Source organism: Myiozetetes cayanensis, unplaced genomic scaffold (genome assembly GCF_022539395.1).
Source record: "Myiozetetes cayanensis isolate MyiCay16 unplaced genomic scaffold, myiCay2020 scf1, whole genome shotgun sequence".
Taxonomy (NCBI): domain Eukaryota; kingdom Metazoa; phylum Chordata; class Aves; order Passeriformes; family Tyrannidae; genus Myiozetetes; species Myiozetetes cayanensis.
In genome coordinates, this window is record NW_026086604.1 from 142,724,364 (window position 1) to 142,868,542 (window position 144,179).

General features: G+C 38.3%; 1 protein-coding gene across 2 annotated transcripts; it reads left to right on the plus strand.

Moving 5' to 3' along the window:
- The first annotated feature begins 1,321 nt into the window (after nucleotides 1–1,321).
- On the plus strand, nucleotides 1,322–73,015 carry LMBR1 (limb development membrane protein 1). Of its 2 annotated transcripts, XM_050322664.1 has the most exons (17): nucleotides 1,322–1,579; nucleotides 16,816–16,888; nucleotides 19,191–19,230; nucleotides 21,454–21,593; nucleotides 26,664–26,767; nucleotides 45,134–45,260; nucleotides 45,467–45,535; nucleotides 48,283–48,347; nucleotides 49,448–49,520; nucleotides 54,977–55,057; nucleotides 56,081–56,157; nucleotides 56,404–56,481; nucleotides 57,393–57,466; nucleotides 57,702–57,792; nucleotides 59,265–59,331; nucleotides 63,538–63,699; nucleotides 65,619–73,015. In XM_050322664.1, the coding sequence occupies exons 1-17, from the start codon at nucleotides 1,517–1,519 to the stop codon at nucleotides 65,699–65,701; spliced, it is 1,467 nt and encodes a 488-aa protein (XP_050178621.1). In that variant the 5' UTR covers nucleotides 1,322–1,516; the 3' UTR covers nucleotides 65,702–73,015. The 2 variants fall into 2 exon arrangements, with proteins under 2 accessions (XP_050178621.1, XP_050178629.1); XM_050322672.1 differs by lacking the exons at nucleotides 1,322–1,579; nucleotides 16,816–16,888; nucleotides 21,454–21,593.
- Nucleotides 73,016–144,179: the final 71,164 nt, after the last annotated feature.

Sequence of the window (144,179 nt, forward strand, 5' to 3'; positions counted from 1 at the left end):
AGGAAGTTCTGCATCCATTCAGAACTACAAGAAATACTTCTGCTAAGTCCAAAATCTCCCAAATACCTCACCATCTGTTTTAACCAAGGAGATGGGCCAGAGCCTGGGGAGTGAATATAAACAGAATTATTGTTGACATCGACATCATGGATAATGTATATCAATAGATGTAACAGGCAGATAATTATAATCTTTATTCTTGAAACTTCTTTAGACTAATGTTATGTATTTGGATTGAAAGAAGTGTTCTATTTGCTAAACTGCAATCTATATTTTGTAGTGTGTCCTAGATTAATGGTCTTTTGTGTGCATTTAGATAATTGAGCTGTTTGCAAACTCAGAAGCAAAGATTGTTGACGCATGTAGAGGGAACAGGGAAAACAGGGAGATTGTGCCTTTGCACCACAGCGCTAGGGCAAACAACGACAAAGCAGAGATCACCCAAAGGCAAAAAGCCGGTCCAGAGGAAATGGAAATGGAACACAAGTTGTAACTCTTGTCTCCCATCTCCGTTGTTCCCTGCCCCCAGGACACGCAGGGACTCCTCCTGTTCCTGCCCCGCGCGGTCACAAGCAGGTGACCTGTTTCGATAGGATGAGAGGACGTAGTCTTTAAAGTCTGCGCCAGCAGGAATTTCTTCTCAAAAAGGGTGATTAGACATTTGAAAGGGCTGCCCAGGGAGGTGACGGAGTCACTGTCCCCGGAGGTGTTTAAAGACAGACTGGAAGTGGCACTCAGTGCCATGATCTGGTTGACAAGGTGGTGTTCGGTCACAGGTTAGACCCGACGGTCTCAGAGGTCTTTTCCAACCCAGCTGACACCGTGATTCCGTGGAGCTCGACCTTGTCGGTAACACCAGGAACTCTCCCCCAAACCCCGCTGCTCAAACCCCGCTGCTCAAACCCCGCTCCCCAAACCCCCCTGCTCAAACCTCGCTCCCCAAACCCCGCTGCTCAAACCCCGCTCCCCAAACCCCGCTCCCCAAACCCCGCTCCCCAAACCTCCCTCCTCAAACCCTGCCCCCAAACCCCGCTGCTCAAACCCTGCTCCCCAAACCCCGCTGCTCAAACCCCGCTGCTCAAACCCCGCTCCCCAAACCCCTGCTCCCTCAAACCCCGCTCCTCCTCGTCCTGGCTCGCTCTTGGCCCCGCCTCCCCAGGCCGCCTGCCCCCTCACTTCGGGCTAAGCCACGCCCATTACTGTAACCACGCCCCCGCTCCTTAGTCCCGCCCCCTCGGGGCCGGGGGCGGGGCTGCGGCGCGCGCGGGGTCGCTGCGCGGTGACGCAGCAGGAGGAGCTGAGAAGCCGCTGCCCGCCCTTCCTCCTCCTCCTCCTCCTCCTCCTCCGCGCCCGCCTGGGACTCACCGGCGCAGCCGGAGCCGCTCCGCCACCACCGGGGCCCGGGGGAACAGCCGGGCTGCCGCTGGCCATGGTGGCCCGCCCGCCGCCGGCGGGGCAGGAGCAGGCGCGGCGGCGGCGGCCGCCATTGCGCGCGGGGGCCGCGGGACTATGAAGGATGGAAGCGGACGAGGTGACGATCCGGGAGCAGAACTTCCACAGCCAAGTGCGGGAGTACACGGTAGGACCCTGCGCCGGGCTCCCCGGCTGGGCGATCCCTGCCCGCCCGCCTCCTCCCCGCCCTGTCACTGCGGGACCCGCCGTGCCCGCCGCCCCCAGCCCTGAGCCCGGGCAGCCGGGGGGGTGTCCCGCTCTCCCCGCTGTCCTTGCCCGCCCCAGTGCCCGGAGGGACGCGGGGGCCCGTCCCGGGTGGGCAGCGCTGTGCATGCTCCTCCCTCCGGGCCGGCTGGAGGATCTCAGGGCTGACCGACCCCCTGGAGGGTTTTCCTCTCCCCGAGCTTTCAGCGAAAAGGGAGAATGCTGTGTATCCATACAGGGCATCGGTGTGCTCCATCGGAGCTCTCGGAACAGATACCGGTGCAGCAACCTCGTAAACAGTGTTCAGCCTCGGGAAGAGAAGACTGAGAGGGGAGCTCATTAATCTGTATAAATATCTAAAGGGGGGTGCCAGGGGGATGGGTCAGGCTCTGCTTGGTATTGCCGAGCAATAGGACGAGAGGCAACAGGAAGTTCCACCTGAACATGAGGAAGAACTTCTTTACTGTGCGGTGACCGTGCATTGGGACAGAGTGCCCAGAGTCTCCCTCATTGGAGATATTCGAGCAACTGTCTGGATGCAATCCTGTGCTATGTGCTCTAGGATGACCCTGCTTGAGCAGGGAGGTTGGACCAGATGACTCATTGTGATCCCTTCCAACCTGACCCATTCTGTGAACACCTCAGCCCCTCAGGTGCAGCCTTGTTCCCAGCAGGTGCACGTGGGATTTTTTTATTACTACTTGTGATACTGGGATCCTCCTGCCTCATTGAGCTGTTTACAGTGCCTGTGTGTAATCTTCACGTTTTCCCTGACCCCTCATGCCCGGTGCTCTCCCAGTGGAGCCATACAGAGCAGGCAGGTGCAGCCCTGCATCCTGCATGCAGACAGAGAGAGCAGTTGTGGTTTCCTCCCTGACTGCCTCGTAATTGTTTTCAGGGCTATTCAAAAGCTGGTGGAGGTGTTTTGATGGAGTTCTTGTCTCTCCTGCTTCAATTCCAGGAAGGAAATACATGCTGCTCACAGCAGACATGCAGTGTTGTCTCCTGTGCACGTGCCGTCCTGGCTCAGCTGGGGGATCACGTTCTCTTTGTGGTCACTGTTGTCTGAGAAAGAATGCATTTCTTGAATTAAAATATGATTTCATAATTTACCTTTAAGTATTTTTCATCTACATGGGGAGACTCTAAAATCCCACTGTTAACTGATTTATGTAGGCCTACGGCTCAGTCATTTGGTAAGAGACTTGCTTGGATCCCCAGAGTGTTAATTCCTGTTTCTGTATTTTACGAATCGATGTTAAGACCTTCTTTCTTCTGGTGAAGTGTTCTCTTTCTGGGATGTTTTTTTCTGAAGAGTTCAAAACAAGCCTGTGTGAAGAGAACTGTTACTTTAAGAAATTTTTTGGGAGGGGATGTAGCGTATGTCCTGGAAGCTCTGACGAGTGTAGGGGTATAAAAAGTAAAATACTTTTTTGTAAAGAAGGCTTTAAGCATTATATTAATCAGCTCTGTGGTATGAAAACATGGATGTATGCACAAATCACCTGTCTTTTCCCTCGTGTCTGTTTTTCCATTTGTATTTGTGTGCTAATTATCTCCTACTTATTTCCAGCACAGTCTTGTTCTGATAAATCTTATGCTATGTATGGTGCTTTTGTATCTGGTAGGATGCACAGATTTTGAGTCTGAAGGAACTGTGTGCAGCCTCTCTGGGTACCTGTTACAAGTAGTGAAGGTCTATTAAACTCGTAAAGAACTATCTCATCTGTACTGCGGCTGCTTTTCTAAAGCTTCTTCAGCCCATTTAGAGCAGTTGGTAACTCTTCCCAGTGATGTAACTGTAAGAAATCATATAAGATGTCAGTAACTTGTATTTTAGAGGTGCAGTGTTGTTTTGCTTGGACAGTGGAGGCAGAATATTCTTTCTCTTGGAACTTTACTTTGATCTTAACATGGATCATAAACCACCTTTGTTATTGTTTAATCAGTGGGAATAATAACAATCATTTTGCCTTTTAAGTCATGCATTGGTACAGTTGTGATCTACTCTTTAATTTATGTTGGAAGACAGCAGGATTTTAGGAGTGCGTAAAGTGCTGCCACCCCCAGCTGAGTGTGCAGCCTCATAGCTGCAGGAGCATGTTACAAATATGAGTGCATGCTCATGTTCCTTACATGCACAATTATGTTAACATCCTCCTACCCATTCCTGTCCTTGCTGCTCATGAAGTTACATGGTTAATATAATTTCTTAAAATATGCAAATAGCTGTTGTGTGGGTAGTGGGCATAATCCTTAGCCCCTCAGCTGGAGGAGGGAACAGCCTCCACTCTGACATATGCACAATACCTTGATTCCAGCTGCAGGTGGACTGGGGGCAGTGCAGCAGTTAATAAAAGGATTTTATGTTACAAGGGGTAGTGGCTTTAAATTGGAATAGGGTAAGTTTAGAATAGTTATTAGGCAGAAATACTGTTTTGTAAGAGTGGTGAGACTCTGAAACAGGTTGCCCTGAGAAATTTTGGATGCCCCATCCCAGGAAGTGTTCAAGGCCAGGTTGGATGGGCTTTTAGCAACCTGCTCTAGTGGAGAGTGTCCTTGCCCATGGCAGGGCATTGGAACTAGTTGATCTTTAAGGTCCCTTCCAACCCAAACTGTTCCATGATTCCATGTTTGTTGTTTATTATTACAGTGGAGGAAACCTGTATATGCCTGTAAGGAGCAAGACAAATTTATGTAATCTGGTAGTAGTGTCTTTGGAGAGCTAGCTGTGTGGCACAGTCTTTCCTTGAAGCTAAAATGATACATTCATGAGAGAAGAGAAATCAAAGTAAGCTGATGTAGTTGAAAAGAAAATCCTTTTCACTTTTCTCTTAGAAATTTTCTTTGAACGCATACAGGATTTTTAGATTGTGCTTTCTGATGGAGTCCTAAGGGCACACTAAACTTAGCTTCACTGTACTGCTTCATTTCTGTTTCGTCTATTCTCTGAACTGGCAAGCTACAAAGTTTTCCATAAAGTTGTGTAATGTAAAAAAATCCAAGGCTTGTTATCCTTCTGCTGGTGGTGCCTGTCTCTTTCTGCAGGTGCCAACTTCTGCTAATTCCACCTTCAAGAGACAAATATTTCTGACACATGTTTATAGATGGAGCAAGGGTAGGGAAAGATTTTTTAAAAAATAAATCCTTCATCTGCTTTTGAGGTGAGTCAGTGGTTTAAAGCTTAATTTAACTCAGGCCCGTTTGCTCTTGACCTCATTTGGAGCGTCTGTATGGTACCTGTTTTTTTCAGGAGGGGGCCTGTTTGCACTAAAATCATCTACCCTGTGTTTTGTTGCTTCATGAGGATGATCTTTACTATGAGAAGGTGGTAAACTCCCTACTCTAGTTTCAGCATAACTCTTCTGTGTGAATCTTCTATGTAGAGGATCTGTTGTTCCAAAAAGTTGTTGAAAATACCCAGACTCTCAGACTTGTGTGAACTTTGAAGTTCAGATGCAGTGAAGTAAAGTGTAGATTGTGACCAAGCGTAAGAGACATGGCACAACCACGAGTTTGCTCTAAGTCAGTGAGAGCCTTGACTTAACAAAGCCAGAGTCATACTCAGTTCTGGCTAAAAGAGGCATCTTTCTGAAAAGCAGCTGTAGTTGAGGGCAAAATATAGAAGAGGGTTTGTGTTCTGTACTTGATCAGCATTTGTATGAAAGAGTTGTAAGGGCCAGACAATGTTCTGTGCTGATCTGATACGATCTGTTACTTTGTACACTTCGTTTGCCCTTCCTGGTCCTTTAGATTAATTTTATAATTTGCTGAGATCTTGCACATCCGTGGAAGATATTTGAGCTTTTAGGGACCTGTTTTTCCCTTGTGTCTTGTTATCATGTCTGTTTATAAAGTGTTCCATTTTCTGCTGGTGTTGTTGTGAACTGTTTATTTCAAATGTAAATCGAGTAAGTGCAATGGTTCAGTCTCTTTTTGGTCCCCTGGGTTTCCTTTTTAGAATATTCTTACATTCCTTTTTTTCCAGGTTGAGTCCTCTATTCTGCAGTGTTAGTTTGGACTTTTAAAATTTAGCTCTACTTTTTTAATTGTTATTTTTCCACTTACAAAGTGTAGAAAGCTTGTAAAAATATACATGTACACTTAGTTATGAGGTTTCCTTGGCAAAATACATACATTATTACTTGCATTTGTAGTGTGGGAAAAACTATGGAAGGACACAATTTTGTGACCATGGAATTATTACTTAGAAAGCTGAAGAATACGCATAGTATATTTGGAAAGCAGTTTGTTGTATTAAATATGTCATGAAAAAAGTCAGTCCTGGTAGAATAAGTTCGAATACAGAAGTACTGTTATAACTCTCAGTGCTTCATGCAAGTTCAGGCAGATGTTGAAACTGGTGTAAATGTAGTTTTATATTAAACATTTGAAGAGCTAAATGTTTTCAGGCTTCAGATACTAAATATTCTGAGAAACTTAGTTTCTCTATTTCTTAATGCAATTTCCTCTACTAGAAGGCCTTTTTTTTTTTAAAAAATACAACTTTAAAATATTTAATTTCTTTTTTTTTTAAGGTGACAAGATTCTTATTTTATGTGTGCAAATCTGAATCTAAAAATAATTTCTAGCAGTTTAGAAAGGCCTTTTTAGGCAGGTGCAACTGCCTCATGTCTTTGATTTTGTTTGTTTGTTTGTTTGCAATTTCACACTAATACCATTGGCTTTGTTTTGTTCTCTGATTTCTTTACCTACTTTTTGTCCTCTTGTCCTGTTTTGGTGTAGATGGTGTCCAGGATTCTTCTATGAACTAGTGCAGTGTGGTTACTGCTGGCATTTGTCCCTTATAGGGCTGTAAAATGAGAAAGCACCATAGTCCTTTTGGGAGTGTGCTCTTGTTCCTGACCGGTTCTGCCTCCTTAAAAAATTGTGATCTTCACAGACTCTTTTTCATGCCAGAAGTGATGGTATTCTGAAAGTGGGCCAGGAAGAAAATGCTGATTAGAAGGGTGGGTGATTTTTAAGAACAAACTTACTACAGATACTGAAATTTTTTTAATCCAAGCACTGAAAACTGAAAGACTAATTTATACCTTAAATGACTTCTTGTATTCAAAAATAAAGTTTTCCTAGGTTTCTCAGTATTGCTTCCTTTTATTTTTTCTCAACTATTTTGGTAAAGATTTGTAACTGAATAAAGGATTATTTGTTTTAGTGGTATGAGATGTAAAGCCGAAAGATTGGTGTGCATTGAACATAATTAGGTACATAAAATATTGGCATAATTCTATCATCTTAAAAACATACCTTTACTTGTAAACATGGGTGCTGTCCTGAACTTTAAGAAGTGATGAGTCATTTTCTGGCTGCTAGTCCTGAGGATCAGCACTGTGGATCCATCTGGAATCAATAGGCATCTCCAAATACTTGGCATAGACAAGTAGAGAGGGATACTTATTCCCAAAACAGAAACAGCTTTTGGAGAGTCCACTGTTTCTAGTTACATAAAATAAGTGTGAAAGGCTGAAGTATACAAAGTTGCAATTAGTTACGGTTCAAAATAATTCCCTTTGAGTTCCTGGTGTGTTTCTTTGGGGGAGCAGTGGACCAGAAGGGCAACACACTTCATGGAAGGTACAGACATCTGTTTAAGAACATTTTATGTTAAGGTGTAATTAGATTTGAGAAAATCTAATAAAAAGTGAAAGAACTGACAGCAAACAAAACCAGCTGTTTCATTGTAGGACCACAAACAAGCATATCCATCTTGGGTTTTGTTTGGGTAGCTGGGCATGGAGTAGAGGGACTGGATAAGATGCAGGATGTAACTGGGAGACCGGAGGGTTGTAATAACACCTCACTCTTTGCTGTGATGGAGATTCTGAGTGTTACTGAGTTTATTAGGAGAAGACCCTCTGGAAAGAATTGTTTTCAGAGATGTTGAGGGGTGGGTGAGGAGGAGAGCAGAGCAGCAGTGGAGATGGTGGTAATTGTCAGAGTGGACAGAGAAATGAAGAATGTTGCCAGTGAGATAAGAAAGTCAGAATGCCATTCTAGTGACATAGATGGAAATTTGGGTTAAGGAAGACTATCTAAAAAACCTATTCCATTCAGCATAAGCTTACTACTTTTATTTGAAAATTAAGCGAGTGATTTTTTTGTTTTAAACTGAAATGCTTTCTCCTTTCCTGTCTTTCATGGTCTCTGATTTAATTTGGTATTTATTCTCATTTAGCAGGGCAGTGGTAACTCACGCTGAGAAAGTCTTGTGCCTCACTCTCTACTCTCTTCATGCCCCACCTCTTACCTTGAAAACTGCAGACTCGTGTGCTGTCAAATGACTTTTTGGGAACATTCATGTGCAGGAATTTACATAACTTACAACACAGGAAGAGGAGAGAATTTGAAAGTCATGACTGTAGTTTGGTTTTATGCATATAATCACTAACAGCCTTGGTTGTTGAATTAGTCCAGAAGGTGAGGATACAGCCAGGTAGAGATGAACTGGAATGAGCTACTCTCTTCAACCCCCAGATTAGGCATTCACGTGGCAAGGGAAATTGCTTCGTACTTTCAGCAGCTTTGATCTGTGCTCTTTGGGGCCCAACTGACTCTCTTAAAGGTGGTTTCAAAACTCCGGTTGATGTTTCATCATCTTGGTGTTGAATATGTATGGTAGTGTTGCTCAGCTGCTTCCCACGCTGAGGTTTCTAGTTTCTTGATTAATTGGATATGTTAAAAGTTGTTTCTAACTACCAGCAGCGTGGTTGCAAGAGAGAGTCCCGTGCTTTGTACTGTTTTAATATTTGAACACTTGGATGATTTTTGAAAATTTTGATTAACTGAAAAATATTCTACAGGTCTGTGTTTTAGTTCCTCTATTTCCAAATCACGTGTGCTCCACAGCAGGTATTATGTGTGTCGATGGCATTGAAGTCTGCATAGGGCTGAGTTTAATATACAGAGGGTAGAAGCACTGGATGTGTGTGATATTCTTCTTCCCTCTTCACCTTCTTGTCTTATGGTGGTGTGGTTTCCAGGATAGGCTTCACAATTGTCATCAGAACACAGTACTTCACAGTTTTACTGTTGATTTTAAGTGTCTGGTTATGCCTCTAGTATCCCGTTTTTTCCATTATCTCACTCTAATTTCTATTTTTCATATATTTATGGGAAGAATTGATGCTGATGAGTTTGAGTTGAAATTGACAATAGAAACATGTCTAAAATATTTACTAAGTTTGACTGTGACAACTTATGTCCAGTAGAGAGTCTGTATAATTGGTGAGAATTATGAAAACATACAAGTATTGCAGTTTAAATATGTTTGTGTTTTGGGAGTGCCACTTAAAAAATGCTACAGATGTATGTGTGAGAAGACAAGAAAGAATATTTTTATGTGTTAGGATGAGAAAGTTCATATGTTCTAAGATATGCATTTTTGCCCTGAAAAATTAATATGAGCCAAAGAAGCTGTCTTAAATAAATTGTTTACTAAGTCTGTATTAATGAGACTTTTGAGGTTATTTTTTCCGAAATGAATTTTTAATGGAATGACTCTTAAGTTTTAATACAACTGATTATCATAGCCTGGCTGCTGAGCAGTACCTTCATTCAGGGGCAGAGTGGTAGCATTGGTGTTGATTCTAGGGAGTGTTTTTAAATCATGCACTGATGTTGAAAAGTACTCTTGACTCCGATTTTAATGGCATTGCTGTAGCCTGTACAGGTCAAACAAAAATAATTTGTTGTCGTTTTCTGAGGGGGTTTAGTGTATTCCTGGGTATGGGATACAGAACCCTGAACAAAGGTATCTTGGGCTTATTACTAAGGGTCGTGGAGGTGCCATAATATTTTTTTTCTCTCTATCTGGTAATATAAATACATTCCCATTAAGCACCTAAAAAGGAGTGTAAAAGCTAACAAATTAATTTATTGATTTGAATTCCCTCAATAGTTTGAAGTGGAGCTTTGCTGTTGGTGAAGTTCATGTGAATGTAGTTTTAAGTGAATGACATATGGAAGCTACCTTCTGAAGGGCTGTAGAAGCTGATTTTTACCTTCAGCAGAATTTCTAGCACATGGAATATATTTTTGGATGTTTTGTGTTTTCTGTTGGATCCTGGAATCTTTTCCTAGATGAGCAAGTCTAGGCACCCAGCCTGTGAACCACTTAGAATTTCTTGATGACTTAGGAACCAACGAAAAAAAAGTGGGTCAACCTCTTGCACATGTTTTAAGCCAGGGAGGAGTCCTGAGAGGAGACCATGCACGTGGGGGAATCATAGGTGTGGAGGATGTTGTTAGTGAGCAGAATTAATCTGTAGACATAGGACATATCTGACATCTTCTCTTAAGGTTGAATTTAGTGTGTCGTGCCAATATATATGTATAGGGCTGGCTGATTTAGATGAACCTAATCTAACCACGGAGTGCAGAGTTTTTAGGAATAAATATTAATATCTCATTTTGAGAAACATAAGCTATCCAAAGCAGATGATATAATGAATGCTGAGGTCAAACTAAGAGCATAGTTAGAAGTTTTAGTTTTCTTTAGTGTGCTTGGTTTGTTATAGGTCACTTACTGTTGACACATCCAAAACAGGTGGAACATCTTGTTTGCTTTTTAGATGTCAGTGGGATAATTGAGTTATTAGAAATAGACCAAGCAGAACTGTTTGTCTCCACCTGTGTTTTCTTGCAGTTTATTATTGTCATCCTTTCTACAAGTAAACAAAAGCAGTTGCCAAGTGGGACAGTAAGAAGAAGCTATTTAGTTGCCATGTGGCATTTTAATGCATATTAAAATATTTTAGTAGTGTGAGAGCAGTAAGAGATGAGTGTATAGTGCTGTGTTTAGTTGTTTTCTGTTACAGAAATTAAAACCCAGAAGTGCAACACAACTATTTTCTTTATGTAGGAACCACAAGCAAAACACAGTTCCGTTTGGTGATGTTACCCAGAGTGACTTCTGCCTTCTCTTTTCTCTGTGTTGTTTTTCCTACTTAGGGAAAAGGGCACAGTCTGTAAAGTAACAAGAAATGGAGATGTTCTTTGTTATGTCTGTAGCCTGTTTTTGTGTGTATCATTTGCATAGAAATGCTGGTGGATGTAATAACAGGAATGATTTTTAATACTGACACAGCCACTTGGTTTTAAAGTTATTTCCTTTCTTCCCTAACTGCTTAGTTTTTTAGAGCTTCTTGATCTTCTATTTCTTACATAGCATAGTAAAATGCTGTTCACTTCTTGTTTGTTTTGCTCTTCCAGATTTTCTCTCTCTATGGTAGATGCTACTATGCAGTCAAGTGGGAGGAAATTATAAGTTTTCTGCTTTGATGCTTTTCAAGTCAAAATGAACGTGTGTTGAACCTGTGTTTTGTGCTTGGAAGTGTATTAAGTCAGAGACCATTATTGAGGTGTTTGACTTCTTTCTGTGAATGAGTTCTGTGGTGGTTCCTACTGCTAAAAGTTGTTCTGTAAGATGTCTGGCTCTTTCATAGTTGGAGGACACCCCTGACACAGTCCTAGAGGAGCCTGTGCTTACATTAGTACTTTTAAACACATTCATAAATGACCTGGAGAAGGTATAAATTATGAGGTGACTAAGTTTGTAATGGTGCTTATTTATTCAGGACAGTAAAAAAAAGCTGACTGGACTGCAGGCTCCTGCTCAGGGGAGGGTCAGCTGTGGTGCTTAAAAACCTCTGGGAATGGAGATTGTACAACCTTACTGGTTGGGCTATTGGTTTCACCGCTTGTCTCTCCTCATGGAGGTGATTTCTTCGTACCTCCCACTGACACCATGGTTGAGAGCTCAGCTCTGTCTCCTTAATGACCTCATCATAGGTACTGGCAACCTTCTGTCAGCTCCTCCTGAAGCCTTGTTTGCTCAGGCTGAACACGCTGAGGTCCTTCAACCTGTCTGCAACAGGCAGGTGTTCCAGCTTCCTGACCATCTTCCTTGCTGCAATTGCCAAAATCTTTCCTATACTGGAGGCTCAAAACTAGACTCAGCAACTACACGTGACAGGATAAATGCTACCTGGAGAGAGTTAATTCCCATGATTATTGGCTTTGCTTCAGGTGATACAGCCCAGGATGCTCTTTGGAGTGTGTGCTACCAGGGCACAGTGATTGGGAGGTATTGGACAATTATTGGACAAGGCACCTTATGTGCTTTCTTCCTTGTGTAAACTACAGCTGTGCTGTACACAACAATTAGGAATAATTTCATGCTATATAAATAGAATCTGTTTATCTTCCTGTGCATAAAAATGCAGCTTTTGATGCAGACACACAAGAATTACAGTTGTAAAGATGGTTGAATCTTGCTTGTAAGAGGGGAAAAAAAGAGATAATCTTATGCCTTTTGAGCACAGTCTTTCTTAGCATGAAAGGGTAGCTCTAGCACTTGCAACAGAAAATGATGATGCTTTTACCAATCTGAGGCATGAATTTCAGTGCCAGAGTTTTAAAGGTCATCCACATGGACAAATTAGTGTCAGCTGATCCTTGATAATTGCCAGTGGGATAAGTACAATGTAATTTGAATTAGTTCAGGCTGTTACTGCTCCTGTTTAATGTCAGCCCCTTAGAGACACATAGTTACGAACTGAAACGGATGCAGGTGATCTCCAGCTCCATTCTCACAGGAACTGAGAGCTGTGTGGTACAGATCCAGAAGAGTGACTTGGATCATACTTGGATGACTCTGGGTGAGAAATCCAGAAGTATGATTCCGTGGAAGAGTTGGATACCAGATACCTAAGAATGTAGTGCAGTGTGTCTCCAAGTAGCCTCTCTTGGCATGTCTAGTGTGTGATCTAAGCAGGAGCATAAAGCACTTCCAGGGGAAGACAGGTTTCTTTTGCTTGTCCCACCAGAGGTTGTATTTAGTCCATGGGAAGAGATGTGGATGAATTAAGTGCATCAGGTTTGAAGACTCCTTAATGTGCCCCCTGTTAAAAGGGAGCCCCTCTATGTGAGAAATAATCCATGTGTTTTGTTTTCAGTTACTGAGTGGTGTGGAGGGGACACACACAAACATTAAAAAGAATTGCTTTGCTTAACTGTTTTGCTATAACCATTCTTCTTTACAATTCTTGGACTCCTCCTAATTTCCTTTATGTTCTGATCCATCTGGTCAAACATGGACTGAGTTGTATTTCCCTTACAAGGTGAGAACCCACCATAGTTGCATTTAAAGAAACTTCCCAGTCTGACTATGGCAACAGATCCATGACTACTTTGTCCCTCAAAGTTGGAATGAATTTAAGGAAATAAATTTTAGTATTGGAAGGTATTATCTCTTCTGAAGTGTGTTTTTTTTTTCTCCTTGTTTTTTTAGTTTAACACTTTCGGGGACTGTCAGAAATCCTGTCATCACAGTTGGATCTGGTCTTTGCACAGCGTCTTGACTGTCTCTGCAAATCAAACCTAAAAGAGCTTCATTTGAGCTCCAGTGAAAAACTTCTTGCAGAGAACTTTGGGATCTGAGGAATATAGCTTGTCCTAGATTTACTGTATTTTAGCATCCATAACTTTTGTCAGCTCTTACTGTAGAGATGATGGCATGAGCCTGCTTTCTGGTTGGAAACAGCTTGCAAAACGATTTGGATTTAACATTATATTCCAGTGTTGGCTCCGATACTGTCACATACTCTAGTTTTCTGAAGAAAAGATGGAATTTAAAGAATAAAGGCTCTTTTTTTCCCACTGAAGATATTGATGTAGTTTTTGTATGGTGTTCTGCGTAGTGTCCTTTTTCAATTTTCCTACTTTTGCTTTTTAATGAGTGATTAGGAATGAAAGCTGACAGATGATTTGAGGTACTATGAACATATGCACGTGTGAGTTAGCTCTCTTCCAGGAGTTTTTAGGAAGGTTAAATAAGGAATTGTTAAGAACTGTGTTTTCTGAAGCCACATGGCTGTTGGTAGAGTGTTCCTTTTGTGGATGCCAAGGGCTATACCCAGAAAATGACATTGAAAGGTATTTCTTAAACTAGGGTCAGTGACCTTAGTAGTAAGAGCTGTAAAGTGACTAGGAAACTGCCTATAGTGTACATGACACAGGGTAGTGTGTTTGAGGAGGAAAAAAAAAGCTACTCTTCGGTTTCCTCAGATATCAGAGGGTTTTTATGTTCGTATTAAGAGCAATCTTGCTCAACTTAGATGAAAATAAAGTAAAACACTCTGTGGTTAGCACAAACCCAGTTCTTCAGGAGATGTAGTCAACACAAAAAAGGGTTAGAACATGGTTAGAAAGGACTCAATTATTCCAAAGCCATAGACTTAGTGAGACGTGGTGTTAAACTTGAACCCTAAACCCAAGTTTCTACTGTAGCTTGAGAGCTGCTCTGCTGGAAGTGGTTGGGAAGGACAGTGTGGATGGATCCAGTGACTCAGAGGATAATGCTGAGTTACTTGTGTGATTCTCAGGTGAATGTGGTGCAGCACTTTCAGCACAGCAGGGCTTAATGCTGTTCCTATAACTGTGAGGTTGTACCTGGAGTGCTGCACACGAGCCCAGTCACTCATAATTGAGAAACATGAACTGAAGTGGAGCAAATACGAACAAGGCTGGTTTTCTTTTTTCCCAGTACAAAATATCCTGAAACAAGCAGCAGTATGAGGAATAAAAACCCAGGATTGCAGCGTGTCAGGACAGTGGAGCCTGTTCTTCAGCTATCATGGGCAACACATTCCTTTTCCCCAGCTTAACTGAGTTCCACTCTAAAAATAGTTAGGATGCTGACTTTAGGTATTCCCTTTGGAAAGCTGTTCAGAATGCATGGTTAGAAACAGTTCAGGATCAGAGGTTTCACTGAGTATAAATTGAGACTGCAGTAATATTTCTGAGTTTGCTGCTTGACTTCTTTTGGCCAGTATGAAGGACTTTTAGTTTATGAGTTCTCTTTCATTAAGATCTTAGAGCTTTAATTTATCAGAATTTATGTCCATAATTTTAAAATTATGTGATTTCTCAATAATAAACAACTTTATCAAACATGTACAAAGTTGTTCTCGATTCTGACAGAAGTAGGGGGATAATTACACCAAGATACATAGTTATCTCTTACTGTTGAGTTGCAAAGTAGCTGTTATTTAAAACCAGAAATGCAGCAGTTGATAGTTTGTGTTACTGGACAGCTTTTATCTGCTGTGCCCTTCAAAATACCTCATTTATCTCAGTGGTACCTTTTATGTACAGACCCACATTTTCATTGTAACCTTGCTATCACAGATAGAATAAAGGTCATTTGTTTTTTTATTTGAAGGTACAAACAAGATTGCAGTAACTTTTATTCTTGTCTTAAATAAAATTAAACCAAAAATGAACTTAACTACATCTTTCTTTTACGTCAGTACAGTGTTATTTGGATCTGACAGATTTTTAAAGAATTCACTGACCCTGTATATGTGATACCCGATTTTAAAAAGTGGGTGCCTAAAATTAGATGTCTCTATGTGTAGCCTTGGTCTAGTTTTCAGAGGAACTGGAAGCTTGGAGAAGGATTCTCTTTCAACATTGCGTTTTCTGATACTGACAGGATGAGCTGGGTCAGAGAATTGAAAAACCAAGGCTGTTCTCAGTTTCTTTTGTTCTTCCTGATTCAAAAATATACCAACTTTTTCTATTAAATCTTAATAACATTCTTTATTATTAGAATTATTTATTTAAAGAATTGAATTCTTTATCAAAACCTTTTCCTCTTTGAAGCTTCCTCAGGAAAGTTGGAGTGGTGAGCTGTATTCAGATTAAATGTTTGAATTCGGAGATCTAGTTATGATTATCTAATTTTCAGCATCTGTATTTTGGGTGTTGCTCCTGTGTGTTGCCAGCACGGAAAATGAGCTTGTTTGCCACTTGCAGACCTACAGCACTGTCCTACTTCTGGGAGGCACCTGTAGGGCAGTTCCAGGCACTCAAATGCCTTGCTCAGATACTTGGATATACTTTGATTTTTTCAGTCTGAAATGTCTGACTACACAAGAGAAGTAACTTTCTCAGTTTATTTTTATCAGTATTTTGTAAAAAGACCATCCCTCCTGAATGATACATTCGTTCTCCCTCTGATTCTGCTGATTTGGATGTAGTGAGCTTATTTAGATGCAGATTTTCTAGGGCAATCATCACTACCTTTTCTTTCACTTTTCTCTTTTTCTTAGGGTAACTTTTCTGCTCCTGATTTTTTTTTAAGACAACAAATCTACAAATGATTGAGTAAATAAGTAGATCAGTTGTTACCCAGTGGAGTAATTATGCTGCACAGAAGATGCTTCCTTCATGATGCATTTCTGACTGAGTCACATTTTTAATAGTATCATGATGAAGGAAACAGTGTTGAGCCACTGATGCCTCATTCAGGAGCAAATAAAATTCTTTTTTTCAACCCCACAAAGACTTGGAGGGTTAAAACTGTCCTGCTGTTCGATTCCTTTCCTCCAAGATTTCTGACATATTTGGAGGTGATTTGGTCTTACCTTATTGTGTTGAAATTCTGGCGGTACGTCTTAGAAACAACCTGATGCAAGTCACTCTGGGCTCAAGGTGCATCTGACCTAAATAAGCCCCCAACCTTTTGAGGAGGGAGACTGTGCCCCTGGCTTCTGACTGTTAAGAAAACATCATGTTTGATGAGCTCATGCTGGGACATCCAGTGTAGGCACACGAGTCTCTCTGGAGTGTGTGTTGTCACCTGGAATTAGTTTGATTCAAGACATGATGGAAATAGTAAACATGTTTGTTTCTTTCCACGCATGTTAACAGCTCACTCCAAAACAGATCTTCTAAGAGCCCATTGTATAGGAGACAATCACCCTTAGGTTACATGTGAAGGGCATATAAGTCTGATAACTTTTACAACTCAAGTGAATTCAAACTTCAAAAAAAAAACAACCAATCCCCCTCCCCCTCCCCAAAAAATTGCACTGTAAATAAGGCTTTTTTCTTAATTTTAGAGTAAAACTTGCTGGCCATATAATTGCCCAGTACCTGTTACTTCAATCAAACTGTTCTTATGCATTTAGCTTTCTATTAATAAGATATAAAACATAACAGTCTTTAAGTTTATGTAGAATACACTCTTGTTGATCTGAATTCAGTTTTAAATTGTTGAGACTGGATTTTCTGTTTATTAAAATCCAGGCATTTCTTCACAACCTAATAAATGCATTTTTTTTTCTTTTTCAGATCTGTTTTCTCCTGTTTGCTGTTCTCTACATAGTTTCTTACTTCATAATCACAAGATACAAAAGGAAAGCAGGTAAGCACAGAATTTTTAACATATCCAAAAAGTAATTTTGTTTTTCAAGTGAATAGAGGATTATTCTTCTCTCTGAAAAAAGAAAGCAGAAGAACAAGATGTCTGACCCAAAGTGTTTGCCAGGCTGCTGGTCTGTGGCATCCTGGACTGACCTGATTGTCTGTGCTGCTGCCTTGCCCTCTCTCTGCTGCCTTTGTCCCTGAGCCCTGAATTCCCAGATCCTCCCTTGTGCCCACTCTGGCACGTCTCAGGCCCTGCATTGTGCCAGGGATCACTAAACAAGGCAGGGAGAGCACTGAAGTGTCTCAGAAGAGGATCAGTGAGTGCTGATGTGTTCATTCTGTGATTGAGTGGGAGGGCCACAGTCACTGGTTCTATTGTGGCTCTCTGACAGTCTAAATTTTAACTTTTTTGAGAGGGAAGAAAGGGTTTAAGGTCATGTAGACGCTTCTACCTCCTTTGCCTTTAGATCCTGTTGCTCTCCTTTCACATCAGCTTTTCCAGAATCAGTATTTTCAACTGTGTTTTAGCACTAAAATCAAGTTCATGGCTTTAGCTGGTAGAGTAAAATGTGACCAATGATACAGAATTAAAGTGCTGTATTTCTTCTAAAAGTCCTGCTTTGCTCAGGTCCAGTTATTTCAGTGTTTTTAACCTGTTCCTTATGACTTCACCACTGAAGTCTTATTCCTTGAGATACTACTGTAATTTTTCTCCCTTTAGAAACACTGTCTGTCTGAAACCAGGCTGTAGGAAGCCCCATCATTTTCTTCTATATTTTTTTCTAAAGTCAGTAGCATAAAAATCTGTATAAAATGTCAGAATCTTTGACTGTTGGCGGCTTATCTGGGACCTCAGTGCTTGCTAACAGTCAGTCATGCTGTAGGAACATTCTTGTGCCTGATGATCTTGGCACTTTGAGCTTTAATGGAAACCGTTTGTTGAGCTGTAGTGACCTGTGTTATGATAGAGCTGCTTTCATAGGAGTCACATTTTAAAAAGTAAACACTTCATGAAATTTAATACCTTAAAAAAAAAAAAGGTGCATCTCTTTAAACATAGGAAGTAATACTGATATTATCCTCTGATCCTAATATGTAGTTTGGATACTACAAAGCTGCTACCATGTGGAGATACAGAAAAACAGGAAGGGGAAACTTGTTTGGCAAATACTGTTGGATGCAAAGATACTTTTACTACCTTTTTCTGGCACTTAGTCTTGGCTAGGAAGAGGAACTGCTCTGCAGCTGTGAGTATTTAGGTAGGCAAACTTTGTAGCTTGATCGGATCTTCCTGATGAGACATTTTTGAAGAGTTAACACGGCTGGAACTCTTTGAGGACAAATTGTTCACTGTTTATCCAACAAGCTCTTTAGCCAAAGTGATTCATAAGAGACCTTGAGTTAGTCTCTCAAAATACCATGAGCTTCCCATCAACAAAACCCAACAACCCCACGTACTTTTACAGAAGAATTTCAAAATAGCATTATGTCAGTGATTACATGTTTATTTCAAGTGTGTGCATGACTCTTAAGTACATAAAACACCTGACTTTAAAAATGCTTACATTTGTGTAAGCTGATATAGAGGAGAGTGTAAAGAATAAATGAAGGATGTGTTAGTGATTGATCTCTGAGTTAGATGTTGATATTATTTCAAATAGCTGTAGTATTAAGTGAGGAATAAATAAACAAAAATTGTCTAAAATGTGAAGTACCAGAAGGGAAGTCATGATACCTTAAATCCAAAACAAATAACAAGAATAACAGACCCTGTCCTTGTTGTCACAAACTCCCAGGAGCTGGGAACTGCATAGTCATCCCTTCTGCTCTGGGTATGCTTTCTTGTTTTAAGAAGACATTAATAGTGAAAATGAAACATCAATTTAGGGATTTCCAGTAGTAGTTAGCCTGGACCCTAAGACTTTCCTATAGCTTGCCTGCTCTCCCTGTTTTCAGAGGTGCCCAGAGGGACAGTTCCTAGTAGCAGCCATGGGAGTAGTAGTCTGAAAGTGTGTTTGCCACAGAGCCCTCTGGAAGGTGCTTCCAAGAAGTTTTGATTGTTTAGGTAAAGTGAAATAACTTTGTTGTTACACTGATTGAAGAGAATTCAACTGGGGTGGGGGGGGGAAGGCAAGAGTATTCATTTTTGTAAGGAACCTTCTTAAAATATTGATGCTAACAAATTGTATCAGTACATCTAAATTTTAATTGCAAATTAAAATTATTCCTATGTGTATACATTTTAGCCTGAGGCAAGACATGTAAGTATTGAATATAACCTGCTGTAATTTAATTTTCAGATGAGCAAGAGGATGAAGATGCCATTGTTAACAGAATATCGTATGTATAGCTCTTCTTTGCAGAACTTTTTTTCCTGAATATATTGTGATAGGAATCTTTTGTGCTTCCAGATAAATAACAGCCCTGGTATGCCAGAATATTGTGTGAGGATCTGATGCAAGAGGTAGAAACTCAATGTAAGACCTGCACCTAAGTTTAGGTCTCTAAAGTGTAGGTCTTTAGGTGGGAGGTGTTTTAAGTTCCCCCTACAGTCGATGGAAGCCCTGTCAAGGGAGGCAGTGGATCCTGGGAAGACAGTTAGTTCTCTCTGAAGTAGACATCTGTATCTGATCATTGTAAAAAAGCTTAGAAAAGAATAACAAGTGGAAGACAAACCCTTGCCAGACCTGCTGGTTTGCCAGCAGCTCTCTCCTCATCCTGTTCCTTTGTGAAGCTGGATATTAATATCTCCTATTTTAATATGCCTCGGGGTTTACAGAACGTCCGTGAGCTGTTGCTGCCCCCTCAATTACATGATTTGCTGAACTATGTGAACCTGCTGCTTGCTTATGACAGTGTTCTGAGCTCTTCCCTGGTGCTACTGTGATCCTCCTGGAAGGAGAACTCTTTGGGTACTTCACTGATTTGTCTTGTACCCTGGGAAGGTGCCGAGTACGTTGCAAGCTGTTCACTCTTAGGTGTGCAGTGGTGGCAAGCGTGAAAGGTGCACAGAGAGATTTACATCTCCCAGTAGTGTCTGATACTGATACTTTTTATGAATTCAAACCACTTATTTGCCACAAGGTCTACTTCAGATCTAGAGAACAATACATATTTATAAATGCCATGAAGCTCTTCCCTCTCAAGTACAGGAGCATCTCTCCCGTGCTTTTAAGACTACAGTGATGGCTCTTCTAGATTGAATTATTTTTATAGCACCTGTAGTCCACCTGTGGTTCTGCCTTTTTCAGTATTCAAAGGGTAGAATTTGTCATGTTAACTGTTATCCCCCTGCATTTGTTTTCTAATTTAGCTTTAAAATACAACAAACATACACTTTGCTTGCATGAAGAACAATTTGAGACAAGATTAGCGCTTCCATCAGAGTAATAGCATTTTGTTAAAAATGTTGCTATAAATATAAAGTGCTGTTTTTTCTTTCAGCTTTCTTGGTCCTTAAGAGTGTACATGTTGTTTTTCAAAAAGCAGTAACTCTCAAGCATCTATACACAGAGTTTTCTTCACATGGCAAATTGTCAGGACTTAAGAGGGGTGTGTATGTAGAGAAAGCAAAGCCAAACTGCTGTGGCACCTTTCTGTAGTGTGTTAGGTTCCACAATTCTGGCTTAGAATAACATCCTTAAATGAATGAAAAGAAAAAAGTCTCAGAAACCAACAACAACAGCATAAAAATATATATATAAAAATAAAATTAGTCACTCAGAGTTTCTTCTCTAGGTTAAATATTGTCTGAGTGAAAAATGGACTGTAGACTGTTAAGGAAAAGTAAGATTTCTGTAAGCAAGTTACTGATGCTCCTGTTGTAGTGATGATCTATTTAAGGCTGTACTTTGTCATGCTATTTTTAGAATTATTTCTAATTTTATTGTAGCATTGTATTTGTTCTGTAAGAATTTTTTTTTTTTTTTTTAAGAACACAGTTCTTTTTAATGCCACAAGATGGCATTTGCTCTAAGTTGTGTTCGGGATCTATAAAGAATAAGCTGAAATATTTGAAATAATTCTGACAATTTTTGGGTATTGACTTAAAAGCTATGAGATGATAACTACCTTGTGAAAGAAAAGCATTTTTTAAAAAATTTGGTGTTAAAATATTTGTTTATGTATAATTGGACTCTTTAGACATTAGAAAGCTACTCTGCTTTTAAAAATTGTACAAAGAATATAGAATTTGATTTTTTTTTTGCATATGTGTGAATGTGGGAAATGAACACCAAAAGAGGAGACTTATGAAAAGATATTTCATGAACTCCAATAATTTAACCTTTGTATCACATTGGAATTGAATGCATGCAAGTCCCAAGAGAATAATTATGGTAGTTGGTAAAAACTAATTCTTTTACTGGATTCTCTATTAAACTGTTTGGTAACTTAAATTTGATTTTTGGAAGTGAAATGTTGTGGAAATCCCAGTTTTTCCTGCCTGTTTACAATGTAAGAATATGTTGTCTTCAGACACTCATTAACAGGTAGGCTAACTACTTTTTTTCCCCTGTTCAGAGCATGTTGGTGGTAACAGTGGTACATTTCTTTAAATTTCAGGCTGTTCTTGAGCACCTTCACTCTAGCAGTTTCAGCTGGTGCAGTCCTGCTTCTACCTTTCTCAATAATCAGCAATGAGATCCTGCTTTCTTTTCCACAAAACTACTATATTCAGTGGTTAAATGGCTCACTAATTCATGGTTAGTACTCGACATAATGTAATTAAAGTGGATGTCTTCATTATACTTGCACAGATGTGTTCTTATTTTCAAACTGGTAACTCCATTTTCATTTAATATGCTAATTGAATTGTTAATGTGCTATTGGCTCATTGTTTTTGCTGCTGTGTGATATTTCACAAAATCTGTCTTAACTGTTCTGTTGGTTGTTTTTTTTCAAGAATTAGGCAGACTTGATGGAATTAAACCAAATTCACTGCTTTGAATATTAATGTAAATAAGAGCTACTAGAAGCTAACTTGAAACATGCTATTCAAGCTTCTTCTTTGTGTGTTAATGCAAGATTCATGTTCCTTTCTCTTTAAGATGATACTATTAAATTTATTCTCACAATTAAAACAAATGTTTTAAGGAACTTGCTATGAATATAAATGTATCATGTGGTAAAGACGTGCAGTAAAATAGTAACTGGTAAAAATAAGACATTCTTTGGTAGATTTGGCTGGAGAAAGTAGGTTTACTATGTGAAACTATTTAATATGGAAGAAATATTTTACAAGTTAACTGTGGTGTCCTTTTATCTATCTCTTGTGAAGACATAGTAATTCGGCTTGAGAGAATTTTTCTCTGAAAAAATGTATGCTTTTGCTAAATATCTAGTAATATAGGTAGCAAATGAGTGAATTTCCAGGTCCCTCACTTACAAGGAAGAGTTTTGGGTGTGTTTGTTTGTTTGCTTTTTTCTGAAGTGGAAGGCCAGAAGTGGTGTTTGCAGGACACAAAGGAACAATTATTCACAGTGGGGATGATTGGGCAGTGGAAAAGGTTGTCCAGAGACACTGGGAGATCTTGAAAGTTTTCCAGAGCTGAGCTGGTTAAAGCCCTGAGCAATCTGACTGCACCTGCAGTTTAGTTTTTTTTTTTAAGGCAGATTAGACTATGTGACTTTAGAGGTTCTTTCTAGTTGAGTTATTCTATGATTTGTTTTGTCACACATCCTAGATGATTGTTAATTTGGTATGTGTCCTTCATGGGAGGAAAAAACCCCAGCTAATTCTCATTTTTCACAAGGATTTGACTGCTCAGACCTTTACGTGCTTCACTCCCAAACATAAGGAAAAAATAAAATAAATCGTTCTTTCTGTGTCTGAATTGTCTTTGGGAAAAGGGCAGTAAAATATTTCAGAGACTGAAAATTATATAATAGCCAATTCAGAAATTTTCTCTTTGTCAGAATTGCTACACTACAGCAGGAAACTTGGGTTAACAAGAAAGCTGCTGGAGTAAGTAGCTGTCAAATAAGGCGGCTTTTGAATATTCCGGTGACCATCTTCTGATTTCAATGTGATAATCTTTGAAAAGTACCCCAGTGTAATTTATATTCTGTAAGTCCAACAGCAGTGGCTAGCAAGAAAGTAAATTCAGCATCTTGGTGCTTCCAGGTGTAAGTGTGTATTGCAAAGCTTACGGTAGGGGTAGGTATGACTGTGGTGAGCCTTGTGTGGGTTAATTGGTGTGAAGAGCTCCAGGAGCATCAGGAGGTTTTGGATGTGTGCGGGAACGTTTCCCTGGGGGAAGGGCTCCCTCTTGTGTCGCTCACCGGGTTTGCACACCCGCATTTCCCGGCTCTAAACATTGTTCGTGTCTGGCAGGACCTCGGCAAGGGCAGCGGGAAATCCCTGAGCGAGCTGTGAAGGCTCCTGGTGCCATCACAGGCACTGAAGCCCAGCCGATGTTATGTCTCTGTCCAGCACAGCCTTTGTGTAAGGCTTGTGCGCTGCAAGTGTTAACAAATGGAAAAAATTGTGTTGCTTGGAAACACTTCACTTCTTCTTGATTTATCAATTACAGCTATAATCTGAGGTACTTGAACCTGACACGAAGAGGTGTTATACTTCAGATTGTTGTGTTATTTGTGGCATAGAGAAAACTAGAAAATATATGTATTCAACCTTATTTCAAACTTTTGAAACAAGGCAGAAAGGCAGAAAAACTTCTGCAGAAGGTGGAAAAGTCTGGGTCCATTATAAACACTCTTACCTAAGTAATACATGCTGACCTAAACCCAGACCTAGTGCTGACAGCTTGTGTTCCCCTGTGCTGCTGTTGGGTACAACCACCAGGTGGGGGTAAAACGTAATGAAACTGCCATGAATAAGCAGGATGAGAAATTGCTCAGGGTCTGATCTGTTTGCCAAAGACTAAGAGATTTTAATTTCTGTGCTTTATTAACATGTTTTATGGGGGACATTCTGAAGTCGCTACAAATGCAAAGGAAAAAAAAATATTCTAATAGAGTACTTGAAGCTTTTCTGTATGTTGATATCTGCAAGTCTCATGCAGATTTATGATGCAGTCAGTGTAATAGGAAATAATTCTTTGTCTGGGTCTATTTTAATTTGATTTCTGAACTATCAAATTAGGATAAGAAATATGGAGGGCTCTGTATGTTCTTTACTTTGAGGAAAGTGCTTATGTCTGTCAGCAGCAGAACATCACTGTCCTTCCCTCTCAACTTCAGGTGCACGTTGTAGCTCTGTAGTTTAATATTCTGTAAATGTGGTTGCTATCAACTGGTAGCATGTAAATTAGTAGATTTTAACTTCTTAAAAATCACCCTGGATATGCACCATTCTTCCCTTCCATAAAATGCTCTACACACTATGCAGCGCCTAAACACTGTTTTGCATTGTAAGATACACGAGTAACAGAGCTCCTGAAATTAGGACAAGCAGGTATTCAGCATTAGGTGACTGAATGCACTGTCTGTCTTCACTTAGAGAAAACTACTGAAATAAGACTCCCACCCCTATCTGGTAGTATTTCTACTCTAACTCTGGTGTCTTCCTTGTTAGGGAGGGAAAAAAAAAAGCAGACTGCCTGAGTTAATGTCCCCTCCTAAGGGCTGTTAATGACATTCTTGCTGATGTTGCTATGCCTGAATGTTTCTTGAATGGTAACAGGAGCTTCCTGGCTAAGCAAATTCAAAAGGAAAAATCCCCTTCTTTGTTAGCTGGAGTTTAGCCACCTTTAGGCAGTCTGTTTTCTTTAGCAATCCAGTGTTATATTTCACGCATCTTCTGGATTTTTCTCGGGTTTTTTTCTGTGTTGTGTTTAGCTAAGTTTGGTTCCCGGTGTCCGGGTGCTGTCAATTGCTGAAGTAGTAGTTCCTTTGGTCCCCTGCCTCCCTCTTCCCCCCTCGTTTTTATTTCTCCTTCAAATTTAAGTAATGTCATTTAAGGAGAAAGGAAGTAAATGGTGAAAGCATTTTTTAAGAGGATGTAGGTGAAGATCACTGCTAACTATTTTACATTTGAACTACGTACAAAAATTCTTTCAATAATAAATTCCCCTCACACCCAGTAAATGTCTCTTTCCTTCCCGACTTTTTCCAAAATGAACAGTTTCAAAGAAGAAAAGGAAAAAGAAAAACACTACATGGGAAGAAAGGAAATAAACAAAGCTGTTAGTTCAAATTTTCTTATCAAGGGGGATATTCTTCTTTCAGGGATATTCAGGTGATATAACACAGTCCCTCAGAATTGTGGAAATGTGTGCTTTGGGCAAGGTGGGGGACTAAGCCTGTTTTTCTCTACAAAGTAAAAGCTGTTTTTTTCAGGATGCAGTACATGTGACAGTAGTTAGACCTCTTAGCTACTAAATTGCAGGTAAGTTTCTGCTTTTATAAAGAAGAAACACCACATCCTATACAACTTCTGATAGGATGAGTGATGATGGGTTCATGTTTAGGCACCAGAAACGGGCTGTTCAGAAAGTGTTCAGCTTAGAAAATCTTAACAGCGCAGATAAAATCAGTTATCACTTCAGGCTGTTTACTGAACCTATTCCTTTCCTGCAGATGTCACATGTGTCTTACAGATGTCCTAGTTGTAATCAATTGTTGATTTTTCCCGTAGAGGACGGAATGGTTAAGGTTGGAAGGAGCTCTGGAAATAACCTGCTCTAAGCAGGGTCAGTCAGAGGAGGCTGCTCAAGGCACTGCCCGTTTGGGTTTGAATATGTTGAAGGGTGGAGATTACAAAACCTGTGGGCAACGTGTTGCAGTGTTTGAGTACACTCACAGTGGAAAACATTTGGGATTTTTAGTTTTTGTTTTATTTCTTTCCTCTTATGACTAAGTAGATTTTCCAGTTTTTCAATTCATGCTCATTGCATCATTCTACCACTGTGAAGATCCGACTCTGTTTTCCTTTCCTCCTCCCTCATCAGATATTTTTATATATCAATAAAATCTCCCTTAGTCTGCTCTTCTCTGCTCTCTGTCCATTTGTCCAGCCTGTTGAGGTTCATCAGAGTGGCAGGGGAGGAGACTGCTCTTCCCCTTCTTCTCTCTTGAGCAGGCTTATTGGGGATGTGGCCTCTGCTATCACCCAGGTCTCTGATGAAGGTGTTAAACCCACCATGAACTCCCTGGGGTTTGTATAGCACTGGTGACTGGCTTCCAGCCTGACTTTGTCCTGCTGGTCACAACCCTGGGAGCCCAGAAGGTGAGCCAATATTCAGAGTCCACTTACCTCGACCATACTTCTTTAATTGGACTGGGAGGAGATTTATAAGAGATGATTGAAAGCCTTACTAAAGTTGAGGTAAACATCTACTGCTCTCCTCTTGCCTGTTCCCATGGTATCTTCTGATTTGGAGGTGACAATGCATTTGTGTATTGCTCATGTTAAAATCCATGGGTTGTCGAAGTTTCTCTTGGAAAAAATATGGGAGAGAGTGATTACACAAAACTGATTTTTGTGAGATTCATTGATAGTAGTAAAATACTTTTGTCCTGAAAACTTTGAAGACAGTTCTTAAAGAGCCTTCAATGATTTTGTGGAAGTAGTCTGTGGCTTCAGACATTTGCTGCTGTGTAAGTTGGTATCCAGTTTTTGTTGGAAGATCATTACACAGAGAAATGGATGTTTTTCAGCAATGACCTGCCAATAACTGTATCCATAAAATGTGGCTTCTGTTAGCACTTGTATGTATACTACATGGTTATATATAAGGGAGGAAAACGTAGAATCTTTAAGTTTTAAAGCTTAGAAATGTGTAATGTAAACTTTTTTTTGTTTGTTGCAGGTTTGTGGAATCTTGCTTCTCTTTTTTCAAATCTATGTTTATTTGTGTTGATGCCCTTTGCGTTTTTCTTCCTGGAATCAGAAGGATTTGCTGGCTTAAAAAAGGTAGGAAAACACTGTTAAGTATGGAGTAATTGCAGTATATATTTCCTTTTCAGCCCTTGTTTCTGATGAAAGTGAAATTTTAAATTTGGGAGGATTTGGCACTGGGATGTGTGTGCTTATGTGAAGATGCTGGACAGTCTTGCACAAGCCATGTATATTGGGGGAAAATGGTCTCCTTAAAAGCTACCTGTACTGAGATCAAGAAAATGACTTAACTCTTTGGGTTTTTGTTGTGTGTTTTTTTTGTCTTTTTTTGTTGTTGTTGTTTGTTTTGGTTTTTTGTTTGTTTGTTTAAAATCTTGATTAAATAATTTCTTTTATTTTTTGGAAGATGAGTGGTTTTTTGGGGGATAGTAAAAGGAGAGAAGGTTCAATAAGTACACTAGAAATAACATAGCAAGGAAAAGAAGCACAGGTTTCTTGCTAATGGGAAGGGTGATTAAATAACAGATGGCCCTGTGAAAACAAGCTTGATTTGTGAATTTTAAAATTACAAACGTCCCAAAGAAGATTCAAATATAGTCAGTATTTACAATAATATGTTGAAAAAAACTGTCTTAAATGGGTAAAGAATACCCTAAAATATTCAACTTAGTTGAATATACTTAAGTTAAGAGGGCCAAGTTTTTCAGTGAGGCATGGAACTTGGCAATTTTTGAACAATAGAATGATAACGATTGTGTTAATATGTGAACTAAAGAATTACAGTGAAAAATTACTGTAATGGGAGGCACATCAAAATGAATTTGAAATCATAAATATCAAATAGATTAAACTGGAATGACTGTCTGGGGACCAATTGTAGCACGTTTCCATTAATCTTTATCATCCAAATGATTACACTTTGTTTTTAATGATACTACACTGGAGGGAATTCTGCTCCCTTTGGATGACTGTTCTCAGAAAGCAAAGGGTCTTGGAAAGTGATCTGAAGTCTGGAAAATGAATTAAAGATGGATATGAAAGACTGTGAATCATCGATGGATGGCATATAATGTAAAGGCATAATTGTGTTGGGAAGGAAAATGTAATTTCTGGTTGCATTGACAGAAATGGGCATGGAGGCAGTGATGTTGCCATTTTTACTCTTGGTGGAATTAGGGGAAACTCAACTGAAGTGCTGCATTCAAGCTGGGATTTTAGGGCTCACTTAAGAGAGAAAACAGAGGACAAAAAAAAAATCCTTCATGCAGTAGTTTCTAAGTAAAATTTTAAGTGTAGAGAACAGTGTGGAGAAGCAAAAACTGTATTCCACAGCTGAAGGTAATGGGAGATATTACTTAGACTGAACAATACAGCTGTGCCAGAAAACTCCACCCTGGCCGGGCCCTGCTGGTGTGTGGATGTTGTGTGGTGTTGCCTGTGCCGAGTTGATGCTGCTCCATCTTTGCCATGTATTGCCCAAACTGCAGATGGGTACCCAGGGCCCTTCAACTGTGAGTTTGGATGAACTTGCACTTTACATGAAACTTTGATAGTAACACTGTTACTAGCTATCAATAAATCCCATTCAAGATAAATAAGATGACCATTTCATGTTTAAGCTTGGAAGCATCTGTAACTGCAGATGAGGTAAAACCATAATCTTCTTCAGATGTCAGGAAAAAGGTGATTGTTGCTGCTTTAGAGTAGTTTGGCTTTTTCATGGGGTAGATGAGATCAGATTTTAGTATTAAAACCCACCTATTGAAAGGGCAGCAAACTCAATTTTGGAATTTTTTTTTTTTACTTCTTGATGTTTTTGGAACATCTCAGATGCCAAATGTGATTCCTGGTATAAGTGCTCAGGGCCTATATCCAATGTCCATTCTACTTGACTGCTCTATTTAAAAGTATCCAAAATGGATGCAGATATACCTAAGGCCAGTGGTGAAGATGTAGAAATTGTGGTCTATTTTAATATGAACATACCTTGCCTTTGATCACTTTTTGTTGGAAAATAAATGGCAGATGTCACTTGTGGACTAAGTTGGTAGCTAAAATTGAATGTAGTGTCCTGTTCAGATGCTGATGCAGATAAACAATTTTACTTGCAATAATTACTATGTATATTTTAAAATATTACATCACATAATTGGGTACTTAGAATCTGGGAAAATTTATGATTAATCAAGCTCAGGATTACATGTAGGTTTTTCAGTTCTAGAATCTGTAAAGGATTTTTTTACTTCCTGTAGATTTTTGTTATATTTTTACCTCTTTTCAGAGAATATTTTGAGACCATGATTACATTGTAGAATTCTGCTACTTTAACAAATTATTTTATGTAAATTTAGAAAAAGTGTTGTATTTTGTCATCCATCACATCAAACTAGTGGATCAGAGAGTTAAAACATTATTCAGATACTATTACTGTTCACTGGAAAAATCAGATTTCAGTGGTCTCAATTTTAAAGAACATTTCATGCATTTGGCAAAACTTGCAGCATTAAGAGAAGAGCGAGCTACTGGAAATGTGAAGACATTCAGTAAAGAGGTTTGGCATGGATATGTAATCTTTAATCTTTCAGTTGGGAGTTGTAAAAGCAGTTGATTCTGGATACCCAACTCAGCTCAAAATTTGGGTAAAACGACTGCTGCAATGGAAGCTTTTATGCAAATCATCTTGAATTTATTATTGAATTACCTTCATTATAATGACTAGATAGGTCATTTGAGATTTAGGTGTGCACAGTGGAGATGTCTGTTTGAACGTGTTCATGTATGAGTTACTTGTTGGATTTTGATAAAATGAATAATTTCTGAAAATGAATAATTAAAAGAGGTTCATTTCTGAAATGGAACAGATTTTTTTACTTTTTAATGGATGTCTTTGTTCAGATCAAATAGCAAAGGTAATTTTCGTTATTATCACATACGGACCTAACCCCCAAAGTTTTTAGCCATCTGTTTGAGTGTTTATCATAGACTGTGCTATAAAAGCTGATTTTATGCACTGATTGTAATGTGACTTTTTTGCAAGCCATGATATTTCAAGTAGCTCACAGGTTGCTGTTAAAGCTTTGTATAACTTTTCTTTCCATGTTCCTGTATGGTAGCCTCGCTCCCTTAACTGTTTGAATTTCCTGAATCAGAATGGGTTTGATTAACCATCTTCCAATTTACTATGGCTTTTTTTCTTGGCTGCTAGTATACTTTCTAAATGGCACATGGCCCCCCTTATAGACTCACTTGGATTCCCCAGGGCAACAGTTTAAAACAACCAAGGACTTGCATATTGTGCAGAGGAGAGAAATTCGGAAATTAGACACTCGCCATGGACGGATGCAGTGCTGTACTGAAATTCAGACTGATTCCTTGCCTAGTTTTTAATAAAAAACCCACTGTGTTTGTTCAAAAAAAGGGCATTTGGGCCTAGGGGGATTGACTGTGCCCTTTTAAAGAGCCTAAGTGCTGCTTTTGCTCTAGTTCATATCCGTTTAATGGCAGTTGCAGATTTCTGATATCAGGACAATAATTATAAAAGCAGTATTGGGAGGTGAATGATATACACACATGTATGTGCATGTATGTGTGTATGCCGTGTGTGTATTTATGGACACGTGTATTTTTGTGCACATATGTGAATTTAGTCTTTCAAAACTACTGAAGTAATTAAAGGTCACAGTGATACATTAGACCTTAGCCAGTGTATTAACTGAGCTGTTGGAATACCTGATGTAACTTTGATCTCCTGCATCAGTATTAAAAACTGTTTTGTATCTTTCTATGTTCTCCTTGTCCTCTTTTGTAGAGCCTGTGCATAAAATTATGTTTCTTGTTTAGATAATCTTTCAGTTCTTTGTCACTGATGCACTCAGATTCTGTAGTAGTTATGAAGCAAAGATGTCAGCTGTGTTTCTTTGTGTCAGAATTAACCTTATTCTTTATCATTCCCTCCAAAAGAGAAAAATTGTGGTATTTGCAGCTGAGCATCTGTAGGTCACAGTGCTGATGTTTCCATGAGTGATAACAGACTGCACAGAAAATTACATGTATGCTGCTGTGAGCAGCAGGCAACCACTTTTGAGGAGATAATTGCTATACCTTTTCTTGACCTTTAAAATATGCTTTCTCTTGATGTAACTTCAGCAGAAATTTGTATTTATTTGAAGTTGACAAAGGTAAAGATGTTTAGGACTAATTTCCTTGTAAGAAAATACAAATAGTGCAATTTAGCACTGTGACAAACTGGAATAACTGGGTGTTGCATAATCACAAGTGTAGAGTTCTAAAAAGTCCTTATGAAGTATTTTACCTTAATACTGATCTTTGAACTTGAAGTCATAGCATAAAGTTTAACGTGAGCGACAGCAACATCCTGACCAATTATCCAAATTATCCAGACATCCCAAAATGTTCAGAACACAACACACAAAGTCTGTGGATTAAGAGGTTAACTCCTGGAACATCAAAAGAAGTGCATGATAATAAAAACAAATAGTACAAAAATTTGAGGTAACTTCCTTGCTTAATTAATTAGGTAGACCAGGTGGAAGCGAAGAGGCCAGAGCTGGTGCTCAGAATGTCTATAAAGCTGAGCAACATGACAGCACAATGGAGGAGGAACAAAGATTTTTTTAATATACTTCTATCCTGTGTCACAGTTTGAAATTGTCCTGGTTTATGTCCCTTTTGGCAAACTTACATAAAAGTGACCCTGTACTGTATTTTATGACCAGATGACTTTTTTTCCCAGTGGCTAATTTGTATCAGACCCCCATCTTAAAGAGACACAGAAATGAGTAGGAAGTCCAAGCCGGTTTGTCTCAATGAGCTTTCATTGCATGCTTTCATTATTTTTGCTCGTTTTTGCCACTGATCATCCATAAATTGTTGGAAATGAGTGATTAAGGAAGTGCTGCTTAGTGTTAGCGGCACATGCACATTCTTGGTATGTTTTTTGTGGGTGAGAGGAAATCGCGTACTGCACAAACAAAAAGGAAAACTCCTGCTGGGAACCTTTCAAGGAAATTTAACTTGCGTAATGTTTTGATCTTGGTGTTTATTACAGAAAATAAGAGTAATATTTCACCAGCTATTGTTATGTGTCAACTAGTCTCTCCATCTGCTTGCCTTTCCTTGATAGCTCTTCCCAAATCCTCACTGAGTTTATTTTAATAAAAGCACCACTTAAAAATGTAGCAGTTTATTCATACGCTGAAGGCAGGTGAGCTGGGCCAGTGTTCAGAACATTTATTGTGTAGTGCTTGCTACTGTATAAAGATTTGGCTGTGATGGCTGCAAAGTCCTGTCTGAGTTAGCAGCTGCAGCTCAGCCCATGCAAGTAAAACGTGGAGTGTAGGTTCCTTTCCAAATGGTGAAATGCAGTGGTTTCTTCACTTAAGAGACAGATTTCTTCCCTTCACCTCTTTCATTGGAGCATGGCTTTTAAAAATAAGTTTTACAAGTAAGATTACTTATTTAGGGAGAGGGTGAAAGATTGAAGCTTTGCAGAAATACCATTATTAACATTTTTTGAAGCTGCTTTTATTCTGTAAAAGTAAGTTATTTTTAGTTTGCTGAGCAACCCTGGTGTGTACATCTTCCATCTCCTCAGTAGTTGATTTGATCCACTCTATCCATAGCAATGACTTTTCTTAGTCATGTCACTACGAAATAAGACTGAACTAAGCTTAAGTGTCTGATGTATTATGTTGCAATGCATTGTATTTTCAAACTCTTAAGTAACTAAACACATTAATAAGTACAGTGAACATTAAACCTGCTGAATTTTTTTCTTAGTGTTTATGGAAATTCTAATTTCTGTATTTTTCCAGCAGTTTTGCTATTTGTGCCAGTACAACTCTGGTAGAACTGTAGGTGTAGAACACAGTAAAATACATTTTCAGTATGTGATGAAGCCAATGTAGGAAGTATATTTAAAGGTAATTTTGAAGTATTTACTTTTAAAACCTTTTTTGCTTATTTCAAGCAGTTTTCCATGGAAAGAAAGCGTTCCTTTATGGCAAAATACTGGCAAATAAGTGGTCTGGAATTCCTTTCCAATATGACATTATCTCTAATTAAAATCAGTCCGTTTTTAAAATTTGCCTTGATTTTTCTGGAAAAGAGATTTGGAGAGGGCAGTGATCTTGAACCCTGTTTGCAAGCAGCATTTGACTGTGCTTTATGCCTGTGTGTCCCTCTGGCTGCAATACCCACGGGCCACTGTGTGTAATGACTCTCCAAACAGTCTTGAGTTGCCCTGTTAACAGTGGATGTTTATTTGCCATTTAAGCTCATATTTATTTGTCCATAAAATCATTCAGCATGAACTGCGACTTTAGTGCTCTGATCTCTATGAAATGTTTATTACTATGTAACTGAATTATTATACATTATATTACAAGCCATTTACCCTTTCCATTAGTGATACCAGAGACAAAAGCTGTTTAATCAGTCACATCAAAGGCAGCTGTTTGGGTTTGTATTTTTGACATAAGTTGACATCTCAAGTTCAGATATGAAATCCAGTTTTTAAACTGGAATCCTTTAAAATGACGCCACTTAAAATTTATTAGAGTTTGTTGTTGTTTAGAAGCATATCCTGATTATTCTGGGATTCTGATTTGGCAAGCACCTTGATCAGGGTTTTTCCCTCTCCCTATTAAAATAGAAGCACACTTAGCTGACATTTGCACAAACCCATAACATAATTTGTAAGATGTAAGGTGCAGAGTTAAGGACTGTATTTAATGGTAAATCTTGCATTAAGGATGGTCCATATCCTGAACTTTCATGTGCTTCCTGCTTCCACTGAAGTCTCAGAAATGCTGTGTACATGGCTAAATCTAGAATGGGTAATTTGTGATGTAGAGGACAGGCCCATCTAATATTAAATTTGAGAATACCCTATAAAATGGCAGGAAAGGGAAGATGAGAAGGTTTACTGTACTTGTTAGCATGTCACATTGATAAGTGTCTATACTAAACTCTGAAAACATGTTAAAATTATAACTACACTACCAGGTTCTTCATTTGCAGTTCTGCAGAGGAAAAACAAATTCTTCTCTTACAGGTATATATATCAGCAAATTCGTCTTAAAAGCGTTTTGTGAGTGTATGGCCTGCTTTTGCAAACCTGTGACAGGAGTATGTAGCTGTGCTGTAGATTCGTGTGAGATGAAAATACCTTAACCTGTAAAAGTGTTGCAGTGAAGTCTGTTTCCTGTCCTTTCATAAAAAGTGTAAGACAGAGTTGCATTACAGACGGTAAGAACGTGAAAATTACTACAGGTAGGTCAAAAAAGGTTGGAAATGCTGGTTGTATTAATTTTTGTATTTCCAAGCCTCGACTTCAGTATGCATAAGGTTTTTTTTATCTAACTGCCTGTGTTTAGACATTTAGGATCCAAGATTGTTCAGGACAGGTAAATAACATGCACGTATTCATCAGCTTAAGGCCACACCATTTGTCAATGAGAGTGAAATAAAAACAAATTCAAAAATCAGTGGCCAGGAGAGAAAAACTTTTCTGATGAGGAATAATGGCTTACTAGGAACTTGTTCTTGTAAGTATATAAAATATTTTATAAGGTTTTATAAGATTTCTTGCTTAAGTCAGGGACATTAAATGGAAAAATCTGTCTTTTTTATTTTAACATAAGGAGATCTGTGGTTTGTTGAATATATGTAACAGTTCTGTACCTGGGGACAGCTGAGGGGGAAATAAGTGGATGCTGGTTGTTGCACACATTGGATCAAGATGTGATGAGATGTGATCTGTGCTCCGTTTCATTGAAGTAGTTAAATGTCAGTAGGTTGCTTCCATAAATTAGAATGTACTTCATTTAAAGAGGCCTCAGCGTTAGTTACAAAAAGAATAGGCTACCAGGAGATAAGCTAATGGTAGAGTTTATTTGGGATAGCTTTTCTGCACTGCCTGCCTCCCTGCCATGTCGTTAGCTGAGCGTTGCCTCAACCTTTCTGCTGCAGTGTGTGGGGTTTAGGTTATAATCACTTTTTGACCAGCTCTGTAATGCTGGTTGAGTTAGAAAATCACGTGTGTAGATAGAAAATCAAAATGTGTGAGGTTAGTCTATGTTCTTGCAACATTTTCAAGTATTTGTGCTGTGGAAATCTGTAGGGTAACAAGGTGAACTGAAGATTGTAGTAATATTGGGGTAAAAATACTACTCAAAGAAAACTATGTGTTATTTTGAACTGTGGTTTTCTGACCACGACTTTTCCAGCACACTGTGAGAAACTGCATTAGGTGACGCATTATGAGTAGGTAGAGTTATCTGTAAAACTGCTCAGTTTTGGAAGCTAGCACTGGGGCATTAGTTATTCCACCTCATCTGAGCCAGGAGTGAGATGCATTGCTGAACTTTTGTGCCTTCTCCACTCCCACATCGTCCTGAACTTGCACGTTCGTGCTGGATGTACCAGGTTTATGCTTTGTAGAATTTCCACAGTTCTTTGCTGAAAGCCTGAATGTGTAACTGGAAGCCTGCAAGTGGAGTGAGATGGGAATAATTTTCTCTGCTGCTCTCTTAGTGAATAAATTGAGTGGGTTTTTTTGGTTTGTAGTGTTTTATTTGGTTTTAGGATAACTTACGGAGTTCTGCGTGAGCAAAAATAGACATGTTAAATACTTCTACTACTTGTAAAGTGTGCAGATGGAACAGCTCCCAATGCTATGCATGAATATCTTCATTTATTGTTGATGTAAACTGAAGCACTGTGTTCTAAAAGCCTTTTTTTCCCCCTAAGACACTTCTTTTTAGGCAGAAATTAGTAGTTTTAAATTTTGTTTGGATGGAGCATTCTTAATGCCCTCTATAGACTCTTCTGTTTGTGGTAGATGACAGATGTGTGTCTAAAAAGCCTGAGATGTATTTCTTCTTTTTTTAAAATTTATTTTCATATAATATATATATTATATATATATATAATAAAATTAATGTAACTGTTTCATGTAAACTAGAAAAAATTGCCATTCTTTGGGAAGGAAGTATTCACACATGCAGGATCCCTGAAATGGCTGTAATTCAGGGGATCTGGAAGGCCCCTTTCTTACTCAGTGGAAAAAAGCAGGTGCCTCTAAGAATTTGACATGTCTGAGTTAAAAGCTTCAAGAGGCAATGTGAGCATCTTCCCATTTCAGTGTTTGAGTTTCTCTTATTAAATGGTAAGAAACATTAAATTGATCTGCTCTTTGGAGGATGTGATTTGTTTTATAAAACCGGCTGGTTTATGCATGAGCTTATTAAGATTTGAGTATTTGAGTATTTTTACATTAGTCTGTGTCTTCGTTTAAGTCTTCATTAACATCAAGCAGTGACAGTTCAGGGCAAGCAAAAACTTTCTCTCTATTGTAAGTCTATTTATGCATTTCTGTTAATTTATATAAAAATTTAAAAATACTTTACAGATTTAATATAATTGGAATTTTAATTCACAGAGAAGAAAATTTTCATATAGTTTTATATTGATAGCGGAAAGGTTTAATATAAGTGTCCTAATCATAGAAAGGCATGAAACACTTTTCTAATAGAGTTCCTTTTATTAAATGAGACTTTATTAGGCAAACACCACGTTTGATTCCCTTTCTAAAAGCAATGGGTTGTTACTAATACTAAAAACTATTAGAACTTTAAAAGTGACCTGTGTACTTCTACATGTCATTTGCTTTTGGTAACTGTCTTCAGGGTTTCTTTCTGCCAGAATTATAATCACAAGTTCCAAGTCTTTCTTTATACTTTTGCATTACTTATCTTAATCCTCTGCCAAGCTCCTAAGACGTTGGAAAACATGTATTTATCTTCCTATCCCACCAGTCCAGCAGGAAAGGCTCTTTCTGATCCAAAAGTAAATGATTAGAGGGAGACTCATAGTGTCAGAAATCCCACAGCTCCCATGTTGTTGTTGCAGGTGGCTTTGGAAAGTCTGGGAAACTTGGTAGGTGGAGGGAGTGGAGCATCCGAGAGCTCCATTAGTGAGGGCTGGGCTAGAGAATGGAACAGCAGAGCAAACTTACTGGGGGAAAGGGTAACGTTGGGACAGTCATCATTTTACATTTCATTTCTTATTTCCCTTCTCCCCCAAGAGGTTTGAGCTTGTGTGTCAGTAGATCTACATCTCTCCATTTTAGGACAGGCTGCGGCAGGGTAGTCGTGTACATCTGAAGGCTGTAATTATTTTATCCCAGCAATTTATTCCAGCGATTTTTTTGCTATTCTGTCCAACTTTTCCTCATTTTCAGAAATTTTTATGTATTCTGTTACAAAATTTGGAAGGAATAATATACTATATTCTGATATACTATTTCTATGTTAAATCTACAAGAATGATACCTAGATGTGGAAGAGCCAGGGTATGCTCTTTCCTTAAGTAATTTGAATCCATGTATTTGAAACAGTGCCTTAATTGCCAAGCAATAAATGAATCCCACATTATCATTCTCACTGGAGTCCCTGTTCTGTTGGATAATTAAAATAAGTCCTAGGGAAAAAAGTGAGGAAAAACCTGTTTTTTATGGTTTTTATCCTAGTCGCAAGGATGCAAGTCTGCAAGGAGTCCATCTTGGTTTTTATGTTATTTCACTGAGTTATTTCTGTGCAGTGGTGTCAACAGTGGTGTCCATATTTGATGGATATACTATATATATAAAAATTTATATTTTTATATTTATATATAACATTTAAAAATATTTATATTTATTTATATATATGTATATATATAAATATACTATATATATAAAGTATACTATAGCATTGGGGTTTGTTGCTCCTCTGGAACATTGAAGGAGAGCCTAAGTTTTCTTTGGCAGAGGAGTCGTTCCAGTGGGTGTAATGCATCGTGGATAGATTTTCTTTTCATCAGGCTACTAAATAAAGACATCTTTTTCTTGACCTCAGGTTGAGGTATCTTGGTCCTTCATTTCCAACTCTGCAGGCATAGTTCTAATACTTACTGGTAAATCTCTTTAGCCAGTACCCAAAAAATTAGTTATGGTTTTTTCCATTGATTTCCGTTTTAACTTTCTTTTTTTTTTTTCTCTCCCCAGTTCTTAGTTTCTCTTTGAAATTTCTGGATTTTTTTACTTTGATGGTGTTACTGTTAACTTGTATACAGTTAAATGATTTTAGCTGCCCCTCTTGCTCCATTGGCAGAATGGTAACCACTGTGAAACCATTTGAGAAAAGATACTAACACAAAAAATCAGCTGAAAGTTGCTGGGAATGTTTTATGACTGTTTTTTTTAGTGTTTGTATTGTGTGGAAAATAAACAAAAAGTTTAATATATAGTTACTGTGTCGTGATGAAAAGTGCTCATTTTAATCTTCAAATTCCCACAGGCTGGAAGGAATCTGTGAGGGAAGAGGTGGTGTGGGAGAAGACACAGTTGGTTCTGGTTATAGCCTGAAGTAGTTGGTTCTTTTATGGACAGGGAAATTTTTTCCTGATTACTTGAATCTGATGCCTGAATATATTATTTCTTGATTAAAATTTTCTTAGCTCACTCTGTGAGGGTTCTGAGTCATTAGCACCTACATTTTTTAAAAGAACTGAGTTCTCTTAAAACTCCTCCTTCTGGATTTGACTCAGTAATTTGTGTAGTCTCATAAGGTAATGACCCCATGATTAAATATCCGTATGCTGAATGTAGTAGTTTCATGTTACCCGATGCAAAATGGGTCTCCTTTGCTTATTAAAAAACTTATATCTGCACTGCCCTGAATAGGTTGGAACACAGATTGCTCCAAGCTTGGTGTCTAACCATAGAAATGGGTGGAATGCTTGTCACTCATCTCTTCACTAGTACCCAAAAATTGAGAAAGAGGGGGTGTCTCATGCTAAAATTGTAACTGGTGTTAATATGTAACGTCCCCAACCACATACCCGCTGTAATTCTCACTTTTCTAGTGCCTCCATTTTTCCTGCAGATGTTTGTGTGCGTGTTTGTTGCAGTCAGCCTTGCACTGAACAAATCTTGAGGTTACTAAGACTCCTTTCTGTCACGTGAGAACAATGGGCCTCATGTGTACTTTAAATGTGCCATGACTGCAGAAATGTTTCCCAGGCTTTCCCCATGGGTCAGGGCATGGTGTAAAAAGTGATGTTTACCTACCTTGCAAGAGGTCAAGATGTCCAAGCAGAACTATGTTCAAATATTCAGCACCATAGAAACCTAGTTAGTGCTCTCTGGTTTTGTGTGTAACATGTAATTTTTACTTCATTGATAATAGGGGTTTTGGTTTTTTCTGCACAATTTGCAACCAAATTAAAATGTAGAATTAACAAAAGCTATTCCAAGTCCCACATTGCCAATGTAGCTCCAAAAATGTCCATCTTATAGGAACAAGTTATAAGTTCACCAAAATCACAGTACCAGGTGATGTTCCAGCAAAGAAATGCTTTTTCTTGAGGTAAGGATGGGGCTGTAGCTCTTTGATTTTACCAGGAATATAACCTCTTGTAAAAAGAGAAAATAACAGTTTGAAAGTTGTTTTTTTATAATTTTTAATCATTCATTAGCGTTTAAGTGAAAGGACCCTTGGTAAATATCTGTACATTTGTGTTAAAATTCATATAGCATTAGAAAGTATTAAAAACTAGGCTTAAATTTCAGAAGAATATTTGTGTTTCTAATCACAACTGGCAGAGCAAAAATTGGCATAAAATGGCTCAATTGCTTTTGTTTATTTTGTTTCCCCCAAAAAGTAACTTGTGAATTTCTGGCACAGAGTTGTGTCACTGCTTGGAAGATAATGGTACCTTCCACAGTGAGTTTCTGGGAGTATGGTGCATGTTTTACCGTAGCCTTGCTAGAATGGCAGTTGTCAGAGATTTCCTTTTAAGCTTTCCAGAGTTTACCTGTGGCTCTTAATGGATAAAGGGCCAGTCAGGACATTTCTTGGCTGTGCACTGTCCTTGTAAGTCACTGTGGTCAGGAAAGATCCCTGTGCTAATTACTGGTTGTATGAGATGTCTGAAACTTTGTGGACAACCAACATCCACAGGAAGGTCTTCACTTGTTACCTGTGCCAGGTTAATGGCAAAGCAAGTTGTATATATACAAAATATTTACACTTATATATGTATTATATATTTATATATATTATATATACATTTATATAATTTAAAGTAGTCACAGAATTTCAAATGGAGAAGAAAAACCCCCAACACTTACTGTTTCCATTATCAAGAGATCTTTTTTTCCCTTATTGAAAAGTTGTGAGAAACTATCACTACACATGTTCTCTTCCAAAGGAAAACCAGTCTCTAAGTGTTATGTGTGAAACATGCACAGCAGGAAAAGTCTTAATGTGTTGTAAGTGGCATAATAGTCATCCCTCAACACAAATGTACTGGTGGGGGAGAGATGATTTCCTTAGTAATTATGCTTTCTGAGTATCTTGTATGACATCTGTTATCCCTTCAGGATTGTTGTTGCCATTTGTACTTCATTGGCCTTTTCAGCTGAAGAATTACCTTTTTTGGCTATGTACTGTTTTTTAATATCTTTTGGCTATTTGTCATCCAGGATGACTTTTATCATAATAGGAAAGAAACATGGTAAGTTTTTGATGACTCTTTCCAGAGTAGCAATTAAAAATTTATTGGAACACTTCTAGAAAAAGTAAAACCTTTCCTGCTAAAATTAGGTTTTTTTGGAAACGTGAACCCCTAGGCTTGGCACTCCAGGCAGCATAAGTAGCTCAGGGTTAAACTAAAAACTTCTGAATGTCTTGACAACTGAATTTTAAAGAATTAGAAGTCTGAAAGTCAGGTGTCTCTAGGGCTGTACGAACCACAAGATCTGTAGAATGTGTTTGTAGGACAGCTTTTATTTGTAGTCAGGCCTTGAGAGCTCCAAGTGCTTTTTCCACTCCACCCCTTCAGTGTATAGAGAAGATGACAGATATTACTGGGCTTTTGGCAAGTTCCAGTCTACTGGGATTGATGTGTTAAACATCTTTCCTTTAATAAAATACTTCACCTGGTTAAGTGCTCACATTAAAGAACTAGGAGGATTTTGAAAATGTGCTATGAAACTTTGAAGTTTAAAAGAAAAGGGGAGTGGGGAGGGGCATTGAGAGTATAATCTGTCAGTACTTCTTCCCAATTTCCTTGTTAACCAGTTTAATTACAATTTCTATTGGCTTATAGTAATTTGCTTACAAAACTTTTTGTTGACCATATTTATTTTTTTCCCCGTCTTCCGCAAGAGACCGATTTTATGTGTCAAGTTGGCCTGTATGATGCCAGACTTCTGCTTAGGGACAACAGGGAACCATACAGGGAATTGGCTTTCAGAGGTGGCTTTTGCCTTACGGATAATCTGAAACTCACCTGAGAAAATTGTGAGCTTAACTACTGGAAGTGTTTTGTTTTCCTGTTCAGCAGTTACCAAAGATGTTTTGTGCTTGCAGTGCATGTCTTTTTCATGGAAAAAGACACTGAAGTGGAGCTACTAAAACTAAAATCTCTCTGCAGAAAGAGAAGTGCCATCGCCCTTCAAATTGTGGAAGGTGTTCATGCTTCCCAAACAATGGCCCTAACTAAGTCCCTTCCAGGAGCAACATCACTCTCATTTTTGATGTACAGAGAAGTTTATGTATGAATTGACCAAAAATCACACTCTTTTAAGCGCTTCCACCTTTCTTTTTAGCTCACATTAGTGCTGTCCAGTTTCCTTTTGTTCTTTATGTTCCACTTCCAGTTCATCTCTTTCTCCTTAGTGCTTATTTCCTCTTCCTTGCCTATCCCTGGGGAGTAGGAGCAACACCTACATGTACAAAAGTGAGGAGGCTTTCTGAACCCCTTGTCTGTAGTAAAAAATTTGTTCATTTGGGGTTTTTTGGATATCTTCAGGGAGTGTCTGAAGAACTAACCATGGTTTATATTGCTTCTTCTAGTTCCTTTGAGGACTCCTGATTGCAGATTCGGATTTTCTAATCTTTAAATGGCAAATAATCTTCCTAATCCCAGGCTTTATTCTAGATGAGGTTTTTTGAAAGGAATAAATTTTTCTAGGTCTTTCTGCTTCCCTTATTTCTTTCTCACACAAATATAAGTTGAAGTCACAGCAATATTCTTAGTGTGTAGCAGTGAAAGTATGAAAACACACCACCTTAACGTATTTCAATTACTCATTTAATTTTAAAATTCAAGCTCAATTACGTTTTGTGTATTTTGTGAATTTCTTTTTGGTGTGCCAGGATGTTTGGTTTGTCCAAGAAATCTGGGTAATATAATGGGGCTGTGTGAGAGAAGTGAAGTGACTCAAAGAAGAAATGTTAAGCCAAAACCAAAATGTCAGGGAAGAGGTTTTTGCTCAGGAAAAAGTGACAATAAAACCCACTGAATTACAAGGTTTATTTGGATAGTTTGCTTTACTGAAATAAAATGCAATCTTGTTTGTATTTACCCGTGTCTTTCTCAAAGTCAGGAGTATAGATTTTTGCCCAGCTCTTAAATTATGATATTACTAATTACAGTGTTTGAGTTATGGATTTCTCACTGAAACAAATAAAACTACCCTCAGCAAAAATAAGAAGTAGTAAGGGTGTCTAAGGCTCATTTCTCACTACTTTTTAATGTGAGGGTGCCTGAGCACTGGCACAGGGTGTCCAGGGAGGTTTCTGAGTCTCCAGGCTTGGAGGTGCTCAAATACACCTGGACACGGTCCTGGGCAACCAGCACTGGGAGGCCCTGGTTAAGCAGGGGATGGACCAGGGGACCTTCCGAGGTCCTTGCCAACCTCAGCCATTCTGTGATTCTCCAGAGGTTTTCTCCATGTGTGTGTGCACAGGGGGAAAATTCTGTACCTTTCATTCCTTAAAAATTGCAGCTATTTGGCAGGTACACAAATGTATGTAAGTATGAACTAATGTGCCTGGAACATTAATGTTTTCATGGGGCACAGTCTTATGGGTGCCTAATTGAGATTAAATATTTACCTATATGTCTTTCAGTGTCTTAAATTTTTTTTTTTTTTTTTTTTTTTTTTAAATCCTGGCCTGTTACCAGATATTCATTAGTGTCTATGATAGAATATTTCTATCTAGTCACTTCACTGAAGTTCCTAAAAATAATATTATTTTACTATTTTAAAATGATCATCAGTGTGTGAATCCTAGAGTGTGTGTGCTGTAATATAAACAATGTCCTGCTTAGGAGTGAGCTGTCAGTGCTACTTTTCAATACACACAAAAGACTGCAGTATTGTTGGTGTATCACACATGTGGAGATGGGCTAGTGAGAGGAAAAGGAGATTGATCCAATTTTCCAGGAGTCAAAGACTGATCAAACTAGCATGGAAACAAAAAAATGGGAAAGGCTCACTGGGCAGCTAACTGGCTTTCTCTAGGGTTTATACCATTGCTACTTGTGGTCAAAAGTGATGGTTAACTCTGGGTACTTGCTGTGGTCATTCCTTTTTTTTGAAAGTGAGCGTTACTTGTATCTTACCTGTCTTTAGAGAACATCTGCAGTATGAAAAGGTGTTATTTACATTGACTGTCTCCATCATGGTGTATTTCTTCTTTATCTGTTTTGACAACCCAAGGGAGGAGGATTTGGTGTTCAGGTCACTATATAAAATGAAATATTTTCCAGGTTTATCCAGAAGAATCTGCTGCTGTGACAGTTGAAGTCAGAGAGGCTGAGATTTGTGCATGTGTCTCATAGTAGGGAAGAAAGGAATCCAGTTTCTGTGGCTGAGGCCTTTATGAACCCAGACAATAGCTTTATCTTTATTTTCTTGGAAAGCTTGAAGTAGATCTCTGTGCATTTATCCCTGAAAGTTTTGGATTTTCTTTAGTCCTTTATCTTCTGCTGTGAAGTAAAGGCTCTCTATCAGTGTTCAGTACTTAGGCTGTAATCTGTTTGTTTCCTGGTAATTTATTGCTCAAGTTGAAAACTTTAAACATGTATTTTCCTTTGATGCTCACCTTCGAAATAATTCATGGAAAACTGAAAGCTGTTTTTTGAATACTACAAAAATAACATTTTTACAACTTTTAACAACCTCAAAGCTCCTGACATACAAAATACATTTTAGTAGTAAAGCTGTATCCTATCCTATGCTACTTTAATTTGAAATTTAGTAGTTTGAGGTTGTTTATGGATTTGGACTTCATTTGTCCACTTTATCCTTAAGGGGAGTTTTGTGAAGGTCTCTTTTTGTCTGTTTTCCTTTGTGCCCCCTTAGCTATTCTGCAGAGGACTGGTGGAGGAGAGGAAATGGTGTGCTAGAAGTGATCAGTGCTCACGGTCAGGATGCCTGAGGTCCTTGTTCGTGCTTGGTTGTTGTGATTTATGTAAGGAGCATAATTTTCAGGGTAAATGCCACATAAGATTACCCTGTTAGTTAAGCAGTGAGGGAAGAGATGACAAAAATAGATAAACAGCAAAATAAACCAAATTTTCTACTTTTAACTACCACATAACCTTTGCAGTGAAATATCCCCAAGTTGGGGTGAACCTGTGTGAGAAATGAGAGTTGGGTTTGCTTGTGGAGCAGTATACTGGCAAAGAAAAAGAAAAGTAAAATTGTTGCTTGAACATCAATCTGATGGTACCTTCATAGCCAGGATGCCTGAAGAAAGTGTCCCAATTACTCTATTGCTCAAAATTAATTAAATTAATGATAAAAACACCAGCAAAAAGTAGGTATGATTTTGTGTGTTGGTATATTCATATTTGCAAATCTAAGACTCAACTGTTAGGGGGTTGTCACATGTTTAGACTCGAGCAAATGCTGTGGTCTGTCACCTTGCAGAGGAGTGATTTGTGAGTGTTTCACGGGGCACACGGGGGTGATGGGAATGATGGGAACGGTGGCTGCAGCAGGAGCCAGGAGCCAGCAGTACTCCGGCCGTGCGCTGGAGGGCTCTGAAGACTGAGTGGTGCCGCTGCAGCTGCAGAACGTATTTTAAGGAAATTGGTGCATTGTACCTGCGCAGGGTTTAATGCTTGCCGGGCCATTTGGCTATTTGCCATAATTGGCTTTCCATTCCCTTGATTGGAATCATAGATAAAAATTTGCTAATCCACTTTCTTTGCTGAAAGTATTAGGAAAGTAATCCATCTTTTAAAAATGCTCGAGCAAAATCATATGGTATAAAGAGTACTTTATGGAATAATGAGATTAATGAGAACTGTAAGGCATATGCAATTTAAAACGTTTTTCTATGGGTTTAAGGGGGAAAATGCAATCTGGACACTATAAAACCATAAGTACTTCCTTTTTTTATGCACTGCCTTTTAAATGTGCATTACATGTTATGCTTTTGTCTACATGATAAAATGTGAGTATATATTTAGGAAGAAGGATCTGCTATTTATTTGTAACTTTCTTATTATTGAAAAATATCTGATTCAAACTTCTTGACTCTGTTCTCTCCTTCCTCTCCCCTCTTCTGCCCACAGGGCATCAGAGCACGCATTTTGGAAACCCTTGTAATGCTCATCCTTCTTGCACTGCTTATCCTTGGAATTGTATGGGTGGCTTCAGCACTCATAGACAATGATGCTGCCAGTATGGAGTCTTTATATGGTATGGAATGCAGAAGAACTGTCACACTAATTCAATTTTAATTGCAGAAATGGATGTTTAGATAAATATATTTTTAGTGAATGCTATGTGAGTATTGCACAGTTTGTGAGGAATCTCCATTCAGTCAGCACCATTTCTCTGTTAAATTCTGTGACATAAGGAGCTTGTATAATAAGCTAAGGCTGTGCTTAATGTTTTCTTTACAGACCTCTGGGAATTCTACCTCCCATATTTATATTCCTGTATATCACTGATGGGATGCTTGTTACTTCTGTGTAAGTATTTTCCTGATTATTCCAAAAGATGAATGATTTTATGGTGGTTTTTTTGTGTATGTGTGTTGGGGGATTTTTTACGTTGTTTTTTTTTTGTTCTTAGTAAGTTTAAATTCAGATGTAAATTTGTTTGGTTCTGAAGTTTAAACAAATGGTACCTTACATTTCTGAGTTTTGAGCAACTTCAGAACTCACCCAAAACAATTTTAACTTATAACTTGTTAAAGTAGGTAGGTGAAAAATTGGAACTCCATTCTGCAAAGAAAAGCACAACTTTTAAATGAAATGTCTGCAGGAGGTTGGTGGTATGGTGAGAAAATTATTTTGGAACAGTTTGTCCTATATTCAGTAAACTACCCTTCTTTTGTAATTGAAAATGTTGCTGTGTAGACAGGAGTTGAAAGATGATGCAGTCAGGTTTCATAACCACAGAGCTGGTATCTGGCCAGTCTGCAGGTCAGTTATGCAATTGCATTTAAAACAAATGCAGTAAAAAACCCAACTTTGTATCAATTGGTCCTAGCCAGAGTTGAGTCATCCATATTTAGGGGAATAAGAAACATTATGGAAGGCTCCAAATCCCACTTGTAGTCTCAACCTCATCGCTGAATGCTTTCTAGAAAACTGGGGACAGAACATCTCCCTTTCTAGGCTATCATGGTTTCAACCCTTCTCCAAGCTTGGTAAGTTCAGAGCTAACACAGAGCTGTCACTATGGAGAAAGGGTGGGGAATGATAATTTGAAATGTCCCTAATACTAAACAGATCTGTCCATGAAAGAGACCTCGGTGAATCTCCCTCCTGTGTGTGCAGATTCCCAAATCCACTTTGGAGGAAGCTGGGAGAGGTAAAACACTGTGGTTCTTGATGTCTGATGCAGGCTGTTCCAGACTGTGATTCACAAGAGGTGCCGAACACTTTAATGGGAAGTTGGTTTACATAACTTGTGCATCTGCTCTGCAGTTTTGTTTCAGCAGAGCTGAAAACACAGCCTGTGTTCTGGAGCTGTTGTAAACCAGTTCACCAAAATCATTGTGATTAAATGCCAATTTTTGGAAGAGTTACGTCTACCTTCTTCTGCCAGCAAATCACTGAGGTCATTTAGGGCCCTCCAAGCTGTTACATCTGTGTAGCTGAAAGGGCAGCATAACAGCAGTGGGTCAGCAGCTGGAGTAGAGCTTCTAGAGATCTTCAGCTGGTTTAGTTACTGCAGCAGTGCTTGAGTAAAGCCTATTGCAGTGGTGATCTGGATCATCACTTCCTTTCTCTTTTCTCCTTTTCCTGCAGGCTCCTTCTGCAGTAAAGGAAGACTGGCTGAAGTTAGATTTTTGAATACTCCTATATTTTTCCTGTTATACATAGTAGTTACAGTGAAACACTAGTTAATAAAAAATGAAAGAGCCCCTGGTGGTCTAGAGGTAAAGGCGCCGCGCTATCACCGCGGAGACCCGGGTTCGATTCCCGGTCAGGGCAACTCTTGGGCAGGTGGAGCTCGTTAGCCCCTAAAGGCAACCCACCTACGTCCTGAGGACCTCGCTGCCACCGTCCAAGCTCGCTTGGCCCCGGCAGATGAACCTTAGGATTAAAGGGTGGGCTCAGTTCCGCGCACACTGTGTCTCACCAAAAAAATCCAATGCGCAGGCTGGAAGGTGGAAAGACCTTCCCCGGATCTTCGCTCGCGAAGACTGGCCATTATTATTTTTTTTTTTTTTAATTATTATTTTTTTTTTATTATTATTATTATTATTATTTTTTTATTTTTTTATTTTTTATTTATTTTTTTATTTTTTTATTTTTTTTTTTTTTTTAGTTAATAAAAATAAATGTAATCCTCACTATAAAATCTTACATGCTTCTTTTTTTTTTAGGAACACTTTTATTATAATGGAAACTATAAATGTATAACCTCCTCTGGGCTGTTACAAATTCCTTCATCTCCTACAGGTTTTCAGAATTTGAAAGCTGTTCTCCCTAAACTGTTACTTTTTAATAATAATTTTCTATTAGCACAGTTGAGCCTTCCTCCCCAGAAAAGCATATATGCAGCATTACTGGAAACTATCACAGGCTAGGATCAGAAAGGACCCGTTGTTATTTCTTAGAAAATAGCTTAAAATCTGGCAGCTGAGCCTATTACGAGCTGAAGTTGCAGGATGACTTTCAGAGCAAAGCGGCTTTGGGATCTCTTGACCTTGCAGCTACACCTGTGCTAATAGTTGCAACGTGCCTGAGATGTTCTCCAGTGCTGTGGCCAGCCAGTGTCATTCCATCCAGGATGCTGCAGTTGGCAGAAGGTGTATGTGTATGTATTGCCTCATGACAATGGTTCCTGGGCAAATCATGGCAGGGATAGTTCTAGCAAAATGCTGGTGTATGCAATCCAGTCTTAAAGCCCAGGAATATATCCTGGCACTGCTGAATTTACTAGTGTAGGCATATCCTCTGGTGCCACATGCATTGAATAAAGAATTAGTTGAGCAAGTTTTAAGATACCTGATACTATGATGTTCCTTGCTGATAAAAGAAAACAATCACAGTTAAGCTCTTGGAGGGGAGAGATGCTCGTCTTGTTCAAAAGTCATGTGATTGCAGTGTGCTTGAAACTTCACCTTTGGAGCATGAAGCTTTTGCAGTTCTCTTCAAAACCAAAAAACGCTTATGTGTGGAATAGCACAGTGAGCATCCAAATGAAAAACTGGTCTTTGACTTACAAGTGACTGTTTTGCATACTCTCTCTTGCCCCGCAGTGTGCACGCCAGTGGGACTCTCGCGGATGTTTACAGTAATGGGTCAGTTGCTGGTGAAGCCGACAGTAAGTGCCACATAATTCTGTCTTCCTGTGCAACCTGTGGGAAGATGGAATGGCCTTTGGGTTCTTCCTTTTAGAATGCTTGCACTTCTGCAGAGCTCTGACTTCAGGTCATCAGAGTTTCTGTAGCCACAACTTGTGTACTCATTTAAAATTTTTCATATAGCACAAAAGCCTGTTGTTTTTTTTTTTTTCCACAGAAAGTCTTTCTTATAATAATACAAACTTCCTCTGATTTTTCAATTTATATCAATACTATTAGTATTATTCGTTGCCAGTATTCCCTACTATGTTTTACAAATACCTGAAAAGTGTGGGCTTGTTCTGAGTTCAGGAGCAAAGGATCCAAGAGCAAACAAAGGCTGTATAACTGGAAGGGTACCTGGGTGTACACTTAGACGGGTGAAATGTGGGTAGTTGGCATCTGTAAGACCTTGTTATGCACAGATACTCTTCTGTTCACGTACTGAGGACTGTGAGGGATGGAAGAAGTTTGTACCACGTACAAGTGCTCTAGTGATTGCCTGTTGCATTTCCTAGTTCATAGTTACTAAAATTTGGGTGCACTTAGGTCTTGCATTCCTTTTCATTGGTCAATTCTATCCTGGAAATACAAAGAAAATGTGTACTGTTTTGCTATCCATGAATTTTAATCTCAAAGCACCTGATAGTAAGGTAGACAGACCTAATTTATTTGGTTTTGGCTTCCAGTAGCAATTTATATTTGCCTGAAATACTAGCTTATGTGAAAAGTTAACTGTTAAATATCCTTTTTCAAAATCTGCAGTTACTTTTGTTTAAATTAAGTGTGAGTGTTTAAATTGATATGATTTGAAGGTAGGTCAGACGTACTGTTCCATCTCTTTAGACTGAAACTGAACATAAATAAAAACTTAACAGGAAGTTTACTTGCATTAAAGAAACAGATCTGTAGCAGAATGGAATAATCTCTCTGTGAAGTTCTCATTTGTGTCAGTATTGTGAAGTGTAGACTCTATATTTAAAATATAGGTTACTGGAGCAAAGTGAACCTGATTATATTAGTGCAATCAGGAAAAAAATTGCCTCTGATACTCAGTTCATGTTTCTGTTTCCAAATACAGATCCTGGAAGACCTAGATGAGCAGATGTATATCATCACTTTAGAGGAAGAAGCAATTCAGAGGAAGCTTAATGGTATGTGTGGTATGGCTGCTGTGATTCTGCTCCAGATACAGCATTTAGGGTAGAGTGGTTCTGCTCAGGAGCATTGGTCTCACTGTTTTCTCTCAAAACTCAGAATTTCAACATCTGAGCACGTAGAAAGCGTTGTATGTGCATGTTTCATTGCTCACTGGGTTGTTCAAGATTGGACCTTACATGTGTGGTTTGCTTTGGGTTTGGTTTTAACGTGTTCATCAGCTCTAATGTGTGAATGTTCTGAGTAAGCGATTGAGCAGTGACCAGACTCACAACTGTTACTGCAAAATATCTCGGCTTGGTAAATGACTCAATTTTAGCCTTGTCTGAAGAACTACTAGCTTATGTAAGCAAGAGATTCGACTTCCTACAGTGTGCTTTTTGTTTTAAATTTGGAGGGTTTTTTGTGTTTCAGTTCATTGTTATTCAGAATCTAAGGCACTAATCCATTAAAAATCAGCAGTTCTTTATATTCTAGGAGCTATTTGATTAATTTAATACTTTGAATAATTATATTAACAAATAATTAAAATGAATAATTATAAAAAAGTTTTAGTCTTCTTGTATTTGAATACTACAATCTTGTGTTTCTTGATAAGGTGTTTCTGTTTGGAAGTATTTAAAAAACAGTATGAAACTTTGGCTTCTAAGAGAAAGTATTGCAGCATGGCAGGTACCAATTATGGAGAATGTGTTGGTTCTATAAACCTGAAAATCACATACAAATCTTCTGACTTGCTTTTAACTGCATGGATAAGCCATCCATCCACAGTTGTTTCAGGCTGGAAAACCGAAGAATATTCATGTCATGACAAAGCCATTGTTGTGCTGTCTTATGACTTATTTTAGTCTTAGTTTTCTTAATTTCCTCCTTTTTCTCTCCCACTGTTCTTTATTCTGTCATATATCTCAATCCTTCCTTCTTTGAGGTTTCAGTAAGTCTCCTTTCCAAGTTGCTTGGTCAGGGAAGGTACCTTTGATAGCAGACATCATGGTGGTCATCTTTATTCCAGTGTTTAAAATTTCTGGAGATTTAATGATTGCTTTGTACTAAAATCAACCATTGGTTCAGTTTAAAAGTGATATTCACCTTTGCTGTTTAGGAAACTCAGGTTTCTATACTAACACACACATATATATGTGCATTCACATACAGGCACGCAAAAAGGTGCATGCAGTGAATGCCTTTGAAGCTGTGATGGGGTAATTATGATTGTTCTGTGTGTTTGATGTTAGCTGGGAACTGTGAAATATTTGTTATGGAATATTTTGTGTTGTCATGGTGACTGTGCTTGTGTACGACACAGCAAAATGACTCGATGGTTATTCAGGTATCTACTGGAAGTAGCACAGAGCAGGTTCTGCTGTTCAGGTAGGAAATGTGATTATTTAGGTGATGCTTGTCTGCTGTTTTTCTGTGCAGAGGCCTGTGCAACAATTGTTTATATTGCAGTTTAATATCACTCATGGGGTGGACCTAGTCCTTTTGGAGGTGTCTGCTGAATGGGTCTGGATTTAGGACGTGTACAGGTGGCTCCCCAGCCACTAGAGGAACAACAACCCAACCATGGTCCAGGGAGCGCTCACCAGCCTACTCCTCAGTGGTGAAAGATGTGGGGCTTAGATGTCCTGTGACAGAAGAGGGAGCTGAATTCCCCTGTTTCCCACGCTGAGGAGATGGCATTGGCAACCCCACCTGAAGGAATGCTTGAAAAACCATCGTTTGGTGTATAGAGACAATTAATGGACTTAAACTGAAAAGTAAATGAAAATCTAAACTTGGGTGTTGCACATAGGTTGGGGCAATATATGTGCAGGAAGATACTCTGCGGGATTTTTGTGAGTAGTTACTTCAGTAAATTCAAGCATGGTCCTCACTTAATATGGCAAGCATGGAAAGCTTCATCTTCTCTTCTAAAGTCTTTGTAATGCATACAAATTATGCCAGAAAAATAGACATCATTATTGCCAGAACTATGAAAGTTCATGCTTACCATGTTTATTTCATTTTTAAAAAACGTGTAAAAACGAAGGTGGTGCTAATTACATCAGTACTGTGGTATTAGCAGCCATAGTCTGTGTTTTAGCACACAGATTGTGTAAGTCTTTTTGTTGCTGTATCACAGCAAATACATCTGGCTACACATTTTCCCTGCCACAGCCGTTGCAACTCTTCCACAGCGTTGATGGTGGAAATATATGTGCAAAAATAACCCTGCTGGGCAGGTTTGCAGTGAAGTGTTCTGAAATATGTATTTCACTTATACTTATAACCAAAGAGTTCAATTTTTATTAAAATTGAGGAGGAACAGAGCAGGGGCTTAAGTGATACTTGATGACTGTAAAGCTCTTCATATTTGAAAATAAATCTAACTGTGAAACTGTAGATCTTCTTTGTGGGAACTGATTTTCTTCCTCCTCAGGTGTCTGCAGTGTCTAACTGAAAATTGGAGGAGGAGGGAGGGGAAAGTTTGATTGTGTTATCTACCCTAGTATTTTTATCTATTGAAGAGATACTGGGCTTTGGGAAAATGTTTGTTTCCAGTGTATTATATTTCAGTACCCACATCACTCCTACAGTCGAAGAATAAAGCTGGGACTTTTTTATATTAAAAGAAAAAGTTGCCTTCAGCTATTAGTTTTCCTGAATCCAAAGAGACGGGTGGGGTAGGATCAAAAATACTTACTTGATCAAAGTTATTGGCTCTGAAGGTATCCTTACCTATGTAAGAAAGATGAAAGGTGTTGTTTTTATTGCACACTAGTAACAGTGTAATTTTGAACTAATTGGTGTTGAACTGCCAATCACCTTGGGGGAATGCAAATAGATACTCTTACAATTTCCTTTGAGGTACTGAAATCTTATGTCGGGGCTGGAAGAAAAACAGAATAATACCGTTAAATTGACCTTAAATGAGCTGCTTTGTGGCTTTCTTGGAGAATCCCTTCTAACTTTTCATTGCTAGTCCAAACAAGTCTCGTCTACCAATTTGATTTATTGGCTAGACAGCGCTGACATTGAACTTTGTGCGTGTTTGAAATAAAGCTAATGTTAGAGAGCTTTTAAGAATTTAGCTGCATCCTTTTCAAATACTCTTTTGACTGATCTGAAACTGTGCCTTCCCCTCTTGTAAAATATCTTTTTGTATAGTAACCTGTTGCTTTTTGAGGTGGAACTACAGCAGCACTTAGATGTGATTCAGGATTTCTACTGACGTGTCTCTTGGGGACCTAATGTGATCACGCGGACTTTGTTGGAAAGACTCCCATGAAATCAGTGTTTTGAGCCCTGGATTTTTATGTTGAGGAGAGAAAACAACATGTATATAGAATTAAACTTTTCCTCAGAGACTCCTAAATCAGTTATGGAGAAGAAGAAAGTGTCAGATACTGACTTGAGTTTTCCTTCTTCTTCAGCTGTTTCCATTAAAGTTCTTTTCCCACTGAGCTCTGTATCTATCCTTTTTCCCACATCATAGTAATTAGTCATTCCATAAAAAAGATATTTTAGACACTTTTTTTCAAAGGGAATGCATCAGCACAAAAGCTTATTTTTATAGTGATAAGTAGCTTTAGGGGCTTTTTTAAAAAGACATGACTTTTTCTGAAAACTTACATTATGATTACTCATTTAAAAAACGTGGAGAAATTAAACTGACATTCAGGCAGTTCAGGTGAGTAAAAGTTGTTACAGAACAGTGTTTGGAGGTCTTACTGGTTAGTCCTGGGATTACAGATATTTATATATTTGAAGCCCTGTATATATTACCCCATACACATTATGTCACTATGATCCAAGATAAATGTTTAGGCATAACATCAAGGTTATGTGTTATATGCAAAAATGTGCGTGAAGAACATTTGATTAAATGTGTAAAACTTAATGTTTCAAACAGTTGGATGTCTCATTGACGATTTGACTGCATTGAACAAATCAGTATTAATACTCTGCAAAAAAAAGAGTAACCTTCTTTTCTTGTACTGAGTTTGCTGAATGGATGAGCAGACAACAGAAAATAAGGAAATAATGAGACTGGACTACAAAGTAGTGCTGGTGTGCCAGCAGCCTAAGTGCTGTTTACTTTTTGTAGCCAAATGATCAAGATATGAGATAAAAGCCTGGAGGAGAATATTAATCTCATATAAAAAAAAAGTATCTGGAACGTGGTGCTACTACAGGTTAGCCCACAGCCAAAGGTGAGGCCGTGGGCAGGAAATGGCCAACAGGCGAAGGGTGTGAATGTAAATCGAGACAAATGATAGCAGGAGAGGACTTGGGGTTTGTTAAGACCTTGAACTGTCACTGCCACAGAGCGTTTTTGCAGAGTGAGGTTGGTCTAGAATAGACAGGGAAAATATGAACTCTTATTTTCAGGTGAAATTATTCAGAAATAAAAGGGATGAAAGTAGGGCAAAGGTGAGTGGAGAGTGTTTCTAACTTATCCCAGGAGGAATCTTTCCAGTTTGTGATTGCAGAGAGTGAAAGCTAAAGGAGGAATAATGAGATGGGAACTGAAACAGCAGGTTTCTAGTCATCATTGCAGAGCTGTGTCAGTACCTGAACACTGTGCAGTGTTTGTGGAGGAACTGGCATCAAGGAGGGAAACCACAGTGTGCTTGCAGTGGGAAAGAGGAGTGGTTGGAAGAACATGGAAGGTTGAAGAGAAAAATAATGGAGAAAGAAAATAGACTGGGTTTCCTAGAGGCTGTATAGGGATAGGAAAAAAAGTCGCTGAGCAACTTTTAGTGAGAAAATTAGCAGGAAGAAAGGAGTTAATATTAGGGTTGTCAGTCTTCAGCTGCTGTAGAGGAGAGAGTATGAGGAGTTGCACAATAGTGACACACATGCTGTAAACTCTGAAAAGGAAAGTGGAAGAGTATGGCCATGTGGGGTTGTGGGCAGGATTGCGATTGTGGCTGTCATAGGGGGCTCTGTTGCATGGAGAGACTGACAGATCAGGCAGACTAATGTGAGCAGAAGATATGTTAACAATCACGTCAGCAGTATGGAAACTGAGCTTACTGAGGGAAGGGAAGATGGAGCAGAAGCTGAAACTGGAGCTCTAGACATTTTGTAGGCAGAGCTCCACTTTGCCTTTGTGTTGCTAAGTCGTAATGTCCTTGAAGGCAAGAATCATGTGGGGACGCAAGAATGAGGCATTTGACACATCCTACCTGTCACACTGTGGTTGTTGGACCTGTGCAAAGGCTCAGCCATAGCTGTTCTCAGCAGGACAGGCCTGGATCACAGGAGATCACACTGTAATCTCTGATGTGCTGAACTCTGCTGGTTAGACAGAATTAGAGGCTCTTGAAAAGTAGTTGAAGAGTCTCAAAGAAACACCTGCAGTTTCAAGTCACAGGTGTTAATGTGATGCTTCCTGAATCTGAATTGTCACCGTGTGTCTTACACTACTTAGTCTCATCCAAAATTCTGTGTTCTTTTTTAAAAGGTGTATCTTCCACAGTGGAATACCAGACGGTGGAGTTGGAACGGGAGCTTGAAAAAGTGAAAAGCAAGAAAACAAATCTAGGTAATGAACTTTTCTAGTGTTTCATGTGGATTATAGTTTAATAAATGGCCTTAAGGTGCTGTGTTTATCTTGTAGTAGTGGCTTTATTGATTGCAATTTGTTCTTAACCAAACTTGTGCCCTCTGAATTGTCATAGTTTCTACAAATATATGAGGTGGAATCCTTGTGCCCCTCCAACAAACAAATATTAAGTAGCAAGTCTGATTGGATCTTACTTTTAACTTAGTTTTAGAGAAACTGAAACACTTGACTTCCTTACATGGAGCTCAATACCATGGTCTTTTCATATATAATGATATGTTTATGATTATTTTTGTTAATCTAAGACAATACTTTTCCTTTTTGACTTATTTCTATAAAAGTCAAATTGTGTTAAATAGCAGTAAAATAATTCTTAGCAGGTTTGTGTCTTTTAAAACTGAAAAGTGATACTTCTGGTGATGGCAGCAACTCAGCAGGGATTTCCTTACTTATTCAAAGGTTTGTGGGATTTCTGCATTTATCAGTTTATGTGCAAACTAAGACAAAGTTGTGGTAAGAACAAATTGTGGGTGTCTTTTTGCACATGTTAGTGATGTCCAGTGAAGTTGGTCTTGTCTTTCTTGCCTTACAAGAGGAAAATACCATTTAAATATAAGAAATTCTGTTCTGTCCCTTTAGGTCATGCTAAATATGTACATGTAAACAGCATATTTTTAAATTAATTGTATTTTCAACTTTGTAGAACTGCTGTGTGCCAGGAGAAGAAACAACTATGGTAAAGCATGCCTGTAAACAATAGAGAAAAATCTACTTGTTTCTGTCTCCCCAACTTTTCTCTAGAGAGGCTTCATATTTTTGGCTTTGCTTTGTACAGCTCTGCAGGGTGGATGTTTTTATGAAGTGATTGGTGTTTGTTGCAGTTAAAGTTACTGTTGTTACCTGTAGTTACAACAAGAGTTTATAGATAGCTGAATGATTCTTACTTGTTATATCCTAAGGTGATCTATGCTATTAAGCTTCTGGTTTTTCTCTTCTGGACAGAAAGGAGAAAAAAAGCTTCTGTTTGGGAAAGGAATTTAGTCTATCCAGCTGTCATGATATTGCTACTGATTGAGACAGTAAGAACTCTTGCTTTTTTTTTTTCCCCTCTTTTTTTCTTTTTCCTCAACAAAAATTATGAAGAATTCTTTGTTCATATGGGGGAATAATTTTAAAATTTTTGAGTGATATATGTTTAAGCAACTATCTTGATATTTCTGGACCATTTTAAAAGAACTTGACATTATGGAGTCCAGTGGAGATAAATGTATACATTTAAAGCATGTGGAATACTTTTAAATAACAAGACTATTTCTACTTTATAGTCCATCTCAGTTCTCTTGGTTGCTCTCAACATTCTTTACCTGTTGGTAGATGAGACTGCAATGCCAAAGGGATCAGGGGTAAAGTAAACTTTTCTTACGATTTTTATAAGTTTAGTAAAACTTTGGAGTCCTTACAGAAGTGCAAGTGAGAACTTCTGCTTTAATAACACGGAAACTAATGGGCCTTGACCTTGACTTTGCTTCAAGATTTCGTTCCTGTGCAAACACAAACATTTATTACATGTCATGTTATAGTCAGTTCATATTAAAACTAGTGCAGAAGCTTTATGTAGATACAGTGATTCAATGAAGCAAATCTGTAAAGTTTGTACTTTACTCATGTCTCCTACTTTCATACAGACTAATAATGTTCAATTAAGAAACTGTGTTAACAAACAATATGAAAAGCTTGTCTTGGTTTGTGTTCCTCTTAGAAAATATGTCATTTTTCCTTCTTTATTATAGAAATACTTGAAGAAAGTAAAGAACAGCTCATTGACTCACAGTATCTTTAATCACGAGGGCTGTTTTATTAACTTGGTAGTGCTTTCTTGAGTGCATAGCTGGGTGTGAGCTGGCAGAGCTGTACAAGGTGTTCAGTGGTGATGGCCACTCTGCCTGTGGTGTTGAGAACAATTAGAAATGTGTAACTTTGAGGCATCTTATTTTAGTTTCCAAAGCAGTGGAGTATGTATAAAACTCAGCCTGGTGTTTGGGTGCAGAGTGCATCCAAAGTGAATCATTATCCCTTCTGTCTTGGCAATACATTTCACGGCAGTTTGAAAGCTACTCATGCCATTGCATGGGATGGGGGACTTACAGGTTAGGACATCAGAACACTCTTTAAACACTGTGTTCAGAAAAGGTTATGTTCATGTAAGATGTTAGATTTTTTTTTAGTCCTGGTAGATGTTAACTTTATGAAGTTTTATGTATCTTATGAAATTCTATGATTCTGTGAAATTATGCAAAGTGTTTTCTTCTTGTAGGGGCCTGGAATAGGAAATGCCTCCCTATCCACCTTTGGCTTTGTGGGAGCAGCACTTGAAATCATTTTGATTTTGTATCCTTTCCATAAGAATTCTGTCTGTTAACAAGTATTCTATCTAGTTTTCTGGGACACTGGTAATTTACTAAGACATTTGCCTGGAAAGAAGAAAGAGATAGGTCAGTCCTTCTCAAACACTTGAAGTGTTTTTGTTTCTTTTTTCTTTAGTTCTTAAGACTTTTAGGAGACTGCTGAGAACTTGAGTGAAGCTTGCATTCCTTGGAGGTTCCTTTTTCCTTGATTCTCACAGCTATCTCATGGTATCCTCTGTTGTCGGCTTCTACAGTCTTCGTTTTTTTGAAAATTTCACTCCCAGGAAGGATGACACAACTATGACAAAGGTGAGGTGCAGTCCAGGATGGGGATGGCCCCCTCCTCTCTTTCTTGCCACCCAAGACAAACTGACTCTCTTAGTAATTGCCCTGAATGGCTCATTTGCAGTGATCAGTATTTGTTTGTAAGCTGCGTAAACACAAACTGGAAGATTTTCAAAATGCTGAATGAGTGGGAAAAAGGATGTGCTCTGTTTAGTTTGGATGGCATCCATTCACTTGTAAAAAGCCGGGAATGGCAGGGCTTGTTAACTGGCTATAGAAAAGCAAGTGAAAGAACTTTTTTCAAAGAAAACGTATTGCTAATGAGTAACTTTGATTGGGCTTAACTGTACTTCAGGGAGCTTGTTTGAGTTCTGAACAACGTGGTTTCTAGAAGTAATACAGACAAAGTAATTCAAATTTGAATAATTAAACTAAGACTGAGGAGGGCTATTCAGCAACATTTTGCAATCTGAAGCTAATTTGACTTTCTACAATTTACCACTGGCTTCCGAATAATAAATGCTGTTACCTAATTCCTAGGTTTTTGGCAAAATATTCCCACAGCTGACAAGGGGAGGTGATCAGTAACTAAGGAACAGATGTTGAATTTACTTATTTTTTCAGTGTGTTTCGTTGTTTGTTTGTTGCTGTTTGTGGCTTTTTGGTTTTTCTAAAGTAATGGATGAAGATATTTTTAATATAAATTGTTGGAACTGAGAAAGTAGGTCAACACAAAATGGTTATAGTAGATAAGTAGTAGAGAGTTGGAATGTTTCCTTTTGATTGTTTACAGTGTGCCAGGAATAGTGTAGAAATAAATAGTGAATGCACAAATGTCTACCTACTTTCAAAAAGTTCTCAGGTTTGTTTTTTTTTCTTTTGGATGCTGATAGAAATAGGGCTGAAGAAAATGATCCCTTGTGAAAGAAAGTTTCAATTACTCTTTATAAAGGCTTTACGAGAACTAAAGTAAAATCTAACAGCTGTGAATTTTTTCGTACTATTTAAAGTAGACAACAGGCATTGAATTGAAAGGAAGCTCTTTGTTGTAATTTTTTTAAATAATGCTAATCCTGCAAGCAGTTACATCCAAGGCTTAAGCTGATGATGTATCAGTCGTCTCTTCTAAGCCCATGGAATGGTTCTTTTATGAAACGTTCACAGGAACTAAGTAAACAGCTGATGCTTTGCAACGTGGTAGTTTTGAATTATTTTGAATCTAAGCATGTGTAACACTTGGATTAAAAGCACATGATTACATATTTGATTTTTTTCATGGATCATCTTCATCTTGTGTAACACCATATGGGAAAGTGTGACAGAAGTCAGCGAGACGAACAATATATTACTGAATTATTAAAGTAAATTGCTTTAGGTTCAGTTTGAAGAATGTACCTTTTAAGAATTCTTCGTTTCCATCTTGACCACTGTTTTTCTTTGTATTCCCTTCAGCAATCTCATTTATCATTTAAATACTGCTTATCATTTTCAAACAGATCATCGGGAACTGTGTCTCAATCTTGGTGCTGAGCTCTGCTTTGCCAGTGATGTCGAGGACACTGGGTAAGTGAAATGGAAGTACAACACACTCTAATAAAGGAAGTTTAATTGAATTTAAAAAAACCAACCCAATGAGACAAAAGAACAACCTGTAGCTGTATTTTAATGTGCCATCATTTTCAGTGGAAAGAGCATGTATGCATGGGCTTCTTTTCTACACCAGAGTGAGCTGTTGAACATACATTCTACATACATGAGCTGCAGAATGTATTTTCTAAGAAAGAGATGCTAAGCATTTTCTACAGAATATATTCTTTTAAAAAGGTAGGTCAGATTTGAAACTTAAAACAGGAAATGCTGAGATGAATAGTTATGAAAACTGATTGTTCAGGGAAGTATAAAATAATTTCATGTTCACTGTGAAATTACAGTGCTCAGTTACTGTCAAAAAACACATTCAGGGATTTCAGGTAAAACGTTTGAGATAATATTGAGCAAAATTTTTTTTTTTCAAAATAGTTAATGACCCTTCATTTATTAAGTTTTTTTCTTTATCAGCAATGATACCAGGCTACTTTCATTTCCCCTAAAATAATATGCTTGTATTTTTTGTTAGTTCATTTTTTCAAATTTAAAAATTTGGAGTCCAGCATGAAGACCTTCTGATTCTATTGTCAAGAACTGGCAGTAGCATTTGAAATAGTTAAACTGTTTTAACCAGTTCAAAAGACATTTTGTATCTTCACCTTGTTTAATAAGGTAATCTTCACCTTGAATTCTTGAAGTTAGATTGCAAGGCTATTATGTATCAGTGGTGTGGAATCCTTGCAGCTAATGTGAAGTCATTGGCAACATGAAGTGGAACTAAACAAAAATGTTCACCTCGGGCTGTACAAGTCTTAAGTACAAGATCAGAAGTTTTAGCTCAGGCCCACAGACCAGCAGTGTGTGCCCAGCAGTTCTGTAGCTGATTTTCTTTCAACCAAAATACTGTTGAATCAAGAGTAGTTAATGTTTTCTAGTAAACTCCACTGTATATTGTCACACTGGCTGTATCTACGGGTGAGGAGTGTTAGTAGATTTAGTAGTCATTTTTATAACAAACAAAAAAAACCTAGTGCCTTTTGGAGTGTTGAATCTTAAAATACGCATTCTAGAGCTCATTTTAAAAAAATCTGCAGTAAAACTTCACAAAAATGCAAAAGAATAATTCAAGTATTTAAAGTAGTGCAGTTTTAAAATATAGACAGTACAATAAAGATCTAAGAAGTAAACTAGTTCTAGCACATAAAGCAAGATGTTATGCTGAAAAATCAGTGTTTTAGAACAGAATTATAATGTTATTTTGTTTCCAGCGAGTTACTACAGTCAAGAATTGTTTAAAGGAAAATAAAATTAATTGTTAATGATCCATGAGATTAAGAGTTGATAATAACCGGATTCTGTGGCAGTAAGTGTACACGCTGGGCCCATTGTTGTCTCACAGGAAACAGATTAATGGTAAAACTCACTTAAAAAACAGACTAACAAATGAAATTCCTGAATAGTTTGCCATAGAGATAAATAAAAGAAGAAAAAAGATGGAACAATTAACACACAGCTAACAAATGCACAGTCACAGCTGTCCAAACAGGATTAATAGAGTGTATTAGAGTACAGTGAGTCATGTGGTGCTTTGCAGAAATATCAGTGTGTGTTGCACTACATGCCACCGCCCTGTGGCACTGAATAGATGAAAAGAAATAAATATGTTAAGCAGATTCATAGTCTTTTCTCATTATTAAAAAAGCAAGTTTCTGGACTATACTGAAAGGGCTGGACTTTATCCTTATGGGAAAGGTGAAAAAGCAGAAGTTATCTAATAAATGTACTGACCTTCTTCAAGTTTTAAAAATGGAAATAGAATTTTTTTACGTTTCATAGCATTCGTATTAGATATGTAGGTGATGGATGTGTCTAATCTGTCATTCTTCTAGAACTCCAGGAAAGTTTTTACTAAAATAAGTTATTCTACTTAAATATTCTACTTAATTCATTTTTCCCAGAACTTTTCAGTCTTTTAGCAGCCCTTCAAAAATGTTTCCCACCAGCACCATACTGCTAACCACTGAGAAACAAATTGGGAACAGGGCACTTAATAGTCAGGAACACAGAAATGAAGAATTGCAGATACAATTGAATTTTCTAATGTACAAAAGTTCTCCTAGAATTCTACTTTTGAGCATTATGTTTAAGTAAACAGGGATTTTAAACTTCTTTGTATGTGCAGTCTAAAAACATACTATTTCTTTTAACCTGAAGAATTCTCTAATAGTTTATTTTGTAAATTGTCACTGGCTTTTGTGTATATATATTTGGAGCACTAGAGGTGCAGGTTTCTAGTCAATTACTAAATAGGTTTTCAAATTAGTCTTGGGGTTTTTTTTCCCCCTCTGTGGGCTCAGTAGGTACTTCTTCTGTAAGAAAGTAATCCAAAACTTTTTACCCCTTTCTCCCACAAGTTTACAAAATGTTACAGTGTCAGATCTTTTCTCATGAGCAGTGACTTTTCTAATTTGTAAGAAGAGATTGAATGTAATATATGGACAGTATTTTCCCACTTGCTCCAGTAAGTGTCAGGGTTCATTTCTGTTTGTCCTTGTAACACTGCTCTGTGGGTTGCTGTTCTTTTGGACCTCTTTGTGTCAAGGAATGTTATTCCTTTTCCAGAGAACTCTCTCCCCAGTGCTCTGCCTGTTTTGTTTCTTTTTCTGTAAAGCTCTGGAAGACTGTACATTCAAATCTGACTTTCTCAATTTTCCTGTAGCCTCACAGTCTGACTAAAACACTGCTGCCTTTGGAAATCTTAAAGACACTGTTTGCCTTCGAGTGGAAAAACAGTTTTTTGTCCTTCATCTCTTTGCCAGTTAATTCAAACAACCATTTTCCTCTTTTTGTACTAAGATCTTCTGAGCTTTTTTGATATTTCTCCCTGTTGCTATTTTGATCAGCTTCAGTGATTGTTTTGCTTCATCCTTTAGAACTTCTTAATTTTGGGATCTTTTCCTTAGATACCAAGTTTGATTCCCGTGTTTTAATGCTGAGTACAAGAAGTATGTGTATCTTTTAACATTGTAGTAACTGGCTGCAAGTCTTTGGTATCCAGTTACAATGAGATTCCTAAGTGCCAGGTTTACCCTTGAAAGGATGGATAACTGACCCTTAATTCTGTCTCTCTTCGTTTATTATCACTGTTGAAGTCAGTTCTCAAAAGCCCCCAAACCTTTAAGAAATAACATGATAGAAAACTCACTTCCAGGAGCTTCAGAGCCAGGGTTTTTTTGGGATTGCCTCATTTGCTATTTTAGTTCAGGCACAAAGTAAGTCTCCTTCTTTGTCCTGTTGTAAGGACAAGCTTTACTGTCACATCATCTGTGCCAGAAGATTTTTAGGAATATAATGGTTTAGCAGTCGTAGGCAATGGTTTTTTGGGTACCATCTCAATGTTTTGCCATTTATTCAGTGCAGTACTTCATAAGACTTGACTAAGGAACAGCCTATGGTTCTTCCTCTCCTGCTTTCTGGGACGGGCCCTACATCTTGTAGACATTTCCACGTTTTGGAAAAATTTTGTTCATTTAACTGTAGTGATTGACAGGCCTTTGATCAGCACAAAGCCTGAGTGTCAGGGTTTGAGGTGCCTGTGAAGGAGACCTGTCAGCACCGTCTTTCAGCCACATACTCCACGGCTGTAGTGGTGGGTTGATCCAGGAGAAAAACTGCAGTTGCAAAGATGTCTTTAAACTTTGGTTTCAAAAGCAGTGGCTCTGCAAAAACACTTACAAAGGCTTAGTGTTTACCGTAAGATGTTGTGGCTCTCATAGAAAGGCTCTTTCCTACCTGTATTTTTTTGTAAGATAACCCATGGGGCATTTCATCCTTTTCTGGAATAAATAAGGTTTTCATAAAAACTGAGGTTTCAAGCAGTTTTTGTGCTAAAGCTGATCTTTTTCCTAGTTATTTTTATTTATTGAAATTATAAAAGCATAGTTCTTACATAGAGTAGACAATTAATTTCAACTCACATCATTCAAGCATTTTACTAGGAAATTTAGGAAACATTTTTGTAAAACATGATCTTGAGAACATTGCCTTGTACATTTAACCGTGTGTCTTCTATTGTGCTGTCTGAAAGAATTTTGCATTCAAATATAAATGTAATAGAAATTTTTATGTTTCTTAAAAAATGTTATAAATATTTTGATCTAAATCTTACATGCAATTTAACAGGAATCACCAGATTTGATCTGCTTGGAGATTTTGGAAGGTTCAACTGGCTGGGGAACTTCTATATTGTATTATCTTACAACTTACTCTTTGCTATCATGACAACGTTGTGTCTGGTCAGAAAGTTCACTTCAGCTGTGCGAGAAGAGCTCCTGAAGGCATTAGGTAACACAGCTCTGAGAATTCTGTGTGTGCTTGAACATTTCCTTTCTTTGTCGCTGATGTACCTTGATGTGCATTCTACTGGTAAAGTTCAGGAAACTTTTCATTTGGTGGAAATTTCCATAAGTTAAGGTGAGGATTCATAGTGTTGTATTGTTTTTTGAAGAGTCCAGAGCTAAGGTATGGTGTTGATTTTAGTGATACGTGAGACTTGCTGATCTGCAATTGGATTTTCAGCCTTTGGAGAGCACAGTAATGAGCAATTGTTACAAACCAAAACTGCAGCATGTGTATGGGTTGGCTTTTTTCTTTTTGTTTAAAGCAACTTATTAGTGCCCTAAAAATAGTGGCAGTCTTAGCTGCTTTGTTGTGATACTTTTCTCCAGCACGTGGTCAGGAAATTTTTATACAGAATATACAGAATCTTAGTTAAATGTCTGAGTCAAACCTGTACCTGATATAACAACAAATTTGATCAAATTGTGCATTCATATTTCTTGATCATAGAAAAAAGAAGTGAAACAGATTTGATACTAGAAGGATAAAATATACACAGGTATTGTTGTTGCTACATCTTATTTTTACTAGTTAACAAGTCTCCTGTCTTTTTAGATCCTTAGACTGATATTTGCTTATGTTGAGAGGATTAATGGTGAAACTTAATTGTTTCTTTGTAACTGCAGATTCAGTTTGCAGCATCTAAAAGTCGCTCCTGTTAGTTTTCACTGATTGCTGCATGCTGTGATGCTGAAACAAAACTCCAAGCACTTCTCAGAGTGCACCTCTGTTGGTAGCAAATTAGGTTAAAATTTTTGTCAAATAAGTATAAATAAAGTGTTTAATAAATAATGATGTACGTTGAAGGCAGTGTAACAGACCTGAAAATGCAGGTGTAGTAGGATAGTGGTCAGTGAAACAAGCAGGGAGTTATAAACCCTGAAATGTCCAGATTCCTGACAAAAACTGGATTTGTTTTCACTGCTGTGCATAACAAACAGTGTCAAGAATGAGAACCAAAATTTGTCTATGACTGAAAAGAATTCATGTAATATAGGGACTTACAAATCAGACACTATTGAGGAGCTTTAGGTTCTTTGGTAGTGCAGTCAGTTTTGGAATTCCAGCAATGCAAGAAATTTAACTTTGTACGTCGTGGCACTTGAGTAAAACATTCAGTATAATCCACGCTAAATGAATAAGAAGCTCTTTCCATTTCTGATCCTTAATTTTAGAGGCTTCAGAGACTTCAGAGAGGAACTATAGCAAGTAAGGAAGGACTGACATCATGCCTCTTGTGAATAAAATATGGTTAAATTTACCATCTTTCCCCATCTACCCCTCTCTACCCCAAAAAAGAGTAGTTTAATTACTTACCTGGGGCTGGATCTGAGACTTGAATTAGCAGTTGGAACAGAGAACTGTGCAAAAAGAACAAATGGCTGGAAACTGAGATAAATCGTAATAATGTAGGCCTAAAAATGTTATTAGACATATAAACAGTTTAGAGAGGTGATGTGGTCAACACCAATGACATTCAGATCAGAAATGGGTGATCTTCAGAAAGTTGCTATTGTTTAAAAGAAATATTTTAGGTAATTATTTAGGTTTCTGTAGGTTGACAGGGTAAAGCATTCCAAGTCTTTCTTGGTTCTTAACATCTAAGTCTGTGATTTAAGCAATGTTAAGTTAGGATTCTCTGGCTTCCATGCTTGTCCATCGTAATGGGCTTTTCTCACTTAAACACCACTGAGGGAATTCCTGAGAAGTAATTCTTACTGGAGCTAGAAGGTCAATTCTGGTCTTCAGCAAATGTGAAGTCCTTAACCACAAAGTAGAATTTGGATTCTCTGTATTCTGTTGAACACATGTATGCATGAAACATGGGAGAGTCTCAGTTTTATATCATTCTTAATGTTTTGCAGGATTAGATAAACTTCATCTATCAAACAATCCAAGAGACTCGGAGACAAAGCCGTCCGCAAATGGCCATCAGAAATCACTGTGATAACAATCACCTGCAATCAACAGAGCTGAAAACATCAACCTCATGGCATTCCTGTCATCTCATCAGCATTTTTATATTGCTTTTAGTTGTCGTTAGTTTGGGTCCAGCCTTGTCTCATTTTTGATGCTCTGTGCTTCTGAGGAAGTTAGGTGTGTCACATTCTTCTCTTTCCAGTGAACTTTTGGTCTGCTTGTTTATTTCCCAGTGAGTTAATGCAGGAGGTGCCTTGAAGACTGGAAGCTGAAGAGAATAATGCATTCCTTTTTATTTGTTGAAAGTCTCACATCTTTAATTTTAAACTTGTTACTGTTTTGAATGCACAGTACCTCCTGTGTTATACAAACACAGCTATAAAGAATAACTTTGGGACTTGGCTAAAAAAAAAAAAAGAAAAGATACACTTGAAGCCCAATATGACCCTTACTGGAAATGTAAAGTACCTGGAGTAGGCATCCTTACAGGAGATAAACAGTTCTACAAGAGTGTGTTAAAAATGGCAGCAACTGGTAGAGATCCCAGTTCCCTTTGTGCTGGATACAGTAGACTGTGTCATGATGCTTTCTTGGAAGGCCAGTGTTTTCAGCTGTCTGTCCTTAGCTATTAATGCCAGGTTGCTTTACTGGTGGTCAAACAATGTCTTATTGAAGTCCACATGAAGATTACCTTCAGTGTTAAATCTGAGCCTAGTATGCTTTGTAAAAAGCTGTGTAGACCCCCTGTCACAGCTCTTACAGTTCTGTGAGCTACTGTGCTGTGGAGGTCCTTTACCCTTCCCAGTACCCTCCCCCTAAAATTCTTGATGAACTACTGTGTGTAAGCAGTACTTGTAATCAATGCAAGGAGCACAGGCCTAGGAGGCTGCAGTTGCAGTTTTCTACAGTCTTTAATTTGAAGTAAATTTCTCTGAATTTGTACTCCAGTTACCAGGATTTCTGTTCAGTGGCACAATCCAATGTCTGTCACTAGCCTGTTTTTTTAATGTACACGTGAAGATGTATATAGGCCTATATGTATAGATATCATAAATTAAGATTATAGAGATGACATAGGTGGTTTGATAAGTAAAACTTGTGTGTTCAGTCTTGGTAGTTTGAATTTCTGCAGTGTTACAGTTTAACTGCTCAGAGGCCTTAGATTCAGGATGGCACTGGTGGGTGGTAACATCCTTTCTCATAGCATTACTGCAGCCTTGGGAATCCTGTAAGCAGTTTTACAGTAAAGAAAAAAACCAAGTAAGTATTCCAAAACTGATTGCATTTTTGTCCTGCTTGGCCACAAGTAATCTTTGAACAGATTGGAATGGGGACACATTCGGTGAGTGCCCATCATATAGGGAACCAGAAAGTGTTCCTGTTTATTTCCCATTTCTATAAAACAACTATGTCAGTCTGTCTGTAGTTTGGGATTTTATATGTGATCAGCTGGGGACAACTTACACTCCAGTGGGGTTCTGAAATAAGGTAAACCTTGTGTCAGGAACTCTTTGGGTGTTCCCCTGAGATGACTGCTCTGGGCTGTTGCCCTCACTGCTGTCGGTGTGAATGTCTGCTTGGTTTTTTCACTAAAGTGCTTCAAAAATCAAACTCCATGAGGATTTCTCTCCTTTTTTTTTTTTTTTTTAACTGCCTTTTCTGACTTGAACTGGGGCATAATGTAAATATTGCTGTAGTAAATATGATGCTAGAGAGTTACTTTTGTGTGTGTGTGTGTGTGTGATTGGTATAAATTGAAGGCTTATTGAACTGACTGTTGATGTGTTGTATCAAACCTTGGAAGACAAAGTAAAATTGCTTGATTTCACTAAGAGTTACAAGCATCCTTTCTGTTGTTTGAGTTTAATGCTGACACTTTAGAGAGAAATCTTTATCTGAGTCAAAGTTCTGCAACCAAGAACAGTGACTAAAAGTTGTTTTAAAATTTGTTTACATTTAAAATGTTGGGAGATATATTATTAGGGGCACCATTCAGGTATTCACAGGGCTTGTAGCCTTATGCATTTGCATTATAGTTAAAAACAACTGAAATGTGTTCACTTCTTCATGCAAGCCCTTGTGTGACCAAAATTGTCCTCGTGTCTTGATGGGACTGGTGAATTGTGGTGCGTGAGGCCAGTCAGCTGTATAGAAATATTTTTGTTACAAAATTAAGACAGTTATTTAAATACAGTCTGTGAAACTGAAGAAATTAATATTAGGAATACACCAAGGGAGTGTGAACCATCCTGGGTCTTGCTCTTCATGCCTTTGGAGAGGTTTGTCCTGACACCAGTGACCCAGGAACACAGAATAAGGTGGATTATACTGTGTGTGTGGTTTCTGAAAGTGATTGGGCAATTACTTAAACTAAGCAGAGGCAGTTCCTACTGAGAAGCACCCAAGCTTCTGGCAAGGCTTTAAAACTCATTTTCAAAACAAGCATTAGAGCCTTGACTGTCCCCACCCTTTCTGCTGGATTCTACAGGCAGATGTGTGGGTTAAGCTCAGTATGGGAAGATTTTACACTGGAATCTCTGGGATGTTTGAGGTGCTGTGTGGTTTCCAAGGTGGACGAGAAATTCAGAACTACCCTGTGCAACTACTGACAGTGTTTTGACTTGAACTGAGCTGTTGATATTGTGACACTGTCCACATTAAAATACACCTTTGGCCTTGAAAGCGACATGCTTATGCAAAACTTCGTTACTGCGTGCAAGATACAGGTCACTGTGTACTTTTCACAGAACATATTGTCACTTAAATACGAGCAACTGGTAATTCATTAATGGATATTGACAGTACATTCCTAGTATTTTGACTCATGTAGAGTCAGGTGTTCTATACCTTCAAGGTATATACAGCTGATCTTAGTGACATTAACATCTGCCTCACTTCTTATGAGGCAAAAGCACATCAATACTTCCATCTTCAACTAGATACCACACAAGACCAAAAAAATAGATGTAAAGTAAGTGTTTTAAGTTAGCCGTTTCTTGGCTTTATTCTGTGTTGGTAGCACAATATTAAATGGAGTGGCAGAACTGTAATATTGTGGGGTTTCTAAGCCTAAAGCACACATGCTTATCACTTTTAAGCTAAAAAACAGTAGTATTGGTTACTGTACAAGTAACAGTTTTTGCATTCATAGGAAGCTTTGTTTACTGTCTGTAACGTGATGTTTATCTTTGTCCCTGTTCCTCCGATACCATTGACCCTGTTGACTGTTTCGGTGTCATAGAAATTAAAGGATTTGACAAGTTGTTTTCCTTGTCTGGTTCCCAAGTACCACCTTGAGCACCACAGAGGGGAGGGCAGGAGCTGCTGCAGCCACGTGCTCAGTGGGGTGGACAGTGACACTTCCTCCAGTGTGTGGTGAGTGCCACAGGGCCACAGCCCTCGTCTGTCCCACCAGGTCTCTGCTGCTCTCCCGCGTGTCTCTGCAGCAGCTGATGCTGCTTGAGGTGCTCACATGTGCCCACTGCTGTGTAGTGAAGACATGATGGCCCTTTTCTTAAAGAATTTACTGTCTAAATTAGAAAGGAATAAGGTGGAAACCTCTTCCTGCATATGGCTTTCCTTGAATTTTTAATTTTTATTTTAGGTTGTTTTCCTTTCTTTTCTTCCTCTTCCAGAAGTGGGAGGGTGGTGTAGATACAGCAGCTGAGCCTCAAGATCATATTCTCTGATCTTGAAAATAGCAATTTTATTCCAATCTAGATGAAATAATTTAAACAGACAGGACACTAAGGCCTTACACATAAGTAACCTCTTTAAAAAGAAATGTGCTTAGTTTCATTTAATAAGGTGTTCATGTGAACTGTGAACCTCTAATTGCTTTAATGAAATAAGATCCCTACTCCCTAGCATTAGGATTTTTGTTATTGTTTTAGTGCTGACTTGAGACAATATTGCCTACACTGACTTCCCTCCCCAACCCATGACTATTGAATTTACTATTGCCAAGGTTATTTCAGTCACATTAGCAGTATTTGAACTCTACAAAAACGCTTCTTTTGAATTCATCTCGTTCTGGGAGAGCAGTCTAAGCCCACAGCCACCACCCAGACAGTGATACTGTCTGCCCCTTTTTCTGCCTTGCTGCCTGCCCTTACCTCAGGCAAGGTAGACACAGTCTCTGTTGTATGAAGTTGCGATGATCCTTTCTGTGATCAAGGTGTGAGATCAGCTTGTGGTGTGTCTCTGCCACACACAGTTCTAGGTGCTGAACTGATGGGAATTGCAGACTCTTGGGGTTTCCAGGTGATAACTGAGGTGTTCCTGAGCTGAGCTTGTTGCTTTTGGCTCTTTTACTGGGGCTCAGAAGTTGTTCAGGGTTCAGGATCTCCTGTCTGTACCTGGCTGTGCAGTCATTCTCTGTTTGAATGGCTTCTTGCTGCCCCAAGTGTGCTGCAAGGCTCTGAGAGGAGCTGTGTCCCCCAGACCACAGCCAGAGAGGGGCTCCTACAAGTTGCACTTTAACAATTAAAGCCCGAGAGTATTCAGTCAGAATCTTAGGAAGGAGAACACATCTCATGAGGAATTAACACTAAATGTGACTTCCAGAATCCCCAGTGTGCCCAATAATTGGGAAAGGGTGGAGGGAAATGATGTGGAGCTCACCTGTGCAGACTGTTTTTGATTATATTCCTAGTCAGTCTAAAATTTCATATTACTAAAATTAAAATCCTTAAGTTCATGGAATTCAGGGGCTGATGAAACATTTTCCTAAATCTGGCCTTAATTCTTGAAGACATCTGACATCTCATCTTTCTTCCCTTTTTAGTGTTTTCAAGTCATTCACTGTTCTACTCAGTGACGTTGATGTTTAGAAGAGATACTCTGCTTGATGCAGACAAAACATGAAATAGCAGCAGAAGAATCTACATAAATCTGATGTAGGCACTGTAAGAAAACATACCAGAAGGCAGCTTTAGTGGAAGTTTTTGAAATGTTGCGCAATTGAAGCACCTAAAACTCTGCTTTCTAAGAGGAAGAAGAAACACGTATCTTTAGTATACAGATGTCAATTGTAGAGTTTCTAAATATGCCAGTAATTCACTGGCACTGAAAACAACTTACTAAATTCTTAAAATCTGTTTTGTGATTCGCAGTGCAATGGTATCTTGGACTTTATAGAAACCTGTGAACTTCTGAAAATATCTCTTGGCAACAGAAAACCGGAGGATGCTTGCTACTTCTGTGTTCATCACCATATTATTTTCAGTAACTTTTAAATTTTCATTTATTGCTCTTAGATTATTTTTAAAAATATATATATATCATTAAATGTTTTAACAAATACAGATTACTGCAAACAGCCAGTGGTGTCAGAAGTATCCTATACATGCTGATACTCCTGACATATCTAATTTCAAGCTATTTAAAAGCTGTATCTATATGAAAGCCTCCCATAAACACAGAAATTAGGAAATCCTAATTCTTCCAGGTGTTTAGGTATCTGAATTTTCATATGTAGCTACATGAGCACTTTGGGATGCCACTTCTAAATGTCTGTTGATCACTAACCTCAAGTGTTGCTGTTGCTTCTGCTCCCCCTCCCCCATTACATTAAGTTTTATAGTCAGCAGCACTGGATGAAGCTCCTATCCTGAACAGGGCTTTATTTTGCATTCCTCATATATTCAGTGCTTCCACAGATACCAGCTATTAAAGTATTGGGTCACTTGTTTTGATTTTAATGTACTTCTTTCCTCAGATAACCTATACAGAGACATTCCCTAGTTAGACCTGTCCCTTCATTATGAAAATGTTAGCATTTATTCATTAATTTGTTTTTACCACTGGATTCCATTTAAACAATCCTGTCACAAGAGCATCCTCTAACAAATGGAATTAGGAGTGAGAGGGAAAAGGTTTAGTCATTGCATATATTTGTGATTTTTGACTGCGGTGGCAGTCACTGCAGGGTAGCTGATGTTCCATGGAACTGTTCTGCAGTTCACCTGCCATGGGATTTATGGAATGGGGCCACAGCTCTCTGTGCCTGCTGCCCCACTCCATCAGAGATGGACGCACATGGTGTGGGCAGAGTGTTCTCCTCAGGCCAGGCTTTGCATGGTCCCAAGGTGAGGATTTCTGTGTGTTTTTGTACCTTTGTATTTCACGTGTATGAGCATGTTTTGGACCTTCTCGTGTAAAATTATCATTCAGAAAAGTGACATGATGGCAGTACCTGTGCTGTGATACAATGGATGTATTGAAATGCTTAAGGAGAAAAATAATTGGTGCATGACTTCCCTATTTCCACCTAACCATGAGTTTTACTGGTCTGGACCAAAATTCTTAGGGTCACAAAATCTCCGTGAGTAACTTTCCCCCCCTGGCTTTATAGAACTAAAAAAGTTGAGCCACTTATAATTTTTTAAAAGTAGGTTTCAAAAGTATTTTCCCCTTATCTGCTGAGACTTCTATTGCTTTAAAAACAAATGGATAGAAAGTGAAGATACATTTGGGTCATGGGTTTGAAATCTCAAAGTGTGTGTATGAAACACATGTATACACCAAAAAAGGCTACAATTCCTTTCCTTCCCTGAGGGGTTTGGGACCCAACCCTACATTTCCTAAATAGAAAGCACACATTGTTCTTGTCTCCGTGGAGCTTTTGTCTTTAAAATTCCCACTGAGGAGACTGAAAACATTCTCAAGAGTGGTGCTGGCACTCTGATCCCTGTCACCTGGGAGCAGCTTCATGTGGGCTTGGATGATGTGACCATAAAAGTACAATTCTGAACCGTCTGTTTCTGTGGCTGTTGCTGCTTCTGGCTGGGCTGTAATGATGGCAGCAGATTCCTTCTCTCGTGCACTTTCAGGTTTTTCACTGCAGTGTTACTGGTTAAGGTCTCAGTTTACAAAAAAAATTATAAATTACTCACAATCTGAACCGTGTGAGGCTGGGAGATGTTGAGCAGGGAATTGGTGGTCCCCTCTTGGTCTGGTTCGTGCTTAAGGCTTTGTAAACTCAGTCTTGAGCAACTGACTTTCCTTTCATGTGGATGTATCTGACCAGGGTATAACACAGCTGAAAAATTGTGCTTGTAGTGTTACTTAAATCCAAACAATACCTTCTCCTCACCAAACCTTGCCCAGTTTGTTTTAGGTCATCCAGAAATATGATTTATAATGTTATCTGTTGTGGATCCTTTGTTGTGTTACAAAAACAAATGAAAATACTTGCTGCCTTAGGTAGGCTGATTTTTTTTTCTTTTTGTGAAAAGCAGTGGTATTGTGTTTTTTCCTTTGTTTGAAATGTTACACTGAATGTTTTGTAGGAAGATTTTTTTTTTTACTGTGTTTTCAATAAAGTGTGATTTATAGCAGAGTTTTGCGCCTCTGTATTTTATTTTAAGCAATGAAAAAAAAAATCTCTGTGGCATTCTTAATTATGCTGTCAGCAATTGGTGTGAATAGTTGTGTTCCTCCCTTCTCTTTTCTCCTCCCAATTTAACCTGCTTTTGAGATTCTCAAATGGCTGTATTTCTAAAACAGCTGATGTAGGGAATGTGTTGGAGATTCCTGTACATTCAGAGGCATTACAACCCTGTGTTTTAAGACAGATGTGCAGTTAATCTGAACCCTTTGCTTTAGGCCAGTGGGGATTGTTTATAGGAAAGTATGCTGATTGTGTAATTTGTAAGTAATTTTCAATAGCTTAATAGTTTGACTGAAGGGCAATTTTCAATGTATAAAAAACATGACCACCATGTTTCCTAAACTGTCTGAAACTTAATCAGCTCAGACTTTAATTTCCATTTCACAGGAGCATTTAGGCTGTTTTTAAAGTTCAAGAATCACATGGGTGGAAGGGACCTGGAGATGTCTGATCCATCCAGCTGGGCAGGATCAAACATACCTGCGTTATTCCTGGTATTTAACCGGGCTGGCAGGGGCTGTCTGATGAGATTGCTGTGCTGTCTCTAGGCAGTATATCCCATGTTTAATTGTCCAAGATTTTCTAAATGTCAAGTGCAAAGGGCCCTTGCCACTCTCTAAGCTTTAATTTGGTTCTCAAACACCCATAGTAAAACAAGCTTTTTCCACACCTGAAAGGTTACATTTCCTTTATCTTCCATATAAGAAATTACCCCCAATTCCCTCAACTGTTTTATGCAGGCTTCTCATCATCCTTTTTGCTACCTGTGGGGATGCTCATGCGTGCCTAGAAGTGCAGAGCTCAAGTGGACATGGAAACTTTCAAGCTTGAGCCCTGGCAATACATCATGTCTTCAGTACTTCTTTTTTTTTTTGGACAGGCAATGAGAGAAGAGCCATCTCAGTTGTTTTCCTCAATATGGACTTTTATGAGCTACTGCCTTAAATATATTTCCACATATTGCATATAGGCCTGAGCAATCTTTTCTTCATATGTGAAGATGCTCCCACCTGTGCTCAGCAAAATAAATACCTAAAAGCAATGAATGCTTTTCTTGAATTTATCTCCTGGAGTGCAATCCCAGCTTGCTGTGGGTTTCAATGCACCACAGTATCAAAGTCTGCAGGGACTCACACAAGTCTTAGGCTTGTCTTTGTGTCACTACTCCTAAATACAGCGGTTTTAAGGAACTTTTTGACACCTATACCATGACCATACAACATGAGCCTTTCTCTCCATGCATTTCCTGTGAGGGAAAACAAGGAGCCATTTTTTTCAGGGAGTGTGGGTTGGGAAGTGGAAGGTGAGGTGGTAAGAGGGTTGAGCTTAAGGTCAGGCAGCCTGATGGCACATGAACACTTTCCTATTGTTTCATTTCCTTTTTTTTTCCTGTGCTTCCTTCCTACTTCTAAAGTGACCCTTCATAGAATAAATCAGAATGTTCAAAGTGAGCTTTTCTAGACCCAAAGATTCAAGAGTCCAAATCCCCAAAAAAAGGCCACAGAAACTGTGTGAAAACCCCACTTAACCTTGTAAGATTTCATATACATTTCAAATTTCCTGAATTTCCTGTGTTCTTTTGATTCTATGGTCTGACTCACTTCTAATTTTGAACTGTTATGACTTAATGTATTTTCAAATGATCCCTAACACAGCAGTATATTGAAAGGATGTATCTATGTGTCAGTACAAACTGGATTTAGTTTCTTTGTTAGTTAATGCTGATTTAACAATGTAACATAACAGAAAAGTTCCCCAGAGCCCTTGTATAGTGTATTTGAATCCCAGTGTGGTGGGAAAAGCAGCAGCCCCTTGTGTACTCTGTACAGAGAATTCTGTGTGTAGCAAAGAGCAGATGGGGTACCTCGTTCTTCCCCTCACCACTGCTCACTGACAGGGAGGCAACAGACCTGAGTGTCTGCCACACAGGCGTGCACACTGACCTGGGGGGGGATGTGTAAAACAGAAAACAAATAAACAGGGATCCCACCACAGGCCTCCTTCAATATTTACACTTTGTGGTCTCCAAACAATCCTGAACGATGACATCGTGTGCTCTCTGAAGGGCTCATGAAATACTTATGCACTAGACTTCAATTAGGTTATGTCTTTAATATTCTAAAGTGGTCACATATTTAATTAAGCAACAACAACCCTAGTAAGTTGCACCTCAACTGTTGTTACCTGGGTTCTAGAACTGAAGCTACCACACATCATAATTTTAACTGCTCTTACTGATTTAAAGTCTATATTCAGGAAATACAAGGTAAGATGACACCTAACCCTTATATAACTTACTGTTTCTGTTCACCATCAAGTAAAGGTTGATCCATTTGAAAAACTTTTGGTCCTGATTTTTGCTTGGTCTTCATTTACATGGGTATCAAACTTGAACAGACCTGGCCTGTTTTAGTAAGCAAGTGAGGAGGGATGTAACAGAAAGATAAAGCAGCCGTGATGGTGCTTTCCAAAAGCCTCTCAGGACACAAAATTTGAGGAATAGCAACCATGCTGTAACTCAGCCCTTTTCCAGGGTCTATTTCTGTGAATTGGAGGGCAACAAAGACAGTAGGGGGTCAGTTTCAGGACCTGCCCCTCTCTCTGTGAACTCTACCAGGACTAGACAGGCTGCTGAGGACAAGTGACCACCAGGGAGAGCTGAGAGCAGGGGGCAGAGTGGGCTGGGGCACATTAAACCCCTCTCTGTGCCTCTGCTGCTTGTTCCTTCTTCCCCAGCAGTGAGAAACCCTCCATTTCTTCCCCAAACTTGCACTTCCCTTCCCTGTTTCACTAAGTGATCTTGAAAGTCCTTTCCTGAGCCTCCTTGAGCTGGAACTGTAAAAATAAAGTGGAAAACTCTTCTCCTGCCTGAGACAGGGGGCTGTGAAGTTCCTCTGCTGCTAAGATACTATCTCCTCTGAGCTACTCCTGTGTTTTCTGCACTATGACCCGACCCGACTCATATCCATCAATCAGCAAATAAAGTCTAAGGTTGGGAAGAAAAAAAAAGTGCAACTGAAATTTGACCCAGAAGTTTTGCAAATTGGCAAATCAGTGTTAACTATCAATGTGAACAGAAAGGAAATCAGCATTTTGTATAATTTGTTAGTGTTAACATGTTCTAGGATTTAAATATTAAATCCTGCTGTGTTTTAATGCATAATAATGAATAACCTTTTTTTCTCCCCCATCTAAAACAACTGAACCTGATTGATTGAATTTGCTTCTGAAAACACCACACCTCTACATTTTAAGTCTGTGACTTCTTAAAGCTCGACTAGAACGGCACAAACAGACTATGTGAAATGCCCCATTGGTATGCAAAACTGCATCAGTCATCTGTACAGCAGCACAAGGCTATGATAAAATGAAACAGTGAAACAAAGTGCCGAGGTGAACTTTGTCCACAGGGAAGCCTTTTTAAGTGATCCAGTGTCAGCAAATTGCTTACTAATGTGTTGACTTATGGCAGCCCTCAAAAGTAAAATGAAAAGGCTGGAATTTACAGCATATCAATGAATCAGTTGATAAGCTTTTACTGGTTTAATATCCTCCTAGTTTTGCTGCTTGGAGCCACTTCAAGTTAGCAACAGAATGTTTACCATCTCCGTGTGATAAAGGAAGTCAAACGACTAAACAAATTCCAGGACCATTATACTGTTTGGTGAGATTTAAATTAAAATCGTTGGGAGAAATCATGTGGAGGGGGGGAAGGAAGAAACTAAAGTCAACTGCATCACTTCACAATGACTTTGCTCACTTCCTAAACAATGGCAAGATTTTTAGCAGAGCTGGAGATAATGTAATGCGTTTGAAAAGATTTAATTGCACCAATAAAAGACTATACCACAATTAAATGACATACAGAGTGACATTTATAGGTAGGATCAAAGAAATTCGCTACCTAACATGCTGAAGCAACACCCTGCTCTCTGTGTATAGCAGTGCTAAAAAGTAGCCTACTTTGGTTTCAGTGACCTTTCTTATCTCCTTTGATCTAGATTATTAAAAATTTTAATGACAGGTGTAATAAGGGCTACTGTAGCACCCTTAGACAAGTAATATGTGTCCTTCCTAGTACTAATATTTCAGGCCTTGTTTTTTATTTTGTGATATTTATTTAAGTGTATGAAACTTGACATTTAACCTTTGTGATCCTTCCGGAGGTGGCAGGGTTATTAAAAAATAAATTAGTTCTTTTCCCAATTGTGACCCCATTTGGTTATGCTAATGTTTAGGGAGTGATATTTTAAAAGCACAGAACAATTTTGAGAAGCAAGTTTTATTTTAAGAAAGCTTTTTAGCATCTGGAAATGGATAGCTCCTTGTGAAAACTTTCTTTAGTGTTTTCATTAACCAACACTTAAAAGTATAAGAGTGAATGGCAGGAAAACTCATCTCCTGTTGCCACTTGAAAGCCACTAAGAAAAATAAGTACATATCCTTTAATCACAACAAGTACTGAACTCATTTAAACCTGGCTAATTGTTATGAGAAGATTGTAAATGTATTCTTAACAGAAGGTGAAAAAGTGATGCCTGTTTTGTTCCCTGTGAAATCCTAAGTGTTCCATATGAAAATGATTTCCTACTACTGTGGAATACATATGGCAACTATATTGATGAAGACCTGCCCATGGCTTTTATAACTGGGTGATGCAATGTGGGCAGTCTATCAAGCTTTTTCTCCCTAAATTAGGTACAAAAACCAGGGACCCTAAAAGCCCACCACAGGTAGGTTGGAAGGTTGCTGCTGTAGCCATCTGAAGTTCTGTCACAGAAATTTTAACAGATGATACTTTAGGAACCAACTTCCCATTAGTGACACCCTGTTCACAGCTAAGCATGGTATGTTTGACCTGTGGAAAATTGAGAGCCTGATTGGGAAAGAAGCGTGTAACTGCTTCCCTGGTCCTTCATGCAGAACCATCTAAGTGTTGCTGTTGCCTGTTCTCATCATGCTGCTGGAGGACAGTCACAACACACCAACGGATTAGTTTATTCCAAACTTAAGTGCTTGAACACTTCTGAGTGTAACATCAGCTTTCCTCAGTTACCCCCATATTCATTTTCTCTGCTACAGGGAAGGACTTTGTATTGATTCCAGAGGCAGCACAGCAACCAGCAGTCTGTCTGTTTTAGTGTTAAAACTGAGAGCAGTATTCCCTCTCCCTCCTGCCACTGTCAGCACACGAGCAGAGCAGCAGCACCAGTTTTGTTCCACCGCTCTGCCAGGTCACTTCTAGGGTACAATCTCACTGTCATACAGAAGCACAGAATATAGCAAGAGGGGCCCGTGCCTCCAAAACTCTCCTTTTGCTCTCTGGAGCAGAAGTTAGAGAGGGGCAAAGCAATGGAATGGAACTACCTGGTTCGGTTGTTCAGTGAGAGAACAACGACAGTGAAAAGAATTAATGATTGTTTATGGATTTGTTTCTCCCCTTACTGTATCCCCTTCCTATGATTCTATAGGAAAATAGAACACTGTGATTTATCAGAAAGAGAAGGAAAAACATTGAACTTCCCAAAAAGCCAGATATTGTTGGCCTAGGCACCAGGCAAGCTTTAAAATTAAATATTTAAATAATTTTCCTTCTAAGTGGAATGAACAGACTAACAAAACAACTGAGTGAGTCCAGTGCTGCCTGTTTGAAATGAATAAGAAGGAATAAATGAAAAATAAGAAAGCTGATACTCAGGAGTTCTGATTTAAGGGAGGTGAATCACACAAAAGAAACAGACCAAGGAAGTGAATGCAACGTAACTTTTTCTCAAATAATTGCTTTCTTAATTTACTATCCTTAGGAGCCACTGTTTCTCTCAAGTCTTTCTACAGTTTTCTAACAATATATCCCTCCAGAAAGCTTGAATTCCTTTAAAGGCAATTTTACTCAAGAGGAGGAAACTCGAGTTTATATAATATGATTATTTATATGAAACAATAATTTTATGCATTTTTTAAAACTGTAACTTATGTAGTGCATTCATTCTATTATCAAATGTTTAACACTTTCAGAATATTATTTAGAAGCAGATACTGTCCAGCGACACACCAGTAGCAGAAGTAAGGCTTACCTAATAGCACACTTTGTTTTAACCAAACATGCCACATCGTGTATCACTCTGGTCTGGTACTGCTCTTTTCTACACATAGGACAACTTTTTGCCTGTAAATTTTCCAAAGGTTTTCAGGTATGCCTGAAAAAATAATTACGATTACTTATAGTGTGTTTAATCTCATTGGTGCAGATTAAACAGGATAGATTACAGAATGTAAAAGCAGATTATTCATCAGTCCATGAACTCTCTACAAGATGCACATTTTTAAAGTTAGTGTTAAGAGAATTTTGTAAATCTCCACATGTTCACATGAGATTTCCTGAATTAAAGTATTCCATCTTAGTATATCCTTGTCTAACTCAGTTAGGAACTATGTTTTCCCACATAATTTTTAAAAAGGTAATAAAAAAGAATAAAGTGCTTCATCATAAAATAGCCTTAAATTATATTTCTTATCATAAAAATCTGGAATCAAAATTACTTTTCAAGATGATTACATTTAATTCATTAAGATATTCACTTAAGTGGTTTAATTACAATACTCATCTATTATGTGCTTGAATAGTTATATGAAAATGTACTCACTTTATGGAGTACATGGGAACATGAATGCAGCACCTGTTTTTTCAAAGGAGAAAAATAACCCCAAGAACCAAACCTGACTTTAAAGCATTCTAAAAGCTGAAAAGTAAAAAATGCTGACAAGAAAAAAATCTGACTGCCTGAAAGGTCATCAGTTTCTGTCTGTTACTACTGTAAATCTTTCCAGTGAAAATAAAATTAGTTTGTGAATCTGTGAATTTTGTGTTAACAATGCATGAAGTGGCAGAAAGCAAGAAATGCCAAATGCTACTGACTGGAGGAAAGATTATAAAACAAACACTTCAAGTGAAAGCTGGTTAATTTTTTTTCCCCTTTTCCCAACAGAGATGTTAAATTTAGAGAAGTGATGTACATCAAATGCAGCATTTCACACATACAAAAAGCCCCACAAAAACAAACCCAAACCAAAAGAGAAAGTAGGTTCACAGGCTACAGAAAAACTTCACCTTTATGTGACCCAAATTCCCACCAAACGCTGATGATCTACATCCTGACAAAAGATATAGACTTGGACAAAAAAAGGCTCTTAGAGGAAGGAAAAACTGGGAGAAGAGTGAAAACCAGAACAAGCAGTGAGCGCTCTTGAGCTGGCAAACACAGGAGGATTAATGGCCAGCAGCCAGCTGAAGGCAGAGCTTTCAGATACAGTGGCTTTTTCCCTTGAGGGAGGAAAGCTAATGAAACACGGAGGACAAAAAGAATTCCAGAGGCATTTCCCTTTTTTGTGCCAAATCTGAAGTAACCTTTTTAATGAGTGTTGTCTTTTGCTCTCTCTTGTCAAGCTTTAGACTTTCAGGGTAGCCAAAAAATTGGCAGAATGTTCTTTTTTGCCAGACCTGTCCTACCTGTCTTTGGACAGTCCTAAACTTTCAGCTGATGTAAGAGGAAGCAAACCCCCTGCATCTAAGGTTATTGAAAGGCTTTGATTCACTTCACAGACTTGGCTGTAAAAAGTCTTCTTGAAAAATTAAAAGGGAGAACAGGCAGAAAAAAACCACCCTAAATATTCACTGCAGAGAGAAACTTGCAAGCAGTTGGGATAATTCTTCTAATTGCCATCATCACCTCTCTGAAGCAGCACTCTCTTCAATCAGTCATTTGTCCCTTTTGCTTAATATTTTCAAGATGATAGATGAGAGAATGTAATAAAGCATGATGTATTTATGCTTCTGCTACACACATGCATTGAACAAAGCCATCGAGGTAAAACACAGGAATTTCATCAGATAACCTAAGGAACTGACTGGTATTAAGTCTACACCTACTTCCATTTTCCAAATAGAAATAATTACTGTGCTAAACTGCAATTAATGAAACTTGTGAGAAAACAAAATATATCTTAGGTTGTATAAATAGCCAGTGTTTAGCATTCTAGTGAATGAAGGCCAGGATCATACCTAACAGGAGTTTAAATGAAGCAGAAAATAGTCTATACCTGCTTTGCAAGAACAGATAAAAAGGCTGGTTACCTTCTTTACGTCATAACTTAAGAAGCGAACAAGTACTACCAGTCTTCCTCTGCCATGTCATGTCCAAAATAACATCAGACAAACCACTGACAGGCAACAGACTTCTTACCATTAAGCGCCTAAAGGGGCTGCAAAAGAGCTGGAAAGGGACTTTTTACAAGGGCATGGAGTGATAGACAAAGGGGCAATGACTTCAAACTGACAGAGGGCAGGTTTGGACTAAGATATTGGGAAGAAATTCTTCAGTGTGAGGCCCTGACACAGGTTGTCCAGGGAAGCTGTGGATGCCCCATCCCTGAGCAGTGTTCGAGGCCGGGTTGGGCGGAGCTTGGAGCAGTCTTGTCTAAGGGAAGGTGTTCCTTGAGAGGGGGCTTGGAACCAGATGATCTTTAGGGTCCCTTCCAACTTCATCCATTAATGATTTAGCTATTCAGTAACTATCAGAAGTTCTTTTACATACTAGATTTATACAGGATTTTTTTAATGTAAACTTTTATTTGCGAGTAATTTGGATTTATTTTGTTACCTTTTCAGAGCCACTAAGATGGGGTTAACTAAACAATGTAACAATGGACAATAACATAATTTCAAATCTTCAGTATAAAGAAAATCTGTTAGAATTAATTTGTGAACTGATGGCACCTGGATGAGAGTTCTAGTTCTAAATGGAAAGGAAAGGGTAAACTCTTTCACTCATATCAGAATCTTTGCATAAGTCTGACATTACTGTACAACATGCACTTGTTCTGCATAAGCTTTCAAAACCCCATCAGGCAGCTTGTGCACCCAAACCCATTGTACTAGTTAGTCACAAAGGGAAAAGGAATTTTAGCAAACCGAAGAATGGGGTTTTGGTGATCCCCTCACTCAAGTATCTCGTTATTATAGGACAGGATTTGTTAATTTTTGAGACATCCATCTACAGATGTATATCATTAATCATCTAAAATGTGCATAAACTGCCTTTGATCTTTCTAGAGAACTTTTGTGAGGTACTAAAGAAATTATAAGGAATACTTTCTTCCCTTTGGTTGAACTATGTGCCTACCCCAATTCCTTATGAGGTCATGACATCCTCCAAATGTAAATCTATTTGAATCCATATCTCAGAGCAACAGGATGGCTTTGAGGTTTCAAGCTGGGGCAGTTTATGCTTTTGGAACAACGTGAAGGGTGATTTTGCTGCACGTGGTTTTGTTCCCACAGACCCCACATTGTTACTTTTGTTACCCTTGTGAAGGTATCAAGAAGTAAGATCCTGTTTTGATAGTCCAATATGTACAAGAGATAATGAGAAAATCTGGGTGTGGAGGGGGTGAACAAGCAAGCAAAGCAGTCACAGCATGAAAGACAGTATCACAACATAAAAAACTCCTGCCCTTGATTTCCTTCCAATCACAGTGGTCAGAGACTGTTTTTGTTTTAAGGAAGAAAATGAGATGGCTTTGTGGAAAGCCTTCTGTATATCCTCAGGATAAGAAAAAAAAATGCTTATTTAAAATTTTCACATATGGATTATTAAACCTGGAATGTATTGGTGGTAAAACCTAACTTCAAATTGATACAAACCAGCTGGGATATTTGTGAGGGACAGGTTATACAGGTGTTTGGAAGGAAAGATTTTATACTATATAGTTGGTGAAGGAAAACTGGTAGCAGGACACACAAGAAGGGATGTGTGGTCAAAGCAAAAGCCTTTGTGAAGATATTCTCAAAGTGGAATTTCAAAAAAATTCAAGTAGTGAAAACTTACATTTACCACAGCTCAAAGCATCCAAGAATTTTCTTTCTTATGCATCAAGTTTACAAGTCCAACCCATCTGCTGACACAACGATTTACATCCAAGTTATTTATCCTAAAGTGAAGTTTATCAAAATGATTGCATGCATTAACCTTGAAACTATTATTATTTGATTTTCAGACTCAAGTGCCTATTGCAAAAAAAAAAAAAGGCATTATAGAGGCCTGTGTGATTTTGTTTGATTAACCACTAACTCAAGATGATAAAGTTATATTGAATTACATTTTCAAAGTTGTTTCACAATTTTTAAACCACACAATTCTTATTAAGAAAGCTTGGCACAAGCATTTTAAAATAAGGTGAGACTACAGGTGAAAATGCTAAAAAGTAAAACCCAACAATATTTTCCATTTCAAAAAATATTTTAGCACATTCTTTCGAATGACTTGCACATAGATTCATATGGGACATTTCAGTAAATGATTTAAAGAGAAAGTACTTCATCTTATAGTTGCAGAGAACATGTTAACACTGGGCTGCATTTTTTCACCACAACTTTTAGCTTCCATAGTCACTCATTATCAATACTTGTCTTAACACCAATACCCTTTTGCTGTTTTCTCCTCTGTTATTCCCTCTTCAAAATGAACCAAAGAAAAAACCTGCCCATCTTTAGAACTATTACCATGTAAACATAGTAATAATCAGCTGGTTTTACTAACATTGTCCTGTCACTTGTTCCTTCTGTATTATTTGAAGTTTCCCTCTTTACCTTCAGCTGGTTCCACAAGGCAGATGCCTGTGCTCGTGTGGAGCATCACTGATTTATGTGGTTCCCTTTAGAGCTGGGACTCTACTACAGCAAAGGCAACATGATTTTCAGAGAGGCCTAAGGCAGCTTTTATGAAAGAGAATAAACAAAACAACTATTAATGACAATGAAAGTTCATTACATTTAAAACTGAAAATTGTGGAGACAGATGATACTTTAAGTAGTGGCTAACCAAGGCAAGTGAAAGGTTGGAGACAAGAAGAGATTCATGGCAAAAATACTGCTGAAGCCTTTAGAAAAGGGAAATACAAGACTGAAACAGAGATAGGAAGCACATTTGCTCTCCTGGTCTGTTAAAATGCTCCCTGGCTTTGTTTTTCTAAGAAATATCTTCTGTTGCTGCTCCACAACTGCATTATTATAATACGATTTAAAAGTGAGTTTTCTCACCAGGCATCATTCCAAGCCCTCACATCTGTGACTTTTATCTTGTTGCATGTTTGCTTCTAAATTGAAAAAAGGTATTTAACTACAGGTGTTAATTCTTCCCTGGTTTAGCCCCAGGACCATTGTAAAAACAAACCTTTTTAACTCTGAGCAAAGGTGGGTAGATATGAACGAAGAATACATTTCATGCAGCACTAGTAAAGGTCTTTTCACAGAACAGGGAATAAAACAGTTTCAAATATGCTTAAAAAAAATCTTAATGATAAAATATTCCCCCAAATAAATACAGTATCAAAATCACTGCTGTTTTCTTGAGGATAAAAGGTAAAGTTATAACAGTCAATATACATTAAAAATACCTCTTACTTCTTCATGACTGAATTTGTCTTCATGAAGATACACTATCTTACTTTTTACTTTCATTGCCAGAAGAAAAATATTTTATAATACATTTCAGATATGAAAAGACACATTCAAGCCACTGATGGCAATTCCATTGTTTACCTAATGGCCTAAACTGCTGAATTTTTTAAATTTTTATAACAAGATATTGTGCTGTTTAGCCTTAAATTATCTTACAAAAACTGAAAGCTTAGAATCTTCATTTTAGTTTATTTTAAATAAAAACCAAAATTACAAATCAGAATGGTTTACCTAACATTCGCTGTGGAGGACTGGGATCAGGAGCGTCCTCCTTTTCTGCATCTCCCTTGTTTTTGTTGTGAGTGCTCTTTTTTCTTAGTCCAGTATCTACTATTATTCTGCCCATTTCTTTGTTCACAGGTTTGTAAATTATCCCTGACTTAAAAGGTTCTGCTAACACAAGATCCTGGAGCTGAAGAGTGTGTATTATATGATCCTACAGACAAACTGCAGCAGCTGTATCATCTCTCGTTTGGAGGAGCAGCCCTAAAAAAGCAAGAACTCCCAACCAATCTTGAATAATTATTGTTATAAATTATTTAAACCCATACATATTACACTAAATAAAAAGAAACTCCACTCTTAGCCAATATTTTTGACTTGTTAAAGGATTTTATACACATACAACTCCAGTACTTGAAGCCTAACATGCAATTACCATAGTACGAAATTTAAGATTGATGTTTCTGACACATCCTAGTTTTAACTTATAAAAAGTCAAATGAAATCTTTGATTTATCATTTATATTAAATAAAATAGCAGTAATTTTTAAGTTTTAATTACTGAGCCTATAATTATTATATGCAATAAACTTATTATGAAATACATAAGTTTGGCGTGCCCAAACACACTGTAACTTCATATAATTAAAAACAATCCCAAAGGGTAACTTTGCCTTCCAGAATACCGAATATAAATAAGAATGAATTATTTTCATACAGCAAATGGGCTTGTCTACCTATTCCTCCATTTCTCCCCACGCTTATGCTTTATTTTAAGAGATGTGAAACCATCCACTGTAAAATCATGATGTTCTGTTGATAGTCTTTAGCTGATTCTACAAGAATAGTTGTGGCTTTACAAACAGACATGTACAAGAATTTGAATGATATTTCTCAGCAGAAGCAGCCTCATCAATAGCAGATAGAAATTCACTACAGTTTCACTCGTTTTCTCCTAGGGGTCCCATGGGAGAGAACTTAACATCTGCTCCAGGCACAGAAGTTAACTTTGGATCCGAAAACCACTGTGTACCTCTCCTGTCAACCTCATTTCACCCCCAGTGAACTGCCCAGATGGACACAGAATGGCTTCAGAATGAATGGGAGCAACCACAAATTTCAAGCTGAACTGAGGAAAAAATAGAGCCATAGCAGTAAATCCATTGAACTGCTTTAGCAAGATTAGTTTATTGCAGACAAGGAAACCTGTGACACATGGAGCAAGGATGATGTGAGCAGCCCCTTTGGGGCTGAAGCTGCTCTGCTGTGATCTCAGCATCCTCACTGGTGCAGCTGGAGAATGTGGCTCACTAGTGGAGTTTTGCAGAGGGTGAAGTGAGACCCTTTAACAGTGTCTGTAGCAAAGAGGAGCCACTGCTCACAGTACTGTTCTGTTTCATAGAATCATAGGATGGTTTGGGTTAGAAGGGGCCTTAAAGATCATCTAAGTCCAAACCTCCTGCCATGGTTAGAGACACAGCAGTGAGATGGGAGGCAGGCCCTGTAGTTATCATAGATTTATAGAGAAGTTTAGGTTTGCAAAGTCTTCTAACATTGAGTCCAATCATTACTACCAAGTCCACCACTAATCTGTGCCCCTATGAGCCACATCTACACACTTCCAGGGATGGTGATTCCACCACTTCCCTGGGCAGCCTGTTCTAAGCTTGACAACCCTTCCAGTGAAGAAATTTCTCCAAATATCCGATCTAAACCTCCCTTGACCCAAATCGGGGTTGTTTCCTCTCATCCTTGTTACTTGGGAGAAGAGAGTGATACCCATGTCACTACAATCTCCTTTCAGGTACTCTAGAGAGTGATAAGGTCCCCCCTGAGCCTACTCTTCTCCAGGCTAAACATCACCAGCTCCCTCAGTCACTCTTCATAAGGCTTGTGTTCCAAATCCTTCATCAGCTTGTTCACTGCCATTTTCAGTGATCTGTATTTTTGACAACTCTATAACAGAGTCACCATTATAAAAAAAAAAATCATCTGTACAAAGAGAACATGGTGGTGAATGGTATGAGATGAATGGTATCCAAACAGATCACACAAAGATCTTTGTCACCTAATGTCCAATCTTTGTCCACCCTGGAAAGCAGGCGGCTCAGGGAGATGGTAAGACTGTGTTTAGTGCAGCAGCTCCTTCAGGGACTTCCCAGGCTTTAGAGAGTGGCTTCCTGAGGCAGAAGCACTTCTCTTGCCTTTGATAAGGACTGAGATGTTTCTTTAAGATCCAGAACCATGTGAAGGTACCTCCAGCCCCCCAGTAGGAGTGTAGGCTTTCTCTGACTATTTTCCCAGTTATTCTCACTTGATGGCCCTTTATTTCTGTCAAGGAGGACAAGTACAAATGCTGCCTTAAGTCCAGGCGTGCCATTTATTTTTTGGGGGTTTAAATAGTTGACAGAGTTCTTCTCAGCTGCCACGGACTTGAAAGATTTGTTTTCTTGTGAAACTGACATTTTCCAAGCAAAAACAGTGAAGCTGTCCTGAGAGTAATCCTTCGAGCAGCATATAAATGGAGTGATTAATCCACTGGATGCACTTCTCTGTAATTATAAGTAATTACTTTAAAGTCAGATCTGCAAATGAGAATACCTCTCTTTACTGTAGGGGAAGATGTAAAAAGCAGCTGAAGTGGCTATCCTTAAAATGACATTAAATCACTGATTGTTTCCGAAGGCTGGATTGAAAAGATGAAATAATGGTTTTTAAAGTGAACTTGCAAGTTGAGCCTAACACCAAACCCTACTCAGTAAGATGATGAAGGGCTATTTTACAACATAAACTCTTAAAGATTTTTATCAATAAATTTTAATTAGTAAATAAAGAAGAAAATTATTTTCTCCTGTCTAAAATTTAAATGGAAGTGTAAATGCTGTAATATTTGTAAAATTAAACCCACTGATGTGTAGAAAAATCATTAATATGTATCAATTAAATACAAAGATACTGAAAAATATCTCTCTTGCACCTATTTTGTTTTCTGTTTTATGCTCAAACTTGGTTCAACATTCTTGTGACTTTTCAGTATTTTTTTTTTTTAAGGAATCTTTGACTGAATTTCTTAAAGTTGCTAATAAGCTTCTCTAAAATAATATTTGCCATCTCTTCTGTTTCTGTCATACCTCATTAAGGTGATCCTATACACATGTATGCTTAATTAAGGCTTTTTGTTAAAATAAGCCTTTAATCCAGACGTGCTGGGCCTTAATTGAAACTCAGAGAAGATTAGTGTAGTCGCTTATTTTGCTTTTCACTTTTACTGTACTTCCTGCTGCTTCTAAACTAAAATGTCTGTTTTAGCCTTAGCTGAAACATGGTCATGAAGAAATTAAAATTCACACTGCAGTCTTCTGGAGAGTAACATGCCTCAGTAATTGCTATTTCTTATTAAGTGCCACCTTTTACCAAGAGCCTCCACTTAAAATGCAAAAGGTTGCTTTAAGCGCTCCAGGGACATTAACATAATGAACACGCTGCCTGTTTTGAAGGTGACTAATAAGTGACTAATGATACCTGGTTTTATCCAAGTGTACAGTTTTAAAATGTTAATTGTGTCTTTAAATAGTGCTGAAATCATGGAACTGTCTAGAATGATTGACTTTTACAGAACCCTTTTTTTAAGAAGACTTAGAAACAATGAGAATTTTAGCCACAGATCAGCAGCACTCAGCTGAGGTACCATGGGTGTAGTAAGTTTTAAAGCCTTTTTGAAGAAGCAAGACACAGATTCAACAGCTTCTGGTCTTCCAGAGCAAAATGGTCCAGCTGAAGAGCCTCTCTGTTTTCTTGTTATAGAGCTGCAACAGGACATGGTACTGCTAATTAGCAGAGGCAGGTGGCCTGCTGTCATCAGTGGCATGAGTAAACTTTTCAGGAAGAGATATTAAATTTTGTCAATTGAATAAATTTGATACAGGAACAGTAATTCTAGTTCAAAGGTTTGAAGTGAACCTTTTAGCACAGCAACTGGAATGAGCTTCACAGATATTGTGTCTTTACATTACGAAACTCGGTGTCTGTAATGTGATTTTACACTTTGCCATGTTAGAGGAGTGTAATAAAATTATTCATTTATTTGGAAGGAATGTAGCACTTTTGTGTAGGCTACTTCAAATTGATCAGCGTTTGAGAATGATATGTTATAAAAGTGTGTTTTAGCACAATAATTAAAGCCTGTGTGGTAAATGAGCATGGTGAGCTCTGTACCTGCCTTAAGCCTGTCCTAGAAAGGGTTGTTATGTGGTATTGTTACAGTGATGCTGGGCTGTGTCGCTGCCTCCAAACCAGGCTCCAGGGACAGTGAATAGGATGGGTAAACCTTTGCTTGTGTAAACACACAGATGTTTTTCCCCCGCTGGAAATCAGGACATTTATGCTACCAAAATTATACCAGCCAACTTTTCGTCTGAGAATCAAGTATGCTGTCATGAAGAATGAGAGCTGAGTCTGAGTGCATTAACAAGGAATTCCAGCTTGAAATACTTCTGCTGGCTGAGGAGGGCAGGTTTTGGCAGATCTGCACATGTGAGCCCTGCCTTTGACTCAGCAAGGAACATCGTGTCACAGAGCTTTGTAGCTGCCCTGTTAAAGGTTGTTTTAAGAGAACTGAGTCAGACGTCCTTAATTATCAAAACACAGTGTCTGCTCTTCTCAGAAGTTTGAAAATGTGTTACCTTGTTTACTATTTGTTCACATATATTAAGTATGTATTTATTTATACGCATGTGTACACAGGCATAGTCTGTATTTTTCATTGTTGTGCTCTTTGTTTATGTTTACATTTTCTGGTAACTTCGTGGCACATACTTCCAAGTCAGTAGGAAAGCTGCACAATTTTACTTTGTAGGGGTAGTAGAGATGTTACTAGGCTTCATTTAAAGCCCTTTCAGGTTAGTGAAAAGACTGTCATTTGCTCGCAGTTGAATTAAAGATCTGTTCTGTTAAGTAAATATTATTTCATTCTCAGCGAAAAAAATTTAATTTAAGGGGAAATTTGTATATATAACTTTTGGATCAAATTAGACTCCAAACTGAATGTGATTTCATACATGACCATTGATTTTTATTAGCATATATCATAGTGAAATTTTTTTTACTTAATTTGTGCAAATGTAGTAAGGATTTACAGATATGAAGTGCTTTATATTGGTAAAAGCTTTCAAATATTTTATAAGAATGCATTGACAATTAGTTAGGTAATGTTGCTGTAAAAAGAACAAAACATCTTGTTTGCAGTATTTCTAATGCCTGTGCATTAACCATTTGTGGTACTAGGTTGTGTAATGTAGTAGGACTGTTTAGTTTTGAACCTATCTGTGAAGTGCTGTCTATGTTTTAATCCATAATTTCCAGTCAGAATAATATTTATTTAACAGAGGCATTTCTCATTTTGTGGGAAATCCATTTAATTGTGTAAAGGGTGAATTTTTTGCAAATGTGCACCGTAGAGTACAAGCCTCAAATCCATGCCATTGTCAGCATTTAATGCACTGATATTGTTCTTTCCTTTCTGTTTGTCTTTGGAGAGGTCCTCATTCCTTGGGGATGAAGTAAAGCTCTGGTTCCATCACTGCGGCCTTCAGAATCAGCACTGAAAACACAGGATTCTTTTCCTGGGTTGATGAAAGTAATTTCTTGTTTGCTGTGTCAAACAAAGCATGCTATTTGTCACATTGTGGTTTGTGTATCTTTTAAGAAGCTTTCAACTTTGATCTGAGCCAAGGTACACTCAGTAGCACAGATGACAGAAGTAACAAACCAGTGATGTGCATTGTCATTCATACAAACTCTTTAAGTCAACAAATACCGAGACTTAGATGTAGAAAACCATATTGCTTTTGAGGGGGCTTGTGCATTCTTGTGAGAAAATGCAGACCTTTGCTTTTCTTGTTTCAGACAAAGGTGTGGAACAATTTATTAGTTAAGGATTCAGTTCAGTGTCTGCACTCAAAAGGTGCCTCATCTAGTCCAGATTCTGGCCCTTGCTTATATTTTCTAGGTAAACACTTGCATTTAAAAGACATTGTAGAGATGGGCTCAGTAGCACATAAAAGCTGCTTTCTTCAAACTGTCATCACAGAGGTTTTCAGAGCATGCTTTAAATACTTCCAGTGCTCATGTTTGTGTCTCTTTCTCCCTCTCCCTCTTTTTCTATGTAAAATGCTATTTGAAACAGGAGTGTTTTTTAAATACAACTTTCACCTGATTTTTACCTGCTCTGTCTGAAGGGAAATTAACCTTTTGTGTAATGAGACAGAGGGTTAGAAAACTATTTCACAAACCCACCATTTTAAGAGAATGCAAAAAAAGACAATTAAAGCAAATCAGCAGTAGTTAGGAATGGTTGTGTGATTCTGAAAGTTACGTATTGTCACATGTTATGAATGTTAAAACTTTCAGGTTTGTGGCATGATTTGATCACCCAGTTTGACCTTCTAAGATTGTGCAAGGAATTTTATGCAGTTAGTGAATTTTAGAAATTAAACCATTTGTTTAAATCCTATATTTCATAAAGCCATTCTGTTTTCATCTAAAAATTTCATAACTTGGGGCAGGTTGTTTGTTCAAGTGATTAATCATCGTGACTGTTACTCTTTATTATATCTCATTTGAATTTGTCTGGCATCAGCTTCTAACCATTTGCTCTTTTTATGCCTCTCTCAGCTAAGCTGAAGAGCTCTTTATTAACTGGCATTTTCTCCCTGAAAAGATACATTAACAATGTCATCAAGTCATCCCTCAATTTTTGTTGCTAATCTGAATAGATTGGGTTTGTCAGACCACTCTTGAGACATTTGCCTATGCCTGGAATATTTTCCTTTCTTTTTTACACCCTGTGCATTATATAAATTTTCAACTTAAAAACAATTAAGGAACTTAAACAATATAGTATTTTGTTCTTTGTTTCATCAGCAGCTTATACAACTCAAAAATATTCGTTATTTCTACTTAGTATCACACATTTCCTGATAGAACAAAAGTGTATGCAGCAAAAAACATTCTTTACAAGAAAAAGTATTCTTCTACAATTTTACTTTTGTCCTCTTGGTATTTGCAGATGAAAATGTCCCATTTCTTGTGTGCTGTTCAGACCTCTCATGTTTGCAAAATACACCCAAGAAGAGAAGATAAAGCAAGCAACTGCAGCTGTGGTGCAGCAAGGGTGAAAAGATATCTCTAAAGAAGAACTTTTCAGTAAAATAATAAAACTTGCAAATACTGATTATAAGGAGCTTAAAGGAAACTCTGAGTAGGGCTTAATGTCTGGCATCAAGATAATGTAGGTATAATTTATCACTTGTGAAATATAGTGCTCAGGGAAAAAATCAATGAGGTGCAATAATTCATTTCAGTATACTGTGAAGGAAAGAGATTTGGATGTGGAAGTGGGAGGCTGTTCTATAAATTCCATAGATTTACTTTTTAGGCAAGAAAAGTGAAGACCATGTAGGACCATGAGAGAATATCTGGGCTAAATACTGCCTTTAACTGATTGAGTATGACAGTAAAGAGCACAAAGCAAAGACTGTTCTCCAATGAGATTTTGAGGAGAGCGTGAGTAGAGGTAGATGACCTTGTTGGTGTGTATTTTAAATAATATGGTTTTATTATTTTTTCAAAGCCATTTCCCTGTAATACAAGCGTAATTAATCTCAAACATGTTAGATGAAATCTGAAGAATGTTTAGACTTATGTGCTGGAAATACATGAGGAGTCACCAAGGTACAAAGGGAATAAACTGAGAAGAGCTTATGCAGAAACAAAGTATTTTGGTGGCTTAGAACTTCAGCAGAGCAGATCATGAGGAACTACTTGCCTTAGTATTTGCTATTTACTAAGAGCAACGTCTGCCAAAAGCAGTGATGTATATACAGGGTTTGCAGCAACAATGGAATTAAATGACAGTGAAAGTCAGAACACGTGGCATTTGTCCAAGGAACCTGAAGGAGCTAAAGAATTGCTAACTGAATTCCTATTAAAATGTAGGTAATTAATCAGCAAAATGTGATACAATAGAGAAAAAGTGAAGGTAGACAGCTTCACAAAACTGTGTTTGAGCAAATGGCTCTGAGAATGATTCCAGGAATTAGAACGGTGAACTTTTTTTGGTGTTAGGAAACTTAATTGATGAAATCATTAAAGATTGAAACCCCAAAACTATAAAGAGCCTGGATGGAGTACAATTCTAAGGAGGAAAAATAACTCTGACTGTTGCAGCTGTATATCTTGCTGCTCCAGCCTTATAATATATTTTAAAGATTAGCAATTTAATGGAGAAGTCTGGCATTAGAAGTATACATAAAGTTGTCCCAAAAAGACATGTTCCACAAAGGATGCTACACAAGGTTTTCCTACAGTAGCTGGTAACACCGCTCATCCTAAGAAACCCCTTTGTTAACTAAGGTGAGACAATTAAAGCCAGTGTGAGGAAAAATTAGGTTGTGATAGAAAGCAAAAGGTTTCATCAGAAAAATTAATCAGCCAGTGGAATGTCCAAGGTTCCTTGTAGATGTGCCATAGAGACAAAGCACGTGTCATCTCTTTTTCTGACAGAGAAGGTTGTAACACCTGAGTCTCCATGGAGGCTGCAGGGTGTGTGTCCCTTCCTGTACCTCAATAAACCATGGAGCTGTCGCAGAGCTTTTTGTACTGCACCCTATTGTGAGTCTGATTTTGGAGGAGAGGCTAGAAGTGGTGACTAATGACATCCCAATTTGCTGATGAAACAAAATAAAGCATTTTCTCACTACGTTTCTAAGATAAAAACCCAACCTCAAACACGGGAAGGGTCAAGGGGGAAAATAGAAATGATTAGAGGCATGTGGGGAGCTTCTTTACAAGTAAATTAGCAAGAATGGTCCAGATTTGCAGCTGATGAAAATTGGCACTGTTCCACTAGAATGAGTGGCACTGTGCCAGTTTACACGGGCAGAGAATCCACTCCAATGTGTTTTTAATATGAAAAACCAGAGTGATTATAGCAGAGACCTACAGTAAAAGACCAACATAATTACAGAAACAAGGCTGCGAGGGCTAGAGAGTGTGTCTTTAGAGATGTGGGGTTTTTTTGAATGTTGGTTAGGATCAGTTTTTACAGTCAATGCAAAATTGCTTTCTTTTTTTGGTGTAGGATGCAGGTTTCCCCTGTCTTATCCCATCTATTCCAGTCTAGCCCTTTCTCCTGCCTTTTCTCAGCTCCATGTCTGTACTCCATTGGCATCAGGAATGGGTGCTTTAACTGTTCTGCCTGGGCACCACAGAGGGAAAGGAGAGCAGCGAGCACAGGACAGCTGTGTGGTTAAACTGCCCGGGCTGTATTGCCCAGCTGTGCATCCACAGATCTCAGGCTGCAGTGTAAGACTAAAAGTCACAGTTTTTCTGGTCTCAGACCCTGTGCTTCTTACACTGGTGTCCCCTGGTTGCAGAAAAAGGCCTGTGTAGACTAATTGGACAAGAATAGGCAACGGTCAACTGCTGGGGTTAAAATAAGGTCAATGTGGTTTTATTTTCAGAGCTCTGTGAAGATGGAACATGTTAGCAGCAGACAGAGGCTGTAAATCTGCCAACTCTGACAAGACTCCCTTGAGCATATGTAGAAGGACATGCCCAAATTTTATCTCTTTTTTTATCACACCAACAGTATCAGTGAAAGGTGTAAGTTTTTTGAATGTAGACAAATCAGTTTTTCCACTCACATAGAAGGCTTTAGCAGAAAATTTCCAGGAAAGTTTCTTCCCAGGACAGAAACCTGGCATGGAAGACAACTGAAGTTTGGCAAGGTTGTAAGGAACTGAGAAGATGTAATAAAGTGATGTTAAACCACTTAATTATAAACATAGTTACCAGCTAAATAATTTGGGTAGCGAAGATGTTCTTGATGCAGCTAATTGCACTTCCTGATACTACCTGAAATAAAGGGTGAATTAATGAGAGGGAAACACAAAGTTAATGAAAGTTAATAAGAGACAAGAAAGCATGCATATAGATATATCCACATGTGGGAGAGAGAGGGAATCCCTGTTGCTTCTGTAGGGCAAGCCACTGCATAGAGCAGTAATACAGTTCATTTTTCCCCATGAAATTTTCATTTGTTTTACAAGTCACCGTTGCTCTATAAACTCTTCAGGCAATCTTTGTTTTGCTCATCTTCTCATTTGCCCCTGCCTCCTCACATCATTATTGGTTTTTGGCCTGAGTGGAAAGTCGTTCAAGGAGCCCATGTGCTCATCTCAGAGAGGAAAGGAGGAGAGGATACCTCAGACCCTGGCTGTGCATGTGCTTGGTTATGACTGCCTTGTGTGTGCAGCTATCATGGCAGGGTGTGTGCCATTTGGAGGGATAGGTGTTACTGAAGAGCAATTTCAGATGAGATCATAAATATCCAAAATTATTTGCTCTGAGTAATAGTAACAACAGCTGCTGTACAAGTTCAGGTAAACATAAGATTTTTCTCTTGGCACTGTATTGCACAATAACCGATCTTTTAAGGGGTTTATCTTTTCTTCTAAACCAGAAGTCACTTAATATTTTACATACTGGTCATCAGTGCACCCTGATGCCCTAGTATTTCTAATTTTAAATTAATTTTTCTCCCTATTTTTTCAAAAGAAATTTTAAACTTCTACTTTAAATGCCTATGAAATGTGTTTCAATGATGTGTATTTAATTTCTAGTTAAATTTCTTATTAACAGAAAGTTAAAAAGTAGTAAATCTAGATCTTCACCCTCCCTTTAAAATTTCCTAATAACCCTCATATTTCTAATTAGAATTTGTCTCAAAGATAAAAGAACCAGCAAAATATTTGTTGAACAGGAGATACAAATACTATTGCTAATACTGTGATAGTTTTGTAGCTATCATGCCTATGTGAGGCTTATGTGACTGAGAGAAAATATTTATTCCAAGTGTATCTGTTAATTTGGTAAATGTTATTAAATCTCTTTAAATATATCATCTCTCCTAAGTAAAGATTTGCACATTTTTTTTTCTAAAATTATGCTCCAGAATTTGGAAGAATGAGTGAAATTAGACATTCTGTCAAAAATATGATAACATTTATGGGAGTCCATACAATTAAAAAAGCAAATCACCATTTAGTTTTAGCCTTTACGTCTTCAATACTGATGGAAAGGTCGCTGAGTAGTTCTTGTTGAGTGATATTTTCTCTAATGTTTAAGCCACCAATAAAAACCCCAGTTAAGTCCTTCATAGGAAACTTAAGAATTGACTGATGGGAGTCACATGGTTAAATCAGTGCTTGTTATTCATAATTTATTCAATGGTTGATGGAAAAAAATTGTCCAATTATTTGACAAATACTGCTTGGCAAGATGATTTACAGAGAATAATGCAAGTATTTGTTGAAGAATTTAAAGTGACAAAAACTGCCAAAATTACGGCCTTCATCCTCAATGCAGTGATTAGAGCTGATTGAATGATATTCAGACAGTTTGACTAATTTTGAATAGTCCTTACACAGGCAATATTCCCATTGACTTCAGCTGGAATTTTGCCAGAATAAGGACTACAGGATTGGGCCTTTAAGTGTAATGTCTTGAAAGAGCCCCTTTCTAAAGCAGCAGCTTAAATTCTGAACTGCAATGAAAACCCATTTTCACTTTTCTCTTACTTTGCCTGTTCTGTGGAATTGCTCTGTATGAATGTTAATCCCATTCCCTCTTTATCAGCAGAGGGTGCTATGGGAGTTTTGTGCTCTCCAGTAGCCTTTTGTTTATGCACAGTTCAATCTAATTTAAGTTGAACTGACCATTTCAATGGGAGTCAAGTGTGTATTTAAATGGTGTGTGGGAGAGCCATAGTTTAATGGCAAACCATTTCCTTAATTGACCCAAGCTAAAGAAGGGAGACATTTTAAAGTGGATATTTTCAGATTCCTGGCTTCTACCCCCATACCCTCCTAAATGGGTCGCCAAGCATGGTCTTACACCTTTACGTGATAAATGATAGCATTTGCATGTGTTTTTGAAAGGCAGGCTCAGTATTCCAAATAACTAGAAATACATAATAAACTAATAATTTTGAATATAAATTTCAGTGACTTTTTAAGGTTCATGATTTTTCTAAATGTTAGTAGGACTTTAATACAAAGTAAGTGTTTACAAATCCCTGACATGGAAATACTCAAAAGCAAAAAAATTAGTGTTTAGTAAGTCAGTATATCATGTGCTTTGTCACAAGAATGTTAAGGTTGTAAAGTCAAGTGTAGAGAAAACAGAAAATACGTATTCTGCTAATTTTTGTTCATCCACATCCTGACAGAGATGTTAGATTACATGATTGTATAGCTACTTTTTTCTGTGAGACGTCTGTGCCTTTAACATTTACAATAGACACCCCTGAATAGGAGCTCTATGAAATGTTTCTTTTTATCTCAATTGCTCAGTGTATGCCATTGAGTTATTTGCTCCACACCATTCTAGCCAGCATTGAATACATGATTATCAACTTCCTCAAGTATCTTTCTATATTGCTAACATAAGAGGATAGTTTATTAATCCTTTGGTTAATCATTGTTTAATGTATTGTTGCTATTTAACATAGAAGGACAGGAAAAATGGTGAAATGGAAGGTAAAAGTGATGGCTAATTTTATCAATTCAATTTGAGATGCCTTAAACCTCACACATTTCAGAGTACTTTACACTTCTTGTAGTGAAAGCAGATCTCTAGCCAACTCCTGCAGTTCTGAATTCTCAGCCCTTTCATAAATCAGATTCTGTGATCTCATATATAATCTGGATTTTCAGGAAGTAAGGGCCAGACAGTCAAAGTTCAGCAGTGAAAAGATCAGGGTGACCTTTTCAGCATCATGTAGGTGATGCTGTGGCCAAAGCTGACCAGACTCCAATACTTGAGGATTATATTTTTTATATTAAGATCATGTTTTTTCCTTTCCTTATGCATTCATTGCCTGTCTTTCGACTCCTGCTGTAAATGAGAGAGGATCTTAAAGATGTCAGTCTCACTTCCTGCACAGCTGTGATTAGTTCCCAGACTATTGCCTTCTTGGTACATGGAATGAAATGGCTTCATATAGATGAACCTCTAATAGTTAAAAACCACTGAGGTGTTGAAAAAAAGTTATGTGTGGATTCCAGAGTGTTGGGTTTTTTCCTCCGTCCTTAATATTTATAATGCCACCCTGGGGAGAGAAATAAAATTTCAAATTTATTGGAAAGGTGATTGTGAAGTTGCACCTAGAAATATGCTGACTGCTTCAGACACTGGCAAGGCCAAAATCGCTGGAGACACTGGACAGTCTGCTGCCATTTGTTGTTCTTTGTTACTTGGCTGAGCTTCCACTGTGAACTTTGCAATTGAGCTTCTTTATCCAATCATCCAAAAACTTTTCTGCCTGATTCTCATTCCACTGTGATAATTTGCAATATATCCTTTCTAACCATGAATGAGGAGAGGAGGGGTAACAGGCAGAGACAATGAAAAGCACAGGAAGGACAAAATTTACAGCTTTTGTTCCCAGGCAGTGGACCTGGTGGGTGCACACAGGCAGAAAGGCAAAGCCCTGCCAGGGGATAGACCTGTGATTTTGGGACCTTGTGTGGCACACACGCTCCAGCTGGCACAACAGGTTTCAGTTTGGTTTCAGTCAGTGGAGCTTGCTTCTTATTATCTGCTACACAGTCAAAATTTCCTCTCAGTCTGTGTGGGCAGAATTGCAGAAGCTCATAACTTGGCTTAATTTGTGGACATTTTCACAAGAACAACAATATTGATGCTATGGCAACTGCTATGCCATGTTTCCAGATCCTGATCTGAGTCATGGAGGGAGCTGTAGCATCTCCACCAAACAGCTGCGAAAGGTACTTTTTATTTAGAATAGAAAGAAGGGGAGGAGGTAATAAGGGAAGCAATGCTTTCATCCTCTCATCCTTGAGAAAGAAGAGAATCATTTTAGGTCAATATTTCTCAAAAACTTCAGCCCTTATCAGAAAAAGTTTTGAGAATTCAGCCCAAATCATTACAGTTTGGGGAAGCTCTGAACTCTTGTAAAGATGGTCTTTTGGTGGGAAGTCTGAGACACTCTTGTTTAAGAGCACTGTGCTCTGCAGACAGTGAGTTCTCTACTGCAAACCAGAATCTTCTGCTCATGTAAATGTTTTGTTCATCACCATTGTAGTGCCTCCTAACTACCTCAGAGATACCCATTTTGATTTACTCCAGTTCTTGCATGTGCAAATTCTGCTTCCTCTGGCATCATTGAAAGCATTTCTATGTTTTTGTTTGTTTTTTTGTTTGTTTGTTTAAAAATAGCAGTTCAGAAGCCAAAGGTGATGTCTTTATTGTCTAAGGTTACTACTAGAACACGTGTAAGACGATGAGATCCTAAAAATGATTCTACTATTAAAAAAAAATTTGCTTTCAAAACTGAAGACTATTCCATCTCTTTTCTTTTTGTTTGACATGGTAACTAATAAGTGTGCTTCGCTTCCAAATGTATTTAACTGAAGACTTTGCTAATTGCTCATTTTCACAGTTGTATTCTTAGTGTTTCCAACAGTAAAATTTTTTACTTGTAGGTTAAATTAATGTCATTCTTCCTTACTGGTCTCTAGAAGGTGATCTTCCTTTCTAGCTGCTAAGGAATAGGGATGTTATTGTTAAGGATATTACTACTGTGACATGTCTGTATTTAGGTAGCTATTTGAGGAAAGTGATATAATACTCTTCTTAAACCTGTACTAGAGGAATAGATTTGGCTTGTTTTTTATTTGTTTATATTTAGACATAGAAAGAGGATTTTAAGTGGTGGTGTTAAGAGGTGATTTAAGTGATGATTCAGGAAGAGTAAGTGAAAACATTGAACCTTAGAAGATACCCTAGCAATTTTATTTTACTCTATTAGATCATACTTTCTGAAGAGAGTAGTAAAACTCACTCAGTGACCAAAATCATCATCATTTGAGTAGAAAACAAAGCAGTTCGTATCATGCCTGTATCCCTACCTCAGCTATGGGAGAGAGAGTGCAGTCAGATTTGGTTATGCTAAAGCTCTTCTTTTTTTAGGTGCTTTTATCTTGCTTAAAACTGACAGTTCCGCTGGGGTGAGTGCATTGTCACTCAGGACTGGAAAAATGCTTGAGCTTGTGCTTTACCTTCATGTGAGCCAGTTCATCCATTTAATGGATACTTAAACATCTAAGTAAGATTCCCTTCCAGGTTTGAGCCTGTGGCATCACAACCTGCAACGAGAGCGAGTTAGAGGTGTCAGTGTCCGACTTGCACAGCCTTTGCTGGGAGGTTTCAGTGGTGGGCTGTGACAATTTATTCAGTTTTGTATTGGCTTTACATGGGGTCTACAGGGGTGGCCTCTGTGAGAAGCTTCCAGAAGCTTCTATGTCCAGTGGAACCAATGCCATGCAGCTCTGCTGAGATGGACGTGCCACTGGCCTGTCTGAGCCCATCAGTGATGGTGGCAGCGCATCTGGGATAACGTGTTTAAGAAGGGAAAGGGAAAGTGCAATTGCAGAGAGAGAGAGGAGTGAGAGCAACAGCTCTGCAGACACCAAGGTCAGTGTAGAAGGAGGGGGTGCTCCAGGCACTGGAGCAGAGATTCCCCTGCAGCCCATGGTGCAGACCGTGGTGAGGCAGGATTTGTCCCTGCAGCCCATGGAGGTCCATGGTGGAGCAGAGATCCACCTGCAGCCCATGAAGAGCCTGAAGGAGACCGTGCCCCTTTGGGAAGCCCATTCTGGAGCAGGCTCCTGTCAGGGCCCACGGACTTGAGGAGAGAGGACCCCACACTGGCAGGACTTGTGTGACCCTTGTGACAGCAAGCTTTGCTGGCAGGACTTGTGTGACCCTGCAGGAGACTCACAGTGGAGCAGTTCATGAAGAACTGCAGCCTGTGGGAAAGACCCACACTGGAGAAGTCTGTGGAGAACTGTCTGCCGTGGGAAGGACCCCACGCTGGAGCAGGGGAAGGGTGTGAGGAGGAAAGAGCAGCAGAGACAATGTGTGATGAACTGACCACAACCCCCAATCCCCGTCCCCTTGTACCACTGGAGGGGAGGAGGTAGAGAAAACTGGGGGTAGAGTTAAGCCCGGGAAAGAGAGAGGTGTGAGGGGAAGGTGGTTTAAAATTTAATTTTTATTTCTCATTATTGTATTCCAATTTGATTGATAATAAATTGAACAAATTTCCCCAAGTTGAGTCTGTTTTGCCTGAGATGGTCACTGGTGATTGATCCCTCCCTGTCCTTATCTCAGCTCATGAGCCTTTTGTAATATTTTCTCTCCATTGTCCAGCTGAAGAGGGGGGGTGACAGAGCAGCTTTTGTGGGCCCCTGACATCCAGCCAGGGCCAACCCCCCACATATATCTTTAGACATGGCCCAAATGAAGCTTGTAAGCATCCCAAATAATGTTATTATTCAGATTCTTGCAGGATTTTCAGTTTCCAAAGTCTCTGAATGAAACATTAGCTTCTCAAATAATTTGTTAATCCTAATAGGAAGTGTTATCTGTAGTGATACATTTTCAGATATCTGGTAATGTTTTGTTGATAAGGCTCATTAATTTTTTACAAATTAAGTACTTCACTGCACCAGTGAAGGAAATGTTCTCTTGCAATTTGCTTTGTATACCAACACCATTTGGCAGAACATTTTTCTCGTGCCCTTTGAGAGGGTTAAGGGAAGATGGAGGTTTTTTTTCATGTAAATATTAGGATGTGCATGTGTTTTCACTAGTGTTATAATTCTCTTTAAAAGTTGTTGAGCACTGAGAAGTAAGCAGTCAGGAGAGACTTAACAGATAAAATTGTACTTTTTCATCAAAGGAGCTTTCTTTCAAAGTTCTGTAGCATAGAGAGCTTTTTGTTTTAGTCATTTTTACTGTTGCAAAAGTCTTCTTAACCTGCATTTCTGACACTGAAATAAGGAAGCCCACAATTTTCCCAAATGCTTTCCTGGTTTGTTCAGATCACTTGCAAAAGTATTGGTATGAAACTTAATACTTCTCCATCCTTTTCTTTGTTTTAATTCTTGCTGAGCTCTTCTGTTCTGCTGCGTGCTCTTATGTTGTATCCAGTGTGAGTGAAATTGTCCTCATATTAATCCTTGTGGTGACCTGCCAATCACTTCCATTTGCCCTACACTTTTCCATTTGCAAGGGCTTTTTTTTCTTTGATATCCTCCAAGTCCAATCAACAACTCCTTCACAGTACTGGGGAGGTTTAACTTTTGGATTAGGTTAGCAAAAGGTCTTCTTAAATCTCAGGCAAATTATATAAAGTCTGTTTAATATCAATGTTTATCAGATCCACACTGTTTTCCCCATTCTGTGTCTCAGTTATTTCTGATTACATCCCACTGATTTTGTTTCTTCTTCAGCCCACCAGTAAATAAGATCTCCTATTTTCAAGGATTTTAATTATTTTAATGTTATATTCTTGGGTTGAAAGTATCTGAGCATTCTTTCCATGAAGGATGGAAAAAGGAAGTGTTACAGAAGGGAAAACTTTCATGGGAGAAGAGACTGGAAGAATAAAAGAAGATATGAGAAAGCAGAGAGGTCTATTATCTCCCACAGAGATATGATTTACAATTAGAAGTGAGAGATCCACGTGGAAGGGCTCTGTTCCTTCATTACTTTATAAATGCAATGTAATATCCTTTTGCCAGGGCAGTGCACAATATCTAAAGTATACCAGTGAAATATTTATTAGCTATGAATGCATTTGGATTTTGGTTTAAACACCAAAGTGACCAAGAATATTTTGTCCATGATGACCCAAAATCTGCAGGGTGACAGATCTCTCCCGCCTGAGTCTCTTTGATAACACAATAAAAATCAAAAGGCTTGGAAGTTCATTCACTTACAGCATGAATTGGAGAAGTGTAAAAGTGCTCACCTTCTGACAAATCTTTATGAAGAAACGCTTTGAAAATGAAACAAAACAATTTGGAAAAATGACTTGGAAAAACGAATTGGAAAAACATGCATAAGTTTTTTCTTCATATGGTTTAGTGTGTTTGCTAGTTACCTTGCCAGCTTCTGTCAGGAGGAACCAGGAAGCCTAGGCTAGTGTAATTGTTCCTTATTTTGCAATAAAATCTTATGAGGAACCAGGACTTAAAATTCCAAATCCCACTGATCTGGTGTTTCTTTGATGCTAAAGGCAGACTGATAGGGAACTACCAAAATTTCCCCTCAATCAGTAATCAGTGTCGGAAATTCCAGTTTCCTGCTTATGGAAACCTAGACTTATACTAAAGGCCACCTGAGGTCATTATGTATTGCATTATCTCTCAGTGCCTTTATCCAGGAAATTCCAGGAAGTTGTTTATCTCATGGCACAATAGCCTTTGGTCAACAGCTTGTACCCTTTGTAGGAAAAGTAGATAATGGTCAGTACTAATGATATCGTTCTGGGAGTATGGGTTGTAAATCCCTCCCAGAAACTCTGGCAAATACTTGTGCATTTTTGATGGGTATCTGAGCAAAGTTTGTTTTGGGCAGGCTGTGGGTGGCTCTGTGCATGGCAGTGACAGTGGTGTAGATGCTGTGCCAATGCACATCAGTTTGAGTAGATGTTTACTGGCATAAACTCCACTCATTTAATTACTGTCCACATTTCTCTAAAGTGCAGAAGTGTGGTAGAGAAGATTCCTAAAGTCACTAGCAATTCCATTACTGATCTTAATTGGTGACCAAGGACAGCTGATACCTTGTCATTGTGCATAGTGTTTCATAATGCTGATGTTACCAGATTGCAGCTTAATTCCTCATCTCTCACCTTCAACCTTATCCCAGTGCTGGCAGAATAAACACACACCCTTCCTTCGGAAGCATTTTTAGAGCAGTCAAAGAATTCTCTTTTTTTCAGTTTTTCTGTCTGTAGTTACCCACTATCATTCTTTGAAGAGCCTGTTGACCTCAGAGTTGTATCATCCAGGTAAGTGAAAGAGCACAGCTAAGACCTGAAGTTCAGAAGCATGGAGTGCTCTGATGTTCACCTTGCCTTATTCTACTCCATTTAAAACCCCAAACCAGTTCATCTTCTTTCATCATCATCTTTTTTATTTAATGCTTGGAGAACCTTTGAGAATTTTTTTCCTGGTCTGCTGTTCAGTCTCAGTTGAATGAGTTACACTGGCACAGGCTGGGGAGGCAAACACTGAGTGTTACACTGCACCATCCCTTCCCTCTTCCTCCAAGGCTCTATGTTAAAACCACCAGCCCTGGAGAGACATGGTATGGATCTGGACACAAAGATCTGTGATTCACACAGCCTAATCTCCACTTGTTTGATGCTTTCTGCTGCTTGAGAATCCTTGGAAGCAAGGCAACAAGCAGCAGGAGTTCAGATTCAGGGGGGAGTTTGGGCTGGAAGAATCTGGACCACGAGATGTCAGTAGGTGGAGTATGGCCACCAGCGAGTTTCCCCAGAGATACCGATGTGAGCAGTCAAAAAGTAAAGAAGCTGGGTTTTGTTAATAACTTTAGAGATGTAAAATACTTGAACAATAAGACAGTAGCAGCACTTGGTAGCATCTTGTGACTTACTTTACATTGGAATGGCCAGCTTAGAAGACAAGGTCTGTATTCCTTCCAACTTGGGGATCTTAGAGGTGTGTCCTATTAACACAATCTGTTCTTTCTCAGATCTGTGCCACTATGTTCCATTTATCTGCTGTAATGAAATTCTTAAATGAATTAAATTAATAGAAAACCATCTCTGAAAAATATACCAAATTTTTTTGAATTTCCATATCTAAGACTCAGTGGGTGGTAAAAAGCTTTTCTGTGTTTTCACCAGGAAGTGGGAACAGTCTGTGTAGTAGAAGAGCTAAAGTACAGTGTTTCTGGTAGTAATATTCTTAAACAAAATACAGATTTTTTTTTTGATGTCTTTGCAACTTGTCCACCACCTTTAGATGGATTTTTCTTGGGTAATGAATGGTATCCTATATCCAACACTTAAGCAATGACATGATGTTACATGATGTTACATTTTGCTAGCAGCCCTAAAACCTTTTTCTTCTGGGAAGAAATTTCCCAGACCATATTCCCACAAGAAGTAAGTTTTAATATGTATCTCCCTGATGCTTTTTTTTTTTGTTCTGTTCAAAGAAAATGTCATCTCTCTTTACAGTTGGCCAGGAAGCATTTGTAAGAGGTTAAGTGATTCTACAAATATTCCTTAATTGAGTTTAGATGCATTCCGAGCATTTTTACACCAGCATCAAAGAAAACATCTTCCCAAAGATAAGCAGTTTCTTCTCATATTTCAAAAAATCATCACGTATTTTCATCGAGCTTTCAGGAATGAAAGCTGCTGGACTGCAGTGTTGTCATAATAAAAAAGAAAGGTGCACACAGAGGAACTGTGATCCAGAGGTGACAAGTGCTGAACAAACAGCGCGTGAAGACACCTTCCCGGCTGACAGCATCCGTCTCCATCAGTTATTGCTCTTGTACGGGCTCAGATATGTTTGATCAACTTTCAGATGATTATCCTGGCAGGAGCAGGTGAAAGCAGTCATGATACTTTGATTCAGAGTAAAGTACAAGGCAGCCTGAAGGAACCTTTCATTAGCAGTTGATACTCTGTTGACAGTGAGATTCATAAAAGGAAGTTGGGATGAAAACAGTTTTCCACTGCCCTCCTTTATAAGAGGGGTTTGGTTAGGGCAGTATGTGTAGTGAATTTCTGCTCACTGACCTGTATATTAACACTTCTGGTATTCAGATTTATCACTGCAAGATATGAGTACAGAAGGTAGGCCACCTATCCTTTTTGCCCCATTTATTTGTCTGCATCTGATATTGCAGTTAAGTGACATGGTTATTCTTTCACCTGGGTTTAGTTTTTTAAAAGCTACTTTGGAACACACCTGTTCCTGTGACACAACCAATGCAATTCTCTGTGGGGAATTTTAAAACATTCCCATTTCAAGCAGCTCAAACTAAAACCCAAACTAAACCTCCCCAACAAGAAGTTGATTATACTGGTAGCCCATGCTGGTCCTTTGGGATTGGTTACCTGGTACACATGATAATGGTTTTGCTTTCTGAATAGATTACACAGAGCTGTAGGTGCACATGCCAGGGTGTTCACATCAAGTATGAGTCTTTGAAACATTCCCCATTCAGGCAGCTGAAAATGAGTTCAGATGAATATGTTTGAATGATGAATAAAGATATTAGAAATCTAGTGTGACTGAATAGTTTTTGGAATATGAATTCCCCCCCCCCCCCATATTTAACCAGTTCTAGTATTACATCATTGAATTTTATGGAAAAATAAGATTTAAATTCTTGTCAGCCCTGAACCAGAGTAGGTCATGACAGGAAGTCCAGCAGGGCTATGATTTTTAATTTTTTTTTCATTCAAAACTACTTTAAACAAATAGAGAGAAATAAAAGCTCCATAACTGAAATGAGAATCAGGCCACTGATATGTTTACATATTCCTAATATCTGTGCCTCTTTTCAGCATTCATGTCATACATGACACCCTACCATTTGTGTCTTTTAATCTGCACCCATCTCTTCATGACCTCTCATAGTTTACAATATTATTTGAGCCTAAACTTTGAGAGACGTGACCTGGCTTAATCAGATGGCTTGGTTCAGCTGTCTACTAATGTTATCTGCTGACAGTTTTTATCCTGTACACACTGGAGAAAGAAATGCCTTTTGGATTATAGAACTTTACATTTTATTTTTGTGTTTTATCAAATACTCATGTTTTGTCATTATTATAACCTGTTAAAAACTCTCTCCTCTGCTACAAGAAAATATGATTTTAAAATGTAGGTAGTTGTTTATGCAGGCTTTAGAGATTGTCCTTTTCTCCTCCCAGTTTCCTCAATGAGACAAACTCTTCATTTGTTCTTTGTCTCCTCTGAGCCATGAATTGTCAATAGTGAGGTAAGATGGAATCATACTGGTGCACTGTGAGAGGTGAAGGCTGGTTGGAGGAGCTGAGCTGTGAAATAGAGTAGACAGGGTACAAATGGCAATCAAACTCATTAACTTGAAATTTTTACTGTGCCATATTTACAGAGTTGCATCAAAATTGGATTAGCTCATCACATGAATAAAATATAATGAGATATTAAAATAAAATGCTGTATAGCTAGATTCTACAGGTTCTTTTTGCATTTTTGTATTAATACCAGGAAGACCTGTGAATAATTTACATTATTACATTGCAATGCCTTCTCAGTTCTTCCTTCAGTTGAACAAAACATACCATGAATCAATGCTTAATTACTCTAAGATTGTAAAAGGGTTCCATACTCTAAATCTGGATGCCTTGGCATAATATTCTTAAAAAATCATGTGAAAGTGGAATTCTCTTCTGGTATCAATAGATAGTTAAAGTGAGTACAGTTAACTAAAATGTGCTCCTGCAGACAATATCTTCAACAAACTATTACTTTAAAGACTAAACCAGGAGCTGAAAGGCCTCTACTTTTGTGACTGTTCTGGGCTTGCACACCCAAGTTTGCACGGAGTCTTTGTCATCCTTTTTCATGGTCTTTTTTCACTGCACTTGCAAATACCCCTCCTGTGTCCTGACAAACTCCTTTAGCAAAAATGAAGAGTACAAGAAAAAGTCTTAATTAATGTGTCTTTTATTTACTGTAATAATGAGCTGCATTGTTGACTTCACATTTCTTTTCAGAGAGGAAACTTTGTTCTAATGTATATTAAATTACTGGTTGTAACCTGATGCTCAGGTCAGCTGTTGTGAATTAAACCTGAAGCAATTGTCTTGTAGGGGATACCTGGCTCTTGATGCAATTGGCATGAACAAATAAATAATCTTTTCCCTAATTCTTACCACTGATTCTGATAGTTTCTGACTACACTGGCAATGGTCTTGAAAGTAGTGGAAAGCTTCTTTAAAATAGGAATAATTTGTGAGACACATTTTTGAGGATATTTTGAATGTGAAATGGATTCAGACACAAGAAGGTGCACACTGAAAGTGGAGACTTTTAAATTCCAACCCAGATAAGCCCACTAAGTGCCTAATCCTCTATTATATCACAAAGTTGGACAGTCTTAATTTTTTTTTTAAAGGTACACAGTAGAGAGGAACTTAGAGTCTTTGATTCATAAATTGTCTGTATTCACTCTCAGTGATAAATGAAGACATAATATAAAGCCCACAGGCCACTAAAAATACATCCATAAAACTTCCAGGCACTATAACAGTTGAAGAAGTTGGGAGTCTTTTTGGAGAAGCAGCATTTTTCCTTCCTGCAACAGATTTACTGCTCATCTTGCAGGTTTATCACTTCTGGTGAACCTGAAGCAGCACACAGCAAAATACATCACAGATTTGGGGCACATTGGCTTTAATTGGGGTTTTCCTTATGGTGACATTCCCTACCCTGCAGAGCCTGCCCAGTTTCAGTTGTTTTTAGGTAATGGTGAGACATTACAGTGAGAGCATAGACACAGAAGATTCTTGCACTAAAAACTTTGCAGTAAAAAGCTATTTTCTTTCTCCTGTTAGTCTTTTGCCTGCACAGCAGAAGTGATTATTCTTCACTAAAAACAATAAGTTGCATACCTCCTCTTCAGGTTGTCCCATTTCTCATCATGACATCCAGCACTTCGCTGCCACTGGGAGAGGTCACGTTTGGAAAATGCCTGGTTGCTCCCATGACTTTGGAATAGTTACACATTGTTGAATTCTTGATGTTTAAATGGATCTTTTCCTTTATTTTATTATACTTATTTTCCTTAACTGAGTTTGCCTCCAAGGAGTTTTTTTGTCTGTCTTCTGAAAAAGGAGGACACTCAAGGCTTTTTTACAGTTTATATGCATGAAAAATGTGAAGAGAGATAGGGCAGAAAATTTAAATACCACCACTTGCATAGCCTAAAATTACAAATCCCCACAAAGTAAGGTCAATTAAAGTCCCTGTCTTCACTAACCAGCTATTCATACTCTGTTTTACTCCAAAAATGCCAGGTACGTGGAGGATTAGTGAGTGTCTGCATTATCAGATATCTGGCATCAAGTAACCAAGCAAGATGTCCAAACTTCTGTGATTCATTGGAGCTGTTTATATTTTTCCAGCTGGAGTAGGCATTTGTCAGCTCTGGGAAAGCAGGGAGGAAAGTACACCACACCTCCAAATCCCGTTTACTTTCTCCTTTCCCACAGGAGAGAATCACTTTGTTGAGAGACAAGGTGGTTAGAAGTTAATTGCAATTTAATTATCCCCTGTGTATACTCCTGCAGCTGAAGGGAAAGACATCCTCTCGGTTGAAGTATCTTCATGCTTTTGAAAATAGCCCAGTGAGGCTTTCAAAAGAGGTCTGTAAAACTGGGATGCACGTTATACACTTACAGTCAAGTGGATCCCCCAGTCTTGCTCTCACCAATGCCTTGAGGCAGCATTTGTTTGGTTTTGTTTTGTTTTGTTTTTCTAAAAGATGTTGTGTGTCTCACTAAAGCGGTAAGATTTCTGAGACCAAACTAGATGTTTTCATCAGTTGATGAACACAACATTAATGAAAATATTGCTAGGGATTTTTTTGATTATTTCTGTGGTTTTGAGAGGTAGGTTGAGGTCTTCTTTCCTCCAGGTGCTATTATAAATATGAAATAAACAGGCAGCCTCCCTCCAAAAGTACTTAAAATCTTAAATAATCTTTAAGGTGAAATTTTCAGATAAACATCTGAAAACCTAACATGTTCTGTGGCCATGGTCTGTTTAAAATATAGTATATTTGTTAGGCTGATAAAGACTCCCTTTTAACAGCTTTTTATTTTGCCATTGTCATATGATTTTTATTATTGTAATCAAAGATTAGCTTGTTTTTACAGGACAGGGTATAATTTGCTTTTATAGAAGCCTCTGTAGTGAAGTTCAAATATTTATCTGATTTCAAAAGCACGTGTGTCGGTATAAAATTGCAGTTTACTCAGTATACCTGATACAGAGGTAGAGTGAAAATATGTGTAACAAAGTAAATGTTTGAACCAACATTTTCTGGAGAAGATTGATGTGTAGTAAATATGGCAGAAGACTGAGTTTCAGGAATCAAGTGCCGCTTTTTTTGTTGTTGTTTTCTTTGTAAAATGTTTTAAATTCTTGTGTGAAAAGGCCTATGTAAATGCTTAGTATTGGCTTGTTCCCATTTCTTCCACGAGCTCCTTGTTTAACCAGGGACTAATAATCACTTAGCTTTTGTATGGCTGAGTTTACTCATGAATGTTGTCACTATGAGTATTTTGACAGAGGTGTCTTTATGTTCCATTCCTTTTTGAATCTGAAGATAAAAGGCTTTATTTTAATAACTGTCTAATACCTGAAGCAACACTGACATATTAAGAAAAGCAGTACACAATTTTTATAGTGCCTTCTATTAAAAATACTAAGCCCTGAAAGTATTTTACAGACATATATTTTCTCCTTCATATTTAAAGAAGGGGAAAGATGTGTGCTCCTAGACTTATTGAAATACAAGGAGAGCTGATGGCAACGTGGTACATTTAGAGTGTTCTGCAAGGCTCTGAAGCTTGTGGGCTAAGAATTTTAAACACAAACCACAGAATTTAACCCTGCACACCTTACAGGATAGTTTGGCACCACCTGAACTAAGTTCCTAGGCGAAGTGACAAGAATATTACTTTGTATTTACAATTCTCTCTTGCTGGAGTGGCTCTTAGTCCATTTTGCAGATGGAGAAATTGAAGTACAGAGGAAAGGCAAGGCTTCAGTGCAACGAAGTCCATCTTTATTATGAAAGGTTGTTCTTTGACTTAAACTGTTCTCACATGTGACACTGGCTTGGAGATGAATTGTTTGTTGAAGGTCGTACAGCAGACAGTTCCAACATTAAGACTACTGGAATGTGTTTATTCTCGTTACTCTGTTGCTAGATTGGGGTTAACATCAACAGCAAAGATGAGAAAACGCAATCAGAGAAGAATAAACCTGACTGGCAGGTGGTTAACACTTCTACAGAATAAGACATTTTCCGTCTTTATTAATATTAAACAACCAAGAGACACTGGCGGTCATGGAAGAGAATATACTAGAAAAAAAGGACATTCAATATGCAGTTCAAGGCTATATGTGCATTGAAGGAAGGCCATTGAACTCTACCTAGCAGTTTTTAGATACAGTGTGACATTGAGAGATGATGCAGTTATTATGCTCTTTGGCGTTAATCCTTACTAATGCTAATTAGAATTTTTTGCATGCAGCTCTATGAAACAAATACGTGCATTTGTCGTAGAATTTCTGCAGATTGACCGATTTTGTCACAAAAAAAGGGTGTAGTGTTCAGCAGACACTTTTAAAATAACATATTTTTTTCTGCGTGTATAAAGAAGATGTAAATTGTTCAGTGCCGTTTTGTTTGTACAGCTAAGATATTTTATTGATATCATGTTGCCCCAAAGTCCAGCTTTGGGCTTTGGAAGGGACCAAATGGTTTTTGAAGGTTTATTTTGTTGGTCTTTTTTTTTTCCTTTGGACAGGATTAAAGAATGTAAAAGACTATTTGTATTAAACAGATTAAGCTGTTAGTAAACATGTCCCCTTTAAATTGAGTGGTGGTGAAGACAAAGAAAGTGCTTTGTTGTTGTCAGTTGGATTTGTCTTAAGTCAAATGGGCAAACAAGCAAACAAGTTAAACATCAGTCCTCTTTAAATCCCTAATGGCTGTGCAGATTAAATCTCAAAAGGTCTGTAAAATGAGTAAAAAAATTAAATTGCTTTACTTCTTCCTGTAGTTTACTTTGGCTAAAGCATTTTTCTTCTTCCTTTTCTTTTTTCTTCCCTTTTTTCTTCTCATCCAGCTTTAGAGAACTTTGTTTTCAAACTGCATTAGCATACAGACAAATATTAAGCAAGAATTTCACTTCTCTGCAGTCTTGTCACTTGTAATGAATACATCCTTGCTCGGTAAGTGCTGGTGACACATCATTGTGGCAGCTTCTGCCTCTCAACAGAAGGATAATTAATCTTGCTATCAACACTCCTAAACAGGGGTAGCTGGTTCAAAGTTTTTATTCCACAGAGCTGCTTTGTGTGGGGTGGGATTCCTTCATTTGAAATGGCTGCCTGTGAATCATGGCTTTCCTGTGATTAGCTTTTCTTTAATGCTGTGGGTGTTGATCTGTGTGGGAACAACAGAATGAGCAGGCTTTGTGCTGTTCCGACCCGGCGCTTTTATGCCTTAATAAAGTAGGTGTGTGCAGCATGTGATCCAGAAAGAGCTAAGGTGGCCTCACAGGAGTGTGGAAATGAATTCAAGGCATCCTTCTGCAGATTCTTCTTTATTCTGACTGACTACAGTGGAAATTTGGGTGGTTGGGTTTCTGCCAGGAAGAGCTCCAGAGTGAACATGTTGCTTATACACCCCAGCTATGAGTGTGAAAACATTTTCTGTGCACATCCAACAGCTGTCAGCATCAGAAGTGCTGGAAAGGCAACAGACTGCTAGATATCTAAGCATTTAAGACTGACTATTCACCCGTTTTTCCCTCATGAATTTCATCGTTCCAGCATTTCTGTAATGATGAAAATCAACCAACAGAGTATTTGCTCCAACTGGATTTTCATTCAGTTTATTAATGATAAAGAAACCCAACTTCATGCATATTAAAAGAGTGTTGATTGAAGGTCACAGAGGTGTTAGCTGTGGTGTCCTGGCTAAATTCCAGTTGGCTAATTACAATCTGCCTTCCTCAAACTCCCATGTAGTTTCATTATTTAGATCATTAGCTTTTTTTATTTAGTTCCAAACTCTTGGTAGTGTGGCTCTATTTTTGTTAAAGAGCTCTCACTTTTGAACACGTTTAGTCCTGGGAAGGCAAATTGTGAAGCCAACTTTGTGCCTCTTTGAATGCAGTATTGGTGATATAGATATGAGATTTAAGGGGAAATACATCTAACTCCATTACAAAGGATCTGAGGCATGTTTTATAATGTCATGTCACACTCTGTGACTGTCAATTGCTGTTCTAGAATTAGATGTCACACATATGGAAAAGTGTATCTTTTTGCCATCTGTTTTCCAGATACCTAAACACATAATTTGATGTGATTTCTCCCCACACTCTCATTTTTTAATTGAGTGCTACTCACTCCTGCTTGCCTGACGCATTCTACCCTTTTGGCTAGCATCCTTTTTTTTTTTTTGCAAAGGTTTGTTGAACCAAGCAAGTCTGATGGACAATCTCTTCTTTCTGATTGTCTCATAGCAGTTGCTTTTCCCAGAGGTGTGTGAGCTATCTAAAGGGATTATGCTGGGAAACACATAGGAGTATATTTTCTCTTTGGTGGTGCAGAATATGTTTGCCCTCCACTCCAGACATACCTCTGTTTGGGCAGGCCTCCCAAAGCTCCCTCTAGGAAAAAGATGGGTTCTGTACTCCATCAAGTGCTTGGTTCTGTACTCAGCTCTGTACTCAGGCAACTGTGTCGCAGCTTGCAGTGCTGATCCATAAAGTTGAAGCAGCCCCATTTGGTACCCCCAGTATTGTTTTTACATTTAACAAAGGTCTACACATCAATGGTGCTGTCTAGTAGCAACAGACTGAAATCAGATTTGGCTGGGGTCTGTACTGACTGTACCACTATACTCCACTCGTGATTTTTGATTGCTGAAGGTCCACTGTGAACACTGATGGAGGAGGAGCAGTGAAGCAGCTATTTAGAAATGGGCTCAAATGCAGCTGAAATAATTTGCTCTAGAGATTAGATCCCTCCTCTTAATTGAAAAAGGGAAGGAAAATGATTTATTAATTATTCAGTGTGTTTTCTTTGTACAAAACACTGAGGTTTTTTGTAAGTATACGTGTCTCAGTATAGTGTTTTTATTGAACTATTAAATGTAATTAGAAACCAAAGGTAAATGGTATCTCAGTGAGTCAAGAAAGCCACAGAGGAGCTGAGTGGTGTCTGTAGCTTTCTGAGCACTGCACTGTCAATTCCCCACAAAGCCTACCTAAGTGTGATTAGCTCTTTACTCAGGCTTACTTCAGCTTGTTTCTAACTAATGATGATTTACCATCTAGCTAAATGCTAAGCAGCGTTTGTTTGACAGAGTGCAAAGCGAGGACTCAGAGAATAGCAGGTAAAGATTCACTACAAAGGGCCTGTCAAAATACTTCTAACACAGACTGTCAGAGTGTTAAACAATTTATTAATAAGCCTATTAATAGCCAAGGATTTTTTTGTGTGTGTGTCTTGAGGTTCTGTTAAAAACATTAGTGTTTAAGATGCTATCCACACAGGCTTAATGCCAGAGAAAGCAATCCCATTAAATTGGACCTCATAAATATTTCATGAGGTCCAATTTAAAATTAATCTTGGCATGAAGCCAAACCAGGCAGTATATTTGCTACTGTATTAAAAAGAAGCAGCAGATGAGGTATTTTTTCACAATAGTAATCTGACTGTATTTTTGCACAATCCTATCAATATATTTAATAATACAGCTGTTAGTTTTGGCAGGAAGAAATGCATTTCTTTCATCACCTGTTCATGCAAGAATCATACTGCAACTAGCATATTTTAGATGTCATCATTCTAGAAGACTATTTTATTTTCCTGGTGATGAAATCTCTGCTTTCTGAAAAAAAAATATTACCTTGTTACTTGAAAGAAAATAAATAGTCATATCTGTAGGTTTCTTTGGGAAAGGGCTATGAAGCAGTCAAAAGGGATTCAGGCAGGTAGGGTGTTTTCAATGTGATTTTGAGTTTGAAGTACCTCAGTCAACAGGGAAATGAAATTTAGGTATTTAAATAATTTTGAATGTGAAATTTGCTTCTTAGTAGGCAAATTGGAAGAACTGCAGTTTGACGGTGGTTGAGACTGAACAAAAATACAGACAAGCTAGAAATCTTCTAGGAAAGCCTTTATACATTTTTTTTGTAGAGAATGAATCTGTATTTTAATTCCTCTGAGTTGTTCAGGGGTTTAATCGACAGATATGGAATCAGAATGCATGAGACATAGGCAGAGAAAGGACAACTCATTTACTTTGCTCATTTAGGAGATCAGATGGTTCTGTGGGACTGCCTGATGGGAAAGGAATTCAGGCTGCAAAAAAATCATTGCAGAAAGAAAGTCTCTTACTCTTGGCAAGAAGCATCAGATGACGTCTCTAAATAATTACCAATTTTTGACAAGAGTATTAGGAGACTTTCTTTTGAGCCATTCATACATTGATTGTTTTCTTAATCTTTGTCCAAATTTCAGTTTCAGAGAGTTTCTCTTATACATTTGGAAAACACTTATAACTGTGTGTGTTAGCAAAGGGAATAAATAATAAATACAATAACAATATAGAGCTTGAGTAACAGTTTGTGTTTTATGGCCTTAAAACTGATTTGAGGATGAAGAAGAAAGCCTTTTGTGCTGGAATAATTTGTGGGAGACACTGGTAAGAAACAAGATTACAGGGTGTTTAGAGATGTGCGTCTCAATAAGGAGCAATCACCATTCATATGCATACGTTTCATTTAAATGCATTATATACACTAGCAGATTGGGAGGCAATCCTGAAACATTGAACATGATTTATTTGGATTTGAAGAAAGCCTTTGCTTTTGTGCCTTACAATGGATTTGATTTAGTAAGTCTGGAGACATAGAGGAAGCAAATTCAAATGGACTTGCATTTGACCGGGGAAAGGGGAAGAGCATTGATACAAATGTGGCAATGGACAAAGGCAGCGTGTAAGAAATGGCATGGGGTTCAGCTGACCTCTCCTGCCACCTGAAATTCTTGTTTAGGTGAAGGGGGAAGGGGAGGCTTCTTCAAATAATCACTTGTGCCTCCTGTCTTAGACATGAATTGCATCCTCTTGTGAAGTGCTGCCCTACTCTATTTAGTATAGGTGGAGCTTAGAGACATAGCTTGGACTGGATGCCTCATGTGAAATTAGAAGAGGTGAAAACCAAATTTGTTATGGGTGTTGTCTCTTTTCTTGATTGCAACAAGTGAGAGACTTAAGGTCCCATGTGATTTATCTAGATTCTTCTCTAGTGGGTTTTGGACTGGGCACCTCTGGAGTTTGCTAGTCCAGCCCCTCCTGCTCAAAGTAGGGTCAGCTGGAGCAAGTTACTCATGGCGTGTCAAACTGGGTTTCAGATATATCCAAGTATGGAGACTCCAGAGCCCCTCTGCCAGCCTATTCCAGTGTTCAATTATCCTTACAATGTTGAAGTTTTTTTTCTTATTCCCTTTTTGTATATCTTGTTTTCCTGGATACCACTAAGAGTCTAACTCTGTCTCGTGTGCACCATCTCATGAGGTATTTATACACATTGATAAGATCCACTGCACCTTTTCTTCTCCAGGCTAACAATCCCAGTTCTCTTTGTGTGACAGAAAGTCCAATATCTTTGTGACCTTTTCCTGAACTCGCTCCAGTGTGTCCATGTCTCAAGTGGAGAGCCCAGCACTTCAGCTAACACTGCTCTCACCAGTGCTGGGTAGAGGGGAATAATCACCTTCCTTGACCTGTAAGCAGTGCTTTTCCTAATGCAGCTCAGGATACTGTTGGCCTTTGCTGCAAGGGTGCACAGCTGGATCCTGTTAAACTTGGTGTTCACCAGGATGTTCCTATTCTGCTGCTTTCCAGCTGATCAGCAAGTTCTAGCAAAGTTATTCCTCCCAAGGGACAGGACTTTGTGTTTTCCTCTGTTGAATTCCATGACAGTCCTCTTTGCCCATTTCTCCAGCATGTGAAGGTCCTGCTGGATGACAACACAACCATTTGGTCTATTAAACATTCCTCCTGTTGTGGATTTGCTTCCTCACACTTGATAAAGATGACTGTTTTGGAGATAGTCTCATTTTGAGGGAAAAGCCGTTATTATGCGTCAGCTCCTTGAAAAACAGTAACACAAATGGAAATTTCTTACAATAGAGGGTGAGTTTATCTCATGTACATCTTTATATACTGTAGTACTTGCATGGCCATGGTAATGCTGTTGTTGTGAGTTTCATCATTGCTTTTTACATTCTTTCCTGCCCAATCAAGATGTGGTTCACAGTACCTTTCTCTAGATATCAGATTTAAACACCCAAGTACAAGAATTAGGTTGTCTGTCTGCAGATAATCAGCTGTTTTCATCTGCTTTTTCCTTCATCTCTCTTTCTCAAACACTCAAAACAGAAAGCAATCCTGTTTTCTTTTTGGCCCAAGATGTAAATTCTGAATCGAATGAAGACCTTCCTCACTTATGCCAAAAATGGTGAGCTTGCAATTATTAAAATTGAAGGTGAGAGCTCATGTTTTATCATAGGATGGATATACTGAATGGTGGTAAGTAGATAACTTTCCTATGGAAGAAGGAAGAGAAAGAAATTGAATAAAATACCAGTATACAAACTAGGGTTAATAGAAAGACATTTTGCTGTAATCTGGAAGCTCACCCATGCAAAATGACAAACAGGGTAGAAAGTCTGGAGTCCACTAGTTAACAGGATGGCTATTTGATTCATGAAGTGACTGCAGAAAAGGCAGAGTCTCAGACAGTGTTTCCAGTAGTGATAAAGAGTATTAATGCCATCCTAAAAAGCATTGTTAAAGCCTAGCATTGTTTAGCATAGGAAACACTGTGCTGTAAGTGTATATGGCTTCTCTGTACACCTAGCAAGGGAGGAAAAACACTGGTGCTAGTGAAGCTGGAACATGCTGGCATTAAAGCAAATGGGTTTAATCATCCATGAGTAAGGCTGGCAATATGAACATTTGTAAGTATCAGAGCAGGTATGGTGCTGGAGCCACCTCCCATTATAAACTGTGAAGAGATAAGAGCAGAGTGTGCTCTGTTGATAAAAGGGTTTAATGCAGTACAATTCGGTAGCTTATGACAGCTCACACTGTGTCCCAAGAGCTTTCTTCTAGTAAACATACTGCTAAAATAACAAGAGGTGGGATTCAGTTGCCTAGACCTGGACATCTAGTGCCTTTTGAGAGCTTTAGGATATAGTGGCCATCCTTCATGTGCCACTCCTACGTCACCATTGATGGGTGCCAGGTGGATGCTGCAGAGTCTCTGTAGTATCTCAAATGGCATTAGATGCTTGTGTTTGGGCAGCTGAATCAAGCCCTGAAAGTCAATAGTGGAGAAGTTAGGAAAGTTAAACTCAGTTGTGCTTATCTCTGGTTTGTAGGGGTAGAGAAATATAAGCACATGATGCTGACATAGTGTGCTCTTGCATCAGCTCATTAGCTTTGATATGTGTTTTAGGGTTATTTTTATGAACTCATTAGATATGAAGGAATTAAAAGTATATGAAGCATAGTTTGTGAGTTATGTAAAGAAATATCTATTGCTACTGAATATTAAACTATGCTGTAGAGGATAATACAGGAGCAGTCAACTGAAAATTCTATACAACAGAAATATTTTTATCACTCTCTGGAGTCTATACTGTTCCCTTGTCTTCTGCAACTCTTTCTTCAGTAACCAGTGTTCTCTTACATTTTAAATTGATGGCTAAACAATAACATCTCCAATCTTACTTAGATGTGTCAACTTCCTGAGATGCCATTATATGTGATTTGTGATAGTGTTACAGTATAAACCCATTTTAGATCTTTGGTACCAGTGAATGGTTTTCTTAAATTAAAATATAGGATGGCTCCAAAGCCTACTGAATGAATAAAATTAGTTGAATGTTATATTGATTTGGAGAGATTTTAAAAAACTATGCCTATGAACATAGCATTAATTGATTTCTGTTGACTGCAACGTAACTGGTGAAAATTCTCCAAGAGATAGAGGTGCTCTTAGAAGTGGGACTGCATGATATTTACTGAAACTCTGGAGTTGATAGTAGATAAGTTTGGCACTCTATGAAAGGAGATCAGCATTCCATTCAAGTTGTCATGCTCCCCGTTCAAAAACAGACTTTTATCTTTTGCCATCAGAAGGAAAGTATGTGATTTTTGCAACCAGGTGTTTCTGACCATATGCCAATATTATTAATATCAACACATTAATAATATTATTAGAAGATTAACCACTGTGCATGACGGCCTACGTAGAATTTCCAATTTCATATGTTAATGAGTTTTGGGAATAAGATGGAAGTTGAAGTAGATTTGTATCTACAATAGCATGCAGTGTCCTGACAACATACTGCTGTTTCTCCATTATATGGAGTAAGATTTATACCAGACTACCAGCACACAAAGTTGATAGCATTATCTTTGGCTATATATTTTATAGAGTACTTTTATTGAATAGAAGGAACTTGCTTGATAGTAGATAAGATTTTCTGTGGAAATGATGGAGCCACAACTCAGGTATTCCAGTTGTAAGCTACACCTGGAAAAGGAGAAAGTATTTGACTGGATGGCACAGTGATGCCTACTTACGGTATTTCAAGAATGTGTGTGAGATACAGGTGATGTACCCTGTAATATCAGAACTTTTGTTTTTGGAGGAGATTTAGAGTCAGTTCTGTCAGTGCTTTACTGTTGCTTCCATTCATTATGTGGAGTTTCAAGGATGAGGCCATTGTAGAATTACGGGGTTTGTGGCTCTTCTAATTCAGTTGTACACTAGTGTTCTAGATATTTAACCCCCTCTTGAACCAAAGATATTTTAGATTTTCCCTGACACATCTAGATTCAGACAATCTTTCAATTGTGATTCATTTTATGGTGTGGAATTTTCTGTGCCATCGATATCCAATTTCCCTCTTCTTCCCCACTTTAAAATAAACCAACAAACCAGGTTTTTTTTAGACTTACTTCCTCTGCAGATATATTTTAACATTGAACAGTATTACCCTATTATTTCTTAACTTAGTCTCATTTGTTTCCTTTTGTAGCTATATTGTTCTAATGTGTTTTGATGTATTTAAATTTCCACATGCAATCTTTTTCCTTTCCTGTAATAAATACCGGGAGATGTCTTAAGAGACAAAAAATATAATTCAAATACTTACCTTCTACATTCTTAATTTAAATAAATAAATAGAACTTCTTTTGTGCAAAATCCACAATTCAGTTTAGGCTGAGTAAAAATGAAATGTTAAAGCATAACAGTAGGAAAAGCAAGTTCGGATCCATATTTTTTGGGTAGATGGAACCTGCAGTGTGATTACAATTAGAATTAGTAGAAAACAAAACATTACTTGCATAGACAGGCTTAGGTTACAGCAGAAGAGCTATTTCTTACCTTAATTTTATGGGGCTTATGTATTAGAGATAAATGAGTACTCCCAAGTGGAGTAAAATGTCTTTTGAACTCTCTCTGGAATCTCAGAATTGAAATTACATTGTTCTTCTGGTGCAGATGGGTATAGACAGGTAATGCAAGGCCAGGTGAACTGTATCAAGGAGGCATTTTTATTAATTTGGCATACTTACAAAATACTTTTAGTCTGGATGGTAATCAAAGCCCTGAGATCTGAACTAATGTCAAACCCTTAGGACAATTTTAGTATTACAATATAGCATGATGCTTGCAGAAAGCTAAAGGATCTAGCAAGTATCATGTGTTCAATGAGTCTGGCATACCTAAAGCACTTTTTTTGGTTCTCCAAGAGTAAATTTCTGGGTAGAATTAGATGTTTATTTTTGCAAATATGAGTTGGTACAATGCTCAGTTCCGATAAAGGATTAGATTATATACATATGGAAGTACATTTTAAATGTATCCAGGTTTAAATGTTGCAGGGAATACGAGAGACTCCATGTGCTTAGAGGTATGACTGCTTCTTTCATAGAAATATTTTTATTCTAAAGATCAAGATTTTTTGAAACAGGACTTTGTGATTTACCCTCTTTAAGACCACATCAGCCATAGATACTTTCCCAAACATCAGTAGAATGTTACGAGTAAGACTAGAGACACCCATGATTTTATACACTCATGCTAACTCTTTATGACCGGTACTGGTGAAGTTTTTATTCCATAGATGAAGGAGAGGGAGAGAATTTGATAAATAATTGAGTATGTTCCAAACAAATTGGGTGGCACAAAGTGAGGGATATACATGAAAGGAAAGGTGGTGAAGAGGATGGATTTGCCAGAGCTAAGGAGTGTAGGAGGAGATGAAAGTAGAGATGTGGCTTTGAAAGAAAGCTTTGAAAGAAAGAAGAAACACGAATGTGGGAGATTTGAGGAGATGATACACTGAGAGAGAGGAGTCAGAGAGAGCTTAGTTTCAAGTGCAGCTTTGCTGGAAGGGTTGAGATGAGAATGTGTTATGGAAAATAAGAAATTGGTCTTAGCAGTGAGGATGACAACAGAGGACTCAACTGGAGATGTAGAAAGTGGAAGAACTTCAGTGTCTAGGTATGAGGGCTCCACAAGGGAAATTGATGGGGATTTCATCAATAAAAAGGCCAGTGTCATCAAACAAGTAATAAGGAAAAGAAATGTGATATTATTGATATTGGGTCATACTCTCTGTGAGTCGAATGACCTTCACCGAAGACAGTTTATTTACCAGGTGCACTACTAAGTCATCTTGAGGATTAATGATATCATAAAAATACAGAATCTATAGAAGGTGGGGAGACAAACTTTCAGGGTATGGCAGAGGAAGTCACCAAAGAGACTGATGGGGGTAATTAAGTGTGGAGGAAGTTGTCTGAGAGAAAATCAAATGAAAACTTCAGAGCGCAACCTGAGAAATGTCACTGTTTTTTATCAGTTCTACCTCTCCTAAAGATTTACAAAAGACATTTATTGCACCAAGCAGTTGCTACTATGCAAGTGGGCTACAGATACAGGAGCAGAAAGACTGATGTTTAGAAGCGATGAAATTACCTATTGAGAAAAACAGTTGACAATCTCCACTTTTAATTTTGTTTTTTGAGAAACTTCATATCTAGGCAGACAGGGCTGCATTTGTGTTTTGTTTTACAAAGTGTGTTTGTTTGTGGTAGATATATTCAATTAATTAGTCTTTTAAACAACCACATTTCAGGAAGTTCATAGTTTCTATTCTCCTCTAGATTTTATAAACAGGATATCACTGACTGTGATTTCCTGTGAAAAGAATGTATTGATTTCTAGTAGATTGTATTGATTAAAGCAGCTAGAGAGTAAAGGCACTTAAAAGAGTAAGTGGAAGTGGTATCTTTTGAGATTCTTGGGGTGTCCTATGCAGGGCCAGGAGCCAGACCCAATAATCCAAATGGGTCCTTTCCAACTCAGCATATTTTATGATTCTGTGATTCTAACTCACTGAATAAATTTTTTTTAGCCTTTTGCACAGGTTTCATTTACATTGCTCTTTCTCAGGATTGAAGAAACCATCGGGAGAAATCTGATGACTTTTTGAGGACTTCACTGTATTACCTTCCTGCTATAATTACATTGACTTAACTGATTTACTCCACTCTAAAACTAAATAAGCCTTACTCAGTCTTATCACACATATTTATCAGCACAGTTCTGTTTTAAAAAGTTACTGTCTGTAGCTATTGCACTCTACATAATTTATGATATTATAAGCTCTTTTTTTTTTTTTTTTTTGCCTGGAGCCCTAGAATTTATTTATGTGTGTTTTATTTACATAACATATTTATTACTTTTGGAAGACACTTCAGTGGTAATGCTGAAGAGCAGTACATGGAATGCATGCACAGTTGAGGGGTTTTAAGGTATGTGCCATCTTCTTTGAGATCCTCTTGCGCAGCTGGTATTTTCAAGCAGCATCCAGAAAAGACTCATTGCTTTCTTCTAATCCAAAGCATTCCCATTTCAGCAAACTACTACATAAATGGCATGTTTCCAGCATGCTTTCTGTTGTATATTTAGCATTTGGACTTCTACTGGTACCAGTAGGACTATCTGGCCCAATTTCTGTGCATGCATTCAGAAATACATATCCAAGAAAATGGGGCCATGTAGGAACATGTTTGGTGTTGGTGAACAGGCTCTCTTTCTGAAAGTTGTGTTTCTGCTTTATAAACATTCCAAGTCTGAATAATATAAAGCTGTAAATCTTGAAAATGGTATCAGTGATTGTCGATTCATTGCTTAATGCCTCCAGACTCCCCTGATTTGATTGTGTAGTTGTGAGGAACAGTGCCCTCCTTGCTTAATCTTTCTGAGTTATGAGATCCTCTATGTCATGTCTGGAATCTGTAAGCTGTTGTTCTCCGTGAAATTTATCTTCTGTTAGCCAGCTAGACCAACATTAAGTATTAAAGAGGCAAATCAAAGGTGCTAGTTTTGGTTTGAAGAACTTAACTGCTGTAAAGGTGAAAGTCAGCAATCGAATCCAGTAAAATTGCTACCAGAAATTTAGTTGGTTTCTGCAGACCTGCAGTATAAGACTATGTGTAACGTGAAACTCATGCAAGTCTACTCCCAGTTTTTAGGACCTGTTCCTTGAATGTAGGAGTACTTTCAGTGTGTATGTGTGGTCCCAGGGAAGACAACAGGAACACTAAAATGAATAATGTTTCTCAGGCAGAGCCTCTGCTTATAATAAGAGAAGTGGGTGGATCTCATTGCAAACAAAAGCATGTCAATACAAAAGACTGTGGCTTCCGTGGATACATCATCATAATGAAAATCTTACACTTGCTCTGTGTCTTAAATTCCAATGGAATATCAAGAGTTCTCAAAATGTGATCAATAAGCAAGAGTTAAAATATGACATATTGAAATATAACATAGTGTCTTCCTTTTATAAATGAATGGGATCAATACATTTTGTTTAGATGTCCACAGTCATGGAATTGATTAATCTTTAATTCTGAAAGGTAAGTGAAAGTGCCTGGAACATTTAATATAATAATACATTAAGATGATCACTATAAACACGGTGAACCCTATGCCTTGGAGATGCCAGGAAGGAATGTGGTTTTCATAGGAAATGCTTGTTGCTCTGGAACACAGTGTTTCTTCTGCAGGTCATGCATCCAGTATGACAGACTAATGCCATTGGATGTTTTTTTAGTATCACTGATTTCATGGCACTCGGGTGTGATTTTTGCTTTGGTTCAGTAAGGCAGTGTGTTGTGTGTGACTTGCAGAGAAAGAGCAATAATTGAAGCTCAGAGTGAAAGTGGCATCGTATTTTTTTGGCACTATAACTTTACGCCATTCCTTGCTCAAGACTGTGGTGGCTGGGTAAGAAAATTCTGCCAAGAAGTTGATATTTCAAAAAATATCGTGCCTGACTTGAGAAGACTGTTTCAGAGGCAGTTTAACTAACTCCATGCTCATCAGTGGAAGAGTTGTACACTATTTAGCAGGATTTTTTTTTCTTTATTTTTTTTTTTTCCAGGCATTGTGACCACAGGAGACCTGAGGCCAACTCTGTCAGTATCTACTGATATGAACTTTCTCATGCAGAGTGACGCATTATAGAGAACTTTATTCATGCTACTCATATCAAGGAAGAAGATGGTGTCACCTTGTAAACAAACTTTCATTGACTGTAAATGTTTCTGGAATACTTTTTTCCTGAAGTGAGTATTATATATATGTCAGTTATAGGTGGTACAAGATGACTTGTACCACTCTGAAGTAAAGCTGTTTAAAAACAATCAGCTAGAATTAGCAATCAAAGTGATCTCCCAGCAAAGTATGTCTCTAATATAACCTTAATAATCTTTCCATTGGTTTCTAAACTATACATATTTTTTAAATTTTTTTTTTGAGTGAGTTAGAGCAATCTCTGGATATAGGTTCGAGTGGATTTGTTTTCTTGAAGAAACTATCGTGAGAAAGAGTCATGCTTCATTGTAATTATATAACCATGGCCTACACACTTTACAGTGCCCATGCCAAGATCTGAGAGCTTATTTGCTAATTGTAGATGAATATGTCACTTAATTAATTAGGTGCTACACACCCTCAATTGTATGTATCTATCATACTGATTTAATTTATACTGATACATTTGTCTAGATAATTTATTGTCCACGGAGGGAGGTAACTCACGCTGTTTATTTAAGGTATCCAATTTAGTTGTGATTTAGCATACCAGAAGTTAAGAACTTCTGTGCCACATGTTAGGGGAGAGGAGCAGGTACCTCTAAAGGCAATTCAAAGCAAGTACATCTGGACACAGGAATGTGCTCCTCCTTGAGAACAGTAGCAATGATATGATATTAAAGAGTTTAAGACGATGAGCACTAATCACCAGGCAATCTCATGAGTTGCCAGGGCTTCGATTCAATTTATCTCCATCCTAGGTTTTGTATGCGTCCATGGAGGCACCTCAGCTCATTCTCTCTGCATCCAGTTTCTATTAGTGAAGTGACTATCCTCAGTCCTACAAGGTAACAGTCATCTGTACCTTGAAAATCTGATTCTTGCTTGCTGAAATTTGGTATGTATGTGTGTGTGTGTTCACATATATATATATATGTGTGTGTGTGTGTGTGTGTGGTTGTGCTGCTAGGTATGAGCTTAAATATGTGGTCCAGGACACTGCAAAGGAAAAGTGATGTACAAAGTGTTTTTAAGTGCTTTTAAGTACAAGTGCTTTTAAGACAAAGCTTTTAAGAGTTAGCAATTTATCAAGCAAGCAGACAGGATCTTAGCTTTTTTTTTTCCAAAGGCAGGTCTATGATCATAAAGATTTTTACATCAAAACTTTTGCTGATCTTTGGAGGAGAATCTGACTTACAAAATATTCCCCCAAATAAAACTAAAACTAGATAAACAATAGGCACATATAAAGGAAAAGTATCGGTATACATTCTGATACTGTAACTCTGTCAAGTTTGCCAGGAATGCTTATGGTATGCTTGTCAGAATGTATTGCTGCCCAGTGACATATAAATAAATAACAAATCATGTCAATACATTTGAGAGACCTTAATAATGTTAAATAATTGATTTACTAAATACATAATTTGAAGATTTTAATTAATAATATGCTGTAGTGGGGAGTTCTGTCACAGTGATCCCAAGGTCAAGACCTGTAGTTTATGGACTATTAATTAGCCATTAAGTAATTCGCTCAGTTGACCTGCAAATCTATCAGATTGATGGATAGCAGAGACCTTTATGTTCCTAATAGGTATTCTATTCAACTTTCAAAATTTTCGAGCAAAGTTTGATCCTTAAGTAAAATGAAGTGAGAGGAGAGCTTAACAATTTTTTGAGGCTATTTCATCACCTTTCACTTGAAAGCAGACATTAACTTGAAGAATGCCATTGCTGTCTTCACTGTTCTCCCAAGACTACTGACTGAAAGGTACAACTAGTACGTTAATTTCTTTTCTTTTAAAAAGAGGAAATCAAGATGATTTTTACGGATCTTTTGAATGTGTAATATCAAGCATAAATTTTAATTGCACTTCATTTACTAAGTGGTGCATTACCTCATCCTTTGGTTTTAACAATGGATTTTCTATAAATCTTCGTATGGTTAAACATGATAAACTGCTCAACATATCATGGAACATGGCAGTGCTTATTAGCACTTGAGAAGTTATCGATTGCTTATCTTGATTAATCTTTTATAGGTCTCTGTAGTATTAATTCCATAGAAAAGACTTTGGAAGTTCTGCAGCATTAGTCTCCTCATTCATACATTTGCCTTCAATTACATGGATTTCTTTGACTAGTCTTGCTAGATTAATTATAACCTCTTTGTCACCAGATCTTGCTTTCAGTTTATCAAGAATTAGAATTTTAATGAAAAATGCATATTTAAAAGATTCTAAGAAAGAGTGGCGTTAATGAGATAAGATGTTTCCTGCAATTTGGTAAAAGGAAGGAACTCTTAGTTTTCTGGCAAGCAAGGAGAAGAGGTGAATATCAGTTTTAGAGGCACAGTTTATGATGTATGGGTTTTGCCAAATATTCAGCTGCTTCATTTCAGATCAAGCCTGGGAAGTTTCCTCTTGTGCTTTAACTTAATGACAAAGCATTCCTACAGCAAGGAGTATCATCTTTATCATAGAGGAGAGAAAGACTGCAGTTAGCACACCAGGATTATCTTCAGGAAGGCAGATTTCCTCTGTGCCAGAGAAGTACCTGTTCTACTCAGCTATTTCAGAATCAAATGCCTCTCCTTTCTTAAATGGAAATCTTGATATGTTTGCACATTCTTTCTGTTGAAGAGTGAAAATAAATTCCACCATTCAAAAATTCTTAAAGTCTTTGGTTTTGGACATTCTTAAAGTCAAAGAGCATAACATACATAGAATTCACTTGCAGGTAAAAGGACTTGGTGAACAGAGGTCACTGTAACTAAAACATCCTAAGAAACTGCTTCAAGCCAAAAGATTTGAGAAATTAATTTTCCAGTTTTAATTTGATAGAGTGTCATTGTGTCATCGTCAACGACTGATGAATACTTGGGTGCTATGGGTTTTGCCATCACCATTCTAGTGTACTCTTGGTCTCAATCTCCACTCTCCTTATTCTCTGTTTTTTCATTTGCTCTAAATACATATTTAATGAACACTTGGGTTCAGGGAGGAGGGGAAGGCAAGGGTTTGCAACTACTCAGTGTCCCAACTGGGATGCCAAGTGGCAACATTATGGACTTTGGATTTGCTACCTTTTGTGTGAAGATGTGAAAATAATCTACATCCAGAATATGTGTATATCGAAACATTAAAGTAATTTACACCCAGAATACGTGTATATTGAAACCTTAGTGAACTGTACAGTTGTGGAGGAGTCCTAATTGGATTCTGTGAAAGAACAACAGGAGGGTGTGGAAGTTTCCAGTGATTTACAGTGGGGTTGATCCTTCTCCAATTCAGAAGAATGGAAAAACTGTCACTGTCTGGAACGGACAGGGGTCAAACTGGTGTCACTGCAGCAGCACTTGTGATGATCTCACTTTCTTTTGGATCTAAACCATTGGCAAGAGCAACAGAGCTCTGAAGTAAACAAACAAACCCCCCATAGCAATAAAAGGCTGGCTTTATTCTCATGTTAACATCATATTGAAGGAGTAATGAGTCATCTGCCTTATTAATAACGGCCAGATTTTCAATACCAGCATATTTTATTGTTATCAATCCCTGTTGCATGTGTAGGAGCTGGAGTACAGCCAAAAGGAGAGGAGGAGTAGAAAAGACCATTGGTTTCATAGGTTAAAAAAAAAAAAGAAAGCAAATGATCTCAATTCCTGCTTCCATTTAAGTTGAAATGAAAACATTTTTTGACCTTGAAAAGGCCAATATTTCACCCTGCATCAGGGCTTTTCCCTTTTCTGTAACATGTTTTTATATGCAGTGCTAGTCCCTGAGTGCTCTGCCATCTTCACAGATGTGCTGAGAGGCTTAACTAAGCCCAGTAAAGGTCTTTAAATGGAAGGTGCCATGAGAATGCCAGTTAAAGACAATATTGATGACTGACTGAGTATGCACAGACATCTGTGAAGGAATTTATGTCTGCATCGTATTCCTAGGAATATTTTGTATTATATGTTAGTTCTGAAAGCTGTGGAGTGTTAAGTATTGGATATTAACAAAGTTATTCCATAGGCAGACCAGGCCACTCCTTCCAGATACACTGAACAAAGAGATATACCTGTGGTGGCTTCCTGGCCCCAGGAGTCTTGTCAATCACTCCACAAAGATTTCACCACACAAATCCCTTGGATTTCATGTAGTGTCAGAAAAGACTTAAATACAAATATTTAATTGCACGGGAATGTGCAGGCTGATCAGATAGATAGCAACCTGCTATGTAATTCTCAGTAAGTTGGCATAAAATAGGATTTATACTTGGGCTGTAAACTAAATGCAAATACTAGGTACAGTCGTGTGAGCAAATGTGGAATTTGCATAGGGAAGAGCTCAGTTTCAAATTTAGTGAGTTGGTTTAAAGTTTTACTCTTTATCTCTACAATGTTTTGAGGTATGAGCCTCCAGCTTCTACTTTGAGTCATACAAAAATGTGCTCATGCAACACCAGTGTGTTTCCTGAAGGTGCATCACTTGTGCTTCCTCACAGCCCTTGAACATCTGCATGCTCAGAACACCTGCAGCGTATACCAGCCATCCTCCACCTTATAGGGCAGGGTCCCTTTATAACTGGTTAGGGAAGTCATGTGAAACACTTTGCAAGTTTTGCTGTTTGAGCACCTTTCCAGTTACATGGTTTTATTATGCTGCACTGTGGTTTTATTTTTTGGTAATGAAAGGGTCTTTTACTTGAGAAAAAATAATCTTTCTAGGAAAGCTTTTTTTTTGCTCAAAAACATGCTACACAACATCAGAAATGAACATGTTAAAAATTAATTTTCACTTACAATCTCTTCACTTAAAGGGTAACCCATAATTCTCTTAATACTCACTTGAACTTAATGTTTTCCTGTCTTCTAATGGACAGTAATTGAGAGGGATCCATCATCTAAATTATACTCTAGTGCAGAGAATCACTTAGAAAAATGGTGCTATAAACTGGAATCTCTATGGCAAAAATCAATCCCTGGAAGCTGGTTAATTTTAAGGAAAGATATTACCTATCCGTTAGAGTTATATGAAGTTTTATTATGTTTATATTAAATTTACATATGTAGTTTTAGTTCCTCAGTTTTCTAATATGAATTAAAATGATGGCCCTCATACTAATTTTTTTTTCTTTTGTTTCCACATACTTCCATGGAAGTCTGTGTCTTCTTCACTGGCATAACTGGAGACAGTTTGTAAGATTTTGAGGGTGTTCTTACAACATTAACTAACATAACAAACTAACCTCTACTGAGGATTTGAAGAAGGAACCAAGAAGTCCTTTCTTACTCACACTGAGCCCATAGTGTATTCTAGGTGACTGCCTTTTACTAAGGAAAATCCTAGGAAGTAAAACCTAAGGTAAGAGCACTATTGCTCTTCCCTGCTGCACAAGAGGATCCTCTCTGGCTTGAATCCTTCTGTGCTAGCAGATTTTTGCCCCTTTCTAGTGAGAGATCACCAAAAGGACTGTGGAAAAAACCTGCAGGACATCTGGAGGAAGCCCCTAAGTCATGGGCTGTGAGATGATTGAGTATGTTTTTGAAAAGGGATCATTTTGTACCAGCCCAGTCCTTAGCCCTCCTTCTGTCTACTACCCACAGCCTGATACCAGGGATATATGGATGCCACCCTACCAGCATGCCTATTCCCCAGTTCTGGTTTAATGAGGAGGGAGGGGGAGAGAGAGAGAGAGAGAGAAAGGGAGAGGGATATTTGGTGCTTTCCTCCCCACTATCATCAATGTCCAACAGCTTAATTTCCCAAGAGGCTGAGAGCAGCAGTCAGTGAGACCGAGGGATATTTGCATGTCAAGGACATGTTCTCCAAACACTTTTCATGTGTCTTTGCTTGCCACTTACAGTCAAACAGGGAGCAGGGGTGACCAGGAGCTCATGGCCACTGCACCAACATTAATAAAAATTAATAGAAGCACACTAAAGAGGGCCTTGTGATGATCACATAAATATGACCTAGTATCTGTGATCCTTATGTGTGTTTTAATGAAAGTAGTGTAAAACACATTTTAGTTCCCATGTTTTGCAACTTGTAGTTCCAGTTGGTGGAAAAATAATTCTCTGAAGTATTTTTAAAAATCTGTGGGAAGACCCAGGGATAAATGCACTCCTGAATTTCAGTCCAAATAACTTAACTGGAAAGTATTCATGTATTCTCTTCATAGTCTCTTGCATACTCCAAGGGCCAGTAGGGCTAAGTGAAAACTTTAGCAATAAGTACTCAATGCCATATTTGAAAATTATTAAGAAATTAATCATAAAAGACAGAAATGAGTCTCCTCTGACCAGCTCTGACCTTGAAATATCCTTCTCCCCTGACACATCAGGTTTTGTTTCAATAGCTGTAAAGCATCTTTCTCTGAGAAATCATGGACATTTTTTGCCATTTTGTAAGCAAAGCACAAAGCAATTTTAAAATCTGTCAGCTGCAATGACTTCTTCAGGTTAAAAAATACCCTTTGTTTTTCCAGTAACTATTAATGGTTTAAAGCACTTCCATAAAAATCTTCTGCACTTCGGGGAAAGGGCTAGTTTTATGTATCTTCATAGGAAAAAAACAAAACAAAACAAAACAAAACACAAAACACCCCAACAACAAATCTCCCTCAATCTAGGAGCCTTGATATATGAGGGATTTCCTTCTTCCTTAATAAAAACATGTACAGTAACTTTTTTTTAAAGTCCCCCCCAGATTTAAAAAGAGGCAGCCTGATGGTGTCTGCTGCTGTTCTTCTCCTTGCCACTTATGTATGCCTCCTCACAGACTATGATATCACAGCTCATTAATCAGGCAGCAGGCTGGCTCGAGTGAGATCAGACCGTGGGCCAATGCCAGTGCTCCTTTTCTCTGATTCATCAGGTGATTTTTTTTTTTTTTTTCCCCTCTCCCTTCTTAGTTCGGTCACAGAAGTGTATAAATAGGAACAGTATTCAATATTTCACCCTCAGGCTAAATTTAAAGGTTTCACTGAGATCGAGAGTTGGGCTGAGTATCTGAAGTAACAATCATCAAGCAGATAAACTAGCTGGTAGTTGCTAAAATATACTGCAGCTAGACAGGTTTTTTTTAAGAGCATGATAAGGGAGATTGTGCCAGCTTTTATAACAGAAATATATAAAGAAATAAGGAGTCTTCATTGCTTTACATTCTCATACAGGGGCCAACCTTTTTGCTCTGATTTTTGTTAATGGACTACAGAAGGTAGGTCACTAACCCATGCTAGCAGAGTTACCTGGATGCAGAGAGAAAAGCCCAGTAGTTCCAAAGTCAGACAAGAATTCCCCTGAATGGATCATTTAGGAGCTTATGCGTTTTGTCATTAGCACTACTCACATTACTATTTACTATATTTGGGAGCATAATCACAAAGCTAATTGTTGGTGCCTGAAGAGAATTAGTTGTCACTAAAGGAAGGCAAAGAAGTTCTGGCAAAGAAATGCTGCTGGTTTAACTTGCATCTTTGTGTCCCCTTGCAGGTGGGGAAAAGAAGCCAGGGAGGTGATTGAATTCCTGCAAAAGGTTGTTATTTGTATTGCATTACATTATTTGTTCTCTTCAGGTGGAGGAGCATCTTGGCTGAACGAGCATTCATCCTCTTCTTACTGGGGGTGATTGGTCTGTTCCAACATGACTGTAGGACATTCCTTCTGTTTTTCAGGTATTCACTTAAATTTTACCTCCATGAGAGCGAGTTCTGAAGAACTGTGGTAAAGGACAGTCCCTGGTTAAGGACCGAACTGTAGCTGCCTCCTGTGCAGAGCGAAGGCGTTCAAAGCAGATAAGGCACGTGGCAAGAGGAGCAGAGAGTAAGACTTTTACAGCCTTCAGATGACAATCTGCAAGCATCAGTGTCTGGGATAACCCAGAGAAGAACACTGCAGTCAGAATGATTTACACTGGGAATACTATATCATTGCCAGCAATAACTAAGATGACACCTTAAAAAGTGCAGAAAAAAATATTCATAGTTTTGAAATAAAAATGTCTGCTCTCCAGGAATATCTGACTGGTCCAGGGTACTATTTTCACAGAGCAAAACACGGCTGATTATCAGTGAGTTCCCAGGTGTTGGATCTGACTCCTGAATGAGCTTTTTGTTTTCACTTTGCTGGCAACAGTAAGTTAGTTGCAGCTGAATTGTGTAAGAGGGAACTCAAGTGTTATTCTGTAGCACACTGTGTTAGTGAACTGTGGATTTGAGGATGAACTGCCATCAAATCATCAAGCAATCTAGTTCTCAAAATAAATCCCCTTTCTCTCAAAATAAATCCCTTTTCTTCCTGTATCTTGATTACTAATGATAGCTGTTCTATTTTTTTAATTTACTTTTCTACTTATGAAGAGGTTTTTTCTTTCTTCCTGTGCATCACTTTTCTGTTGCAGCCCCTATAAAAACCTTCCTTGCCTATCTTTCGAGCTTTTTAATTCATCAAAAAGCTCATTTTTTTCCTATTTCAAAGAATTTCAGGCTCTTCATTCAATGTTATCACACCTCTCTCAGTACCATTCTATCTACTCTTACCTATGATTTCTCCGGGTCCCTTTGAAGCCAGCCATGTCCATTTCCCTACGTGTTTGTATTTTTATTTTATCTTCTCTGATACAGAGAAATCTGGTCTACATGTCTCTATTCTTTGTTACTTAATCCTGTTTTTTAATATCTGTCTCTGATGTGCACGTTTCAGGGAACTAGCTCACAAGCTTTAAGTAGAAGGTTATAGATGCATAGCAGTGTTTATGTTAGCATAAAAAATAATTAGGTAGACTGGCCAGTCTTGCCAGCTCAAGCCTTTGGTTGTGCATTATGTTGCTTCCTTTCACTCCATACTCGGTTTGTGTGCAGTCTCAGATGCTCAGCTCTTTAGGCAATATAATTAAAAGCACTTGTTCAGCACCTTACACCGAATGCCGTGCAAGATCGGTGTGGCTGATCAGCAGCATCGGTAGCTGTCTGCAAGCCTCCAGCACCTGGAGCTTCTGTTCCTTTCCCCACTCTGTCAAATCGAGCTGGTCTGTTTACAATGATTTAAATCGAAGTTGAATTTGGCCCAAATTTTAGTAAAAGATTCTTCCTAAACTATTGCAGTGGAGTCAATACTCTTATTGTTTCCTGCTGTGTCTTTATTTGCATGTTAATGGCAGATTATTGTTGTCTTTTCCAGTGTACTTCCCCAGAGACTCTATGCATGTTTTTATTGATTAGTTCCTCTTCATTTAACATTTAAATGGATATTTTCAAATTGGTGCAAAATTATAATAGTGTGTTTGCTCAAGGCATTTAACTGTGGTATTAGCAGAATCATCCAAGTCTGCTGATTATGCATGCTCTGTACAAAAGAGTTTAAGGACTACAGTACAGACCTGCAATTAGGTCTGAGTTATACAAGTGAAAGAATCCCAGGCCAAAAGCACCCATCATCTCATTTATCTTCCTCAAATGTTAGTACAGGTGAAGTATGAAAGGAAAAGTAAGAAGAACATAAATCTGAGTTTGTAGCCTTCAAAAAAGTTCCTAATATTTTTTCACTTTATATAACTCTTAAATGTCAGTCTTGTCCATTATCTAAGTTATCTCTTTCTGTTGTTGCAGAAGCTCTAGGTTTTATTAGGTGAATATGAATGCACTTACTCCATGCAGCAGTGAAAATTTTACCTTTATGAACATGCACTGTAATGACTGGTTTGCAGCTTTAAGACTATGGGCTGCAATCTCACCACATTACATGGAATTCATCTGGCCTCATCAGTATCTAAGTAGAAGAGTAAAAATACCAGTATCATGAATAATACTTTATCTAACTTTGAGGGGGCGATGTAGGAGTATTTGTGGGGTCTACTGGCCTTGTAAATTCGATTTCTTCATTGTTTCTATGGGGCTGGTAGAAACAATACTGTTTCCCTGTTGGTTTTAAGGCCTGAGGATATATGATCACTGCTTTGTTCCTTCAGAGTTAATCTTACTTCTAGCCAGCGCTTTTAAATAGTCTCAGTTGTCATTGGGTGCCTGCTAGCAGATCCCAGTTGACAGGTATAACCTGTTGACAACACAAGTGACCCAACAGACATTTTCACAACAAACAAACAAGGATTTTCTGGCTGAATTTAACTTCATTAATTAGAAACATAGAATCATTTAAGTTGGAAAAGACCTTTAAGACCATTGAATCCAAACATATAAGACATTACAATCTTCTGAGGTTTTTTTTTCTACATTTTTCTTCCTTTTCCTCTGCTAAGGTGAAATAAATATAACTGTTCTGCTCAACAGCTCCTCAGTTTTGCTCAAAAGGTTACTTTGCGCTGAGTGGGGAGTCCTGTTTGGAAAGCATTGGGAGAGAAGGTGTTGCCTCTGTCAGTAACGTTCTATTGGTGTGTTTCTTACCGCACATTAAGTTTTGCTGTTACTGTTTCAGCAGGTTGTGTGTCTGAAACTCGAAGGCTGTGAACAATCCTAAAACAATGACAGAGCAGGTTATTTGTTCTGATGTGGAGGAGTTAAATGGCAAAGCTCTGAGTGATCTCTGGGTGGAATGTATTCACTGTGTATGAGTAGCCTACACAGCCTCTCAGAGGAAAAATGAAGGTTTTCACCCCATTCTGTGGAATTGCTGGTATTTACACTAGAAAGTTTTGTACAAAGAAAACCACTTTGTATTTCAAGTAAATAGAGTTGGGATGTGTTGGCCAAAACTGGCATATTTCTTGAAGGTCTAATCAAATGTTCTCTAAGACTGACATTTCATTGCATTGTGATTATTTCACGGGGTATATTTGTATTTATTAGGACACTTAAACGACTGAATCTCAGTCTTACCTTGTTGGCTGCAAGGAAAAGTATCCAGAATCCTGCCTTGAGCTGCACTGCTCAGGAACCCACAGCAGGAAGGTGAGGGGTCCCAGCTGCTGCTCTGCAGAGCCTTGTGTCAGGGAACCAGGTAAACACAGAGCCAGTGCCTGCTGTTGAAGATCTCTGTGGTTCAAGAGGACGCTGTGGATCTCGTTCCTTTATGCATTATAAAAAAGTTGCTAAAGATAGTTTAGTGCAATTGGACTGGGTATGTAACATAGCTAAAGCCTGGAAAACTGGGGCACTGAAATCATGCTCTGGCTGGTTATTGTGGCACAAAATCAGGCATTGCTTACAGAATCTGAAATTATGTAAGGATCAGATAAGGTAGAGTTTTTGCCTTTAACTGTGCATTTCCTGGCTGCTGTCAGCTTAAAGGAAGCCCTAATGTTATTTTAATGTAGTTTGGTGTGTGGAATGCATCAAAGTAGGTTATATATTGATTGCTCAAACCTCAAAGCTCTGGAGGTAAATCTCTACTGAGAAGTGTCAGAACTTCAGTTAATACAGGAATTGATAGCCATAGGATGTCACTATTGTGCTTACTGCAGAGATAACATTTGTGTTGAAATTTTAATGTCCATAATGTTTACCCTTTCTAGACTATGGCAAGCTAATCAAAGAAATTTCTCTGGTATATAAATCATTGCACGCTACTGAAAATTGTAGGCAAGATAAATCAAGATTTTTGATCAAGTCAGTCTTCAATCATTCTTTCCAGCAGCACAGAAAATATAGTCCATGTTGTACTTACAGTTTGCTAGCAAGGAGATGTTTAACATCAAGGCTGCAGATTAACAGTGACAAGTTATATCATGGAGAATGTGAAACAGTGTTTAGACTGAAATATTAATTTTTAGATTGATGTAGAACTGCATAATTGAGGCCATAAATCAGTATTAAAATCAACTGCATTATGCATCATATCAGTTAATATTCTAGGTCAACATCTTCAAAAACTAGACCACAATTTTAAAATCTGGACATTAATGCAGGAAGGTAAATCTGGATATACACAATGGATTATATTTTCAAACTTTGGTAGTATTCATCACAATAGAATCAAAGTTTTTTCTACTCCTCATTTTCACAGACTGTTTCTCTTCTTTTGAAGTCTTATGAAGTGTTTTATTAAAAGATCTGTGTCTAATCAATAAAGGAGGTGGTTTATTTGTAATGAACACCTTATTGTACTGTTCAGTCTATTTTGCTCTTTGTGAGTTATCTGCATATAGTTTTTGACCTTCGACATTTGTTCCTTATATGGCAAAATTTATTTGAATACATTCAAGCTTATGGACTGCACTTACCTTGAAATCAGAGTTTATCAGTGTCTGCTGTTTATTCTGCATGATTGGTCACCAAACGCTTGTGGTTTGTTTCTTTTCTCCCCAGTTTCTGTGCTTGATAACCACAGAAAGCTTTTAAGCTGCAGCTACTTCTGCCTGGGAACTTAGGTCCACAGTGGGTAATGAAGTACAGAACAATCTTTATTAAATAAGTTGAATAAATATGTGAATATATATGAATAATAGATTGAATATTATAGTCATATGAATATTGTAGTTGAAGTCTTCTCCAGTATCAATAATGGGGGTGTGTCCAGGATAGGCATTTTTAGCGATAGTCAGAGAGGAAAAGTGCGTTATAAAAAAAAAAAATAAATTTTTTTTCAAAGCAATTTATCACACATTTGCCAGCTGAGGACTGTGTTGGGAAGCAGTCCCACATTTAGGGTGTTGTTGATGGGAAGCATGTAGTGGTCAGAACTACATTTCCCAAAATGCAATGAATAATAATAATAATAATAATAATAATAATAATAATAATAGAATTAACATCTCCTGGCATGACCTGCAAAGTGGCCAGCTGGGAGCTGTAGTGCTGGCTGGCAAACCAGCTCTGTAAAGACCCAGGGGTGGCTATATGGAGTGTTTTATCAACTGTGATTGCTTTGGATTATCCTGTGAAAGACTTTTGGCAAAATAATCTCTATCTGAAGCAAATGGGACAAAGAGCCATGCATTCAGAGATGGAGAGCGATTCATTTCCCTTCATGTTACAGGTGGCTTTAAAAAACTGATGGAGCAAAATGGTCCTGGGTGGACAAGTTGGAAAATTCATCATGGTTTTGGCATGATACATTTTGGACACATTAGAAAATACTCTGTTAATTAGGGGAATTCCAGACATGTAAAGGAAGCATATTTCAGTAACCCACGATTATGCTGGATTTCATGTAAAGTTATTTGCTTGGCTGCCAAAGTGTTTTATGGTGTGATGCCAACTGTAATCAGAGCACAAGCTAAAAAAAAAACCTCCAAACCTTGATGCTTGATGAGTTCATAGGATGGGAACACAAAGACAAAGAACCTTGAAAACCTCAACATGAATAATTAGGGTAAATAGACTGTTTTGTATTGTGATTAAAACATAAGGAACTTTGGGGCATTACAGAGCTATCTAGAAATTCAAAACTTATAAAAACAAAAGCATGTACTGTAGTATCTCTACTATCTAACTACTACACTACACAATTTATTATGAGCTGACTTGCCTCTCCTTTGTGAAAGAAGCACTCCTGCTATTCCATCATTATTTTCAGCCTCATTACCGTCATCCTTTGGAAATACATTTCAATAAAAGTCACTGGCATGTTAGTGTTTTCAAGAGAATCCTTAATAGTTTATAGAGGCGGAACAAATAATACAATTTTTGAGTATATTATATGCACTTAGGAGTATACAGCAGAGTTTTGCAAGAACCTGTAACTTCATAGTTGAAGTGACATGTGGAGCATCCAGAATATCCAAAGCTCTTACAGAGGACTGAGATTGTGATAAATGGTAGTAGGGAAAAAAAAAAAGATATAAGCAACAATAAGCAGTGTACCTGTGACTCTCAGCAACAGATCTGGTGTTCCTTAAAATTGCAGGTGAGGGGTAAGGACTGGCCAGAGCCTGTCACTGCCTGACAAGAACCTTCCCAGCTGGATGCACCTGGGTGAACACAGCTTTTAGAGCCACGTGTCAGGTGCTGCTCTCACCCCACTCCGAAGGGTTCTGGGGAAACCGTGGCAGCCCACAAAACCCACGAGTGAGGTGAAAAGAGGCAACAGAACTGTGGAAAATCAGTGTATTGCCCTGTACTTTGGTTTTGGAGGCTAGGACAGAGAGGATTGCCAGGTCTGCATGTGTCAAGGCTTCGTCTCCTGACCTTTCCCAGGGCTGACTGAAATAGCCTTGGCTCCGGGATGGGAGCAATTCCCTGCACGAGTCAGCCAGCACGACACTCCAGGCGTATGCCAGAAATCAGAGTGCAACAGCATCTGCACTCCTGCTTTCCCCCGAGCCCGGCATAATGAGTGTGGCCAGGGAAGGAGGGTGTGGTGTCAGCCAGCTGCCGAATTAATTAATTGGGAGCTGGAAATACATGGATTGACTCAAGGGTTGCTTTGGGGTGTGCACTGGGGGATGGATTTGACACTGACCAGAGCCGAGGAGCCACAGGCTGAGCTGATAGCAGCTGCTATGACTTTCTGAGGTACCACTGGTTCCCAGAATAGTTTTAATAGGTTGCAAATTTTTGTAGTTGTTAATTGCTTTGTTTATAATCCAAATCTACAGGGTGGTTTTGTTTTAATGAATCTGTTGTTGAATGGCAGCTAAAACATTAGTCTGATGTCAATTTTCGTTGCCTCTGCCTGGGTTATGGTGTAAAATGTAAATATCTATTTCCTGTCTCCAGACAAGGAGCAGCAGGATCTGTGGAGCACAGGACTGTACAGTAAAAGCAATCTTAGGTCTAAAAGACAGAAGAGGAGTCTGAGTGATGTGTCTCCCTCTTGCTTCCATTGTAAACTTTTTGTTTAGTCTTAGTGAAATCACTTGATTTCTGTACAGCTCCTTTTCCCCAATGTGTGTAAAGACTGATCCCCAGGATTTACAAACCACAGAAGTGTAAATAAGGCATATTCTCCTCGTGTTGGGCCCTCCAAGAGAAGGTGCTGTGGGAAATGAAGGAGATAACTTTTATTTTATTGTGTCATTCAGCATCTAGCACTGGAAAAATTCTACTGCTGCTGTTTTGCTCTCTGCAGAAGTTGAATCTCTGGCACAGGGATGAAACAAATTCCTAGATAGATGCATAATCTCACCAAGATAGGGCTCACCATAGTTAGAATGCGTGTTTGTTGTTTTAACCTGGAGGGCTGTGCTGGTTCACCCACGCAGCCGAGCACTGGAGTGGGCCCTTGTGCTGCACGAGCAGGGTCATTTGCATGGCTGTGTCCTCAAAGTTGGTGAGCAGAGGAGGCTGAATAGGAAGATGTGATCTGCTCCTTCTGCTTCCGTGTACTAGGAACAGTGTGTTTGCTCTCCCTTTTAAATATGTGGTTGCACCTTGGAGGCAATATGTTAGATGGGAACACTGACTCTGCTGGCCTGGACTGCAAGGACAAGTAGCACCCTCCATCCATTGGCTCTGCTCTTCCCTGAGGGACTAACAGAGGGTGGGAGGGGAGACTCAGGCCTTCAGCTCTGCCCCTAAGACAAGTAATTTACATTAGAAAGTTCCTAGAAATGCTCCAGGACTAGAAATTCCCCAGTTCTGAATGTCGTCTCTTTACTCTTATGAAGGCCCACCTCCTTGGATAAAGGCTGGGGAAGATGTCCATGTACTACCTCCTCAGCAGCTTCTACGGGTCAGGTGTTGCCCACCATGGATTTTAGCTGAAACTGCTGTGCCAAGGTGGAACAGTGGCACTCTCATCTGTAGACTGCTGAGGTCTGTCATTGGCAGAGGAGTCCTGTGGGCAGCTTGGACTTGCTGGTGCCAGTATGTGAGATTCATAATCTGTGCAGGATTCCCTATTATAAATAAAAACATCTCCCTTACCCAGGATAATAGGGTGGGGAGAGGAAGAGAGGTGATGTGATAGCCCAGATAAAGCCATGAGACAGAAAAGGTAAAGCCTTTATAAGTTAGCGCATGAGAACAAATTCAGTATCTCCGCTCAGAAAAAAATTCCACTTCTTTTTCGAAAATAAGAGCAATACTGATCGGAATAGTGTGAATTGCGCCAAAGCTGACAAACATGGAAAATTGCTTGATTTCTTTATTTGTTCTCAAACCTTGACAATATTTCAGTTTCTATGGAAATGCTCTCTTAGGGATTAAACCCTGCTCATCGCAGGAGCCTCATCCAATGCGGGCTTGGGAGGAGATGAGGAGAGGTGACTGATGGGGTTCCTGAGGCCAAGTTCTTCCATGAGCCACGACCAGGCTTTGGGTTGGTCCAGTGCTAGGGAGGACCTGACAGCCAGGTCTGTGATCTGCCCGATGGCAGAGCTCGTTTTTGGGTGGGTGGAGGTGGGTGAGGGGCTCAGGCAGCTGTTGCCACAGTTCCAGCCACTGACTCTGAACATCTGGGCAGCTGCCGGGAGCATGTGCACACTGCTGCACCTCTCGAGTCTGAAGCTGTAGCACTTCCATTCCTAGAACACTGTGCGTGTCTGTGTACCTGCAATAGCCATTTATAATTCATTTACAATCCTGGCACGCTCCTCAGCCCGCAGATGAAAAGGGAGTTTCAATCCAAGATGGGGTTTGCCACGATGTTGCAATAATTGTTCTTTTCTGTGCATCAGTTCTGTAAGGCTCTGTCAATCAAACAGTTCAATGTCTTCATTATTCTGTAGGTGCATGTCATGCTTGAGGGGAACACCAGCAGGCTCGGTGTTGGGACTTGCCCCGAAACAGCAACAGAGGGAGCTTCCCCGAGAATCAACACAAGCTTATCTGTACTACAGGTCCTTTCTGGAACGTCAAAGTAACATCTTAAGTTCAGAAGCCCTTAATGAACACACCAGACCAAACTCTGCTTCAGAATATGCGTGTGCGGCTTCTATTGAAGTAAATGGGCGCTCTGCCTGCGTCTGAGATAAGGATCTGGCTTGTAGCGAGGCTTAAAGGGGTATACGCTGGGTTTTAATGGACTGTCGCCTGCAACAGAATTTATTTTTGAGCTATTTTCAGTTGTTTCTAGTGTTGCAATAGGTTATCTTCCCTTGTTTTGCTGCTACGTCTTCTCCATACTGATTTAATAAGGTATAGAAATGGAAATAAAGCAATCCAACCAGATAGTTTATTGTGGTTTCTTTAAGGCAATGTCAGGATATTTTACAAGCTTGCAAAATTACATTTATTACACTCCAATCATCTGGCAGACCATAAACACTCCGGAATATTTTAGTTGGAGGAATGGTAATTTTTTTTAAAAACCTAGGTAGGGAATATGAGTTTGTTTGAAGAATGAGTGAATTTACCTAACATCTTTTCATTTTCCTTTAATTTGGCCTGTTTGGCCTTTAAAAGCTGTGCCTCTGACATCTGTTTTTTCTTTGCTGACACCATTCAGGCAAGTAATCAAGGAGAAGTCTGCCATTGCTTTTGCTGCACTAAAGTGTGTGTGTGTTTGTGGTGTGTGTGTATGGAGATTTCAAACCTTTTCCAAGGAGAAAAATGGTGAGATGTAAGAAAGAAATGATGAAACAGGATTAACAAGGTAACAAATAAAATAAATTCTAAAGGTAATACATCAAAATAATGGAAGTTAAGACAAGAAAAAATACCACAAAAAATAAATGTTATAATAAAGAAAAATATATAAAGAAGCAATATTAAACTCAGAGGTGTGATTCCATTTCCTTTCACAAAACCTAAACACAGGACTTTTTGGAACACCATACCTGTATTGACAGTGTGACATAGACAAAAATTGAGTGTGGAGCCCAGCCACTGTTCTATGATGCTGCATCCTTCCTTTAATGTTTTTACTTCAGTGGATGCTAATCATTCTCATAGAGCAGAGGATTGGTAATTCTGACCCAGGATTAATGTCCCGGGTTCCTGAGCAGCACTGAAATGTGCAATTCATAGGCAAATGTACTTACAAATAGGAACTGTCATACATGCTGAAATGATGGAGAAAACTAGAGCTGATGCAGCCTTTCCTGTACTTATATCTGGAGTAGAGTGTGACACAAGTAAATAACAGATGAGCTCTTCCCTAAAAGGGAGCTCATAGTGGGAATATCAAAACTTCTTGAAGTTTTTCTGAAATTCAGTTTAAGACTGTGATCAGGTTCAATGCCACTGTCAGTCTGTGAGTGTGCCCAGTGTGGAATGGGTATTTCTTCAAGACTTATGTTTAATTGTGGCTTTCTGTATTAAGAGTCAGTTCTACATGATACATATGATATATCTATATGATAGGCAAAAAAAAAAAACCAAAAAAAAAAGAGAGAGAAATTTCAACTCAAAAAGGCACATACATTTATTATTTTGGACCTTTATAATTTATAAATGCATCATATCTATACTTTTACTTGTTAGAAATACTGTTTCCCTCAGTAAAGTTATAAATCCTGCTCTACTGCAACAAGACAGTGTATGCATAAAACCTCTGGGGAGGGCCACGGGAGAGGCATTTCAGTTCTTGTTGTCTGGGTGTGTTTGGAGAATACAACTTGACAATATTCCAGAAAAGACTGTGTCAATAAGATATAACGGGGCTAATGAGGAACCAGTGATAAGAAAGAAGCTGTTCCATCAACAGCGGAATTTATAAGGTCTAAAATATTAATTTTTAATCTTGTACAATGAACAGTCCCATCTCTCATCTTGTTCAAGCAAAACTGGAGCTCTTTCTTCACTGGATCGCTTATAATACCTCCATTTTTTGGCTTTTCCACTACTGTAACTGTGATGAATTCTTTCTCACAGTCAAAGCCAAAAATTCATTCAAGTACCTGTCCTCAGGGTAATTGCCCATTTTCATGAAGGCATTTATGAACTTTGTATTGTTGAAGCTCTGCTCCTCTTTCAGATAAGACTGAAAGTTTCCAGCTACTTTAGTGGTCATGAGGAACTGGATAAACATTGTTTTCTTCATACACTGAAGTACAGGAAAAGAGAAGAAAAACCCAAACTACAGGAACAAAAATTTTTGAGTTGAAAAAGAACGTGAGGGGAAAAATCTTTGAAAAATGACAGAAGAAGGAAAGCTGCATCATATGCTGCACTTACAACTTAAAATTCTTCAAGAGAAACAAGCATATCCACAAAAATGCAGGGAAATAATATCAATGAAGGCCCTAAAATAACTGGTGGATGTTTTATGTGTGTTGGAGTTTATATCACAGTTTTCAGGAGATGAGCTTGTGGAACCAAATACAAAGTACCCCAAATCATGTACTATTTTGGTAATTTTGCTGTTATGAAACATTTTTTATTGAGAGCATCCCATGCCTATTTTGAGATCTGATGGAGACAGACTGGTGAGCTGTGATTGCAGAAGCTACGGATGGTAGGGCTCTATTTTTCACTCCAAGGAAGAGGCATTTGTTTGCAAACTTTTATGGAATTAATATTGACAGACATAAATATGCTCAAGTTTTCAAAAATGTATTTGCAGCAAGTGAAAATCTGTTTCAAAACATTTATAGCATAATTTAAATACATTGAGAAGCAGGTAAGAGAAACACAGTGCAAATAAAGGACCTGAGCAGAGCAGCTTTACTTACAAGAATATAATATGGATGATTTAGAAATATGATTACCATTAACAAAATTCAGTGAAACAGAGTTATACAATGACCCTAACATACAACTAAAGCTTGAAACCCAGGCTACATAAAAGATTAGAAAATGTGATCAAAGAAAAGAGTTTTGCAAGGCATTTGCATGTTTCAGTTAAAGACATGAAAAAGGAAAAAAAAACAAACATTGTGAAAAAAATCCATCAGCAGCCAATCTCGCTGTTTTGTCCCTGGCTGAAGGATTTTTGAGGCTGATCTGAGAAGTTTTGTCCCACTAATTTTTCTGCTAATGCTTCAAATAGAACCAGCACAAGTTCTTGCAAGGACCCTGAGTCCTAAGCCAGATGCTGTTACCTGCTTGACAGTTTAATATTCCCAAGCCTAGGACTTCTGCCAGGAGAACACGTGAGTGAAGTGGGGACAAGGATATTCATTATTCATCTGTGCAGAGAGGATTTCCATCAGAACTTCGCAAACTGAAAGCAAAATTGAAAGCAAGGG

Coding starts and splice junctions, on each gene's coding strand:
- LMBR1 (XM_050322664.1), top strand. CDS start 1,517: ATGGAAGCGGACGAGGTGACGATCCGGGAGCAGAACTTCCACAGCCAA. Junction 55,058..56,080: donor AAGCAAGAAAACAAATCTAG/GTAATGAACTTT, acceptor TCTTCTGGACAG/AAAGGAGAAAAAAAGCTTCT. Junction 57,467..57,701: donor CTTGAAATCATTTTGATTTT/GTATCCTTTCCA, acceptor TGATTCTCACAG/CTATCTCATGGTATCCTCTG.